Source organism: Daphnia magna, linkage group LG6, assembly GCF_020631705.1.
Source record: "Daphnia magna isolate NIES linkage group LG6, ASM2063170v1.1, whole genome shotgun sequence".
In the NCBI taxonomy this organism is placed as follows: Eukaryota; Metazoa; Arthropoda; class Branchiopoda; order Diplostraca; family Daphniidae; genus Daphnia; species Daphnia magna.
The window spans coordinates 6,933,204-7,067,551 of record NC_059187.1 but is presented as its reverse complement, the minus strand read 5'-3'; the positions used below and the strand labels follow the sequence as shown (position 1 = coordinate 7,067,551).

At 40.8% G+C, this 134,348-nt stretch overlaps 14 protein-coding genes, 6 long non-coding RNA genes and 2 pseudogenes across 33 annotated transcripts; 12 read left to right on the top strand and 10 right to left on the bottom strand.

Moving 5' to 3' along the window:
- Positions 1-2,017: 2,017 nt before the first annotated feature.
- On the top strand, positions 2,018-3,237 carry LOC123473623. The gene is made up of 6 exons (XR_006647479.1): positions 2,018-2,129; positions 2,184-2,264; positions 2,324-2,455; positions 2,515-2,681; positions 2,735-2,869; positions 2,949-3,237. It is a non-coding gene; the product is annotated as an uncharacterized LOC123473623 (long non-coding RNA).
- A 19,366-nt stretch (positions 3,238-22,603) lies between these two features.
- On the bottom strand, positions 22,604-26,898 carry LOC116924544 (uncharacterized protein K02A2.6-like). Its single transcript, XM_045174963.1, is given in 2 exon segments — positions 22,604-24,298; positions 24,301-26,898. Coding segments are annotated over 2 exon segments (1,389 nt in total). The 5' UTR covers positions 24,716-26,898; the 3' UTR covers positions 22,604-23,324.
- A 6,814-nt stretch (positions 26,899-33,712) lies between these two features.
- Positions 33,713-39,999, bottom strand: LOC116925791 (GATOR complex protein WDR59). Of its 3 annotated transcripts, none has more exons than XM_032932552.2 (24): positions 39,724-39,999; positions 39,589-39,652; positions 39,478-39,527; positions 39,247-39,382; positions 38,986-39,190; positions 38,636-38,919; positions 38,390-38,540; positions 38,254-38,333; positions 38,081-38,153; positions 37,684-38,025; positions 37,346-37,548; positions 37,113-37,291; positions 36,705-36,832; positions 36,423-36,459; positions 36,154-36,355; positions 35,853-36,028; positions 35,583-35,780; positions 35,389-35,512; positions 34,974-34,997; positions 34,609-34,780; positions 34,457-34,547; positions 34,297-34,393; positions 34,070-34,223; positions 33,713-34,012 (listed from the first exon to the last, which is right to left on the bottom strand). In XM_032932552.2, coding segments are annotated over exons 1-24 (3,312 nt in total). In that variant the 5' UTR covers positions 39,726-39,999; the 3' UTR covers positions 33,713-33,872. The 3 variants fall into 3 exon arrangements, with proteins under 3 accessions (XP_032788443.1, XP_045030602.1, XP_032788444.1); XM_045174667.1 differs by having other exon boundaries at positions 37,705-38,025; positions 39,724-39,998; XM_032932553.2 differs by lacking the exon at positions 34,974-34,997 and having other exon boundaries at positions 39,724-39,998.
- Positions 40,000-57,098: 17,099 nt separating this feature from the next.
- On the top strand, positions 57,099-60,014 carry LOC116924542 (annotated as a pseudogene).
- Positions 60,015-63,495: 3,481 nt separating this feature from the next.
- Positions 63,496-64,373, top strand: LOC116924471. The gene is made up of 2 exons (XM_045174935.1): positions 63,496-63,815; positions 63,876-64,373. Exons 1-2 carry the CDS (start codon positions 63,504-63,506, stop codon positions 64,224-64,226), a joined length of 663 nt encoding a protein of 220 aa, XP_045030870.1. The 5' UTR covers positions 63,496-63,503; the 3' UTR covers positions 64,227-64,373.
- A 1,035-nt stretch (positions 64,374-65,408) lies between these two features.
- Positions 65,409-66,794, top strand: LOC116924392 (putative nuclease HARBI1). Its single transcript, XM_032930923.2, has 2 exons — positions 65,409-65,507; positions 65,578-66,794. The coding sequence occupies exon 2, from the start codon at positions 65,583-65,585 to the stop codon at positions 66,759-66,761; it is 1,179 nt and encodes a 392-aa protein (XP_032786814.1). The 5' UTR covers positions 65,409-65,507; positions 65,578-65,582; the 3' UTR covers positions 66,762-66,794.
- Positions 66,782-68,423, bottom strand: LOC116924393. Its single transcript, XM_032930925.2, has 3 exons — positions 68,047-68,423; positions 67,914-67,985; positions 66,782-67,843 (listed from the first exon to the last, which is right to left on the bottom strand). Exons 1-3 carry the CDS (start codon positions 68,219-68,221, stop codon positions 67,596-67,598), a joined length of 495 nt encoding a protein of 164 aa, XP_032786816.1. The 5' UTR covers positions 68,222-68,423; the 3' UTR covers positions 66,782-67,595.
- Positions 68,424-74,113: 5,690 nt separating this feature from the next.
- LOC116924540 lies at positions 74,114-76,775 on the bottom strand (annotated as a pseudogene).
- Positions 76,776-80,344: 3,569 nt separating this feature from the next.
- Positions 80,345-83,342, top strand: LOC116925126. Of its 2 annotated transcripts, XR_004395342.2 has the most exons (7): positions 80,345-80,761; positions 80,826-80,914; positions 80,993-81,052; positions 81,118-81,166; positions 81,226-81,385; positions 81,442-81,836; positions 81,901-83,342. It is a non-coding gene; the product is annotated as an uncharacterized LOC116925126 (long non-coding RNA). The 2 variants fall into 2 exon arrangements; XR_004395338.2 differs by having other exon boundaries at positions 81,118-81,385.
- A 6,097-nt stretch (positions 83,343-89,439) lies between these two features.
- Positions 89,440-91,176, top strand: LOC116924537. Its single transcript, XM_032931064.2, has one exon. It carries the CDS (start codon positions 89,440-89,442, stop codon positions 91,174-91,176), a length of 1,737 nt encoding a protein of 578 aa, XP_032786955.2.
- Positions 91,177-92,623: 1,447 nt separating this feature from the next.
- LOC116924536 lies at positions 92,624-93,700 on the top strand. The gene has a single exon (XM_032931063.1). The coding sequence runs from the start codon at positions 92,624-92,626 to the stop codon at positions 93,698-93,700; it is 1,077 nt and encodes a 358-aa protein (XP_032786954.1).
- Positions 93,701-95,022: 1,322 nt separating this feature from the next.
- On the top strand, positions 95,023-96,583 carry LOC123473910. 2 transcript variants are annotated; one of them, XR_006648366.1, is made up of 3 exons: positions 95,023-95,906; positions 96,009-96,439; positions 96,527-96,583. It is a non-coding gene; the product is annotated as an uncharacterized LOC123473910 (long non-coding RNA). The 2 variants fall into 2 exon arrangements; XR_006648365.1 differs by having other exon boundaries at positions 95,029-95,906; positions 96,009-96,408.
- On the bottom strand, positions 96,445-103,907 carry LOC116925122 (protein NDRG3). 6 transcript variants are annotated; one of them, XR_006648362.1, is made up of 12 exons: positions 103,654-103,853; positions 103,213-103,397; positions 102,020-102,122; positions 101,755-101,854; positions 101,551-101,671; positions 100,856-100,997; positions 100,534-100,680; positions 100,199-100,468; positions 100,001-100,085; positions 99,691-99,732; positions 96,634-96,763; positions 96,445-96,571 (listed from the first exon to the last, which is right to left on the bottom strand). XR_006648362.1 is itself a non-coding variant. In XM_045175541.1 (11 exons), the coding sequence occupies exons 2-11, from the start codon at positions 103,386-103,388 to the stop codon at positions 96,744-96,746; spliced, it is 1,206 nt and encodes a 401-aa protein (XP_045031476.1). In that variant the 5' UTR covers positions 103,389-103,397; positions 103,654-103,853; the 3' UTR covers positions 96,445-96,743. The 6 variants fall into 6 exon arrangements, 5 of the variants coding, with proteins under 5 accessions (XP_045031476.1, XP_045031477.1, XP_032787633.1 ...); XM_045175541.1 differs by having other exon boundaries at positions 96,445-96,763; XM_045175542.1 differs by lacking the exons at positions 96,445-96,571; positions 96,634-96,763 and adding an exon at positions 97,322-97,637.
- A 245-nt stretch (positions 103,908-104,152) lies between these two features.
- On the bottom strand, positions 104,153-105,423 carry LOC116925125 (S-phase kinase-associated protein 1). Its single transcript, XM_032931750.1, has 4 exons — positions 105,262-105,423; positions 104,989-105,108; positions 104,538-104,746; positions 104,153-104,422 (listed from the first exon to the last, which is right to left on the bottom strand). Exons 2-4 carry the CDS (start codon positions 105,089-105,091, stop codon positions 104,246-104,248), a joined length of 489 nt encoding a protein of 162 aa, XP_032787641.1. The 5' UTR covers positions 105,092-105,108; positions 105,262-105,423; the 3' UTR covers positions 104,153-104,245.
- A 64-nt stretch (positions 105,424-105,487) lies between these two features.
- LOC116925124 (COMM domain-containing protein 10) lies at positions 105,488-106,805 on the top strand. The gene is made up of 4 exons (XM_032931749.2): positions 105,488-105,647; positions 105,712-105,925; positions 106,071-106,226; positions 106,318-106,805. The coding sequence occupies exons 1-4, from the start codon at positions 105,616-105,618 to the stop codon at positions 106,567-106,569; spliced, it is 654 nt and encodes a 217-aa protein (XP_032787640.1). The 5' UTR covers positions 105,488-105,615; the 3' UTR covers positions 106,570-106,805.
- Positions 106,806-106,917: 112 nt separating this feature from the next.
- LOC116925123 (peptidylglycine alpha-hydroxylating monooxygenase) lies at positions 106,918-111,552 on the top strand. Of its 2 annotated transcripts, XM_032931747.2 has the most exons (13): positions 106,918-107,124; positions 108,103-108,160; positions 108,232-108,319; positions 108,454-108,523; positions 108,597-108,635; positions 108,712-108,735; positions 108,828-108,897; positions 109,204-109,252; positions 109,351-109,496; positions 109,555-109,694; positions 109,776-109,825; positions 110,957-110,979; positions 111,054-111,552. In XM_032931747.2, the coding sequence occupies exons 1-13, from the start codon at positions 106,963-106,965 to the stop codon at positions 111,194-111,196; spliced, it is 1,062 nt and encodes a 353-aa protein (XP_032787638.2). In that variant the 5' UTR covers positions 106,918-106,962; the 3' UTR covers positions 111,197-111,552. The 2 variants fall into 2 exon arrangements, with proteins under 2 accessions (XP_032787638.2, XP_032787639.2); XM_032931748.2 differs by lacking the exons at positions 110,957-110,979; positions 111,054-111,552 and adding an exon at positions 110,026-110,614 and having other exon boundaries at positions 106,919-107,124.
- An 899-nt stretch (positions 111,553-112,451) lies between these two features.
- Positions 112,452-114,903, bottom strand: LOC116925119 (COP9 signalosome complex subunit 2). Its single transcript, XM_045175543.1, has 10 exons — positions 114,754-114,903; positions 114,631-114,695; positions 114,371-114,408; positions 114,101-114,301; positions 113,912-114,037; positions 113,680-113,847; positions 113,272-113,585; positions 113,016-113,206; positions 112,789-112,930; positions 112,452-112,707 (listed from the first exon to the last, which is right to left on the bottom strand). The coding sequence occupies exons 2-10, from the start codon at positions 114,644-114,646 to the stop codon at positions 112,563-112,565; spliced, it is 1,341 nt and encodes a 446-aa protein (XP_045031478.1). The 5' UTR covers positions 114,647-114,695; positions 114,754-114,903; the 3' UTR covers positions 112,452-112,562.
- Positions 114,904-114,976: 73 nt separating this feature from the next.
- Positions 114,977-115,488, top strand: LOC116925120. Its single transcript, XR_004395336.2, has 2 exons — positions 114,977-115,115; positions 115,180-115,488. It is a non-coding gene; the product is annotated as an uncharacterized LOC116925120 (long non-coding RNA).
- Positions 115,302-119,085, bottom strand: LOC116925118 (glycogen [starch] synthase). 2 transcript variants are annotated; one of them, XM_032931739.2, is made up of 13 exons: positions 118,926-119,085; positions 118,689-118,826; positions 118,260-118,444; positions 117,910-118,101; positions 117,632-117,844; positions 117,310-117,572; positions 117,054-117,174; positions 116,818-116,984; positions 116,559-116,751; positions 116,313-116,487; positions 116,041-116,252; positions 115,771-115,974; positions 115,302-115,698 (listed from the first exon to the last, which is right to left on the bottom strand). In XM_032931739.2, the coding sequence occupies exons 2-13, from the start codon at positions 118,819-118,821 to the stop codon at positions 115,660-115,662; spliced, it is 2,097 nt and encodes a 698-aa protein (XP_032787630.2). In that variant the 5' UTR covers positions 118,822-118,826; positions 118,926-119,085; the 3' UTR covers positions 115,302-115,659. The 2 variants fall into 2 exon arrangements, with proteins under 2 accessions (XP_032787630.2, XP_045031474.1); XM_045175539.1 differs by having other exon boundaries at positions 118,599-118,826; positions 118,926-119,076.
- Positions 119,086-120,562: 1,477 nt separating this feature from the next.
- Positions 120,563-122,685, bottom strand: LOC116924191 (transmembrane protein 185B). Of its 2 annotated transcripts, none has more exons than XM_032930689.2 (8): positions 122,297-122,685; positions 122,076-122,123; positions 121,907-122,012; positions 121,678-121,835; positions 121,559-121,615; positions 121,298-121,501; positions 121,106-121,229; positions 120,563-121,001 (listed from the first exon to the last, which is right to left on the bottom strand). In XM_032930689.2, the coding sequence occupies exons 2-8, from the start codon at positions 122,085-122,087 to the stop codon at positions 120,751-120,753; spliced, it is 912 nt and encodes a 303-aa protein (XP_032786580.1). In that variant the 5' UTR covers positions 122,088-122,123; positions 122,297-122,685; the 3' UTR covers positions 120,563-120,750. The 2 variants fall into 2 exon arrangements, with proteins under 2 accessions (XP_032786580.1, XP_032786579.1); XM_032930688.2 differs by having other exon boundaries at positions 122,076-122,196; positions 122,297-122,684.
- A 410-nt stretch (positions 122,686-123,095) lies between these two features.
- On the top strand, positions 123,096-123,713 carry LOC123473912. The gene is made up of 2 exons (XR_006648367.1): positions 123,096-123,182; positions 123,405-123,713. It is a non-coding gene; the product is annotated as an uncharacterized LOC123473912 (long non-coding RNA).
- Positions 123,663-124,623, bottom strand: LOC116925117. 2 transcript variants are annotated; one of them, XR_006648364.1, is made up of 4 exons: positions 124,398-124,623; positions 124,243-124,332; positions 123,887-124,084; positions 123,663-123,825 (listed from the first exon to the last, which is right to left on the bottom strand). It is a non-coding gene; the product is annotated as an uncharacterized LOC116925117 (long non-coding RNA). The 2 variants fall into 2 exon arrangements; XR_006648363.1 differs by having other exon boundaries at positions 124,243-124,615.
- Between the last annotated feature and the right edge of the window lie 9,725 nt (positions 124,624-134,348).

The following is a 134,348-nucleotide window of genomic DNA, read 5'->3' as shown; positions in this document are numbered from 1 at the left end:
TTGAATCCGGAATGTTTGAAGGGCCAGCTTCAGGTAGGGTATAGCTGTCTAGGTCGGTAGATGAGCGCGGCACAGCCGGGACTTCTGAAGGGTCAGGGACTAAAACAACAATCCTGGAGGGAACGTCCGAACCAGCAGCAGTTGCTGCAGCGTCCTCTCGTTTCTTCCGCTCCTTCTCGTAATTATATCGATTCCACCGTTTCCTTTGCCCTTCGCTCCTTTTCATCGCCTTCTTCTTTTCTAAAATGTTAGTGGAGGGACTAATACAAAAAAAAAAAAAATGTTTGCAGGATGACACTAATGTGTCCCAATCAACTGGTCCACTATAAACTTCCAACACTAGGAAGCGTTCACTAATCAACGTAGATGATTAATAAACACACCTCTTACTTAAATAAATTCACGATAGTACGTATCAGTCAATTTGCACGAACTTTTTAAACTGAACAATTGGCAATATGAATATATCAGCCAATATACAAGAACACTTAACTAAATAATTGGCGATATGAATATATCAGCCAACTTACACAAACACTTAACTAAATATCGGCAATATAAATATATCAGCCAATATACACAAACACTTAACTAAATAATTGGCAATATAAATATATCAGCGAACATACACGAACAATTGACTAAATAATTGGCGATATGAATATATCAACCAATATACAAGAACACTTAACTAAATAATTGGCGATATGAATATATCAGCCAACTTACACAAACTCTTAACTAAATACTGGCAATAGAGCAGTAAAACATCCTGCGTTGCGTGTTTTTCACAAATGCGAAAATCTCATTTGTGTCCAAGTTGGTCTGCTGCGGCTGCAGCGTCTTATGGAGAAACCATCTTCTTCACGTTAAAAATTAAGTTTTCATAACCATAATTTAGATTTCCCCCTTTTCTTCCCAGAAGTGGGTACCCTATTCTTCTTTTCATTTCCCAATTTTTTTTTCTAGCTCCAGTTCTATCTACTTTATTTTTATTTTTTATTTGTTTGTAAGTTGCTCGTCTCTTTTAGCCGAAGAATTTCGTTTGCTTCCGGAAATTCGTCTGCTACGAGGGGATGAACAACAAACCATTCACAAACAATAGCTAAATAAAAATAAACCAGATAGAACTAGGGCTAGAAAAAAAAATTGGGAAATGAAAAAATGAATAGGGTACCCACTGCTAGGAAGAAAAGGGGGAAAATCTTAATTATATTTATGAAAACTTATTTTTTAACATGAAGAAGTTGGTTTCTCCATAAGACGCTGCAGCCGCAGCAGACCAACTTGGACACAAATGAGATTTTTGCATTTGTGGAGAACGTGCAACGTAGGATGTTTTACTGCTCTATATAAATATATCAGCAATTATGCAATATACACGAACACTTAACTAAATAATTGGCGATATGAGTATATCAGCCAATATACATGAACACTTAACAAAATAATTGGCGATATAAATATATCAGCCAATTCACACAAACTCTCAACTAAATTATTATTATTAATTAAGAAAGTTAATACTTATTCTCCATGTTGATAGACTTCTTTCCAGGCCGCACAGGCAGGACTTCAGATCCCACTTCTGACAAAAAATGTAACGAAGTAAAAACTCACAACTAGAACTGAACATAAGTTCATCAAATTTTGCTCGATCTTTGGATAGCTTCCCACATAGCACCCGACGTCGTATAGACGTCCCTGCTAGGGCCCAATGTCCCGAACCGGAATGGGATGTTGTAGCGACGTCGTAAAGAGGTCGCGGTAGGCCATTCTGTTTTAGTTTTTTTTCTAAGTCCCCCAAAAGCTATTTTGGCCCCTATTATGTACGCCACTAGATGGCATGCACTATATTAAACTGCTTTTAATAAATCTTGATCGATGTGTTTTCTTAAGTTGTTTTATTTAAAATAAATTTTTTAAACAAATTTATAACAGTTTATTTCAGTTTACTGCATTATTAAAATAAAAAACAAAATTAATTTGTTGAAACAGCAATGTCTCAATAAATGTTATCTGGCAATGCTTTTTCGTCTTTGTTCTGTTTTTCATCGACGCCAATCTGTCTTTGCTTCGCCGCCATTCTTTTTCAATTGTGTCAGCAGTTATTCAAAGAAATTCATGAGGTAAGAAGATTTATAAAGGAAATGCTATTGAATAATTGAAATGTGTTTTGGTAGCTGATGCAGCGAAATTTTTGTAAGTGAAAACTGAAATTAACTTACTCTTTCATCTTGGATCTCATCCCGATCACTTATCAGGTATGCCCTATTCACAAGTTATAAAAAATTCTTGCTAATTATTTCTGAATTTTCTACAGGTTAGCCATTCTTGCTAATTGTTTTCTCTTTTGTGGACTTACCTTCATCATCTTGGTTTGGTCTCATCCCATCACAGTTCATAGGTCACAGTTCATCGGTCACAGTCATCAGTCAATCCGATCACTTATCAGGTATGCCCTATTCACAAGTTATAAAAAATTCTTGCTAATTATTTCTGAATTTTCTACAGGTTAGCCATTCTTGCTAATTGTTTTCTCTTTTGTGGACTTACCTTCATCATCTTGGTTTGGTCTCATCCCATCACAGTTCATAGGTCACAGTCATCAGTTCATCTCTTCACAGCAGCGACTCCTGTTCTTCTTATAATTGGAAATGGATTCAACGGACAGTGATAAGGTAGATTTTTTGCATATGGACTGTAATAGTTATCAGAGAATCCGTCCGTACAGCTCCCGACATAGCAGGCGTTTGTTAACAAATTTGGATTTTCTGCTTGAATAAAAAGTTTGCTCGAAACTTCAGTTGGGAAGGAAACAGAGGAAATATGTGTCTTAAAGACACAATGCTTGGCAAAGTCATGCTAGGTATCATTTAAAATAGTTTTATAGTACAAGCAGTCACGATAGACAGAACTTCTAATTCTAATCTTTATTAAATTAATAGGTGTAATCCTTAAATATGAAAAACCTAGAATAAAAAGTCATGAGGCGATATTGGCTATTCAAAATTGGCTGAAACATGCAAAGGATGGTATGAAAGCAGAGTTGGCGGCGGCAGCGGCAGCAAAAAAAAAAAAAGGATGAGAATAAATACAATGAAAAAGAGGATGATTCCGAAGAAGACAGAAGGCCACTACCATCTTCGTCCTCTGATGATGAAGATTAAAATTTTTTCGTTATTCGATTAAAATGTACCATGATTGTTGAAAATAAAATTCATGGAGTAACAAAAACCAATTGTAACATTTCTTTTTTTTTCTTTTTTTTTGTTAATTATGAAAACCAATTAAAGCCCAATTTTAGTGGGGAAAAGGTTCAATCTTGTCCTTATTCGAAATCCGAAAGACGTCTAAAGGATGTCAAATTTGGACTTCCATGGGATGTATCCTGGGTAGGACATTTGACCTGAATCGGACGTGACCTGGCCTGAAATTTAAAGTCCTATGGATGTCCCAATAGCCCATGAGAAACCTCCATAGGATGTCCCTCGGACGTCTCTGTGCTATGTGGGTTGTCCTCTACCGCATCAAATTTAGAATTTCATCGGGTTTTCACTTGGGGTATTGAGCTGACAACCTTAACAAATTTACAAATAAATGTGTTATTAAATTCCATTCACAAACATTTCAAGCATAGTTCTTAACGAAAATGGAATGAACTGTATCTGATGCTAGGATACTTCGATTGTATCTATTCCACAATTTTGTCAGCTTGCCCATAGAACGGTTGTAATTTTCTTTAAAGATGCGATTAGTAAGCAAAATCTTTGTAAAATCTGCGAACGCCAGTAGGGCCAAGAGATGAGAGGCGAAACGTATGTGTTCCGGGAAATTAGCGATATTGTAAACGGTAATTTTATCGTTTTCGTCCTTGTCTTGGACAACCAGAGCATCTAACGTATCACCAATGGATATGATCCCGTCATTCTCCAAATCTACTCAAATCTCTCTTCTTTTCTTCTTGCCAACTCTTAACCGCCTTGCATATATTTGATTCATTGTCAGTAACGATGGATTTTACTTTATTACCAAGCTTGAAGTGTTTCATCACCTCTTTAATCATTTTGGCAATAGCATTAGAAGTATGTCGCCTTGAAAGCAGCAATATAAAAGATTAATTGATTTATTCATTTTAAATACTAATTGATAAAGAAAAAGATTGACATAATTTCGAACCCACCTTGGAATCTTTTACAAGCCAGAGCAGGGCCAGCTCATCTTTCGAGGGATGCTTCATCGATCCGATGACTAGTGATTCCCATAAAACTACGTTTAAGGGAACTCCACGTGTCAACTGCTAAACAAACGTATTTCACTGACTCGAATTTTTGAAGCAGTTCCGTATGGTAGGATTTTCTCTTTGTCTCGATGAGTTTCTCTAGCTATTTGACACACATAATGTTTGCACGGGGGTTCAAACCATTTACCATTGCTTGGAATGGGATTTATTCTACAGTTTGGAGTGGTCTTGCCTCGTCAATAATGTAGTTCACGGTAAACCTATGAATAACTTTCTTCTCCCTATCTGTCATACGTTGGACTGCGGAGAAATTAAGTTTTGCTTGTTGAACCTTAAGTCGTTTTGCCTTGATAGCTTCATTGCTGGATGTGGACCTAGATTTAGACTTCCTAACTTCTCTAGCCTCTTTCAACTTCTTGGTGTACTCCTAGTATACAGTAGAATGTGTCTGTATAGAGAATATAGAAAACGGTTTATGACAAAGTTGTAAACGCATATTGCCAGTCTAGCAGTAAAGTGCAACTAACCTTAAGATGCCTTTGCCAGTTGCTGGTTGAAAAAGGACGACCAGAATACTTTTTCCTACACATTAAACATTTCCCACTGATGTTTTCATTTTCTTAGATTTCATCCCTTTTCTTTTTCTTGAGACTTTTAGGAATTAAAGTATTGCAAAACTAGTTGCTCATACCACAGTTTCTGCTCGTTTGATTTGCTGGTGGACAAGTTGCTTTGAGAAGAATTGGTCCTATGTCTTTCTCCTTCTTCAAGTAGCAAATCATGATCATTGGGCTCGTCTTCTGAATCTGCATGAAAATCAGAATCTTCGCTAATTCCCCTCACAATTTCATAACTTTCATCTTCTAATTTAACATTTTCAGCAATATCCGTGTCCATTTTTATTCTTCATCAGTGTGCGAGAAAGAATATGAATGCTTATTTGCTTACTCCTTACTACGAGAAAGATGATAGTATTTCAGATCTTCCGTGGGTCATTAGTTATCTAAGTATTATTTCAAATATGTAACACATCTTACCATCCAACTTTTATATTTATACTTGATATAAACTGAAATTCACTTGAAGCATGCAGGTAGTCTGACACTTGAGACTTGACGTACAGTGAGTTTGCTAATGTAATGCTTGCTAATAGGGGAGACCGGGACTATTTGGGACAGGGGATAAATGGGACATCGCAGTTTTGAGCATATTCTCATAATAGTTTTTATTTCATTTTTTTTAGCATACATGGGTATTAATGTATCGGACATTGAGAAAAATTTTCAATAAAATCTTACAAGTACTTTGTGAGTTATAAGTGAAAATCTGTTTTTTTTCCCAGAAATCAGCAAAATGTTTAAACTAAAATAAGTGCATTTTTCAGGAACGTAATTAAAAAACGAGATAGTCCATTCGATTTGAAATTTATTCAACTTTTTTTTTGTTTATAGTAAATTTATGTAGCTGTAATAGTTTGGTTGTAATAATAAAAAATATGCGGATAGTCATGCGGGGAAAAACGGGACATTTCAATTGGGGCTATTTGGGACATGTTGAGGCCAGCCCAAAAGAGCGGAGTCTAAAATAGCCTACGGCAATTGTACTTCTGCTGGGCTTAAAAATCGATTTTCAAGTAGACGACGCAGAGTTTGGCGTGTCCTTAAAGTTACCCTCACGTTTGTTCAAATTCGTGGCAATTTCACTACAATTTGTTGTTTTTTACAATGTATAGACCTAAAATAACAACAGAAATGAGAGATCATCGAGTATGTGGAGCAAAAAACTGTTTGAGGAATATGGATAAATACGTGAACTCTGTGGTGTATTCAGATACGCAAAACTTCACGTAAGAACTTGTTTATTGAGTATTAGAATTGATAAATTGTCCTGCAACTATATTTTTCGTAAAACATTTCCAGATATGACGAAAAAGGAAACATTTCGTTGTACTTTGGTTTAGAAAGAGAATCTAGTAACACAGTTGTAACAGATTCACTGGGTTTAAGGGATATATTTAGTCATAGACAGCTTACAAGACACACACACACAGCATTACACAGTAACAGCACTGACAGCACTAACAACTAGTCTGAATCACTACATTGGACTGCCCCTCTGGCCGGTCATAGACGGGCTTTTGAGTCCTCTGACATCCGGCCAGAGTGGCAAAGTCCATTGACATCGCACATTTGCATCTCTTAGCATCCGGTGCTAAGCGACAAAGTACATTGGTGCTACATCCCCCCTCCTACCTACTGACATGGGTTCCCTAAACTGGATAACAAACCCCACAACGCATAACAAACAGAGTCTCCTATGTTTTCTACTTTAACATTTTGTAAAACTAATCTGGGTTAAATGACAACATTCACGCGACTGCATTCGGCCCGGGCTGGCCTTGATCCTCTTCTCCTGGCTCCCGCACCTCCACAAGACGAGCCAACAGTAGGGTGTCCACGTGACTACTCAGCCTCCGATACTCGATCCACAGGTACACCACCATTGGCAACGGGAACAAGCATCCGATCAACCATTTAAACGGATAGCGCTTGGCATTCTCCTCTTCTTCCCATTGCTGTTGTTGGCGTTCGACCGCTTTCAGGTGTGAACTCGTCCTCGCTAGGTCTATACGCGTAGGCCTTCTTAGGGCGGCTGGTACTTCCTCCATAATGGGGCTCTTTGCCACTGGTTGCGATTGCTCAACCACCAGTGCCAATAGACCACTCAGCATCCCTGCAGGTTCCTCGTCGATGACGCTTGTTACATTCACTGGCATCATCTGTCGGAAGCTCGCTTGCAGAACCCATTCGTCCGAGGTTGCCGAACACAACCGTGGGATTTTTATGACCTCCGCTGCTGGCAGCACTTGCGGTAGACCAATTCCGCCGATCCTTTTCCCAGGGCACTGGAGCACTATGGTTACGTTGTCTTTACCAGCGTAACCCCACTTCCTTCCTCCAATGTAGAACAGGTCAATGCCGGTCCACTTCTTACTGTCTAGGTGACAGCTCCTCTGGATTCCTTCCTGCTCCTGCAGAAAGACAGCCGCCGCGCAGCTCTTCATCCTTTCTTTTCGGTCAATCGGCTTCAAGAATTGGCACACACTGCCCATGTATGGAGCGCATTTCTAGACTTCGTCCACGTTGAACTCAACGAATAGCTGCCGATCTGGCGATACCCCCAGGTATGGAGCCAATTTCGCGTACGAGTCGGATACCGAATCCTCTTTGCTGGTGGCAACCGGCATAGGAAACACACTGTAAATCTGCAAGGCATAATTTAACTCAAATACCGGCAGATGAATGAACAAACGAACGTTGCCGTTCGCCAGCGCCACCTCCACCCTGGCCTCCTGGTATGCTCTCCAGCCATTTCCTCCTTGCAATGCTGGTGTCAGTCCCCAGCCTTGGGGCAAGGCCTGTCGAATCGAATTCAGCGCTTTAGCCAGTACATTTGGAGGACAAAGGAGTGGTGACAGTCTCCCTATAGCTGCAACTGCTAAGCCGGTTTGCCAGCCGTGCAAGACATCAGCCGTCCAATCCAGTGCCCTATTTGCCTTTTCCACAGACCTCGTTACCTTCTGTAGGAAAAGTAATTCTCTGGCAAGGTGGGTCCAGCTGTCATTGAAGACTTTTCTCAGCTGCGCCTGCTCTCTCCGCAACTGGCCCGCCGCCGCCATGAGAGCACTGATTTCAGACTCATGCTCCGCCAGATGCCCCATGGTCACATTTAACAGGGTCGCCTGCTCCTGGAGAAGGTGTACCACCTCCAGACCTTTCTTGTCAAATGACTCGAGCCTCGAGTGCACTGATTCAAGGTCCTTTGTCGTAGCGGTCCCAAAAAGCCAGTTAAGCAGCTGGCCACCTCCTTCGAACAGCCCGCGCTTCCGCTTGGTTCCATCGCCTTTCAGAGCTCGTTCCAACTCCCGAAATTCCTGCCTCCGGCGCTCCTCTCTTGTCTTGGTTTCCGCCAAGTCACGGGCTGGACCTTCCAAAAACGGAGTGACTTCCACAGGGAAATTCCCTTTTATTGCTTTGTCAAACGCCCGCGCCATATCGTCTACCCAAGCGATGAAAAGTTTAATTACTTGTTCTTCTGCTGCAAGCTGAGCTTGTAGGAAAAAATACCTCAAATCTTATAAACCACCTCAAAAAAGCAATTCATTTGAAAGATTTATATCCTAAGTATCTTAAAGAGGTGTCTGATAATCAAGAAACTACTGCAAGTAAGAAGACTAAGTTGTCGAAGGAAAAAAAGAAACCTGATTCAAAGCAACAGACTCTTCTTCAGGTATATACTATTTAGCACGATAAATTAATATTATGTTTTATATCAGTTCATAACGTGTTTGTTTTCTTTGCTTTATAGATTGCATCAAAGAACATGTTTTATCCAAAGAAATAAAAAAAAAAATTCTTCTCCGTAAAAAATTGGCCTTTTTTGTAGCCACCACATCATTCTCAACTTCTTTAAGTGAAAATGAGGATTTTAATGAATACATCAATTTGTTAGACCCACGTCACGTACTGCAAGGTCGCAAAAGACTTACACTCGACATTATTGAACTGGCCAAAACAGGCAAATTGTTGATAAAGAAAAGAATTAAGTCAGCTCTCTCGAAGCCCATGGCAACGGCAGACATATGGTCTAAAAAAGGCCTTTTATCTTCTTACTTGGGTAAGTCAATCAAGACGATCAATAATGAAGACGTTTTTAATCTTACCTTATTTATTACATTTATTATTTAGGTATCACTCTTCATTATATATCTGAAGATAATAAGATTGAGAAGGTTGTCCTTGATCTCGTTTACTTCCCGCCTCCCCATACTGGATGTGAAATTGGCTTATTAGTCACGAAAATTTTTCAAGAGTGGGAAATCGAAGTCCCCATTATAGTAACGGACAACGGGAGTAATATGGTTAAAGCATTCAAACATTCCCGTTCTAACCACGTCCAAGAGGTGATCGACAGCGTTGTAGCCAACAACACCGAACAAAATGTGGTGACGGAGGCAGTACATCAAGAAAATCTGTTTTCTGACAGCTCAGACGTTGAGGCTGATGTTGAAAATGTAAACGACCTGTCTTTCAACGAAGAAATTAGCAGAGAAAATCCAACTCCGGAAAACATGACCCCTATTACCGCAGAAAATTCCAATGCTCTAGATGTAGGTGACTCAACACGTTTTGATATTTCTGATACAACATCTGAAATCCAAATGGAAAATGAAGAGGTAGAGTTCCTTCAGTTTGAACGTCAGGCATCAGAGTCTCTGAGAACCATGTTCCCCAGAAATGAAGGCGAAACTGAAGAACAATATCTGAAGAGACTATCATGTTTTTCCCACAGACTACAATTAGTCATGGCAATTTTCGACAAGTTCAGAATCAACAACGCCAGACTACCCCAAATTGGATCGACGCACAGACTGCCAGTTTTTGCCACTGTCATTTCTAAGGCAAGAAAATTAGTTTCTAGATTTAACACATCTTCTGTAGCCACACCACGTCTCATCAGCCTTTCCGGTAGAAAGCTACTAACTGAGGTGTCGACCAGGTGGTCTTCAAATTATTTCGTCATGGACTGTCTATATCAACTACGCAAGCCGGTTTCTCAGGTGTGCCAAGAACTTGGTTGGGATGAGCTATCTAATTCAGAGTGGATCCTGCTTAAGTCGATAATAGATTTACTGCAACCGTTTGCTGCATACACTCAATTGGTGAGCGGCGACAAATACGTTACCTTTTCATCTGCTGTCCCGTGTATTGAAGAATTAAAGTTACATCTACAGAAAAGTGCCGAATCCCCTGGCTTACACGGAGTAGCGTGCGCCATGCTAGCAGACTTATCTAAAAGATTTGATTTTATGACAGAAAAAGATGACCCCGATTTTGATTGCACGTACTTGTTCGCTACTTGTCTTGATTGCAATTTCAGAATTTTTTAAATCGAAGATCCTGATGTTCAGAAGCTACTTCTCAATAACGAAGTAAAAGTTGCAAAGTAACTGGGTTTGAAGTATTGCAGCAAAGTACCAAGCAACGACACTGATGCCAATCGCCTCCTCCCATCGTCATTGGAAGAAAATCAAGAAACTGAAGAAGGAAATCAAACAAATGGTGACGGCGGAGGATACGAAAATTTGAATGTGGCTTCATTTCGGTTGCTGTTGGAAAAAAAAGTCCCGTAGGGTGTCCAATAGCAACAATTATTCACGCTCATCGTCATCTATGTCTGGAAGATCTACTACCGATTTGAATTCTGATAATGACAAGTTGACCAGCATTGAATCAGAACTATTGGACTACTTCAACTTTGCAAGTCGTAACTTGGATCTGCCGACAACAACAACCATGCAAGACACCATTAATTATTGGAAAGACAATGCGGAACGGTTTCCCTTTTTGAAAAATTTGGCATACAACATTTTGAGCATTCCAGTCTCTTCGGCAGCTGCTGAACGTGAGTTTTCTGTGTCTGGATGGCATTCACTGGGGAGAAAGAATCGTACAACAGGAGTCACTTTGGCAGCAAAGGTGTTCCTTACTTGTAACAAAGACCTATTAAGGCCCCTTTTTTTAAGTCTTGTTTACTTTCCTCCTTGTTTTTCGCAGTTTCTTTTTTCTCATTAGAACAGCGAAATATCCAAATGAGAAAATGCCTAATTATTTAATGAATCTACCGGATAACCGTAATAAAACTAATCAAGACCGTGACTTATATTCTAACTTGTATTTTTTTATAAAATAACGTTTAAAATAACGTTTAACTTACGTTAACGGACGCTTTAAATTAACGTGTTAATTAACGCGTTAATTAAACGTAAAAAAGTAAAGCTCCGTTAACTTAACGGATAACTTTAACGTTTAAAAAATCCAATAACGTCACATCACTACCGTCTTGTAGGCCTTCGTCCATTTCGGCTTTCGGCTCCAATGGCCGGTGCCTCATTCCCCCCTTTTCTCTCCTGGCTGGCGGCTCCACAGCTGTCGCAGCAGTGCTGGCGTCGGTTGTCACCCCAGTGCCGACTTCAGGCGTCTCACCCATGTCGGTTTCGGCACACGCCATACCCTCGTCAGTTTCGGCGCGTGCTTCTTCCGAGCCAGTGTTGGCACGCACGACACCCGAGTTGGTGTCGTCAAGCTCAACATTCAAGTCGGTGTCGGCATGCTCTAGCTTCTTATCTTCTTCCTCACTATCGGACTCCTCGTCCAATTCCACAACAAACTTCTTCATTTGCGACACATGCACCACAAGATTTTTTTTCCACTTGGTTTCCGAAGTTTGTAGTTCAACTCCGTGACCTGCCTGATCACTTTGTAGGGCCCCACGTATTGATGCAGTAAGTAGTTTCCGCGAGCCCCTTCTTCCGCTGCGGGCGAAAGATTAACACTAGGTCTCCGGGTTCGTACACCGGTGCTGCACAGACTTTGGCATCGTACTGCGTCTTCTGACGTTGCTGTACCATGGCCAGCCGGTCCTTTACGTCTTCTCTAAGCTCCATCATCGCTTTCATTAGGTCTTCTGCACCGACGAGCTTCGTCTGGCTTGGCCCCGTCGCCGCCAGCAGATCCACTGGAATCACCGCTTCCCTTCCATACACCATCATGAAAGGTGTGTGGTTGGTACTCTCCTGTCGCGCGGTGTTGTAGGCAAAAGTCACAAATCCCAGGAATTCATCCCAGTCTTCGTGGCTCTCATCCACGTGCATCGCTAACATTGTTGCTAGCGTTTTGTTCTGTCATTCAACCAGGCCTTTCGCTTGTTGATGGTAAGGCACTGTCATGCGATGTGACAGTCGCAACAGGGCCAACACTTCACGGGTGACTTCAGCCGTAAAACACTTCCCTTGGTCCGAGGTCAATTCCCGTGGAAATCCATGTCGTACCACTACGTCCTCGACGAAGAATTTTGCGATTTGTCGGGCCGTGGCATCCGGCAAGGTCCTGGCTTCTACCCATTTCGTAAGGTAGTCCACCGCAACAACGATGTTTGTGTTCCCGTTTTGCAATCGCGGGAAAGGGCCAAGGACATCAATGCCGATACGATCGAAGGGTCCCCCCACCTGCGTTATCTCCATCAGCCCCTTCTTCTTCCCTTGAACCGGCTTCCAGGTCTGGCAACTCTTGCAGCTTTGGACATAACGGGTAACCGCCCTGTCCATTTTAGGCCAATAAAATCTATGCCTAGCTCTCTCCAGAGTCTTTGTTTGCCCCAGGTGCCCAGCCGTGGGTTCATCATGAACCCACGACAATGCCTCCTTACGACGTTCCGGTGGCACACAAAGCCGATCAAACTCCTGCCCGAACCTGGTTGTTCTCAGGTACAGCAAGTCCTCCTTGATTATGAAGTTTCCGTACTGGGTGGAGCCATTCTTGATCATTACTTGCTTGATCCATCGCCACTGCTTCACCCGGTCTTGACCATCCGCCCAAGACCGCGTATCCAAACCTATGGCAGCGACTGGGATGGCCGCGATGCCTCAAATACAAACGGCTCTTTAAAAAATAAAGGTTGCTTTAAGCTTTTTTTTCTGCAATGAAATGAAAGCGCCTGCTCCTCCTCACCCCTTTCTTGTATAGGGTAACGCGATAGTGCATCTGCGTCCTCGTGCAAGCTTCCTTTCTTGTATTGGATGGAAATGTCGTACTCTTGCAAAGACAGACTCCATCTCTCAAGCCGGCCGCTTAGCTCCTGCTTAATCATAAGCCAACTTAAGGCATGATGATCGGTTTTTACCACAATTTTCTTACCCCAAATGTATGGCCGAAACTTCTTTACAGCCCATACAATGGCAAGGCACTCTTTTTCCGTTATCGTGTAATTTCTCTCTGATTTGTTCAACACTCTGCTGACGAAACAAATTGGCATGGGGTGCCCGTTTCTTTCTTGCATCAGCGCCGCCCCTATGCCGTAATCACAGGCATCAGGATGCACTTCGAAATTCTTTGAATAATCCGGATGAGCAAGCTGTGCTGCTTTCACCAGCTCAGCCTTCAGCTCGGCAAAACCGTTCCGTTCCGGCTCTCCCCAACGAAAAACCCCTTTACCTTCCATTACTGTAAGCGGGTACGCCACCTGGGCGAAGTTCGGAACAAACTTGCGGTAAAATGAGCAAAGCCCTACAAAGCTCTTCACCCACTTCCTCTTTGCCTTTTCATTTGCATTAAGGTTCGGCCCCGGGAACATTTCTATAGCCTTACAGTGCTCCGTATCAGGTTCGATTCCGGCCTTGCTTACCACGTGACCCAGCATCCACACACGCTAGTTCCCGAAGGCACATTTTTCTATCTTCAGCTTTAAGTTGGCCTTTCGGAAGCATGATAAGACTTTTTCTAGTCTCTCCAAATGCTCTTTGGCATCCTTTCCAAAGATGACCACGTCATCCATGTAGACTAGGCAATCAGTCCACTTCAATCCTGTCAACACCATATTCATTAGCCGTTGGAATGTGCTTGGAGCTGAGGCATTCCCACTCCTCGCTTCCATGTGGATGGCACCGAGTTCCACTATTGGCGGGTCGCTAAAACAAAGTTTTAGCTCTCGAAACAGCTTCAGTAGATTTCTTCCCATGATAAATTCTGGTCCAAACGTCTTTAGGACCAAGGCTTCACCCTCCATGGATGCGTTTTTATTCGTGACCGTTAAGGAAACCTTTCCCCTCGGGTTCATCGGTTGTCCATCAGTCGTCACGACCATCGGTCCTTCCCACGGGACGATTTTCAGCTTCAATTTACTCGCCAATGATGGCGAAATAACTGAAATTATTGCTCCCATGTCCACCAAGGCATCGACTGGTCGTCCACCAATCCAAATTTCTTCGGTCGGCTGACGATCACCATTGGTCATTCCCATAGTCTGGTCTCCGCCAATCACCGCGCAGGTCGCCTTAGGATCCTCCCACTCGGGTTTCTTGGGTTTCATCGCCCTCTCCTTCTTTTCTTTCTGGCAGCTTCTCGCAATGTGTCCTTCTTCATTGCAATTAAAACAGCGAAACGGATTTTTCTTTTTCTGCTTCTTGTTCCATTCGCTTTTTCCCCCTTTTTTCTCTTTCCTCTTCGAAGGATATTCTGCCCGGGCTAGCTCGTCCCTCAGTTCTTGAATCTGGCGCAGTAGGTCTTGCACCTTCTCAAGGCCTACTGCCCCGACTGCAGGCTTCTCGCGCTCTCTACGCGCATTCTCGTACCCCCTCTCATAGGCTGTTTTTACGGCATCCGCGTGAAGTCTCGCCTCCTCCAAGAATTCCTCACACGATTTAAGGCCTAACACATGAAGCCTCTCATAGAGAGCCGGGCTCAGTCCCCTGAAAAGGTGATCTATGCGCACCTCTTCAGCCATGTCTGGCTGAACCATGCGACACACATCCATAACATCATGGTAGTATTCCGTGATGTCTTCCTCCTTCCCTTGAACCCGCATGCGCAGCTTCCTTTCCGTCTGCCGCTTCAGGTTAACTGCCATGTCTTCCTCCTCTTCCAAAAACGGGTCCCACTCGAGTTCAGGATCCTCCAGAGACTGTCGGCTTGGCGATCCTCCTACGCTGAATCCGCCGCGTCCCTGTCTCACCGTTTCCGCTTCCTGTGGATTACTAAACGCTCTAGGCCGTAGTATTTCGCGCAGGCTTCTTCTTTCCAAGCCCAGCCCTCGCTCCTCGTCGCCCCTCGCTTCCGACGGCTGTCCGCTGTCGGTACCCGACGATCGGTTGATGACCCCAGTGGTATCGTCTTCCACGCTAACTATGCGTTTTCTGTCGGCAGCGCCGTCCGTACACGCTGACCTCTGCCACACCTCTCGGTTTCCGGTCACCGACCCCTGCGTTCCGAGCGAATTTGGGTCGTACGACTTCCTCCGCTGCTCGTCGATCCTATCCTGGACACTGGAGACTGACACCTGCGGGATAAGCGACTCGTGGTCGTCGAACTCTGCCTGGCGCATGCGCGATCCCTGATCACGATCGACGACCCGCACTTCCTGCCGCTTCTCATTACCCGCCCTGGTACGTGCGTTAACCCCTCCTTCGTTCCCTACCTCACGAGCCCCTTCGTACTGCTTGTTTCAAATGGCATGTTTCCATTAGAATCCTTTTAGAGCACAAGTTATTATTATTTTTCTTGCTTTAAAAAAAACCAACATTTAAGGGACGTAAGGGACTAGATTTATTCTCGATTAAAAGGTGATTTGAAATTGAAGAAAGTAACAAAGTTAAACACGAATCTTCACAGTTCCATCTTTACAGTTTCCATTACGGACCAGTGCTATACCTAAATGGTTTCTTCACTTCGCGACGTTTCCGCTGTAGTTAAACACTAGAGTAATCAAGAGTGTGAGGAGGAATATAAGCCACATCATGAGAATTGCTGTCAACGTCGTTTTCTTGCACCTTTAGTTAAAAAGTAGTTGTTTAAGAAGTCATTTTTATGGCAAAGTGATACTGAAAAATCATCTTACATTTCACTTCCTTTGTACGCTTGATGCAATTGGTGTTACAGGACATGGATCATTTTCTTTGTTTGTTTCACATACCTAAATGGAAACGGATGTGTTATACTTATTTATAACCTTTTACACAAAAAAAAATGAAATATCTTATTATATGTGGAATTATATGATTTCGTTACCGATTTATTCGACTTCCTTTTAACTTCGGTGCACTTTCCTTCTGTTATCTGTTGCAGCTTGCTGTTTTCCTTCAACAAACGTTTATTTTCTTTTAGTGCGTTCGTTTTGTTAGAATTTTTCAAGATCTGTTTGTTTTTTTTGGCGACTTTAGCATCGTGAGTTTCCTTGATAATTTGAAGTTCATTGTCATCGGTCAACACTCTTGATGACCCTCTGTTCATTGCTCTAGGGTTCCTTGGTCCAGTCTGATCGATTCGTGGATGAGGTAGAACTTCCTCTGGGGTCACATGTCTCCGAGGTGCTGCAATACGACGCAGCGGAACAGGAGTAGATTGAGACTGGCTAACGACTTGTTCCACAACTGATTGTAAAGAGATTTCGCTTGAAGAAAGCGGAACGCTTGTAGAAGTGTGAGAAATATCCGATGCTTCATTGATTGTTGCTGTAGCTGGTGGGGTTTCAGTAGTGCATGGTACGAGAAATGGAACTAGAGTTGCAGTGCCAGTAGAATCATAGGTCAACAAATATCGAGATACTACAGTTCCTTGAGAAGATCAAATTGATGGTTGCAATTGAATGCTCATATCAATATTGCCTAAACCGTTCAGTACCATAAAAAGACACACATTTCTATTATTACCATTAAATATATATATTTCTTAAATATTAACCTGTTGGATTCAAAAGACGGAGAACTGTTTCTTGAATTAATTCGTCTTGTTGAATACTTGTGGTCTGTGGAACAGTTTGTTGCGCGTCTGCTGGTGCTGCTGCAACCGGTTGAGGAACTAAGAATGTATAAATGGAAATCAATTAACAAAGAAAACAGTTTAACTAAATGTAATTATACTTTACCAGCATTCAAATCGGTGACTTCTGCAGGGGCGAAAAAATATTCTGGAATTGCGAATCTATTGAAAGGGTGAATTCTGCATACAGCGAATGCAGCCTTGATGTTGTCAACGGTAAAACGACGCTCGTAAGGACCTTTAGTCAATCCAGGTATGTCGTAAATACTAATTCTCTTTCCCGGATGGAGCCTCATCCAGTCACTGTGGGCTCGTTTTAGGTCTCCTTTCATAGGGCCAAATAAACCTCTGTCGAGTGGCTGTGTCACGTGAGAGGTGTGTGGTGGCAACAGGAAAAGGATGATTCCAACCTCTTTGCAGTACTCGACAAATGGCCAACTAATATAACTTAAGTGATTATCAAGGATTAAAAGAATTGGCTTCTCGGGTGAGCAAGTGATTTGACTAACAAAGTGTTTGAGAGAAAAAAAAAACTATTCTGCTGTCATCCAGCCAACCGGCGTTGCTAATGATATGAACCCGTCGGGAAGATTAACCGTTTTCTTCAAGTTGACGTTCTTAACAGGATAAATGAATGTACCTGGGATGGCACGACCAGCGGCGTTAACAAATGCAAGCATAGTCACATTAGTGCCTTGTTCTTGAGATGAAGTGCTTGACACCTGAAATAACATTGGACCATTCTAAAATAAGTAACTGCAAGCAAGAAAAAGTTTTCTGTTCAAATTTTTCAGCCAATACACACCTGTCTACTTCCTGTTGCAGCAACAACTTTAGGTGTGTCCAATACTGTTGGGTTGTTTCTTTCGTCAGTATTATATAGTTCAGAAGGTAAAAAGTTGTACTTGGTCAACAAATCTTGATAATTGCCATAGAAATTGTCGATCACAGGATGGTTTACTGCTGCCGCTCTTGCCTGGCTCGTTCTTTCTGGTTTACGAATCGAGAGGTTTGCGTTCCGCTTCAGGAAAGCAGCGAACCCATCTTTTCCAGCTGACTCGTTTTTATGCCACTGAAGAGGCATTTCTATTGCGTTTGCTTTACCATAAATAAATGCCAATTTCCTCGTTTGCCATGGTGTAAGGCAATGATTTAACTTTTGGACGACGATGAGATATAGTGCAAGTTCCTTTTCTTTTCCTGGTGTGAACGTTTGACGATGATGAAAATTCCTTTTCACTGTATATGAGCTTTGGTCACTTTGATTAATCTTGTGAGATAATCGATGAAGAGTTGACTTGGACAGCCCTGTCAAATCTGCTTTAAGAAAACTAATTCCACTCGTTGTAATTCTATGTAATACCACTTTAGTTTCATCTTCTGTAAGTGTTGCCAGCACGTTTTTAAATATAGTTGCGAACCATCTGTAATAGAAATGAACAAAGTTGTTTATAATGTAAAACCAAAAATGTACGTAGCCTATATGTTAAACTGGTTTACCATCAGAAGACTTTCCATGCACGACAAATGTAGTACTAGTGCACAGTCAACATAACACATGTTGATGTGTACAGACTTGAATTAAAACACCTGTTGTATGAACAAGAATGTATTATGAGAAGAATATAGAATATGTAATTCACTGAAACGCTGTGACAAAATAAATAAACATTTCAACAGCAGTTAGGCTTAAATACCATAGTGGGTTTATAATAATTAATTAATACATACCTTGGATGGGTTATTGCTTATCCAATACAATTACACAACGCTACCAACAAATTAAACCTTATCATATTGTAACGATCCGCCGACCAAATCAGAATTCAAACGGTAAAATTTAACGCGTTCTTTTATTGCCCTGTTTTGACCCCAAATTTGTTGCCCCGAATGACCGACTTTCTACTTTTATTACTCTAACGGTAAAGCCAGCCTTCTTCCGCCGACCTTATATTTTTAAACACGCCTGACTTCGTTTGACTTTAAATTCCACTCTTTATTTTGCTGTATAAAAGACGGGCAAACTTCCCCAGCAGGCAGTCGAGTAACAAGTCGACCAGCGAGGCAGTCAGTGAGTCAGTCTTCTTCCGGTTCCTCCCTCCGTCTGTTACCTTTTCCCTTTTGTTTTTGTCGCTGTGTTTTTGTAAAGTAATTGGTGTCAAATTTAAATAAACATCGTCATCACGCTAATTATTTCAGTATAATTAGCACGTCTTCACGAGAAACATGTGACAAACCAAAACAACAAATGACAAAACATGTATCGATTCTGGAACTACCAATATCTATTTCTTGACAATCAATTTATTACTAGCCCCTCCTTCATGTGAAAATTAGTTCCTCTTCCACAAAAAATGGTCTTTTTGAAGAACATTTCGGTTTCACGCAGATTTATACATTGTACTTGTAGTTTTACACGAATTGTGTACAACCAATGAATAGTAAATAAAATTTTCAACACAATGGCTATCTCAGTTTTTTTACATGTTACTGAAAAATAGCTAAAAAATAAAAAAAATTAAGTGTTTCAAGTAACCCCGGCACTCTTTCCCGTACGACAAAAAAGATGTATTCATTACATCAATTGTAGTTAATTACAGGGTTTGAATTAATTAATTCTGAAAAAAGATATGAAGAGGGGAGAAAATTCCCTATAACATTTGTACAAAACAGGGAAAATCCATCTAATTTTGTACTACATAAAGCAATTTGAAAATTTCTTTAAGAGTTTGTCCCACATAGCCCAGGTCTCCCCTAAAGGCCGAAGTTGTGACGTGTAAAATAAATAAGGATAAAATTCATGCATTTTCTAAAAGATTAGATTCTTTTTTAAAGAATCATTGATTAGAATCATTTTTTTTGAAAAATGACAAAATCAGAATAAAAAATCAAACCAAAATTAGGTTAGAATAAAAAATCGGGAAATCAAAAAAAATTTATTCGAATAACTGATTCGAATCAAATTTTGATTGGAATCAGTAACGACTGTGACGAATTGGTTAACGAAAAAAATACTGATTGAGCTCAATTTAGGTTCAGGTTGAGCTCACACCCTCGCATCATAGGTTCGAAGACTGCTTGCAGATTGATATAAACAAGCAAAAGCTAACGTGCTGAATGCTCTTTCAAATAAGAACCACTCCCTCAAGCGATTGGCAGTTGAAAATTTTATGGCAATCAGATAATGGGGCTGTCCATGTATTACGTAACGCGATGAGAGGGGGGAGGGGGGGAGTTGCGAAAAGTGTTACGGAATGCTACAGAGGTAGGGGGGAGGTTTCAAAACGTTACGTAGCAAATAAGAAATTTTTTTTTAATTAAAAAAAATTTTTTTATTGTGGTAACAAAATCAATTTCCAATGCTAAAATGTAACTCAAATGATTCTACAGTTTAGTCTTTTGATTCCTACGATTAAACACAGGAAATGCAATAACTCTGATTGCTGATCTCGTTAAGAATGCTTGAGCAAAAAAGTCAGGGGGATGTCGAAATAGAATTTCAATGATTGTCGTCATTGCATTTCAGACTTTGCGTGATGACAGTCATCATTTAGCGAGCTCTTTTTCAATACAAAATGGATAAAAACAAATTATATACTTCTCCTTTCCAATCGTACTGTACAGGAATATTGTTTCGTTAAATGCCATAAAATAAGTAACTATTTGTTCATCATTGATTGATCTAGCAACCGGAGAAACTTCACAACATATTAACATATTCAGCAAATCAAACCTGAGAAAAAATCTAGTATTAACCGCTAATTTCAGAAACGGTAACGTATGTTGCTTTCCAATCTTAACACTATCGTGCAAACAAAACAACCCCATAAATCTTACCTTTATTAATTGTTTCCTCTCATTTGTCTTCCTGGCTATATTTTTTATATTATGTAACGTTGAGGCTTATCCTAGCAAAACTAAGCAAGTTTGCCAAAAGCATATTACCGAAGTGTGGAACGGAATCAAGAAGGATGCCGACTTGCCCCCAAAAATTGAATCATTACAAATCATATTCAATCATTACAAATCTTTGGCAGCCAAGAAGAAAGGAGCCTTGTGCAATTTCTGGGGAACTTTACCGAAAAAATCCGAAGCATCGGATTTTGAAAAAACAGTATCGCAAATTACCATTGAATTTTCCCCAGACTCTCATCAATTTTATGAACCCATTAGCAGTGGTGACGAAAAAGATACTCTAGTTGCTAACGATTAAAGCAGCTCGGTAGCTACAAGCGCGAAAAATGTTATAAAAGCTAAAGTTCAAGACGAAATAAAGAAAGAAATCGGATTGATCAATGGAGATCTGGTAGGCTTGTATAAAAGACGATCGGGTGGCCAACTTACTGGAGATCAGAAAGTCGAATTGAAAAAAAAAAAGAAAAGAAAAAGATAATCTAGAAGATTTGCGAAAGAAAAAAGTTGATGCCCAAAAACGCCAACAAAAGTTTAGAAATGAGCGGAAGAAAACACTGGCTAAACTGTGTGAAACTAATCAAGAGATATCGAAGGCGTGGAAAGTAAGAGACAAAATCGGACGTCCTCGATTAGAAATTGAACAACCAGATTTACTGAAAGCCATTGTTGACATTGCGTTACATGGTTCAGCCGCGCACGAAAAACGACGCAGTGATGTTTACCGAAGCATAAAGACTTTGCAAGAGCTAACTGACTTATTGGTATCTGATAAATTCAAACTAAGTCGCAGTGGAGTATATCTTCGCTTACTACCAAAAGAAGCTCCAACTTGGACTTGGAAGGAAAGAGGCACGTTGAAACCGTCCCCGTTTGTTGGATTCGTGCACAAAACGACGCTCATTCAAAACATATTGATATGCATTTTTGCACTGCGACTATTAAACATCTCGAAGAACTCAAGTCCATACTGGGCCCTAACGATTTTTTTAAAAGCCAAGATGACAAATCACGATTTCCCATTGGTCTAACGGCTGTAAATAAACCGGCTCCGTTATTTATGCACGTAGAATACAGAGTAAGCTTGCCCGACCATGATTGGGTTGTGGCCTCAAAACACAAGCTTATTCCGTCAGTGTATGCAGCAATTGAAATTAAACAAAATAGAATCGGAAATCCTGAAAGCGTGACATATTCTGGCCCCACATATGTGGCTATTCGCTCTGGCAAGCACGCATCGTTGTCCGCTTTGGCTCATGGTATTGATTTTGATAAACTTCAGCTTCCGGAATTTGATTTCTTTTCCAAGTCTGGAATCGATAAATCGACCAAACCTGTTAATATTTTCACCGTCGACGGCGGCCCCGACGAAAATCCTCGATATCAGAGGGTTATCCAATTTGCCATTCATCACTTTGAAAAACATAAATTGGATGCTATTTTCATTGCAACGAATGCCCCGGGCCGCAGTGCTTTTAATCGGGTTGAGAGGCGTATGGCGCTATTAAGTAAAGAATTGTCAGGTGTCTTCCTTCCTCAAAAGCACTACGGCAGTCATCTTGATAGTCAAGGCCGACAAGAAGAAAGAACTGGAAAACTTTGGGTTTGTTGGGCAAACTTTGGCAGAAATTTTGTCTTCAAAGAATATCGACAACTTTCCAACTATTGCCAACTATATTGATCCCAAAAGTTCTGAGCTAAAAGTGGAAAATTTGGTGAAGAGAGATTCGAAATGGTTTTCTCAGCACGTGCGAACTAGTCAATACTTTACACAGATTGTAAAATGCCTGGATGTGACTTGCTATGCGAAGCCAAGAAATTCTTATTTCACCGTCGTTCCTGGGCGTTTTATTCCTCCCCCAATCCGTATTGGTCAATCTGCTGATGGCCTTGTGGTTCCTGAAAGAACGGACGTTTAAATACACAAGTTTCCCTTGTTGTTCGCTACCCAAGTGATTCGGTTTGACGAGATTCTTCCAAGATCATGTTGGTCATTTAAAACGATGCCATACGATTTATTTTGCCCATCGGTTCAGACTGTTTTAATGGTCGTTGCTGCAAAATTTGTTATGAAAAGTTGCTATGCAAGAGAAAGAAGAACACGCAGATTGGGTTGACGAGGACGACCTCGATGTCACTGGTACAATTCTGCCCCAAGAAGACGACGGAGATGACCACTCGATGCCAGTTATGACTATGGAAGAACATTTTACTGGTGCCTGGGAGGAAGAAAATTAAACTTTTCCCTTCAGTTCAGGTTGATAGCCTACTCTGCTCTTGCATTCGTCTTATTTTGAGCCTATCTAAGGGTGTGTGCCATGTTCCATAAAATAAATGGGCTTTAATAAAAAAAATTTTGTATTTTTCATTCTTAAATTAACTAGGGGGGTTCAGTATTTTACATGGGGGCTGTCTCTTTTTTTGTAACGATCTGTAACAAGGGGGAAACGGGGTATCCAAAATGGGGAAAATCGCCAAAAAGAGAATTTTTACATGCCGCTGCAATGATATTCAGTGTCAAGAATAATTGCAGCGGTATTAAAATATTTCCCACCGTTTGGGTACGTCGGATATTTATGGAGACGGGTGTACTAGGCCAGTAGGACAGTAGGTCTGCTGACTGCTGTTTACTGAAAGCTGAAGCCCTGCCCCTGAATTCAATGCTGTCATGCTGAAAGCTGAATTTGCTGATACGCATATGCTTTATATCGTAATACCGACTGCAGTTAACGTTGCCAAATTTATTTTTAAAAATATTTTATTCGCTAAAACTAAAATAAGCCCATTTTGAAGCCAAATCATGGGAAAATTTTGGAAAAAGCCAGAAATAGCCAAAAAGCCAGAAAAAAACTAGAAAAGCCAATCGTCCAATTTTTAACCAAAAAAAAGCCAAAATGGCTCCAGAAAGCCACTTGTGGCAACACTGTTAGGCGGTCTGACAGGTCCATAAGCTCGCGCCACTTGCTGGCAAAGGCGGTGTGATGGGCCGGCAGGATGGATCGGATGGGGTGGCCAAAGACGATTTCAGCAGGCGACAGGCCGGCTTCGCGGGGAGTGTTGCGCCACTCCAGTAGGCCCTGCTGGAAGGCGTCGGTGTCCAGGTGGCCGTTCAGGGCTGCTTTTTGCACCAGATTCTTCATGGCTTTGCCGGCCGCCTCTGCATGGCCATTCGATTGAGGGTAATGGGGGGTCGAATTGACAGATGTTACGCCCCATTTCTCGAAGAAGGTCAAGGTTTCAGCAGACGTCTGATTAGTGCCGCCATCGGAACGAACGCGGGCGGGTACACCAAAATCAGCAAAACAACGCATGCACGACCGAATCACATCGTGGGAACAGAGATCGCGCTTTACAGATTCAAACACTGCGGGCAAACCAGACAAACGATTGGCATAGATAAGGTAATGGTTGCCGGCGTGACAAAAAATGTCAATGGAAATGTCCTCAAACACACATGATGGACTGGGATCGAAAATGAGAGGCTCGCGTTGAAGGCTGGGCAATGCCTTCTGGCATATTTCACACGCCCTGACCGTGTTGGTCATGTCGCTGGATAGGCCCAGCCAATAAACGAGTTGACGGGCACGACGTTTTGTGCGCTCGACGCCCTGATGAGCACTATGCAATTTTTGAAAAGTTTCAACACGCTTGGCGGAGGGGATCACGATACGGCTGTTGAACAACATCAGGCAGTCATCCCTCCACAAATCATTGCGAACTTTCCAAAAGCCGCGGATTGCGATCGGCAGCTCCTCTTGACGAGACGGGATCCATCCTGGATTGTGGCTATTAAGGCGTAATAATCTGCGTCTGACGATGCTGCAGAACGCAGATCGGCCAGTAATGGGTCCGGCAGGTGCAATGGTCCATCGTCCTCGTCCGATTCGATGGCTGCGACGATGTTGAAGACGGCAATGCGTGCCTGGGCGACGAGGCCGCTATCCAACAGATTTTCGGGCTTCGGATCAGCAACGGGCGCGCGAGAAAGCGCGTCAGGGATGGCGTGATCTTTGCCACGGCGCCAAATGGTTGGAAAGACACAACGCCGTAACTTTTCTTTTAGTCGTTGCAGAAGGGGGTTTTCGACGCAATCTAGTGTGTAACGATCTAAGATTGTTACTAGCGGTTGATGATCAACGGCGAGAGTGAATTTGGGTAGTCCGACAAGATAAAGATGGCACTTTTTCATGGCCTAAACCACCGCCAACAGCTCGAGCTTCCCCATGCCATAGCGGCTCTCGGTGTCCGACACGAATCGTGATCCGCATTGGATGAGCTTCCAATGGCTGCCCTGGCGTTGAAGCAAGATGTATCCAAGGCCGTTTTTTTCTCGATGCATCCGTCTGCAAAACGGTATCGGCCAATGGGTCAAAGTTGGCCAAGACAGGAGGGAATGTCAAGTGCGTTTGACGGTCTCAAAAGCTTCTTCTTGGTCAGCTGACCACATGAACTCATTGCCTTGGCGTAGGAGCGGTCTCAACGGACCAGCGGCATCGGCGATTTCGTCGGAAAAGTCGACCAGCTGACCAGCCAAACCAAGAAATGATCGCAGCTGAGTGATGTTGACCGGCCGTGGAAAATCAGCAATCGCTGATAGCTTTTCCGGGTCTGTGGCGACGCCGTCACTGCCAACTACATAGCCGGTGAAAGGTACCGAACTAGCTGCAAACTTGAATTTGGCTGCGCCGAGGGTGATTTGATTCTTACGGCACAGGATCAGAATCTCACGGACGGCACTGTAATGAGACGGCAGATCTTCGTGGGCGGACAACATGTCGTCGACGACGCAATGAAGATTGGGCAAATAACCCAGTGCTGCTGCCATCCTGCGGCAGAATTCATCACCTGTTGATGAGAGGCCCATCGGTCCACGCAAGAATTTGTATCGCCCAACGGGGTGATAATGGTGGTTAGGAGTTGGCTCTCTTCATCCAGCGGAATTTGCCAATATCCGTGTAGGGCATCGAATGTGCTTAACATTTTGGCACCACTCGTGATGCTCGCTACAGCATCTTTTGGAGAGACTAACGGGTAGTAAGGCCGTTTCACGTACCGGTTGAGTTTGGTCATGTCGACACAGATCCTCAACTTTCCGTTCGGCTCCCCGACGACTACCAGAGGATGAGTCCATGACGTCGGCTGGGTAACGGGAGCAATGATGTTGTTGGTCTGCATTTCATCCAGCAGGCCCTTCACCTTGTCACGCTGAGCGTATGGAATTGTTCTAGCGCCGCTTACTGCAAAAGGGACGGCGTCCGGCAGTAATTAAATCTACATTGGTGGGTCAGACATCGTTTTCAAAGGACCCTCCTTGTCGAAGAAGTCTGCGAATTCGACCAAGAGCTCTTGTTTCAAGGCAGCTACGTCTGACATGTCGATTGGTCGAATTGGAGGTGGCAATTCGGCGGCGACGGTGTTGATCATGAAGGGTTCCGGGTAGCAGGGCGGAAAAAGAACTAGCTCGACGTAAACGAACCACGATAGCACCATTCCGTCATGCTCAGGACTGAATCAAACGGATGTGGTGTCCGATCTGCCTCTGTAGTGTAGCTGCAGTACAAGGCGGCCGGCACATTTCAGCGATGAGTTGTTTGCCGCTGTGAGGTTGTCGACGCCACGCTGCAACAGATTGTTGACATCCTCACCGAGTAATTGGAGAATCGCCATGCTGGCTACCGTTGCTTCAGCGCCAGTATCAGGAATGGCGGTGGCAGTGTAGAGGTGCTCACCCGACCGACTGTGAATGCCGACCTCGATGGTTGGAGCATGACGGGCAGCTGCGATATGTGCGAGGCAAATGCTAGCGAGTTTCTTGCAACTTGCAACTTGTTTCTCGCTCTTATCCTTATGCTTTTCAAAAACCGTCGAAAAATGGCCTGATTTGCCGCAACTATGGCAATCTCTACCCTTGGCTGGGCAATCCTTGCCGGCATCATGAGGGGGATGACCACAATTTCCACACTTGGGTCTATCTTTGTATTCTCCACGGCGGAGTGAATGAGTGCGGGATCGATTTCCCTTTTCATCTGGCTTTTTCAACACGTTGACTGAAGTGGCACCAGAACGGCTCAACAATGACTCGTTTTTGCAAGTGCTTCTTCACTGCGGCATAAGTCAACTGCTGTCTGTAACGATGGGAGCGGTGCAATAGCAAGCAGTTTTTTGCGCACCTCCTGGTAACAGATGCCACTCATGACACGCGTTGTCCTACGTTGATCAAAGCAATGTCGGCACAATTCGGGGCACTTGGCTATGCGCTACAAACCAATATAGAACTCATCGAAAGTTGCGCTGCGTTCCTGACGATATTCTTTAAACTCAAAGCGATCTAAAGCTAAACGGCGGTTCTTTCTAACGTGACGCTCGATCTTTGCAAGGATTTATTCTGTCGATAGGAGGTCATAAGGGGAGATATCGAGTACCATCTCGACCGTCTGCAGCATTTCTAAGGAGAGAGTCATGCAAGCTTGTTCGCGTTTCGGATATTCAGCAATCCGTTGAAGATTACAAAAATCGTCCCATTTGTTGCGCCAAGTAAAAAAGTCACGGTAGGAAATATCACCCGCCATCTTGTCTAAACACGACACGTTGATTGGGCAGCGACACTCGCGATCACGATAACGCTCGAGTTCTTCTGGCACTTCACTATGGCGTCTCGGACGAACATCGAATCGACGATGACGATCTTCCTCCATGTGAGCCTCATGCTCTGAGTCATGGGCCGATTTTTCGCGTTTAATGGCCGTTCGGAATAGCTGACTTTGCCTTTGCACCAAAGCGATGAGATGAGCGTGAGAGAGGAGCTGGATTTTGTCTTCGGGAATGTCGATGACCATGTAGTCCTGTGACACATCCCCAGCACTGCCGATGGCAGACATTTTGGCAGATGTAGATGGATAAAACCACGTGGGGAATACGAGTTCGAAAACTGTCCAAGATGGCGGCCAACACGTGAGCCACACGAGGAAAACGCACTAAAAAAACGCTCACTTTGACAAGGTAGAATTAAAGCACTTGAGTCAAAATAAGTGGTAAAGTTACCAACTGCGCCATGTGATGATCGCACGGAGATCAAGAAATAGATCGAGGTCCGAGTAAACCAGCTGTATAGAACATCGAGAGGGGATCAGACACCGAACAGGCGAGATGTAGCGACAAGACTGACTGCTCGAAGGCCGGAGAGAAGTAGGCCGACATCAACCGCAAGGGGGCTCAAGTGTCTGTCTACAGGCATTGACGAGGGGGGGGGGTACGCTAGGGCCTAGGCGGAGACTATAACATATTACCAAAAGTTGAAGCAGCATCTGCAGACCTCTAGGGAAACCAGGGAACTCCTCTAAAGGAGCCCAGCTCCGGGAGCTCACCCGATGGAGACTCATCTAACGCAGATTCGGGGTAGCGTTTTATACCATCGCGCGAATTACTCCCCTTCCGGACTGCGCATCTGCGTATCTTTCTTAGAGCGGGCTTCTCCTGACAATTTCTTCACCACAGTCGCAGCGTTGTCCAAGGAGCGGAAGAACTCATCTTTTCGAAGAGATAACCAATGTCCCTTTTCACCAGCGACAATGTATGGACGGCCCCTAAACTGGGGTAAAAAGATAGATAGATTAAGAAACGCCCATATAACTACTACAACCTATATAAACAACAAATATACACATACACACACACACACACAAAATATACGTACAAAATATATTGTAGCGCCAATTTACTTTGTCGTTTAGTGCCGGATGCTAAGAGATGCAAATGTACGATGTCAATGGTCTTTGCCACTCTGGCCGGATGTCAGAGGACTCAAAAGCCCATCTATGACCGGCCAGAGGGTCATTCCAATGTAGTGATTCAGCAGGAATTGATTAAGGATGAGGTCGACAAGATGCTTAAGCAGGGGGTTATAGAGCCTGCTCAAAGTCTGTGGTCATCGCCATCGTCCTGGTGAAGAAAAAGGACGGAAAGTGGCGATTCTGCATTGACTACAGGCGGCTGAATGAAGTGACAACGTAAGATGTTTACCCACTCCTGCGCATAAACGATGCACTGTCCAAATTGGAGACGCGGCTCTGTTTAGTGTTGTAGACCCTCAGAGCGGGTACTGGCAGGTGCCAGTCGCGGAAGCTGATAAGCCGAAGACAGCTTTCGTTACACCAGATGGCCTGTACCAGTTCCGAGTAATGCCGTTTGGGGTATGCTCAGCTCCGAGCACATTCCAACAGCTAATAGATAGGGTGTTGGCAGGGTTGAAGTTGACTGATTGCCTGGTCTACATTGATGATGTGGCCATCTTTGGAAAAGATGCCAAAGAGCATTTGAAGAGACTAGGAAAATCTTATCGTGCTTCCGAAAGGCCAATTTAAAGCTGAAGATGGAAAAATGTGGCATCGGGAACCAGCGTGTGCGGATGCTGGGTCACGTGGTAAGCAAGGCCGGAATCAAACCTGATCCGGAGCACTGTAAAGCTATAGAAATGTTCCCGGGGCCGAACCTTAATGCAAATGAAAAGGCAAAGAGGAAGTTGGTGAAGAGCTTTGTAGGCCTATGCTCATTTTACCGCAAGTTTTTTCCGAACTTCGCCCAGGTGGTGAACCCGCTTACGGTAATGGAAGGTAAAGGGGTTTTTCGTTGGGGAGAGCCGGAACGGAACGGTTTTGCCGAGCTGAAGGCTGCGCTGGTGAAAGCAGCACAGCTTGCTCTTCCGGATTATTCAAAGAATTTCGAAGTGCATCCTGATCCCTGTGATTACGGCATAGGGGCGGCGCTGATGCAAGAAAGAAACGGGCACCCCATGCCGATTTGTTTCGTCAGCAGAGTGTTAAACAAGTCGGAGAGAAATTACACGATAACGGAAGAAGAGTGCCTCGCCATTGTATGGGCTGTAAAGAAGTTTCGGCCATACATTTTAGGTACGAAAATTGTGGTAAAAACCGATCATCATGCCTTATGTTGGCTGATGACCAAGAAGGAGCTAAGCGGCCGGCTTGAGAGATGGAGTTTGTCGTTGCAAGAGTACGACATTTCCATCCAATACAAGAAAGGAAGCTTGCACGAGGACGCAGATGCCCTATCGCATTACCCTATACAAGAAAGGGGTGAGTAAGAGCAGGCGGTGGCCATCCCAGTCGCTGTCACAGGCTTGGATACGCGGTCTTGGTCGGATGGTCAAGACCGGGTGAGGCAGTGGCGATGGATCAAGCAAGTAATGATCAAGAATGGCTCCACCCAGTACGGAAACTTCATGCTGAAGGAGGACTTGCTGTACCTGAGAACAATCAGGTTCGGGCAGGGGTTTGATCGGCTTTGTGTGCCACCGAAAAGTCGTAAGGAGGCATTGTCGTGGGTTCATGATGAACCCACGGCTAAGCACCTGTGGCAAACAAACACTCTGGAGAGAGCTAGGAATAGATTTTTTTGGCCAAAAATGGACAGGGCGGTTACCCCTTATGTCCAAAGCTGCAAGAGTTGCCATACCCGGAAGCCGGATCAAGGGAAGAAGAAGGGGCTTATGGAGATAACGCAGGAGGGAAAACTCTTTGAGCGTATCGGCATTGATGTCCTTGGCCCGTTCCCGCGATCACGAAACGGGAACACAAACATCGTTGTGGCGGTGGACTACCTTACGAAATGGGTAGAAGCCATGGCCTTGCCGGATGCCACGACCCGACAAATTGCAAAATTCTTCGTCGAGGACCTAGTGGTACGACACGGATTTCCACGGGAATTTACCTCGGACCAAGGGAAGTGTTTTACGGCTTAATTCCCCCGTGAAGTGTTGGCCCTGTTGCGACTGTCACATCGCATGACATTGCCTTACCACGTTCCAACCACACACCTTTCATGATGGTGTATGGAAGGGAAGCGGTGATTCCAGCGGATCTGCTGGCGGCGACGGGGCCAAGCAAGCCGAAGCTCGTCGGTGCAGAAGACCTAATGAAGGCGATGATGGAGCTTAGAGAAGACGTAAAGGACCGGCTGGCCATGGTACAGCAACGTCAGAAGACGCAGTGCGATGCCAGAGTCAGTGCAGCACCAGTGTACGAGCCCGGAGACCTAGTGTTAATTTTTCGCCCGCAGCGGAAGAAGGGGCTCGCAGAAAAGTTACTGCATCAATACGTGGGGCCCTACAAAGTGATCAGGCAGGTCACTGAGTTGAACTACGAACTTCGGAAACTAGTGGAAAAAACTTTTGTGGTGCATGTGTCGCAAATGAAGAAGTTTGTTGTGGAATCGGACCAGGAGTCCGATAGCGACGAAGAAGTTAAGAAGCTAGAGCATGCCGACCCCAACTTGGATGATGAGCCTGCCGACACTGGCTCGGAAGAAGCACGCGCGGAAAATGAAGAGGGTATGGCGTGTGCCGAAACCGACATGGGTGAGACGCCTGAAGCTGACACTGGGGTGACAACCGACGCCAGCACTGCTGCGGTAGCTGTGGAGCCGCCAGCCAGGAGAGAAAAGGGGAGAATGAGACGCCGGCCATTAGAGCCAATAGCCGAAATGGACAAAGGCCTACAAGATGGAAAGGATTCCGCGGTCCCAGCAGCAACGGAATCACCAGCGGGTCGTCCGAACAGGAAGAAACGGACACCCAGTTGGATGAAGAACATGCTGTTCTTCACCTTGGTCTGGGTCGTAGGCCAAATGGTTCAAGCAGAGGAAATTAGAGGGAAGTACGTTGCGACCGAAGGAGCAGTGTTTCATCCCGAAGGTACTTTGGCCCTGGGTGGCTCGGAATAGGTAGTTATCTATGGTGTGCCCACTAAGTGAGCTGAACAAGTAATTAAATTTGTCATCGCTTGGGTAGAAAATATGGCGCGTGCGTTTGACAAAGCAATCACGGGGAATTTCCCTATGGAAGTCACCCCGTTTTTGGAAGGTAACTTCGGAGCGCTGGAGGCAGGAATTTCGAAAGCTCGAACGAGCTCTGAAAGGCGATGGAACCAGGCGGAAGCACGGGCTGTTTGACGGAGATTGCCAACTGCTTAACTGGCTCTTCGTGACCGCTATGCCAAAAGACATGGAATCATTGCAGTCGAGGCTCGAGTCATTTGACAAGAAAGGTCTGGAGGTGGTACACCTTCTCCAGGAGCAGGCGACCCTGTTAAATGTGACCATGGGGCACCTGGCGGAGCATGAGTCCGAAATCAGTGCTCTCATGGCGGCGGCGGGTCAGATGCGGAGAGAGCAGGCGCAGCTGAGAAAAGTCTTCAATGACAGCTGGACCCACCTTGCCAGAGAATGACTTTTCCTACAGAAGATAACGAGGTCTGTGGAAAAGGCAAATAGGGCGCTGGATTGGACGGCTCAAGTCTTGCACGGCTGGCAAACCGGCATAGCAGATGCAGCTATAGGGAGATGGTCACCACTCCTTTGTCCTCCAAATGTACTGGCTAAAGCGCTGAATTCGGTTCGACAGGCCTTGCCCCAAGGCTGGGGACTGACACCAGCATTGCAAGGAGGAAATGGTTGGAGAGCGTACCAGGAGGCCAGGGTGGAGGCGGCACTGGCGAACGGCAACGTTCATTTGTTCATTCATCTGTCGGTATTTTAATTTTTTAAGTTTAATTTTGCCTTGCAGATTTAATGTGTGTTTCTTATGCCGGTAGCCACCAGCAAAGAGGAGTCGGTATCCCACTCGTACGCGGAATTGGCTCCATACCTAGGGGTATCACCAGATCGGCAGCTGTTCGTCGAGTTCAACGTGGACGAAGTCCGGAAATGCGCTCCATACACGGGCAGTGTGTGCCCATTCTTGAAGCCGATTGACCGAAAAGGAAGGATGAAGAGCTACACGGCGGCTGTCTTTCTGCAGGAGCAGGAAGGAATCCAGAGGAACTGTCACCTAGACAGTAAGAAGTGGACCGGCATTGACCTGTTCTACATTGGAGGAAGGAAGTGGGGTTACGTTGGTAAAGGCAACGTAACCATAATGCTCCAGTGCACTGGAAAAAGGATCGGCGGAATTGACCTACCGCAAGTGCTGCCAGCAGCGGGGGTCATAAAAATCCCACGGTTGTGTTCGGCAACCTCGGATGAATGGGTTCTGCAAGCGAGCTTCCGACAGATGATGCCAGTGGATGTAACGAGCGTCATCGACGAGGAAGCTGCAGGGATGCTGAGTGGTCTATTGGCACCGGTGGTCGAGCAATCACAACCAGGGGCAAAGAGTCCCATCATGGAGGAAGCACCAGCCGCCTTAAGAAGACCTACGCGTATATACCTAGCGGGGACGAGTTCACACCTGAAAGCGGTCGGACGCCTACAACGGCAATGGGAAGAAGAGGAGAATGCCAAGCGTTATCCGTTTGAATAGTTGATCGGATGCTTGTTCCCGTTGCCAATGTTGGTGTACCTGTGGATCGTGTATCGGAGGCTGCGTAGTCACGTGGACGCCCTACTGTTGGCTCGTCTTAAGGAAGTGCGAGAGCCAGGAGAAGAGGATCAAGGCCAGCCTAGCCTGAATGCAGTCGCGTGAATATTGGTATTTAACCCGGATTATTTTTATCAAATGTTAAAGTAGAAAACATGGAGGACTCGGTAGGAGGGGGGATGTAGCGCCAATGTACTTTGTCGCTTAGCGCCGGATGCTAGGAGATGCAAATGTGCGATGTCAATGGACTTTGCCACTCTGGCCGGATGTCAGAGGACTCAAAAGCCCGTCTATGACCGGCCAGAGGGTCAGTCCAATGTAGTGATTCAGACTAGTTGTTAGTACTGTCAGTGCTGTTACTGTGTAATGCTGTGTGTGTGTGTCGTGTAAGCTGTCTATGACTAAATACATCCCTTAAACCCAGTGAATCTGTTACATGGTGGAGATGCTCCATCATGTGAACGATACTTTAGCGTTAGCGCCCCGGGTGTAACTCCTACAATTTTTTCATGTTAAGATAACTTTTAGAGAAATTTCTCTTCTGATAGAGGAAAAAAGAAAAAAAAATAGTCCTTACCAGTAAAAAGATATTTAAGTTTTCCTGAGACCCGTAGCGCCATAAGAATGCACTAAAAAACGGGGGTGTACCTAATCGTTTGGTGGGTACTGTATGTGACTGGGGTAATTTTTCTAATTCTGATCACCATTTGACTATGACAATACTCGACGCTATAGAAAAGGACGGCATGCTCCGAATTTGGGCTGCTTGCACAAATTCTGGGTGGTAATCGGAACGATATCTATAAGTAACTGAACTGTCAGAAACAACTTTATTGAATTCGTCATTCTCCGCACATTTATGGTTCAATTTAGTTTTCGTCAATCGAAAGATAAGTTTCTGAGCTCAAATGAAACTGATATTGTACCATTGCAATGGTTTGAATAGGAAATGGGTGTGTTCAAGATTTCTTTTGAACTAGATGGAAAATACAGTGTTATTTTCTAGTAAACAGTTACAGGCACATCCACTAGGACATTCGTTCTCTTCAGCGAACCAGTGCGCCATGCACCTACCGTGGCCTCCGTGTCCACATACGAGGCAAAAACTTGCAGAGCCTAAGAATTATTTAAGAAATGATATAATTTAAATTGGTTTGACAATCGCATTGAAACCTTTTACGACGACGCGGCATATAACGCAATTCAGCAACAGGCGCTTGCAAAGGGTACACTGAGGCCCTCTAACGGTTGTTCTACAGGGATTGCACTCAGTTACGAAATCCACGCCTCTATGAGGATCATTGGGGCTAGAGAGGTACTTCAACACCTAATGAAAAAAGTAATAAACTATGTATGTAAAAATAAAAGCGGGGAAGAGATTAAGATTTTCAGTTAGATACCAAAACCCGCGCCTCAAGAAGTCCCCATCGGTAAAGAATGTCAGCATAACACCGACGATAGTTATCAAATAATCCATTAAATTTTGGGTCGAGTAATCTTAAGATTAACACAAAACGTTAGTAAAAAAAATATTAGTGGTCAAAAAGTGCAAATAATGACCTTAAGTCTTTGTCTCTACACTCCTCGCTTCCCTCAATCCCATTTGTTGATGAAGTGCTAGTTGTGGGGTGTGGTAAGAATATTGAAGTAACTGAAGCAATTTTAACGATTAGTTGATTTTATTAATTGAACATTTACTGATGCCCTCTTACTTGGTAAAGGACGACCGTTTGATACAGGATTCATTCCAGGAGTTCCGAGACGGAAATCATCAAGAGAGTCAGACCACGAATTAGAACGGATTTGTTTTAAGCCTGTGACGAGGTTCCACCCATCCAAGGTTGTGTCTCCGGGGTGTATTGTGTGATATGGTGAGTCTCCTGGCTATTTAAATTAGAAAAAAATAAAATAAAAAATATATATATTAAAATTGAATACCGAAGTCCTTACGATCTGTTGGCTAGAAAAGAAGAAGGAAAAGAAGCTGAAAATCTAATTTTCTACTTATTGCTAGAAATTATCAGAAAAAAAAAAAGGAATTTTCAGGTTAAAAACCGTAAAGACAAGATATGCCTACCTTCAGCCCCCACCGTAAGTTGCGCTGTAGAAAAAAAGAATATTTATATCCAGCAGCCAGCATTCACAAGGTGCCAGCAGCACCAAAAAAATAAGCCAGTGTTAAAAAGAGGGATGTCTAGACAATTCACTGGCCACATTAAATAGCGATATTATTTAGTTAAAAGAGCATGACAAGCCAAATAGATTTCGAAAGGCTAACCGTATGTTTTCTTTCTTGAAGAAAAGACAATTCAGCTTGCGAGCAAAAAGCGAAAAGAAAAAGTAAGGAAAAGATTCAGAGCATAACACCAATGGAAGTCATCCCAACCGATTAACGACCAACAAAAATGCAAGACACACTTTAATTTGTAGAATTTAAATTGTTTGCCCCAAGCTTTGTTACACTAAACTATATGAAACAACTTGACGCTTACGCTTCCTGACTCGGACCGTGTTGTTTTCCGCCGGAAAACATCCTGACTTTCACACTTGTAGCCAAAGGCACAGCACAGCATGGCGACAGTTTGTATATCTCGTAATTTAACGTAATGGTCGATACTATAACACACGATGTCAAGCTGCTTTGTTAGGTTCACTTCAACAAAACTTGAAGAGGTAATATAGTTACATTGCATGAAGAAGCTTCCGACCAAATGGATTTTGAGCCCAAGGAGTTTCGGGGTCTTGTGTACGATTATCATTAACCAAGGTAGGGGTAGCCAGGAGAGCACCCAATGACCAAATGTGTGCCAAATCTTTTCTTCCAAATTGTGCTGCGATAGCTGCATTTTGGTTACACATCCATACCGTATCGGTATCACTAAAGCTGGTTGGAGGATAAAGGTTAAACATGATACAAGATGTGTAACGTGGTAAAAAGCATATAAAGATTACTAACACGTATCGTTCCGCTAACTCCAGCTGCAGGGGCATAAGTCCAGATGCGTCATAGATAGTTACCACTCCTACCACCTTATGGTGACGTGCCTCATGCGTGCCCCTTTTATTCTCGTCCGACGATGAACTATAAGAAGGAAGTCTGTTTTTCGTTTTCGATGTTCGAGATTTCTGCCTCTAAACGAGTAATAAAAATTAGATTAGTTTTCAATCGCCAATGATGTATTTGCTTGTAAACCAATTAAAATTGAAACACTTTTACTGAAAAATTTATGAAACTGATTATACATCACACAACTTACCCTATCTTGATTATAGAAAGATGAGATGCTGACAGATGGATCACCTGTGGGACTTTGAGCAACAGGTGGATACAATATTCCATACGGGGCCGTATTAGAAGAAGTGGTCATGTTATGTGGTGTCAAGCTCGAAGAATAAGCCTGGTTGACAGACAGGGAACGGGGCGTGGTCGAAGTATCCGAAGTTTTGTTATTTACACGCCTTGAATCATAATTAGTTTATTAGGTGGTAAACAATAGGCTTAATTAACTAGGAACACTCCAGGAACCTTAAATAGGACGGTCGACCGAAACAAATCAGCAGGCCTGCAAAATAAAAGGTATTATAAGAGTAATACATGTTCTGCCTAGAAAGGGCATTTCTCCTCTCCTCTGGCGATTTCTCCTTTTACTTTTTGGTCACATTTGGGAAGATAGACTTATCGAACCTTACTATTCACGTTACTCCCAAAAGTGCACTTGTGGATTGGCAAACATCAAAAATAATATTTTTGCCGCATTACGGCTTACGCAATATGTTTCGTTTTAATTTTTCTTGGGAAGGCTGTTACCTGTACTACAAAATCGTGCGCCAGAAGATCGAGGATAAGGGATGTTATGATCTTGATGATGAGTTAAAGTGCCAAACAAGCTAGCACTTTGCAGGAAACCTGAATGGCCAAGACCAGTTTGTGGTAGCCTGTTAAAAACATTCCGAGGTATCATTGGTTGTTAAAATGTTACCCTTCTGATTCTTGAATGAACTGCTTTAATAATCATTCTCTGCAATATAAACTCTATGCTTCTAAAATATAAGAACACCCGAAAAACATTACTACTAGTTTGGGCAAACACGAATTCTACTCGAAAGATTAGAACTTAGAAGAAAAAGTGTTGTGATTGACGATCTAAGGGACAATATTTAATAGCCTTTTTGTTATCATATTACTTCGACAATCAATAGTTGAAAAATGTGTTACCTAAAAGGATTATTTCCAGCCGTTGATGAATTAACAGGTAACGCCATAATTTTTGAGGATTCAGGTTCTGACTTGTCAACAGGCGCTAATTGATCGAGAGTACTAAGAAGCTGCTGTAGGACGAGTTCTAGAGACGGATGACCTTTTCGGCACGATAAAGTGGCAGTTTGTTTCAATACCTGAAATGCCTTAATGTCAAATACCATGTTATAATTAATATACGACGGGAGTACTTTAGTTATTCTGCATCTTCCATTAGCATCGAGGGTGGTTCCTTTTCCAATCAAAAAATTTGGAATCACCCCATCCGGATAAGGAGAAGGAATGGAAATGTGTAGCACAACTTGGTGTTTAGCTGTACGAATCACCGCTGTTAAACATCGTTGCACCTCGTCCACGTCGCAAACGCTGATTGAATTATCACTGCTAATGGAGCCTAAAAAAAAAAAAAAAAAAAGATAGGCGTAAGCCACATGCACGTTCCACACAAACGTGATTAGTATTGACAATTTGTTAACGGCGAAGTGACTGTTTTCGCCCGAGTGCTGCACGGTCTCTGACTGTAATTTACCTGTCACTGAGCCAATTTTACCTAAGGACTTAATCTGATCAACTTCCTTGCTGAATGAATAGTGTTCAGGCTGGGAAAGTGCTTCAATCCCAACATTGTTGCTGATGCCAGATTTCTTCTTTCGATGAGACGTAGGTGATAACGTGTTTGTTAGTACTGCTTGAGCGGCAGCGATTGAAGCGGCTACACTTTTGTGTCCAGCTAAGCGTAAGGAATCTGGTACGATTAACGTTGGCGCTAAACTACGATGAAGGTCCATATACGTTTCTTCTACAACTTCAAGTCCCATTTCAATTTCCTTGTCACTTTTAGAGGAAACGGCGTCGATGGCTAAAGTGGTAGCTATAGATAGGTTTTAGCATTGATCACAAGCTATGCTGTTGAACTAAAAGCTTACTTAAGACGTCAAAATTGGATTCGTTTTCTTCATACACAATTTGTGGCTGATTATCAGGTTCATAGCCACATAACTAGAGTTGGGGATCCAAATAAAAAAAATTTTACGCATTTATTGTATACATTCTTTTTAAAACGAAAAAAAAAAAAAAAGAAATTCGAAAGTTGCATTACTTTTTGAAGGTTAACATCCACTCTCCAGATTCTTAAGCTCTGGTCTTTCGACCATGTGATAAGTTGGTAATCATCGTCATCTAAGCCGAAACACAAAAATAATATATAATTGCTTATTTGAGACTTTTTTCTTTACCAGAACGTGGGGATTTCCAATCAAATTCAAGAACTAGATCGTTATTCCCAAGGAATGAATGAACGGGATTTGACAAGTCTGACAGACTCCACAGCAATAGACTATTTTCCCCTCGTCGTAATTGTGTTGTCATCATGCCTTCTCCGAATGGCTGTATAAAGAAAGGTAGGAAAAAAAGAAACGATAGTTCTTAACAAAAATAGGGATGGCTCCTAATGGTAATAGAAAAATAGTTCCATTTCTTACAGTAAACCGTGCACGCCAAACCGGAGAAACGGTTCTCAAGGCATTTTCAGCTATCCGAGGATTATTCACGTCAAAAAATTTGACGGTACAATCCTGACTAGAAGTAGCAAGTTGGTACTCCTGATTAGCACTCCAGTCGAGCCCGTGAATTTTGTGCAAATGTGCTGCTATGTATTGCACTGGGGAGCTAGCTTTGCGCCAGTCCCAAAGTCGAACATCTCCCTCATGCGCTGTTGCCAGCAGATGACCAGTAACTCGGTTCCAACGCACTTGGGTGGCTCCAACTAAAGAAAAATATTTCCAGGTCAAGAGATTGCTTCAAATTTTTACTGAGGATCACATTTAGTTACCTACTGCCGAAAGGGATACACTTGGTTTTCGAGGATCTCTAACATCCCAAATATTTATGTAAGTATCAACTGAACAAGATGCCAGGAGAGCTGGTTCAAAATGATGCCAATTTAAATCGCTGACTGCACGGGTGTGGAAACGAAGGCAATACATAGGAGTCAAATCAGTGGAATTCCAAGACAAAATTTCGGTTCGCTGATTGCTCTAAATTGGTAATTGTCATTATGTTCCCTCAAATCAGAATACCAGAAAGAAAATACCGATATGGCACATAAATGTGAATTGTATGAATGAGGATTCCATTCAGCTGATCCAACCTCCCATTTGCTTTGACGTGGGAATTTCTTAATTACAAATGTTGGATTTTCAACATCTATAATTGCTAAGCATCTTCGACTGGAAAATAAAACCGAATGAATCAAACCCAATTACAATTCATCATAGAGGTAAATAACTGTTCAGTACATGAATTAGAAGATAAACTATCTTACCCAGCCAATAGAACATATTGTCCAGAACTATTAACTGCCATAGTGCTTGCCTAAATAAAAAAAAAATAAATTTTTTTTTGTTTTTTTACTATAAAATAGGAAACTAAATGCCTGTAGATCTTTATGCTCCGCAACTACATATTCACTGCTCCACTTGGCTGTCATTCTGTTTTGCCTAGCATAATAAATATGGAATAGTTAACATTTAACTTTATTCAAACATCCTCAATGGCAAAGACCACTGACATTTAATTTGGTGAAGGAGATGATAATATCTAGAAAGGTAGCTCTATGGACTGCTGAGCTAAGTTTTACCAATCCACAATGGCAACTTTGTGTGATTTCATTTCTCGATTACTGTCCTCTTGAGACAGACTTTGTTTTTCCAAAGAAAAAATAAAATAAATCGGGAGCGAAAACAGTCTACTAAAGTGTCAAAATACGACTACTCGCACGCATTGATAGGAAGTGAGAACACAGCAAAGCAGACGATGTTGTTTGGATTGTAACACGGGTTGAGGCATGGACTACTCTATTGTTAAGGACGGGACTCTTTCCCTATCTTGCCTTGTTAAAGCAGAGTAATAGAATACTGGTGTAGCCACGCTTATGGCGGGCCCTCCCATTGCCTTTTTGGCCTGAAAGTCTTTCTGTCCCATAACGAAAGCGCCACAGCGGCTGTGTTGTGAACTTGTGATGTATTACGTTTTCGCTATGTTTTCGCTCATTTTCGTCGTCTGTACTTCAGAAAGTAAACAAAAAGCGGCTTAATTAATTAGTGTGAAAAAAAGTATGTATAAACATATGGGTTGTTATAACAATAACAACCCTTAAAACTCAATTAATAGGTGGCGTTACGGTTATGGGACACTTAAATCGATATCTTGCCTCATTTTCTCACAATCGATACGCGAAATTGGCAACAACTTTTGGGAAAAAATCCGAGAGGGGGAGTTAACATGGCCGTGGCTACACCAGTATTCTATTACTCTGGTTAAAGGGTGTCACTGTGGGCTATTTTCATGGAAAAATAAAAAATACGCCATTAAATGCAACTTTAAAAGGCGATTGTAATCATCTAATTTTTTCTTTATAAAACGTATCATTTAAGAAGATATTGCGATTTTAATTTTGGTAGGAGGGGGAATTGGGCGGGCCGCCGGTGCCATCTATCAACCAAAAATCGCAAGTTCTTGCTGATTGACAACTGAACTCGAAATTGTCGGGTGCCATCTATCAACTAAAATCGCATGATCTTGCTGATTGACAACTGAACTTGAAATTGTAGAAAGAAAACAAGCAATGAGTTAGGATTTTTGGCTCCCAGATGGCACCGGCGGCCCGCCCAATTTCCCGATTTTCTGATACAAAATAATTAATAACTCGTTAAGGGTTAATTTTCAATATAGGGACATTTGGTAAGTCAATAATTATTTTTTTAAACTGAATTTAATAGAAAAAAAAATTACATGGGTGGCATAGGAAATGTCGAAGAGTCCCGTCCTTAACAATAGAGTAGTCCATGGTTGAGGCATGGACTACTATTACTATAACTTAAGGACGGGACGCTTCGACAATTCCTATGTCGGCCATGTAATTTTTGTTTTATATTTGATTAAACTTAACATAAAACAATAATTATTGACTTACCAAATAACCCTAAACTGAAAATTAACCCTTAATGAAATATTTATTCTTTTCTATAAAAAAACAGGGGGAAAAGGCGGCCCGCAGGTGCCATATGAGAGCCAAAAATCCTAACTCATTGCTTGTTTTCTTTCTACAATTTCGAGTTGAGTTGTCAATCGGTAAGAAGATGCGATTTTGGTTCATAGGTGGCATCCGACATTTTCGAGTTCAGTTGTCAATCACCAAGAACTTGCGATTTTTGGTTGATAGATGGCACCGATGGCCTGCTCTTTTCCCTAAAGTTACACCTTCGACCTGAACCACTACTTTTTCATACACAAAATAAAAAAATAAGTTGTTTCGAGTACATTTGTTCACGAGAGACTTTAATTCCTCTTTTGTTTTGGTCCAATATAGTTTTGCTGTTTTGAAAGGACATTGTTTTAAATCTAAACCACATAGTTTTTTACAATAAGATAATTTTTCAATAGTAGGTAGTGCCATACTATACTCGGATAAGTCAAACTTTGACACATCCATTGTTACACACACGACCTATAACAAGAATTCCTGTAAACATCACACTTATCATTTAATTACGTTTAATCCTACACTTGAAATGCATTAAATCTTACACTAAAAGAAAGCCTATTCACTTACCTTTAAAATAAAATTGTTCACAAATCCACAGTATGCGTTTACGATTTATTATGAATTAATTACTAAGATCCCTTTTATAACCCATTTACAATGTACAGAGCCATCAAAAAACTTTCGGTTAAGATGGAGTCCACCCGCAAGGCGCGTTCGTAAAACTAGGGGGGTACGCGTTCTCCACTTTCTCTATAGCACAGTTCCGCGCCGAAAAAAGAAATCCCCGCACCGAACTTCCCCGATTCATTTTTATCGGGGAAGCTTAGCGGTGTCCCCGATTAGAATGTGATCGGAGTGACCTTGACCAGGTAACAACGGAAGATACTGGCACAAAAGAGAAAAAACGCAGAAAAATAGAATTTTTTTTTTGTCGTGCCAGTATATTCCGTTGTTAGCTGGTCAAGGTCACCCTGAATTTGGATCGAGGCCGAGTCCTAGTTATAGGGCTGTTCGACATCTTTTTTCCAATTTGATTATTTGATTTGATCGCGCAACGCAGCATTCGACGGCCGATTCTGTCTACTATGCAAGGTCAAGGTCACCCTGAATTTGGATCGAGGCCGAGTCCTAGTTATAGGGCTGTTCGACATCTTTTTTCCAATTTGATTATTTGATTTGATCGCGCAACGCAGCATTCGACGGCCGATTCTGTCTACTATGCCTGTATTTTTTTATTGTGCGAAATATGAATAAATTTAAAAGTTTCGCTGAAAAAGTTAATGTTTCGTTTCACTTTATTCCTCATTTTGTTTTTTGTGTTAGTGTAAAACTATGTCGTGTTCCGACTACGCAAATGGACTCGTAAGTGATGCGAAAACTCGTTAGTTAGATAAGTTAAAATTGTTAAATAGTGAGTGTCCCTATTCAATTCCCAAATCCATGTGGAAACACGGATTAGATTGTTGCCCAATTGTTCCCAAAATTTCTCCCCCAGACATATTCATCTATTTGGTCGAAACCAAAAGTTATCAAAACCACTTGGAGGCCCTTAGTGCATACAAGGGCATTTCTTCTGAATCGCAGCAGGCTGTTAGAGATGGCTGGGTTAGAGAGTTCATGGCAATTGCTCTCGCAACCCATTTTGTATTGATGAAGGCCAAGGTATCTTAAAGTAAAACTACATTTCCAATTACATAAATAATAATAATCCATTGGTTTGTGTGAGCTCTCACTAAAAGCTTGGGAAGTTGAGACCTAAAAAAAAATGGATTACTATTATTTATGTTTTATGACTGCCATCTGTCGACAAATGAGTTTCTGTGTGGAGTGAAACCACACACCCGCAAGAGGCACTCCCACCGGGCGGAAAATCACTCCTTCGCCCCGAACACCCCGACCCAAAACCCCCGTTTTTTTGTATAGTAATCCCCGCAAGAGGGTACCCCCTTTTCTGAAGAGGAAAAACAGCCATAGTGGAGGAACCAGGGGTCTATGACTCTGGGATCACATTGTCTCAGCAAATTCTTGAAGCCTCTTCTCACTTTTTAAAAGTCTAAGTCTATGAAGACTAGAGCTTAATAGGGATCGGCCCCGATGCAAATATGGGTTGACCTTGACGAGTTTAATAATGGAAGGTGCTGGCACGATAGGGGAAAAACTGAAAAATATAAATACTACCGAAAGGTATTTGGGCGACAATAGAGAAAAAATTTATGTAACACATTTTACGTTTTCCGCGCCAGTACCTCCTGTTAGTAAGTCGGGTCTCGTGAAAACCAAAACCGAGCTTCAGTAAGGGTTTTGTTACTTGGAAATAATTATTCGATTAGAAATTAGGGAAAGATAAAGCGGCATGGCGAATTTGGAAAAAGATAAAACCATCATTATATTAACTATTCTAAATAGTCATAAATAAATTTAAAAAAACATTTATTTTTAGAATTAATGTAGCATTTATTACATACCTTATTAATTTATAATCATAGTTATTTACTCCACAGGCATCTATGACAACCTCTCTTTTTATAAAAAAAAAATAGTAATGCAGAATTTTTCACTATTTGTCTGCTGTTCTGCATAGTTGCGTCTGCTACTGTCTTTCCGAATTCTCCTCTTGGATCAGTAGAAATTACTTATCCAAGCTGAGAATCGTGAAATCTATTTCCATGCCGGTTCGACAGGGCAGTAGCCTTTCTGAATATGAATACAAACCAACTCATAAATTTTGTAATATTTTGTAATACTAATTACACAATTTTGTATTAATAATGATGTTTTATCATTTCACTTGAGTTTGAGAAGAATACTAATAATGCTATGTAGACTTAACGACCTTGTAGGTTGTAAACTTGTAATAATGTTGCATATTGTAAAGTTATCTCATAATATTTTTCATTGAATATTTTTCTAAAATCTAAATGTGTTTTTATGATGCTGTAGCATTTCTCTGTAGTTTAGTTAAATGCAATAACGCCCCAATTTTATTGCGAGTGCTTCCATTAATTTCCGCATGATATTGTATTTGATTCTGTTGGGATTTAAAAATTTTAACATTCTAAAATTTTTTTTGGTCCGATTTGAATCTCGGTACTATGGAATGGCAGCTTGGGCTGCTGACCATTAGACCACCGTTGACATGCTGACCGTGGTGCCAAGGGAAATCCGAACGGAAAACATAGCCTTAAATGTTAAATATGATGTGGGCATGTGGCTCAAGTATACCCCCCATCACTGCTCCTCTCCCGTGGGTATGCGCAATCCCCCCCACTCGACCCTCCTTCTGGCCGGCTTAGACAGCTCAAACTCATCGACGATGAGTTTGAGTTCGATCAAACTCATCGACGATGAGTTTGAGTTCGATCAAACTCATCGACGATGAGTTTGAGTTCGATCAAACTTATCGTCACGATTAATTTCTTGCGTCATCTATCGGTCAATAAAATAAACACAAAGTAAAATTTGTACAGATATTTGTTCTTTGAGCTTTAATTTAAGACTTAAACCGTTTTCTTTTCTTAATTTCCTTATTCTTACTTATATCAAACAAGCCAAAAGAATTAATTCGACACACAAATAGTTGATTAACTCTTTCAACCATTTATTGATTTTACCAATTATTTAGCATTTGGTTGTTAACTTTTAAAAAAATTAACATTTCAAAATGTTTGTCGGTAAGTTGGTATCTCTTCAATCAATCAGCTGTAACCTCCTTTCATTGTATATAGTCTCCCTTCTGTTTGTAAAAAACGTTCGTCAGTATGAAACTAGATTCGGGGCCAGACAATTAACTAGTTGTTTGAAACCAGGTTTCTCGACGGTATAAATTGGTAAGACGTCAACAATGAGGAAATTCTAAAAAGAAATATCAACATTTATGAAAGAAATACATTAAATAGTCTAAATGAAATGAAATAATTACCAACACCCAACTATCAAGATCTTCTTGTGTAATTATGGCACGTCTATTTACTGAAATAGGTGTGTTGTTAAGACTTGTTGAATTATCCAGATGTATTACAGCATCTTCCCAAAGTTAAAGATGTCCAAGCTCCTGATTGGGATCATGATTCTGGAAGGATATTATGAAAAGTTATCGTGTGAGTCTGACATGCAAGAATACATATAAAAAATATATGTAAGAAAACTAGTAACTTTGGGCCCGTCCAGGGCCAGGAGATAGGTGGCGCTAGCGTATTTTTAACGCTTTTTTCGCCATTTAATTCTGCCAAACTGTTAACGTTAAATTTTTGACCGTCTACTCTTAAATTAAAGCTTTCTGCGTTCCCATTTTTTGTCCGCCGACCCGTTCACTGTCTCTACCCGCCAAGATGTCCGCCTAGTTGCCCGTCCTCTCCCTCATAGTCTGCACGTCAACCTATTTTGCCTGTCAAAACGACCGCTGTAGGTGCCCGTCGTCCCAATCGGTGGCCCTGCCCGTTTAAACCCTCACAGTCTCAGCCCTTCAAATCGCTACCTGTATCTGTCCGTCTAATCCCTCACAGTCTCTGCCCATCGGCCCAATCTCTGTCCACTAAAACGCCCGCTGTAGTGGACCGTCTGCCCTGTCCTTGCCCCTGCCCGCCCTCTCCATCACAGTTTCTGCTCGTCAACCCACTCGCTGCCCACAAAATACCCGCTGTAGTTGCCCGTCAGCTCCCTAACAGTCTCTGGCCGTCAAGCTCCTCTCTGCCCGTCAACCAACAATGGATCCGCAAAAACGCCCAGTATAGTGACCCGTCAATCCTTTTGTTGCCTCCGTTCATTTCTCCCTTCTGAGTATCTGCCCGTCGACCCACTTACTGCCCGCCAAATTGCCCGCTGCAGTTGTCCGTCAATCCACTCTTTGCTTCTGCCCGTCGATCTACTTGCTGCCTTTGCCCGTCACATCACTCACAGCCTCTGTCCATCAACACCCTCTCTGCCCGTCGACGCACTCTTTGTCCGCCAAAACGCCCGCTGTAGTTACCCGTCGACCCTATCGTTGCCTTGCCCGTCCGCCCCCTCATAGTCTGTGCCCGTCAACCCAATCTCTGTACCTGCCCGTCGACTCACTCACAGTCTCTGCCCGTCGACCCAATCACTGCCGGCCAAAATTTCCGCTGTATTTGCCCGTCGAATCACTCACAGTCTCTGCCCGTCCTCCCACTCGTTGCCCACAAAAATGCCCAATGAAGTTGCCCGTCAACTTATATATTTCCTCTGGCTATCTAATCCCTAACATTCTTTGCCCGTCGACCCCCCTCTCTGCCCGTCAACCCCCTCTTTGCCCATCGATCAACAATCGATCAGCAAAAATAACCACTGTAGGGGGCCCGTCGACATATCGTTGCCTCTTTTTACCATTCTTCTCACAGTCTCTGCCCGTCAACCCACTTACTGCCCACCAAAATGTCCGTTTTAGTTGGCCGTCAACCTATTTATTGCCCCTGTCCGTCGGCTCACATGCTGTCTCGTCCACCCGTCCTCTCGTCCGATTTCGTCCACCTTTTACGCATCTAGTCGTCCAAAAGCCTCATTCCGCCATTTACCTTAGCCAGTAGCCGGCGGCAACTTACAGCCAATCACAGGATGCGCACATTGCAAAAGACCCAAAACTCCTCCCACATTGTATCGTGAAGAATGAGGCACCACAAGTGGTTTTTCAGAACCATACCTTTTCTTTTTTGGGGACGCAGTCAGGATATAGACACCGATATAGACTGGCATTTTTGCCAAGCACTTCCCCTACACATGTGAAGAATTCTGCAGGTAGAACCAGTTTCTTTAAAGGAATTACAGTGCTGCTACATAAATACAAACAAAAAGTTAATCACATACAATACATTTGATAGTTAGATAAGAAATTGTTACCTAACATTGGGTTGCGATACATGATTCGTATTTGGAGATGCATTCTCATCACCAAAATCTTCATTATCGGACAGCCCTCACATAGTTATTGTTACACAGCTTCACTTTACAATACTCTAATTGGAAAATATAAATACAATAATGAAATTTATGAAACTAATCTGGCAGTACTTTTCAAAAAACGTTGACAGTTTCACTAGTGCACGACTTAAATAGTAACATTCTTGGCACTTAATTATATTTACTATCACTAAATGGCGTGCAGTAAGAAATATTGATTGCAAAATTGAGTTTGAGTTCGATTAAAAATTTTGAGTTTGATCGCGATGAAACTCATTCTCAAATGAGTTGAGCGATCGATCAATTTTTGAGTTTGAGTTTGATCTCGATCAAAAATTGAGTTCGATCACAGCAACTCTGATTGTCCGGCTGTTGAAGAAGAAGAATAGATGCACGAAGAAACTTTTTCATGAGCTTAATTTAACTTTTTTTCACCCCTAACCAGGAAAAATACTTAAAGTAGTATACCAATAATGCGATATTTTACCGAAGCATTAGATGTATTGAAAGGGGAAAATAATATTGATTTGGGTTATCTCCTGCCCACAATTTCTCTTTAAAAAATTTTTTAATCAGCTGCAAGACGATGCATCAATCACACACCGCCAGCCACTAATAACTGCAATTCTTGATGCGATCCATTATAGGTAACTTAATTTTAGTCTCTCATTGTTACTCCAGTTAGAGTAACACATAGTTGAATCGATAACTAATAATGATTTTGTAAATATGTACAGATTTGAACATATGTTAGCTGACAACGAGTTGCGTTTGGCAACACTAACCAATTCTTTCTTTAAATTGTCCTTGCTGGATAATGAAGATGAAATTAGACGCGCCAAAAACTTACTAAAGGGATAATACGTCCGCTTTTAAGGAATATACAATGAGACCGAATCGTATGCTATTTTATAAGTTGCATATTTAGAATTTTGAAGCACATTACATTTCATAATATTTATTTTTAAAGTTCAGATGAGTTCAGTGAAGGAACATGTTCGTCAATTTCAGATCCTAGTCCGGAAAAGAAACAAAAACGTGCCAAGGATTTCTTTGCATCAATTACGAAAAAAAATGCTAAGACCAAAGTTATTGATGAAGTGGATACTTTTTTAAAGTTATGTGGGAATTTTGACGATCTAAGGAGTATTATAGTTAGTATAAGTATGTGACCACACGATACTAAGTGTAACAACATTTGTAATATCATTATTTTTTTAGACGATATAACGTGACTTTGCCATTTTCGGTAGCAGTCGAGAGGCTGTTTAGTCAAGGGGGATAAATATTTACTCAAAACAACTACAGTTGACAGAAAAACATTTTGAAATGTTGCTTTTCTTAAAAATGAACAACAAAATGTTAAAGGATTGGTAAATAAAAAATAAAAGGCAATTCAAGAACAAAAGTATGATGTCTCATTATCTTTTCATTTATCAATGATTTTAAGGTCTAGAAAGTTCGGCATGTTTATTTTATTACCCACTAGATTACTTATTTTTTTTAATGTTAAATATCGATCGCAAAAATGAGTTTGAGCGAACTCAAACTCATTGTAAATTGAATTGGTTGTGCGATCAACTCATTCCATGATGAGTTTGAGTTCGCTCTAACTAAAAAAATTGATGGAACGGCAAGTCTGGGTGGAGCTAAACCCTTTTCCATTTTCCGCTATACCCTAGTAGAACCAGATATATTAGAGCTATCTAATAGATATCAAGTTGTCTCACTGCTGTATCGGGTTACCTAAGATATCTGTAAGCTTATAGTCAGATATCTCATACAATTTTAAAAATACTGCTGTCCCATAGATAGATATATTATAAAAAACGTCTATTGACTTGCGCGCAAGCACATATATGGTACTTATTTCGGACCGCAGACGCTATCTATCAAATATACAAATCAGAGTAACTGAAATCATTTAAAAATTGTTTATTAAAATGCTCAATGAAAGCTTAATACAATTACAATTAGTGAAATATAAAGACTGCTGTGTTATGTTTCTGATTCATGATTAAAGTCCCCAGTTTCCCCTTGGATATTACCTGTAATATAAATGAGAATAATTTATTTGAAATTTGAACAAAAAGTAGGATATGAATTACCTGGAAAGACCTCGAAATAATAATTTTTCAAATTGCAACCCAGTCGAACCCAAAATCACTAGGCCACTGTAGTGTTCAGGAATATGTTTGGTACATTGCACCTACCTTCTACATTCGTCTGCCAAATAAATAAAATTGTGAACATTGTAGCGACAAACTTATCTCCGTATATTGTAGGAGACTACTGAACAAAACGAATCAAAAGCTTATTTGCGTATTCGGTGTTATTATTAACCTTTCTCATTACATGACAAAATTCTAATGGCTATGTGGAGAGGCATGAAATGGTTATATACTTCCTCTGGCAGTCTGTGTTTTAAGAAGACAGGTAAAATATAAAGCAGCTTTAACCAACATTCTGTTGCCTTCAAACGAGAAACTTCGTCCAATGACCTTGTTTTTCGGCTAAATTCAACTGGAATTAATTTCGTAATTGCTTTTAAAACCCCTGAAATTTCTGTAATTATCTGTTTTGAAATTCTAACTTTCAGGTTTCTCCTTCGATTGCACCAAGTATGAAGTAATTTGCGCATTACACCCAAATATACCAGAAGCATATACCAGAAGCAATGGGAAAATCATTCGTCATATTTATCGGCAAATTTTCAAGAACAGATAGACCGATGTGATGCGTTTGTTGCTTCCGATTACGGCCGGAAAGATTCGCCCGTCCTTGAATGAATTGCGTCGATTTCTGGCAAAATAACCCTCCTTCCCCTCCCACTTTCGTTATGTACATACTCCCCTTCTGTTTCGCATTTCATGCAGCCAAAATAGGACCCACAAGATTTGACGGATTTAATGAAACTCAGCGTTGGCGCATCACAACAAATGGCTTCAATTTCAATTTTTATGAGACTGTCATTGTGCTGAAAACCTTCCTCCGTTAATTCGGAAATCTCAGTAAAAAAATGATGCAAGTACTCATTAGCATTTTCAGGTTTTGAAGGGCCATGATAAAACCCAATATCAAATTCACATGCACCTTTCAGTTTCAACCGACCAACAAAAGGCCAAAACTAGCTGTTCGTGCTTTTACTGGAGGGCAACCCATCGCAACCAACAATCTTGAGTACCACTTCTTGAGATTAAAATTTTACATCCATACTGCCAAGAAAAGATTTAATGGCTTTCAATAAATTAAATCCATAGTAACGACCATGGTTTACTTGAATGGTATTAACTTTACGTGGGGTTCTTAATAAATTTTAGTAAAATCTTGGAAGAAATGAAAAATATTGTTCAGTTCTTAAAACTGACCACAATTTGTCGACACTACTCCTTAAAACATTAGTTACTACGGTCCAGTGGGAAAACCGACCTTTAAATAGTTCTTGACGCTCCTTTTCTCTTAAATGATCATTCCCTTCGTAATAATCCCAATCAAAATCCTTGTCTTGGCCGTCGTCGTCCACTGAATCACCGTCAAAATCACTTGCATCGTTTTGAAAACCCTCATAACCAAAATCAAATTCATCTTCAAAATGGCTTAGATCAGAAACAATATTGTCGTCGTCAGTGGAAGAACTACCATCAAGTTCACATGACAAACTTTCATCCGATACCTCACGATCGGCATAATGTTCAGCATCTTCATCCTCATTATCTACTATCTGGGCATCTAAATTTTCTAATGAATCAACACCAGAGGGGTTCAATGGCTGAACATCGTACCGTTCGATTTCCTGATCGTTGGTTACTTCGTTACCATTTTCATTTAATTGTTCACTTATTTCTAATCTAATTCTTCGTGCTCTTTGTCTTGGACCCACAAAGTCTTTCACCTTTCGCTTATTAATGGGGGTATGATTAAGGCGTTTAAAGTGTAGAAATGGTTAAGATTAGAAAAGGATTTAAAATCTTTGACCTACTCGTACGAGACATATTAACTTTGTATTTAGGATGTTTGTCCGTCTTAGGAATAGTATCCCAGTATTGGGATCTTTGTCCTTCTTATATTTACCTGGATTATTGAGAGGTAGAAAAGGTTCACACGTCCACACTCCTTAGTTGATGACAAGAAGAAGGAAGAAAATCCGGTAGAGAAGACACACAAAGAAATAAAACAAACGACAATAAAACGTATGGAAAGAGAATGTTCAACGTTTCGTAGAAGGGGTGGTTAAAAACGCCGTGCTATGGAGAAAACAGTGCTGCCATTTTATATCATATTGATCGAAAATTTAACACTCCCCCTCGATCAAGAGAGATTTAAAAAAAAAGTGACAAATTATAGAGGGAATGACTCGATTAGAAAATGAAATATGGAGTAGGACCAAAAAGAATAATAAGGATTGGGAGGCGAGTCGTGATGTTCTCCTTAATGGAATTTTGATGGTTTCTGCACTACCCCGATCCTGGTGCGGTTGAGTTCGAAGGTTGATGTCGGTAATGGCTTCGTTAGCATATCAGCGAGCTGGTCAGAGGTGGAAACTAAGACTACGTTGACTTCTCCTGCCCGAATTTGTTGGCGTATGTAGTGATTTTTCACTCCTATGTGCTTGGTTCGGTCATGGAAGACCGGATTGTGCATCATCAGGATGGCACTTTTGCTATCGCACAGGAGTGGTGAAACCGTGGGCTGTTGAATTCCTAACTGATTGAGATTTTCACGTAGCCAGACGATCTCTCGACATGCATATCCAGCTGCGTAGTACTCTGCTTCTGCCGTTGATTGCGCCACGGACTTCTGGACGTGACTTTTCCACGCTATCGGGCCGCCGTTAAAGAGAAAGATGAGATCCGTGGTGGATCGACGCGTGTCTGGGCAGCCTGCGTAGTCCGCATCCGAGTAGCCCACGAGATGATTGGCCGACTCGTTTGCAGAGAAGCACAGGCCATGGTTGGGAGTTCCAGCTAGATAGGCCAGAATCATCTTGGCGGCCTTCCAGTGAGGCTTGCCGGGACTCTGACAGTGACGAGAGGCTGCTATGACCGCGAAGGCGATATCGGGGCGAGTCATGCCCATCGCGTAAAGAAGGCCCCCGATCAGTGCGCGGTATTGCGTCGACTCTGGATTATCCTCAAGGTAATCAGTTGATGGTACTCGAACAAGACGCGAATTGGGATCTGCGGGAATCTTGGATGGATGCCAATCAGTCATTCTAAACCTTTCCAATAGAGCTTGAATGTAGCGGGATTGAGTTACGTATATCTTCTTTTTGGGACGATCTCTCGAAATTTCTAGTCCGATAAAGCTTTTGGCTATTCCAGACGTCATCTCGAAGTAAGTCTCAAGAAATTGAATGATGCCTCGGGCTTTTGTCGTCGACTTACTTGCAATTAGGCCGTCGTCGACCCAAATGCCTAGCATTATGAAGTCATCAGGATCCTCGCCTCGACTGAAGTAGATGAATTGGTCAGCAGTTGAGCGAGTTAGTCCAAACTGAATGAGGAACCAATCAAATTTTTCGTTCCATTTCCGCGATGACTGTTTCAGGCCGTACAGTGGTTTGTGTAATCGGCATACCAAATGTTCCTCCCCTGGCTGGATAAAGCCTTCAGGCTGCTGCACATAAAGCTCTTCGTCCAGGTCACCATATAAAAAAGCTGTCTTGACGTCCAGCTGATGAAGTTCTAGGTCAAGCGACGCGGCGATTGATAGAAGAACCCTGAGTGAATCATGTTTCACGACCGGAGAATAGATTTCGCCCTCGCTGTAATCTTGTCCAGGTACTTGCGAAAAATCTTTCGCTACAAAACGAGCCTTGTAGATGCCCTCCCGTTCACCGTAACCTGGTTTGAACTTGTAGGCCCATCTGCTTCTGATTAGGGAGTGACGCGGAGGTAACTCTACTTTCCTCCATGTCCTGTTTTTCATAAGAGATTGGAACTCCCTGTCCATTGCTGCTTTCCATTCAGGTGCGTCGTCGCTGGCCACAGCGTCACGGTACTGGGCTGGCTCGCTATGAACGTAGGCCGAGGCAGCTGTGTTGTTACGGAGCCTACTCTCGATTCGAGCTTTGACTCTGGCGGACCGACGTTGGCCATTAACGACTGGTGGCGTCGAGTCCGTAGGTGTGCTGTGAATAAAAGAAGTCTCCGGGATCAATGATACTTGTTGTGGACAGGTTGAAAAAACTTCAAGTTCGTTCTGCCTATCCTCTTGAGGAAGCCCACGTTCGTAGTGATGTCGGCTCGGTGTGACATCGCGACTAGTAAATACCTTGCCAGTGGGTGGATCCCAAAAACGATCGCCTTTTTTAGTGTCCGATTTTCCGACAAAATAACCTAGTAGGCCCTTGGGATCGATCTTGCGTCTCATCTCGTTCGGTACTAAAGTATAGAACTCGGAGCCAAAAGGACGAGTATTTGAGAGGTCAGGCTTCTTACCGTACCAAGCCTCGTACGGCGTCTTGATTGGACAGGTACTGGAGAGCGCACGATTGAGAATGTACACCACATAGTTCACGGCTTCTGCCCACAGTGTCAGTGGGAGGCATTTGTTTGATTGAAGTAGAGTTCGCGCGCCTTCCATGATAGTGCGGTTGTCCCTCTCCGACACGCCGTTCTGCTGAGGAGTGTGACGAACGGAGGTCTCGTGGCGAATTCCCCACTTCCTCAGCCAGATCTGGAGCTCGTTGTTCTCGTATTCGCCGCCGTTGTCTGAGCGTAGCACAGCGACCAATTGACCAGTCTGAGCATACAGGAATCGGACGAAGTCTTTGAAGCAGTCGGCCACCTCGGATCTGTGTTTGATGAAGCGCACGACACGGAATCCGCTTGAGTTGTCATGGAATAAAACGTAATATGATGCCCCACCGATGCTTTGTATCTGCATGGGACCGTAGACGTCACTGTGGATAAGGGTGCCAATTCTGTCGGATGTGGGAGTGGAACTGGTTGAAAAGACAAGACGTTTTATCTTGCCGATCGCGCATTCGTGGCATCGTTCGAGTGGAGGTTGAGCTCCTTGTTGTAAGCTGAGGCCGTCGACTGCTCCACTTTCTGCCATGTTGATGATAGTCCGGTAACCGATGTGGGCCAGGCGTTGATGCCATTCTTGAAGAGAGCTCTCTGCAAATTGAGCGACTGAGGCTACGTCTGCTGTCTTGATGGAGATGTTTAAGAGATACAGCGACTTTCCGACGCGTTCGGCGGTCATTTCAACGATGTCTTTGCGAACGATAAGGGCCTGTGAGCCGACAAAATGAATTTCTGCCCCCTTGTTGGTGATGGGGCCGACGGATATCAGGTTGATACCGATGCTGGGAGCATATAGGACATCGTGGATTGTGTAGCTCTTAATGATCCCGTTGACCGAAGTCAGTATGTCGATTTCGCCCACTCCAAATACGTCGACTTTCAACTGTCCAATTCCGCCAATCCATCTTGATCCCGGCTGAAAGTTCCTGAAATTTGTGAAAATGCATTTTTGTGATGTGATGTGTTGCGTTGCTCCCGAATCGAGGAAGAAGTCCATTTTTGACCGGGAATCGGATAACGTAAGCCCCGCGATGTAGCTAGTGTCTTGATCGGCGTTCGGTGACTGATCGGCGACGTTTGCCTTTTCTTGAGCCTGAGCCCTGAATCTACTGTAGCATTCGTTCTCGAAGTGTCCGATGATATTGCAGGATTTGCAGCGAATTAAACCACTTTTCTTGTTGCGGCAGTCCTTCTCGTTATTAGCGATGATGTTGCAGTGACTGCAGCGCGTGGAAGTGCGCAAAGTGCCGTTGGATGTAGCAAATCTTACGTGACGACTGCTGCCTCCAAACCTTATGCCTCTGTCCCGTGCTCTGCCCCTAATTGGGTAGGGAGACTGCCTGTTTGCTGCTCTTTGAGATATATCGGGCTGGTATGATTGTCCGGCCCCAGTCAATGTTGAGTCCATCTGAATGCCAAAGTAGGCTTGATCATCGGCGCTTAGCTCACCGCCATTGCAGTTAGACTTTCTACGCTCTTCTCGATCAAGTCTGGTGACAAGATTGGCCAGCGTTCTTTCCAAAATAGGAGAACTTTCCCAGGCGGTGAGAAAATTATTGTAACTGGGCGGTAGAGAAGTGATGATTTTATTGCATGTGCCATCATCGTCAGCGAGACCTCCAGCGTCTTTGAATTGTTGAACTAGTAACTTGATTGCCTCTATGTGGGACCTTACAGTGTGTTCCTGTTTGAAACGGTAATGGGAAAAATCCTGCTGTAAGGATTGTCTCCTTTCAACTGTGTTCTGTTGATATCTGCTGGTGAGAGAGTTCCAGATAGAGTGGGCCGTGTCGCAGGTGAGTAGTGAGTTCTGCTGCTCCTCGTTGCAGGTATTAAATAGGTAGCTCTGCGCCAACTTGTCGTCTTTTGCCCATTGGTCAATCGCAATTTGGTTGGTAACAACGCCATCGGCCATTGCCTCAATTGGCCGTGGCCGAGATCCATCAACTACCGGCACCAAGTTGTGGCTTCTGAGAGCGATGTTAACGCTAAATTTCCAGCTTTCAAAATTCTTGCCATTGAATTAAACTGTTTTGGCTCGAAAGTCATCTCGTGAGGGTGAGTTGTCCATCTTTTCTTTCTTAAGCGGGTCGGGTTACTCTGGGCCCATAACCTGTTAAGATTGGAAAAGGATTTAAACTCTTTGACCTTCTCGTACGAGACATATTAACTTTGTATTTAGGATGTTGGTCCGTCTTAGGAATAGTATCCCAGTATTGGGATCTTTGTCCTTCTTATATTTACCTGGATATTTGAGAGGTAGAAAAGGTTCACACGTCCACACTCGTTAGTTGATGACAAGAAGAAGGAAGAAAATCCGGTAGAGAAGACACACAAAGGAATAAAACAAACGACAATAGTATGGAAAGAGAATGTTCAACGTTTCGTAGGAGGGGGTGGTTAAAAACGCCGTGCTATGGAGAAAACAGTGCTGCCGCTTTATATCATATTGATCGAAAATTTAACAGAAATAACCTAACGTTTCTTCATGAATTCGAGCCCACCAAAACAAGTAAAATGACTAAGTGTGAGACAGTACCGTACGAGATATCATGAAAAGTGTTATCTTGGAATCAGCTAGAAGAATGATGGAGGGGGGCTAGACTTTGTGCTCCCGGCCATCGTGATCCTTGTGCTCTGCTGGGGTTTTCCCTGCTTTCTTTTGATTGCTGATAAATTCGTTGGTTCCTGTCCGTATTCCATTTGTTAAAACAACAACCTAAGAATAAAAATACCAATTAGGTACCAGTAATAAAAAATACATAAACGAGTTAAGAATGGAATACTCACAATAGACTTATTATAAGCACTCCACAAAAATTGGTAGCCCGTACTGATTACCTAACCTGATTGATAACAGATAGTCACTTGGCATCCGTTCTCTTTAAGAAGACCAGCAACAGCATTTAATTAAAACAAGTATGAAGTGAATCTGGTATTTGGTGTCAGAACGGAATACTCACAATAGACTTATTATAAGCTCTTGACAAAAGTTGATAGCCCGATGCTGATCACCAATACCTAATTGATAATAATAAGCTCCTTTTTAAGCAATCCAATAGGTTTGAAATATCGCTTTTATTTAGAAATCTAATTAACGAAAATGTCGCTTCACTTATTCTTCGATAGCGTGGTTTGAGCAGATTAGTGGACTAAAGCTGCAAAAGTATCTCAATCGTTCCATAATTAACAACGTTGCAATTATACTACATTTGTTAATAAACATTTTTTAAACGTGCTGGTCATTGCGAGTTAAAACGTATCAATATTTATACGATTGAAGATTAAAAATATAATAGTACGATATTTTAGCTACCAATTTCTAAACAATAGCTGAAAAATATTTAGTAAATGGCAACTCTAAATCATGTGGTCAGAAAGAAGAAGAAGTTTGCCATTTTGAAAAATAAATTTGAAGCTCATCGTTGTTCTGTTCGTGGCTGAGTACTTGCAATCATGTCAAATTTCATTTTAGAAATTCAAAAAACTTTACCTGATAAAGGTATATGACTGTTCGTTATTGCAGAAAATTGGATACAGAATGAAATACTCTATTTACCAGACGAGTCTTATTCTACGGCTTATTAAATAAATCTCATTAAAGGTGGTACGCATCCCGATGTTGAGAAATGGAACAGCAACCCTAGTTTCAAAATGGTAGGAAAATTTGGTATATAGGATTTTTACTTTAAATTTTTTGCTTTTTATTGTGAATATTTTATTAAGATGGTTATTTTGGTTCAATTGCTGCATACAGGCACATATGAGCAGGCTAGAATGATTCCTCCCCGGGTAGAAACTGCCCACATAACAATTTAATGCAGTAACTCATCCAAAATCTGACTTACTAGGACGTGTAGTACTGGAACACCAAAGGACGTTATAAGGACGCGGTTCAGCTACGGTTCTTTTTGAAAATAAATCACGTTTCTCAGAAGACTTATTACTGTCTTATTTTGATCCATTTTTTTTAAAGCCACGTTTCCACAATTAACAGTGTAACGTTGGGTTTCAACTTTGTAAAAGTTACGTACACCACTTCAAACAATAATCTAGAATTGCTTCTTTCAATATGTAGTGATTGGTTAAGAAGAAGTCTATGGTGCGGGAGTCCAATGATCGAAACTTATAACAATTATGTTTCTCTTCTGCTATTTTGTTCAAAGAGCGCTTACTGTCAATGTATTACATGCTAAATATTATTCAAAAACGTTTTTCTTAATAATGGAAGCCAAAATTTTTTCACTGTATTATTTCTCAGTCTAAAGATACTTGTAACAAAAATGAATGTTGCGTATATGGTAGACTACACAACTGTCAAGCGTGAGACCCGTGTTCAAATCCCATGGCAGAATAATATTTTAGCGTTTTTTATAGAGAAAAAAGTCGTCTCAGTGAACGCCAAAATGAGAGCTTTGGTGACCATAAAAATCCGTGTAATAGAGCAGTTTTTGCCGGTCATCAACACCTGCTAAAATCATCTTTAAGTCGTCATTGTAGGATTTCAGGGCCGAATAAGGACATTCTAGTAGTACCGTTAGGATGAATAAATATCCTTTAGAAGACGTCAGTGTGCTGTATGGGTGGTTTGTCCATTTTGGATGTTAACAATAAAGGAAGAGGACAACAAGAAAAGAAGAGAAAGAAGCTTGCCATGCCAGGAGAATCCACAACAGACAATGATAGTGATAATGAAATTGTCTCTCAACCCGCTACACAATCAGCAGTCAAGGCCAATAAGCATTCCAAGGAACAGTCTCCTAAAAAGACGTCAAGAAAACCACAAGCAACTTCTACATCTATTTAAAAACCACCAGCAGGTCTGCAGATTAACAAAAATACAACCAACGGTAAAAAAAAGAAACACTTACCTGGTCACTAATACTTTATTCGCATTTCACTTTCAGTTATTGATATAACAGCAAAGCCAACTGTGGACACCTGTAATCATAATTTTCCCTTGTTACTGAATTAATTTAAATATAATCCAATTATTTACACATTTGTAATATGCTTAGGAAACATCATCTGCCGCAGAACTACTTCAGACGACGATGATTCGTATGGAACCCACGAGCCCGGGAAAATTCGGGAAAAATATATATATATATATATATTGGTATTAAACAATGCTTTACGCCGTACTTAAATGTCCAATATTTTCAGAAACAATGCTTTCAGAAACCATGCGCCCAATTATAAGGGTTATTCAATTGGGGAATACCACCATAATGGGAGCATAATTCTAATCATCCGAATTCTCATAAACAAATTTATACACCACCCCCTGCTTTGCACGATTTTGCCAGCCAGCATATTGGTAACCTCTCAAACAATGGCCATTCATCTCAACTTGGTAATAAAATGTTTTATTTAACAATACTCTAATACTAAATCTATATTTTCTTTCAGCTGCTAATCATTATGGAATGTCATCAACCTCTTTTCAGGGAATGCGTTATCCAACGCCCACACCATCCCCGTCTCCTGTACCACATGAATTTCCAAACGTCAGTGCACCTATAATCCCAATATCAGCGCCCAAAAGGTATCAACATCCAACTAGCAGTACCCAGGCAATTGAGTGTGATGATCCTACACTTGGGGTTGTTTCACTAAATGGTAACAATTAGACATGAAATTAATTTTTAATATTTCTACTAATGTATAGCCATGTTTATAGGGAAAGTTGCTCCCAAGAAAGAACAGTTCATGTCAGTTTGGGCCAAAATCAAGAAAAGTCATGAAAAAGTCAATCAAACCACTTAGCGATGAAGAGTGCAATGTCATTGAGGATTACTTGAATCTTCTTCCTCTGAAGAATTTTGAAGAACTTGATTGTTTTGAAAAAATTATTAGGAAGGATGCAAACATATTCAAGAAGCTTGTGAGTTGTACCAAAGTGATTTACGAAAACCACACCAATTATTGTAGTTATTTTAATTTATGTATCTCGTATTGGTCTGTTGGGGAAGAGATATCTAAAAAACAGTGCTGCTGACTACGTTCGCAGAGTCTGGTCAACCATTTTTGCTGATTCTCTGTCAAAAGAAGTGAATTGGCTAGGGAGACGAGACAAAAGGGTAAACAATGGATTAGGCAAAAGAGAATTAGTTCTTGTGTCATCACGAAGTCAGGGTTTGGTAAATAAGTTATGTTTTTACTCTATATAATTAAAATTCAGTGTGGTTTTAAAAAATAATTTTAATATATAAAATTTTAGATGGAATACGTCCTAACAAATCTTTCGTTGAAATGGAACATGAATTGTTCGTTCAGGAAACAAAACAGCATCTGCGTAACGCAATAAAGTCTCGTTTTCATTCTGCAAAATTGGATACTCAATTGGATGTAGAGTCGGATGCCAATTAAGAAGTAATTATTATTTTTTATTCCTACTAGTATTAAAAACATTTTATTTTACAGGTAGTTTTCAGTCCAATTTGTTCTCCTGAAACTCACGTTTCGTTTTCTCAGAATATTTATTTTATTTGACTAAGAAAAGTTTTCAATAAATAAAAATAAATGCAAAAATGAAGAAATCTTTAACGTCAATGTAATGAATAATAATTTTGTACCTGTATCGTCATTTTAATACTTGTGGTTATAAAAAAAATAAACTGTTTTGTTTTTCAACTGCTGTTTATTTATCTATTTCGCCATTTGTAATTGTAGCTAGACGACGATACCCTTTCCTGGTGACTATTACATGTCGGTGAACGATACCTTTCAAATATCTTCGTAAGATATGTCATAGCCATGACATTTCATCACTGCAAAGATTCATCAAAGATTTCTGAAAATATCTTTTTAGTAGATATTTAGATATCGAAAAATTATGTATAAAATATCGTGTTCTACTAGGGTACCCATTATGCTCCTAGGTATTGTAAGGAACGGTCAGCCGCGTTCCTTACATCCCTTTCTCCCTTCCCACGCTTACAACCCTTTTCCCCTCTTCCACCGATAGGTCATCTACCGATGGCTCCGGCCTTCAATATCCCTTCTACCTGGCCTTCAAACGTGTGAATTCTCCACATAGGTGTTACATTTACACACAAAATATTAATTCCCTTTGCGACACCTAACCCTAAGTGACCTTGCTCCTTCGTATAAATGTTGCCCTTTTCCCCGATTGTCAGGCAGTCTTGTGTCAGTCTTGTATCAGTCTTGTGTCAGTCTTGTGTCAGTCTCTTTTGCAGTCTTCTGCAGTCTTCATCAGTAAGTCTCTTTAAATCGGACTCGTCTTGTTAACTGTTATCTCGGTTTTTGCCAAAAACTTTGTGCAACAATAAACTCATCATCATCACACACAACTATTCCCCATATTCAATATTAAAAATAAGGAAAACTATTTTCATTCCCCGTCCTTACAGTATAATGGAAAATGGGAAAGAGTTTAGTTCCACCCCTCAAGGTTAAGTCAAAAAGCCTACAAGAATTTTAATGAACTAATTAATGCTTGAAACAAAAAACACACCTAAAGTTTTAGATATATTGTAAATAGTTCTTTCCTTTATATAACTCTGCAAAGAAAAACTTAAAAATAATACAGCCTAAACAGTTATAGATTTTTTAAAAAGGGAGAGGCTATTGAAACTTAAATAAAATATTTTTCAAACTAAAAAATATAATTTGAGAAAAATATATACCAAACGATAGAGGGCAAAAAACCACACAAGGAAGGTGTATTTTAAATTAGAAGAATTATGAAAATATTCAATTTTCATTTTGCCGTATCTATTAAACTAATGGACCAAATTAAACGAAATTTTAGCAAACAGTGTTTCATCGTTCTGTGAATTCACTGTAAAAATTTAATTTAATTTAGAGAGATGGTCGCACCAACGATTCGTTGAGTTGGGCTGGATTGACCCCACTGCAACAAAGAAAAGGGGAGAAATCTAAATTATAGTTACTAAAACTTATTTTTTAACGTGAAGGAGTTGGTTCTCCATAAGACGCTGCAGCCACAGCAGACGAACTTGGACACAAATGAGATTTTCGCCTTTGTGGAGAACACGCATCCTTAGATGTTTTACTGCTCCATTGGAAAGCCCGAACAATATAAAGGAATTTTTTATTTTTTGAATTATTCTATATAAAAATAATCGAATTAAATAATTTATTTTTGAACTTTAATTGACCAGATTATTTTTTATTCATTACATATCACAAAAATATCATGCATCCACATTTGCAAAATTATATTACCATTTCACTCAGTTTGCGCAGTTTCTGACTATCTGTTGCTTCTCTTCAGTTTTTGCATAACATTGTTTTTATAGCGCTTAGATTCAATATGATAACGAATTTCAATATATTCATAAATTTAAAAAGAAAATTGGGGATGCCAAGTCCATTCATCCCCAACCTCCTTGATGACTTTCTCAAACGAATTCCGCAGATATGCCTTGTCAGCCTTGAAGTGATTTCGAAGAATTTTCTCAATCTGGACGAGAAAGTGTAGTACATTTCTAGGGAGACAAATCTTAGGAAACCTTGACAAAGTTGGTGATTTAGGCAGCATAGAATTCACTTGGTAGTTCATTTTGTTCTGTAGTTAAGGAATCAAAGCAGCGTTTGCAATCTACCTGGTCTTGTCGAGTGTGAAGTAGGTATTTCAATAGATAATTTGTAGTATTTGATTGAACGAGGTCTAGGTTGTCTACACTATTAGACATTTCATTGTTCGTTGAAAAAATGAGCCCTTTGAGTAGCGCATCTTTGAGTGAGATTCTTGCGCATTCTTGCGGCTTGATCAACATTTCCCTTGAAACTTTTTGCATGCATTTCTTATAACTGGTTAAAAGATGCATCTTCTCTTGGTCATCCATATTCCCATCCACTCGAAGGGCATTTCTAACTGGGAAGTAGATGGAAAGCATGCGGTAAATTCGCAGTAACGTGGTTACCATTGGTGCATCTTGACCTCCTCCACAATTTCATGCTATGCCAAAATGCGCTAAAAATAAGCAAAATTCAATAATGTTACACTTATCGCCGATTGTAACAATTGTTCAAAAGTGGAAGCTTACTTCTAAGCAATCTTGATTAAACTTTCCACTGAGGACAAACTGAAAATAACATTCTTTAAAAAAAAGTCGATTAGTTCCATGGCGCTGGTCAACGTAAGGCGCATAGCATTTAAGCTAGTCTCCGAGAGAAATAAACGTGCGTTTTTGTTTAAGGCTTTTGAATAGGCCTCGGTTTCATTTATGGCCTCCAAAACATCCACCATACATTTGTAGTGTTTCTTCCAATTGCCAGTATGAATCCTCTCCTTATAATGCCTCCCATTAAGGACGTCGAATGCATTATTTCGGATAAGGCACATTTCCTCTGTCGCATTCGAATGCTTGAATACCTTCATTGTGGTGGGATTTTTCAGTCGATATAACTGAAATATAGCAATATAGCAAGAACAGCAAAAGTAGAAAACGAGAGGGTTTTGCTGTTCTTGCAATAGCACAAATTATAGTTTGGATTAATTTTAAGGCGCAAGACTATGTTTACAGGCGTAAGTTGATCTGGAGAACAAACTTTTGCTGTACTTTTGCCAATTTATCACTTACTGATCGAGTTTGCGTGGGTTGCGTTTTCAGTTTCGAGCAAAAGTTTGCAAGTATACATGTTTTGATGTTTCGCAAAACCCACAACAAGTTAATAAAAAACAAACTTTTTTTTCGGTATTACGTTATTAAAAATTAAAGTTTATTAAAAAAAATACTTACGCCTACATTTCTTTAGTTTTAGAGATGTTGAATTTAAAAAAATATTTTTTCATTTTTTTTATCACATCTGGCAACAACTTAGCAGACGACGTACTATCATCAGTTCGTTTCCTGTTAACTTTCAGTAATGACATCGAGTGAAATATTTTGGAATCTTGGCCATAATATTACTGGCCATAATTTGACTGGGAGCCGTAGTATGGGATATCGTTTATTTAGAGCTTTTTTCGGGACAACCCCGCAAGTTTGTGAAATCGTTTGGCATATGTTGTCAACCAGACGGCCACCAAATTCGACCCCCCATCATCTTTTATGGGGACTTTTGTTGTTAAAGCAATACAATATAGAGAATGTAAACGCCGTGCTTGTTGGAGTGACGGAAAAAACTTTTCGTAACTGGTCGCTAATGTATATTCAACTTATTGCCAATCTTCCCGTGGTAACGATTTTTTTTTTACACATTCCGAGACAAATATATATTTTTTCTTAAATTTATTAGCTTAATTTCGAAAGGCGTCTTGAAAACGCGCCTGAAGGCACCACTACGTTCGTCTCTCTTGACGGCACTGACTTTCCAATATTGGAGCCCACTGAATTCGACCCAAAATGGTTTTCGCATAAATTCAGAGGAGCTGGACTTCGCTATGAAATTGCACTTTGCATCAGAACGGGTAATATTGTTTGGGCCCACGGTGGATACCCTTGCGGCGAATGGTCCGACTTGAGATTAGCTCGTGATGCTTTCATCTATCATCTTGGAATTGGCGAAAAGGCCTTGGCTGACAAGGGCTACCGAGACAATAATTATTTTTTAAATCCCAATGGAAATCAGATGAAAAAAAAATTCTAGCAAGACACGAAACAGTAAACAAAAGAGTTAAACAATTTTACTCCATGAAAAATGTATTTCGTCATGTGTTAACTTTGCATCCATCTTTTTTCCGTGCCGTTGTCAACTTGACACAAATAATGATTGATAATGGCGAACCTTTGTATGAAGTTGAGCAAGTAGTAGAATAAATGAGGCTTTAATCGTAAAATTTTGTTTGAAAATTCCGATTTTACTAGGATTATCTTATCTTCCTTCAGGTTTTTTATTTCTTAAATGCGTCCTATAGTACGTTTTACCGCAGCTCCCATTCTTCAAGCATGGCTTCTTCACTTTATCTCCCCCATATCCCTCGTCACACAGCCTCCACTTGAACCCACCATAAGACTGGAAGCAGCACCAGACCGGCCATATTTCCCATCGACTTCCCAAAAGACACCTGCACCGCCCGAAGACATATTCTTACATCAGCCGACTAACACGGAAGCACCCTCGTCCAACCGGAAATTTCCAGAACATCTTTTTACCTGTTCCCAAGACTAGAATATTCTTGCATCTGCACCGCAAGCGCAAGAATATTCAACCCCTTTTTGGATGAAGATCACAATGCACAAATAGCCGTAGATTTAGAAATATTTTTACTAATTATTCACTTAAACCCTAGTTAAGTGACCTGTCTGAACTGTTCCCACAGTGGCTTTAACACAGGACTATTAAATAATAATTTATACCTCAAACTCACGCTTTCTCCCGTAAATCTCATGACTTTTAACTATAATTCTTCCCACCCCTCCGTGAATCGTCCTCCTAGCGGATATGTACCCTTTAACCTCCCTAAAATCCGACTTAAGTGAGTTGATAGTACTGTCAACTCGAGTCGGGGGTGGTTTTTGCACGGAGCCTTCTTTCCTTATTGTTTTCCTTATTCTGGTCACAGCCGCATCTTTTCCATATAAAAGGCCATGATTTTCCTCTCATAGTTAGGGTGCGTTTCCGCGTAAATCTTTTGTTGAACTTTTCTGTTCAACCTCAACTGATTAGTTCACGACAAAATAGATGTTGATCTTTAGTTCAACTAAAATAGTTAAAGTTGAACTTCAACCAATATTCACGCCAAAATGGAAATTCTAGATGGCGTTGTTTTCTGTTCCCGCCCATTGTCCCTCCTTGTTTTGCAGACGCTTTTTTTATTAATTTTGTTGTTTTTCATAAAGTAAACAAAGTAGACATAAATTACAAAAGTCTTTTCGAACTGTGAAAAAGCTATAATAAATCAGTGAAATCTGTCTTCATATAACTGTTGTAAGTTAATTTTTCAAAATTGTTTATAATTTTGTAAAGAGTGTTGGACACATTATTTCGTTATTTATAGGTGAAATGGCTACCGATAAAAGTATCCTATACTTATTAACTACCCAATACGCCATTGAACATTTATTTGATTCAAGAACTGATGACGAATATTCAGATGAAGATGAAGAATGCATTGGTGTTCTTAATTCCATTGTATTAGAAAGACATCCAAGACAAGTTGGTTATCTAAATGTCATATCGTTATACTCTGATAATGACTTTTTTAGGCATTTCAGAGTAACTCGGTGTACTTTCCTTTATGTATTGTCTTATCTACAAGATCAAGATTTTCGAAGTGAAATTACTTTTCATGGGGGGTGTGAACCAATGACTTTTCATGAGATACTTTATATAAATTTACAATACTTGGGTAATCAAGGGGCAATTAGATTGCTTGCAGACAAGTTCAATCGGACCGAATCCTCAATTTGGAAAGCCGTAGGTGAATTTTGTAACTTCATGTTTAAAAAACAAGGGGATTTCATTAAATGGCCAACTAGGCAGGAAATCCCAGCCGTTTCCAGACAATTTCGCAATAAGGCAAGATTTCCTGGGGTGGTTTCTGCTCTAGATGGTTGTCATATTCCGTTCCACCCAAAATCCCCAAATAAGACACCTTACCGCAACTACAAAAAGTTCCATAGTTTTAATCTGATGGCTGCAGCTCTTCCTAATCGCTCCTTTTCCTACGTTTTTTGTGGTTTCCCTGGTAGCGTGCATGTCTCTACAGTTTTTCAAAACTCATCACTTTTTCAAAAACTAGAGACTGCATGTAATGATTTATTCGACCCAAGAACATATCACATCATTGCAGATTCCGCCTTCGGATTAAAGGAATGGCTTATAACACCATTCAAAAAGATAAACGGACAACATCTCTCTCAAGCAAAGAAATTATTCAATAGGAAATTATCAAGTACTCGTATGGTAATTGAACTCATTTTTGGGGATTTGAAAAACAGATTTAAGCGATGCACGGACATAAACACCAGTATTGAGCTTGGGGTGGACATTGTTGTTACTTGTTGCGTTTTGCACAACATCTGCATCCAACAAGGGGACTTGTACTATGGTGGAAATTTAGATCCTAATGACCTGCATTGCAATGTGAATCTAAATGTTAACCATGCTGATTTCAGAAATAATCGTGTTGCAGAAAGAAAACGGCAAGTAATTTGTTACAAACAAGAATGCCTGTTATAGCGTTTCGCAGACGTCGTGTATGAAATTATCTGTGTACAGTGATACAAACATGGTTTCAGTAAACATTAGTAAACACAAACAATCTTGATTACGTTTACTTATTACTGCCCTGTAATTTTTTCCTCAATGTAAAACTATTAGGTCTGGCCTATTCTCGATTTAAAATAACGACGACAATGATAATAACACATATTAAATGTCGAATTTTCACTTATAACACTTTGCATAAATCAAAAATCAAAGGCCTGTCATTCCTCTTTAAGCTCAAATTTTTTGAACGATGTTATTAATAACTACAAGGTTATTCATGAACAATTCTCCGAGGAGAATGTTTGGGGGAACGAGATCGAGAACGTGAATGATTTCTATTATAATAATATTTAGGTGAACGCGATCGAGATCTCGTGACTTCGTTGAGTGTAACATTTAGGCGAACGAGATCGCGAGCTTGAAGGTGAATGACTTATTTTAGAAGAATACGTACGCGAATGTGATCGAGATCTCGAAGGTGAATGACTTCTTCGAGTTGAACATTTAGGTGAACGAGATCGCGAACTTAAAGGTGAATGACTTCTTTTAGAAGAATACGTAGGCGAACGAGATGGATTACTAGAAGGCAAATGACTTATTTTGAATGAAATTTAGGAGAAGTCAGACGTTTCTTTGAACGAGAACGCGAAGAGGAACGCGAACGCGAACTTGTTCTCTTTGACGAGTCCATCGAACCCATAGATTTCAGTACATCAATCAACTGTTGGGTTTTCTCCATTTTCTCATTATGTCTCTGTTCCTTTTTATGGTTTTCTTCCACATATCTTTCTTTTCTTTCTTCTCTCATTTTGTTGAAAGCCAAAAGCACTTTGTCTGATTTCGATGCTCTACTTGGTCTCCTTTTTTTAAGTGGTAGATATGATGCATCTTCTCCGTCCAATTCATCAAAAAATATGTCATCATCTGGGATTTCATCTTCGTCGTTGTTGGAACATCTTTTTCGAGATATTTCATTGACTTTTCCACCACAATCTTTAGTTCAACTATTGATGTTCTCGATTCATCTACATCAGTTGATTCGTTGTTTGTTCCTGAATAATGTACAAAAAAAACGATTTCTGAAATGTTTAAAAGCAACATTGTTATTGACATCTTAATTACCTTTTTTATTCTGACTGGCAGTTTCCTTCTGTGTGTTGTTAACTGATGATTCCTTGGGTGTTCCTAAATAATCTATAAACAAAAATGATTTCTGAAATGATTAAAAAAACATTTTGAATGACATTTTAATTACCTATTTTCTTCTGACTGGAAACTTCTTTCATGATGTCGTTGAATTTTGTTGGATTTTGTTGGTTTTGGTTGAAATTGTCACTAATGTAGGGTGGCCTATATGAATGGTTGTTTCCCCCTGTAAAATAATACTTATAATGACATGAACACGTAAAAAGGACATACCATACATGCATACCAAGAATTTCTTAAATTTGTTCGAAATATTTGGGTTTCTTTTTCGTATCATTTGCACTACTACCAGACTGATTGAATTTTGAAATATAAGTTCAATAATCTTTCCTGAGATTTTCCCATTTGGTTCTGCATGTTGCATCTTTATCTTCACCACGTTAACAACAAAACAAATCAAAAGCAAATTTGGAATGATATTGCTACTGGTCTTTCTGAACAAGGATTTCTTGTACAGTATCCTGCACAAAAATTCGAACACCGATTTAATTTTTTAAAGCCACCTATTGGCGGGGTAGTGGATTTTTTGTTTGTTTTTCTTTAAGGGGGAGGGTAGACGGGGGGATGGACACGACAGGGCAGGGTTGGGTAAGTCTAGACATTTTAAAAAAGTGCCTTAAGGTATTACGCTTTAAGGTAAGTTACAGGTCGGGACATTTTTGCAAACCCCTGGGTGGTGTATTTTTTAAAACGACAGTTGGAAATTTAGGGCTTAGGTTTGATAATGTTGCTTACCGAAACAATTTAGCTTATGTTCCAGCTGTCTGTAAATGTTTACGTCGTTGTCAATGACGTAGGTGTAGCCTTTCTGAATGTGATGCTGGAGATCGGTGTTCGATTCCAGATGAGGTGATGAATTATTGTGGTTACTTTTCGAGAAATTCTCGTTCATATATAAAACAAGTTTTCATCGAGCAATATGTGTTTTTTTTTTATTAAATAACTTAAAAAATAATAATTCACTTCGTTCTAAAAAAATTAATATTCCCATCATATTCGAATGAAAAATATTATAAAGATACGAAATGTTTAGCAATTCCTTATCGGGAATCAGACACTGATCTACGGCGTCGCAATCAGAGGCTCTACACATATGCCATCGGTATCGACATAATTGTGCACAGGCAGCTCTCTAATTTATTTTGGGTAAGGAATATTACACAGCCTAAATCCAACATTTCCAACTGTCGTTTTAAAAAAACACATCACCCTGGGGGTTGCAAAAATGTACCGACCTGTTACTTGCCTTAAAGCGTAATACCTTAAGGCATAAAAAAAAATTTCTAGACTTACCCAACCCTGCCCTATGTGTCCATCACCCCGTCTACCCTCCTTCTTAAAGTAAAACAAACAAAAACCCTTTACCCCGCCAATAGGTGGCTTTAAAAAATTAAATCGGTGTTCGGATTTTTGTGCAGGATACTGTACAAGAAATCCTTGTTCAGAAAGACCAGTAGCAATATCATTCCAAATTTGCTTTTGATTTGTTTTGTTGTCAATAAGGAGACTCCATTTCTCTTTTAAGAGATCTAAAATATTAAAAGTAAATGAAATACTATAAATAATAGATATGTAAAACAATGTAGATTACTCAATAATAGTTCTGTTGCTTCCATATCAATGTTCAATTGTGATGCCCTTTTCCCACTATTCCAACACTCCTTTAAAGCACTATTATCAAGCAAAATACTACTTTCAATTTCCATTTTCATTAAGATTTATCTCTGGTAAATTAAACGCATTCAAATCAGAATGTAATGCCTGAACGAAAAATAAAAAGAAATGTATAATAATGGAACACCGTTGCCTCATTTATTTATATAATGACTATCGTGTGCACAAAAAGGGGTTGGGAGATGTATGACATGAAGTTGAACTAAAGATCAACCGTGGTCCAGACCACGGTTGAGCAAATTCAACTTTTCTAGTTCAACTTTGAATTTTGCTTGACGCGAAAACAGAGGTTGAACTGTCTCTTGGTAGAACCCCCTAGCGGCAGTTGACAACAAAACAGCAGTCGACCTCAACAGTTCAACAAAAGGTGGACGCGGAAACGCACCCTTAGTTCCGTTTAGTTCGTTAGTTCATTTAGTTCCTCTTGAGCACCTTGCAGGTGTTGCAAGTACTACCCTCTATTGTCGCATTTTATAACTAAACATGTTTCCTCTTCTGTATAATTTGTATTTCCACCCCTAGATGACTGCTCGATCTGGAGTCGACCATAAGTCTCTCTGAAACTTAGAGAGGGGAGTCGGGATTCGGCCCGACGTCCGACAGGACGTTAAGAGGTGGCTTTGCTTGAAGCTGGCTAGCCTCGCGTAGGTCCTTAAGAAGGAGCCTTGTGTAAACTGGCTACCCTTCGTGTATTCTGTTTGTAAATAGTAATTAAGCGTTATTTGGTATGAATGTTTGTTATAAGCATTGTGCTCGAGCTTGTGCCAATAAAGAAACTGTAACACAGCTCCTGCCGAGCTCTGTTACTCAGTTTAAGGTACCAGTCAGTTCAGTTAAGTTAATTCTGTGAATTGGACCCTTCCCTCACGCGTTGCTCAACTGTTCCAATTGGTATGTCACACCTCTATTTATTTATGTCTGTAGACTAGACTTAGAAGCCAATACACTTGCATTATGGATCAACCGTCTCCTTTTTATTTATTTAAACCACTTTTAATTTAATTATTCCGTAAAGGGAAGGATGAGTAAATCCATGATCCCTTGACAGTAACATTCTGGGTACGTCTTACGTGCGATCACACGACAATTTGTTTCTTCTGCTGTAGATCGCATGCTGAAGTCACCAGAATTATCTTCAGCATTCGAAAAAAGTTTTGTGCAATTGGTTGATTACCAGTCTTCTTTTTCAAATGCAGCTCCAGCGCAATATTTTATGCCACCAAATTTTTCTTCTAGGACACCTTTGCAAATCGTTGCATTGTCAAAATCCCTCAGAATTCTAGAAAATCGATTCTCTAGCATTTCTTTGGGATCTATTAGATTAAGTTGAGTCTGACAACCAACTTGCCCATCAATGCAGAGAAAAACTGATCCATCGTGGATGTGCACCGACTACGACTGAATGTTTACCCCCACAGTGAGGTGGAACTGCACATATAAAGAGAAACCTGTGGTGTCAATAAGGTTTTTTTTTAAACCAAACAACAAATTAGATATAGCATCTTTATTTTAAAAGTACCTTTTCGTCATTGTTAGATTCAATCCAGTACCAAGAAGGAGGGATGGAAGATCTTTTCGGTTCAAAATTTGTCCATGAGCTGATATCAATTGGTAAATTTTGGACAGGAACAGCTTCCCAGTCATCAGGGAGATTGTCAGCATGCTCTCTCACTACGTATTTACTCTCAATAGATTGTCCTTTCCTCTTTAAGCAGAAACCGTCATGCTGACAGCTGCTAACTTGGGCATTCTAGATAAATGTAGGCGAAGCAAAGTAATTAAGTAATTAATAAGTAGGCTGACAAGTTGAACAATAATCCTTTGAAATACCTGGAAATATTCTAGGAATAGCACCGTCCTTCAGAATCCAATTATTCCACGAGTAGAATATTTGTTTCCTATCTTTTCCCTCTAATCAACGTCCTTTCAATATGTCACATTCTTCAAAATGACAAAGAGGACACTCTTGATGACATTTCTATATCAGTGTCTTCACGAGGAATAGACTGCTTCCATTTGGTGAGCAGATCACAATCTTTCGGCGGTTTAAAGAATGCAATGTTTGTGTCTGACTTGAAGCCAGGAAATACAGCATTACAGTTTGGTGCAAAACAACGGTCTGGCATATCTAAAATACTGTACTAGAATAGTAACTGAACATTTACCCCAAATTAAGGGATTTCTAACTTAACTTATATTAACTAAAGTTAAATAAAAAAAATATGAACCTTTAAAAAATGCATTTCCATAAAATGTCAACCAACATACCACACCATTTGTCACTTTCTTACTGAAACTTTATTGTTTTGGAGGGAAATCTATGCCGGAATTTGAGTAGTCAGCGCCCCTAACGATTGCCCCAAAATTTTTTCGTGGAAATAGCAGACGAAACTACGAAATTAGTCCTAGCACACGACAGTTCTCGGACCTTAAAGGCACATTTTGGCGCAAATATGTAGTATTCACTTCAGCTGAGTGGAGGTCTGGACCTCCATTCAGCTTGCAATTCACCTCAGCTGCTGGAAGCCACTCACACATTTTAAATTAGTAAATGTGGTAATGATGCTATCCAGGCAGACACCAGCTATTCATTGAAATTTTTCAAATTGAAAAACACATTGCGAAGTGTACATTTATGTGGTTTTTAACGTAACAATGGCAGAAATTGTTGAAGGTTTTGAAGTTGTAGACGTGGGCAATTTAATCGATGAGACAATCCAATCAAATTCTGCACCAATTTTCTACAAAGAAGTTTAGAATGGAAAAACAAACAAAACTCAAATGGAATTGGATCGCCACGCAAATTTGTTGTTTCTAGGTATACTGTTTATTAGTTGTTATTGCCTATTTATTCATATGTATAGTCTTATTTTTTGAAGAAATTTGTATTCCAAATTTCAGCTCTAGTAAAACGTTATTATCACAAATTGTATGATAAAAAAACTAAAACTGTAACCGTGTGGTAAGACATTGCAGAGAAATTAAAAGCTGAAAATTATATGTTTGGGACACTAGATTTTGCATTGGCTGAAAACCCCCACGTTAAACAACATTACTACGGAAGTTATTTTCACTTAAGATATCAAGCAACATGCTAAATGTTGCTCGACTAACTCTGAAATGTTTCCAAAACTCTAAATTAGAGTATTGCGATATCAAATTTAAATACCCAACATATCTTGGATTTCATTCAGGACTAATGTATGTAAAAGCTGTCAGAAAAATATCACGGCTTTGTTCCTCTTCACTACTAAAATCTGATGATGAGAAATTATTGGATTCTAGAAGGTAATTTGAGGAAACAAGGGCAAGAAACAGGGATTTTTTCTGTTTATCCATTGTTGATAACCGCTAATAACATATAAAAAATAAATAATAAATAATAAACTATTTTAAAAAGTATATGACCGAATCAAAACGCTTCAAACACAATAATAAAAAATAGAAATCCAATTTGGCAGCAAACCAACCAATACGGCGCAGAGTGTTTTTGACAGGTACGAAAAAGTAGAAAACTGCCTGCTTGCAAATGGGTGGAGTGAAGGGAGGGGCAAAAATATTATTTTAGGAGAAAAAGTATTTTGGCGTACACTCTGCTCCACTTCAGCTGAAATGAAATTAACATGAATTAACTTCAGCCAAAACGGTTTTGTCGTGAATTGTCTTCACTTCAGCGTTATGAGTTTCCATCATTGGACCGCATCATACACTGAGCTTCCTCTTCTTAACCAATCACTACGTGTTGAAAAAAGCAATTCTAGATTATTATTTGATGTTGTGAACGTAATTCTTACAAAGTTGAACCCCAACGCTATCCTGTTATTTGTAAAAACGTGGCTTTTAAAGAAATGGATCAAAATAAGACGTCTTCCGAGAGACGTAATTTATATTTAAAAAGGACCGTGGCTGAGCGCGTCCTTTTAATTTCCTTTAGCGGTCCAGTACTGCACGTCCTAGTAAGACAGATTTAGGATGAGTTACTGCATTAAACTGTTATGTGGAAATATACCTTGATACAAGTTGAATGTCAGATATAGTTGTAGTTAAATCTAATCATCACCCGATCAAACATTTGCCTGTGTTGAGTTTTGAAGCGGAACAACTAGTTGGAAATTCTTATGCAGGTAAAAAATGAATCTGAATTAATTATCCCATTTAAAATTAAAGGGTTCTTGTCTCCATCCATTAAATTTGTATTTTTATTTGTTGTCTGCATTTGCTGTTATATCGATATATCATCGCCTATGGCTATAACTCGAAGGAAGAAATCCTGATCCCGATAAGCAGCTTACCGTTGAAGAACAAGTAACATCTTGTTTCGTTTACAACAACAAAAGTTTTACTTTGTTTATTGTTGAATAATTGTTAAGATAATTATTACAAAACAATAAGCATTGTAAATATTTAAAAAAAAAGTAAATTACATTTAATAAAGAAGACTATCATTTAAAAAACATATTATATTCGTTGTTATCCTTGCGGTTAAGTGGGTGATCAGGTAAAACAGTGGGGAAGGAATTTCGTAGCTCCTGGACAATTTCTTGGCTCATGGTTGATTAACTGGAAAATAAAAATTGCCAATTTTTGTTGAATCCTGTACTGTGAATAGTTTTAATTATCTCATTCGCTTGGTAACGACCCAAGATTGTAAACAGAATCCAGTTCTTCGTGTGGGTCTCATTCTTCCGATGCGCTTTGATCTTGTTGTGAGACAGAAGTTTCTGGGTAATTTTCATATCGTCGCAGAGTTGCTGGAGTACCACCGTCATCTTGCAGACAGTGTTCTGTCCAATAAAACTTTCGAATAAAATTTCAAAAAGAATAACGGAAAAAATCAAATATTTATTTGTTATTCGTCGAATAGAAATTTGACTTATTCGTATTCGTTATTCTTATTCGTTGTAACTCAAACTGTATAATTTCGAATACAATTTCGAACAAATAATTTTATTTTTGTTCAGCAAAACTCATTTTGATTTCTGTTTAATACACATATTTTCAATTTTCAATGGCCTAAATTCCATTTTTATTCGATATTTCATAGTATAGACTCCTGGTTGCTCCACTATGGCTATTTTCCCTCTCAGAAAAGGGGTCCCCTTTTGCGGGGAACACTAAAATTTATTCGTTATTCGTTATTCGAATATTATTCGTTATTCGAATATTATTCGTATTCGCGCATAAAACGTCCTTTTTATTCGTCATTCATATTCGTTTGTACTGCTTATTCGTATTCGTTTATAAAACGAATCAAGTTTTTCCGTATTCGATAGAACACTGCTTGTAGAAGGGGAGGTTAGGCCCGACGGCTAACTGAGGAAAAAAGAACGGTAAGTATGTCTTATTAATTCGTGTTTTGTAATTTTTTTAGTACCTTGTTTCACTCGTTAAGTAACCCTTCATAATCATTGTTGGTTCGCAGGAGCAGATTAGAGCACGACCAGTTCTCCTTAGTCCAAAACCGACCCCGAATCCAGTTCTTCTACATGTATTCCATAAGCTTTGCCAATTCCGGTGGTGCCGCAGATTAAAGCACGATCAGCTCTCCGTAGTCCAAAACCGACCCCGAATCCAGTTTTTCTACATGTATTCCATAAGCCTTGCCAATTCCGGTGAGTTCCGCAAACCATCAAATACAGAAAGGGATCTTCTCAGCTAAAAAGTAAGATAACGATACAATTGTTTAATAGAAAATAATGTTCACCTGGAAGATAGGCAAGGCAGAGCAAACGAAATACGAGATCTCGATTGAAATTGGGCTCCTTTTTCTTATACGCTGCCGAAAGCTTCATATCGTGAAGCTTCTTAACGGTGGCTTGGCACAAATGGAAATTGCATCCTTGGTGGATGCAATGGCTTCCGGACCGCGACAAAAACGGCCCTTTCGAAGAAAAACAAGGTAAAATAAATAATTGTACGAACGCGAAATAGAAAGCTCTTAATATACCTGTTTAATAGTATCCTGGATGAATTAAGAGCTAGCGTCTATAAACACGTCTTGCAATCCTCTAACTGCCGTTTCATGACAGGGGTAAAAAACAGGAGGTAGCGTGTTCGCTGGTTTCCAGTACCAGCATAAACAGCTCTTTGATAGAAATCAGAAGGAAAAAAAGCCTCTTCTATATAAAAAAAGGGATTCATCTTTTCTAGGGTTAGGCGTCAAACATTTTGAACGTTGGTATCTGGGTGAATGAAAAAAGTATTACGGTAAATGATTTCGTTAAAAAGAAATTGAATACCTTAAGCGTCGAGTAGCATTGTCGATGTCCGGCACATCCCTCCCTGCAATTCCCGCTTTTTTGTATCTCTTCAATTATGATTCGTCCAGGCGCTTGGAATTTTTCAGTTACACAGGTTTTTCTTTGCATTTTTGAAAATGGAAACCTAATACAATTGATTTTTAATTAGAAAATTGAGTAGGAAATTTTATTTTAAAATTTATGCTTACCCTTCTATGGTTTCCATATTTTGGTGGATGATTGTGGTTTACTCCGGTGGGGTTGTGTGGCTTTTTCTGGAAGTCTTGCTGGTTATAGTGATGAAAGAAATCAATGGCACTGCAAATTTTTTAGGTTATTTTTGCTTTGCAAGGGTCTTTAGCAGAGCGTGAACTGCAGCGCCAAGTGAAAAGTTTACCGCTAACTTTTTTCTTTCTAAAGCAATAACCTTTGAATGAAAAAAGGTTAAGTTTTTTAAAATGAACCAGTATTTAAAATATATCACCTAATCCATTTGTCAGTTTAACCTTTTCCTTGTTTGAACCTTCCTTATAAATCTTGAAGTCTGGCTACGTTGGTGCTTGATCGGTAGCCGCAGCATTGGCACCTTAACTAGCACGTTACACATCAATAGCACCAGTCATCTCACTGGCAACTTCAAGAACACCTTCAACACCAGTGCACTGAACACAATGGTAGCAGGTAGCTGCTTGAGAAATCTCCAGGTAGGTGTAACACCTCTAGGAAAGACCATTCCGCAGCAGGCCCGATTAATTGGGCTTTACAAAGACCAATTACCCAATTACCTACCCAAGACCCAGGCAGAATTGCTTCCTAGCGGAAACAACGCCATCGCAGCGAGAACAATGTCATTAGTTGGAGTCATGGTATTCGAGCAAGACTAAAGAAAAGAGTATTACCTTTTAAAAAACAACGTCTCTATTTTATACTGATCAAATTGTTTGAAGGAGGAGCCGATGCATCACACACACCCATCCACCCGCTGAATCGCCCCCTTTGTTGCTCATCGCATAATCTCTTATTCTCGGGGGAAATCTTTAAGCTCGGATATCTCAAAAGTCAACCCTAAGTTAGAGCAATCCTGTGAGATTTCTACCTTAAACTCGCCCGACAAGCGATTCCTTGTTTATCGCCGCCTCGTCATACGCCTCCAGATTAACCAAGGTTAATGCGTATTAACGATTCATGACTCATTCGTAACCTAGCATTACTGAATCATAACCCATTTATGACTTATTCATAAACCATTCAATGCTGATGTCTATTATCCTTTTTCCCGACAACGAAGGTAATTATTAGTAGCACAACTATAAAAATAAAGACGAACTAGTTTGCATACCGGTTAAAACTTCAATTGCAATAGTATAATGAGTATACTCAAGAAAACGGAAGAAAACATATGTGTCTTGACGCCACATAAACACTGATAACTCAACCCTTCATCAGTAGGTGGCTGAATAACATCTACCGCTCATTGCAACGGAGCAGAGCCGAAGTTGCAACCATGATGGTTATTTAATTGCAACATTTTTAAAATATATTTCTCCAATGCAGACACAGCCTCCGTTAACATTAGCAAGCAAACCATTCTACGGAGAATGAAGGAGATAAATCTTCATCCGAGACGCGCTACCAGAAAGTTTTAATTAGCTGAAAGACATGCAGAGAACCAGTTTCAATTTGCTCTTCAATACCGCAATTACCCTGCAGAATGGTAGGGCAATGTTATTTTCAGTGACATTTGTTTTAACTATTCTTATCCCGTTTTCTTTATAAAACACCCATTTTTCAAAGCGCGTCGATGAAAAAATTACCCGAAAAAGGATTGGAAAACGTCTTGCTGACATTTAAGCGGGTGGGTAAATGGGGTGATCAGGCAAACCCCGCAACCCCGCTTACCCCCCGCCCAAATGGCAGCTGGAAGTTTTCCAATCCTAATAATTTATAATAGTTTTGATAATAATGTTGTTGTTATTAGGTCTGACGAGTGTCCGTGTTTTTGCCTATAGGCCAAATGAAACGAGGTTCAATCGCGAACACGTTCAAGTGTATGACACCAGCGGCAGAAAACCCGTTCCCGTTTGGGCTTGTTTTTCGTCCGTCGCTGGAGCCGGGCCATTTGTAAAAATTAAGGCCGATTTGTTAAAGAAAAGTATATAGAAATTTTGGAAGAGGAACTTCTTCCATGGGTTCGCCATCATTATGGCGAACAACAAGTTCATTTTGTGCAGGATAAGTCTCCCATACACACAGCCCGAATCATCACTCAATGGTTTCGTGAGCACCCGCAAATTGAACTACTGCTGTGGCCTTCCAAGGGTGCGGACATGAATCCCATCGAAAATGTGTGGGGCGACATTGTTAAAGATTTTGACTGCCGCCATGCCAGGGCCGCAGACGACGTCTTCAATCACGCCCGTGATAACTGGATCCGTTATAACGAGCGACCAAACTATTGGCAGATTCTGTCAAATTCGATGCCAAAGCGGTTAAATTTAGTCGCAGAGGCCAATGGTTTTTAGAAAGAATATAAAAAATGAAATTCACAAAATGTTGTCTTTGTAAATATTTTTTATGAAATAAAAAAAATCAAATAGTTGAATTAATTATTTTTTTTTTTGTTCTGAATATCCCCTTACAACAAATGTCTGGTTACCATAGCGACGAGACTTCCCATCCCTAAGTCTGTGTCTCGTAGCGTAGTTAAAAGAAAATTTGCAGTAATTTGCAAAATTTGTTGGCTATGTCTAACGTTAAGTTGCCCTACCCTCCCGCTCTTAGATATTTTCATGGCAATTTTTACTGTTGTCCTCCCGCATTTTATCCGACCCCAATATTCGGCCAAAAACTCCATGTAATTTGACCACACGCTAATAGGTGGCATTTTTTTTTAAGGGGGGTAGTCGGATTTTTTTGGAACATACTGTACATCAAGTGTAAGAACTAGCTATTGCACCGGACGACGGGGTTGTCACATTATTTTTTTGAAAACTATTTTATCTAGCATGGGGTTTACCGGTTAAGTTTGGTTAATTTAGGTTAAGTTAAGATAGAGGATAGATTGAGTAAGGGTTAGATAAACTGAATTAGGATAGTTCAGATTTAATCAAGTTAGGTTAATTAGGTCAAATTAGTCAAGTTCAAATTAGATTAAGTAGATGGGTTAAATTAAATTTTTACCGAAAACAATAAAAAAAGGAAAGACAGTTAAGAGAAAATATTAAAACTAGATGAACTTTTTATACAGATGTTTTATTTGCTATTAGAACGTTTCGATTTACAGTGTTAGTCAAGTAGTTAAACTGCTTGAAGCTAATGGAAATATCAAAGAGCAAGAGAAATTGACAGAGAATCTTGATTCACTGTGTGAGCACCATGGAAAGGGATATTTTATGTCACAGGAAATATTGTATATGGAGGAAACAGAAAACCTGTCATAATTGGAATCAGCTTAATGTGAAACTCCAAAACGGAAAAACAAGAGTGAAAAATGTTGTGATTTTCAATGGAAAGTTATACAAGGAAATGTTTGAAAACGGAAAAAACTACAGAAAATTGTGTGTACTACAGTGAAAGAATTCAACACGCATACTATGATGAAGTCGTTTCTGGTCACCTTGGCATTAACCATACCATTACATAAGATTCGTTAGCGTTTCTTTTGGCCGAAGAGGGCACTCGACATTACCATCATGTACAGAGCTGTATAGGGGAAACCGGGCTATTCTGGTTAGGAGTTATTCCGGTCAACAAAGTTTAAATATACTGATTACATTTTTACAATATATTGCAAATATATTTTATGAGTACAATGTTGAGCTGCATTTGTGCACAAAAAATTGCCTGTTCAACAAATTTTTGCTGAAATACATCTCGTTGTCCATATTGCAACAAGTTCCTATAGCGTCGCAAGAACTTCTGCGTTAAGCAGCGCGCATATGAAACACGATAGAAACTTATTTTTTTCCGAGAAAAATAGCTCTCTTTTTCTGAAATATTGTTAGTTATCTTGAATTATCTTTTATTTGGCGGCTATTATTATATCTGGAATCGCGTTGGAGTCCCTCATCGGGGCTAGTCCGGACGACTTGGAGGGGTCAAACCGGTCAGTTTTCTATTCAGTTTTGTCAGCTTGTTAACAGCTTGTTAACCGGTGACCTTCGAACCCGGAAAGCCTATGTCCGGAAAGCCAAACATAGGTTGGCCACACATCCCGGTGAAAGAGTTCGGATAGATGACGTTGCTCAATTGACTCGCGGGGCATTTCTGGATAAATTTAATCCCTTAAACATCACTGCTGGATTCAGATCGAGTGGAATTTGGCCCTTTAATCGGCACGTATTTTCTGATGATTTTTTGCTCTCACAAGTCACTGATAGGCCAATTGGTAAAAAAAAACTTTCATACAACGAAATTCATTATTAAATCCCCTTTTAAAATTTAGTTCTGATTGCGGCTCCGGTGGTAGCAACCACCTAAAAAGACTAGCCCCTCGAACCCGCCATATCAACGGCAAATTCGACAGAAGCTTCGTCGTCAACAGCACCAGTGGCAGAGGAGACAAGTAAAAACCAGAGATAAGGAGATGGCTCACTCCACGTAAAGCCCAGCAGTCGACATTTTCCCTCCTCCCCCTCTCTAGCAGACGAATTCGACTGCGCTGCTCCTTTCGGCCAGCTCCGGAAGCATTTGACGGCTGAGGACCACTGGAGGACTGGTTTTACGTTTTGAAACGCAAATATATTCGTATTTCTTATTTATTTAGTTCCGTTCAGTGCACTTTAGTGATTGAATTGATGAATTGAAAAGAAACAAAGATGAAAATTATGTTTCTACTGATTCATAAACAAGGTATATTTGTTCAAGAAATTTCTTTTAGAGGTTTCATTTGATAAGTTTTGATTAAACACTTTAGTAAAAGAAAGGAATCTGAATTTAAGATATCTGAGTACAATTAGTTGGATTAATTCATGAACACTTTCAACAGAAAACTTTTTAACAATGGTAGGGAACACTTCAGAGTAGTTAACAACTTTGAGGATCTTGTGCGCTAATGTTTCTAACACATTATGTTGATTGGAGAGTTTAGATAACTTTTCTACAACAACGGAATGAAAAAATGTTTCAGCTGTGTAAATCAAGGTATATACAGATTTTGAAGGAACAGTTATTACGTTTGTAACTCTAAATTTACAAATATTTAACAGGTCTGGACTTAGAGGATCATCACACGAGTTAAACAAGGAATTTCTTCTGGTTGGACATTTAACAAGTTTCTCAATTTTCAGTACAATGTAGCCAGCAATGTATGCTAGGCATTGGTTGTTGAAGTGGTCTTTCAACTGACTAGCATGGAATTCCTCATCAGAACATATTACTTCAATATCCATCATGATATCCTGATCAACTGTGAGTTCGTTAACATCAGATACATTATCTACTGGCATAAGGGAACAATTGGATGACAGTGAAGGGGTAACACCTCCAGCTTTTATAACTAATAATTTTCTCAGAATAGATTTGAATTGCAGAGTATTTGGATTATTATTCAATCCACAACGAAGTCGAATGATCCCAAAAAAGTGTTCCAATGGGTCCTGCTGCATGTGCCTGGTGGCTACATAACTCAATGGGTTGTTCTGCCGATGAAGAAGCTGGTGGGCTAGAGTTATAGTTGATCGTATCGTTGCGATAAGTCCAATAATACAGGTTTTCCTTCTACTTGTGTAGAATAATCTGCCACTTGGAAGTTTTAGTTTAGTTAAAAAGAGCGCTAACTCATTAAGCTCTTTAGTCTTCTCCTCTAGGTTTTCTTTGGTAAGAACCGCTTTGTCACCATTTGCTTGAACATTCCATGAGTTCAGGATATCTAAAAGCTTATTGAATTGCCAACAAAACTGTTCGGTGGCCTCACTTCCTTGAAACTGTAATTTGTGAGTCAGATTTTGTTGTTAAAATTAGCTATTAATTTTTATTTTTTTTATATTGAGATGTTACCTGAGGAACTTTTAGTACTTCTCGTAAATGTCGGAGCGGTTCTGCCACGGATCTACTCAAAACTTAAGCAGCGAGAGCCACCTTCATCTTATGTCGCTCGAAGTATGCGTGTTGTCTTGTAAGTCGATTACCGAGACGAAATCCAGCCTCATTTTGGAATTGAAAGAGAGCCTTGATGTACTTCCACTGTGCTGGATCTTGATATCCAGGTAACTTCACCGGTGAAAAAGACAGAAGATTCCTTGCCAACTTCAGCATGTGGCACGCATCAAGTAAAACATTAACTGGTTCTCCGGTAGAAGGATGCACGAAGTTTGGTTTAAACGGGCAAGTCAATTTTTTTTTTCAAAGTCGCAGCTCATCTTCCTGTCCTTGCTGTTTTCGTTGGCATTGATGACGACGAGTATTTCAGATTATTGCGCCTAACTCAGTTGTCATTTTAACGTTCGCCGCTAACTCATCGAATACCACGGATCTGACAATAATCCCAAATTCGTGTGTCGCCTTGAGTACGTCCTTAAGCAGTCCACCCAAGCGTGTTCCGTCGATATGGTTCGTAAAATATCAATCTATCAATCAATATCAAGCTATAGTTGTTTCTGTCCAGCGAGCCCCTAGTAATTTCTCATAATTCTGAATTTGATCCATAAAAAAAATCTCAGCTTTCCCGCCAATAAAAAACAAAGAAAACAAACAAAATTAGGTAAAAATCATAAATTTAAAAACAAAAAGTAAAAGCAGGCAGTGACAGTAGCCATTGAAATGCATGCTGCACTTGGAACAGATGGCTTCATCAACGTAGGAAGTACAGTTACATTTATGAAAGACAACATCGCTGGATTAGCTTGCACGATGTTAGTAGTGTTAAAGAGCATCAACTGTATCGCTTACCCAACAAAATTCCCTATTATTCTCCGCTTGACGAGCGACTACATTTCTTGGAATCCGACTTCAGTTACATGAATGGCAACAAGAAATCGAAAATCTTATTAAATCAATGCCTGACAACAACCAGGCGGAAAAAGATGCTATAAAGAAAACGAAAAAGAAGTTTCTGGTGCATGAAACATAAGAAGTCCTAACTTATACTACTATATCAGCAGTTGCTTGCATCCGCTATTTGTTAGAAGAATTGGGATTCAAGTATATGTACTTACCAGAAGATTCTCCAGTGACCCCAATGAACAGTTGTTTGGGGCTATTCGTCAGTTGATTAGGGGCAACTTTAAAGGAGATGCGACGGCTGTTTCTCATGCGTTTGAAAAGATATTTGGGACGGGAATAGCCTATAACTCAATTTACTACAATACCACATTGTCTCGCGAATCTAAAAAGGGTACAAATTAATACGCTACTCAGAGAAATCAAAAATTGAAATAGTAAAAGCTTTGCGTTTGTTACCACCGTCGAGTCTCCTTATACTGAATGATCTTAAAACACCTCCAGGTACAGTTTATAAATAGGCAAATGAATTGTTTCATACCAGTTTGTAAAAATTTATTTTTTAATGCTTAGTGAAGCCGAAGCCGACGTCCCAAGCTTGCACTGCAACCTTAATTTCTGGGTACATCATACGTGTCCTACTGGAGTAAGAGTTTTGTGGGGATTGTACAGCTAGACTACAGGATGTAAAATCCACTGACCCTTTGATGCAATTGATCTTTCGACTAAGTTGTAACCTATTATTAATTACAAATATAATTTTAAAACTTAAAATCTCATGAATAACATTACTTCAATTGTTTTATACAGACTGTGGTTGTCTTCTTTATCCCACAGTTGAGTTTGTGTCAAGGCTGTGTACGGTGTTTCTATTTGTAAAGAATACCCTTCGACAGATGTCAAGCTCGACTTTCATGTTGAAGGACCTTGTGACATTGCACTCGAAGCGGACTCGCTTCAACTCCAACTGGTGTTGACCATTTTATTCAGCTTTTCAAAGTAAAAACGCGGTCTGGCACCCCTGCCACGCCTCATGTGGGGGCCTTGGGTGCCGTACCGCCTCAGACCTTCTTCAGTTCTTCGCTCGACCGGTCGCCATCATGACGCGCTCCAATAGAAAACCACGCGACCGAGACCGTATCAATCGACATCGAGGCAATTCACGCTCCAGAGCCGAATTTTTTTATTCCAGAGTTGAGGACAATCTTCCCCGAGCTGGTCGTAGCTCGGCAACAATTTTTCTTAGACAAAGTTCTCGAGATCGGTCACGATCACGTGGTCGGTCGTCTAGCAATCTAGTGATTCTTTCCGCCTCGTCTTTCAGTGTGAGTGAGTCCAGTGTCTCTCGTAGCCTTTCACCGCGAACGTTTCCACAACCGCTTCTCACGTGAAACACGTAGCTCGACCCGCTCTAGTAGCCGCTCTCGATCGTCGATGAACCGCCCCCTTGCTTCTCGCAGCCGTACAAGGGGATCATCCAGCCGCCGCTCTTGAGATCTCCAGCATATACCTTTTCCAAAGGTTAATCCGGAGGTTGTAGTTACCATCACATCAGCCCCCGTTCCGGCAGATAAGACACGAGCCATTCTGAGGTGGATGAATGAAGGCTATTCAGCCTCCGAAGCGAGAGCCTTACGCGAGATCTTCACCCCCTCCTTCGAAGGAACCTTTTCACTGGGATGTCCACTTCTCGACGATTCAGTTGCCCGTTTGCTCCGCCGTGCTAAAAATACAACAGTAATATTCGTGACTTCCAAGAAAAAATTTGACCGTCTACGCAGTATAAGGTGCTGGACATTGCCCGTCCCCTGATCTGTCTCTGGAGCAACATGGCTCCCACTGACCTGGCGGCCAAAGCCGTCGAATCCGCCCTGCGTCTCTGGACCATGGCCTTCTACGAGATCTCCAAATATCGACGCCGTAACATACTACGCCAAACAGCTCCCGATTTCATCCGTCTGTTGGCCGATTTCAAGTCTGTTTTCGAATCGTGATACAACCCGGCTCTTCGGCACCCGTTTTGTGAAGGCGCTTGCGAAGGAGGCCGACTAAGAAAGAAAACTAGACAAAGCACGTCCTATTGGACTCTCCAACTTCCATAGATCGGGTAAAGAACGAAGACCACATAGCTCGTCACACCAGCAGTACAACCCCAGGAACTCACATCAGACGCATCCTTCCATACACAAAAAAAATCAACGAAACTCCAGCTGGGGGTAGACTCTCTCTTTTTTCGACGAAATGGACCTCGATCGTTGATGACGTTTTTGCCACCAGCGTTGTAACCAAGGGGGCGTACATAGAATTTATCGACACCCCCGTTCAACACCTTTTTCCGAAGGGTATGTCAATGACCACATTAATGCGCCAGGCTTGCGACCAGGAAGTAGTATCTCTCCTAACCAAGAACGCCATTCACCCAATTATCGACATTGGATCCCCCGGGTTTGTCAGCCCCCTGTTTGTAAAACCCAAAATGTCAGGAGGATATCGTCCTCTACGAGCACTTTAAGATAGAGTCTCTAGTTACAGTACAGAAATTGCTGCGCCAAGGAGACTTTATGGCTAAGATGGACCTCCAGGATGCTTACTTGTCAGTCCCCATAGCTCCAGAGTTCTATCGCTTTCTTCGTTTTTCTTGAAACGACAAGCAGTATGAGTTAAAAATTTTACCCTTTGGCCTCTCATCAGCCCCTCGTTTATTCACGAAGCTAATGCGCCCCGTAATTGGTATTTTGAGGGGAATGGGACTTAGACTCGTCGTCTACTTAGACAACATCCTCTTTATGAACGTGTCCGAAGAGGGGTTACGAAACGACGTTCATGCTGCTCTTTCTCTATTCCTCATACCTTGGGCTTTATTATAAATTTTGAAAAATCAGTCTTTCAGCCGCAGAAAGTTTTAAAATACCTTGGTATGCTCGTGAACACCGAATCGTTATCCTTGGCCCTTACGGCAGATAAAAATGGAAAACTAACAGCCCTCTGCCTAAGTCTTTTAAGACGAGAGTCTCCGCCCTTACGAGATGTAGCTACTTTACTCGGCCACTTTTCTTGGGCCATTGCGGCAGTTCAGTATTCTCAAGTCAGTTGTAGAGGTTTGCAACATTTTTTGAATTTGCACTCGTCCCTCGGCAGTCTTGAGTCCAAATTTAATCAAACACCTGAGGCGATTGCGGACTTCAAATGGTTCAAATGGAGTTCAAAGCACTTCCGGATTCTAAAGGACGTATCTTCGCTTCCGATCCGGATCTTATGATCTATTCAGATGCATCCCGTTTGGGTTGGGGCTTCCATTGCGATGGCACGTCAGGCAGGGGCCTCTGGACGTCGGCTGACCTTACTCGTTACATTAATGAATTAGAGCTTCTGGCGGCGCTCTACGTGATTCAATCTATGACAAGAAACTCTCGGGGATTATCCATTCTCCTTTACTTGGATAACACGACCACCGTCGCTTACATTAATCGTGGCGGTGGTACACATTCTAAGCAGCTATGTGATTTAGCAAGACTCCTATTTGATTGGTGCAAGGATAGAAACCTTTCCATTCAGGCCATTCATTTGCCGGGCGTACAGAACACCCTAGCGGACGAACAGTCCCGAATTTTATTGGACTCTAGTGATTGGCGTCTCATTCGCACTCTCTTCAATAGTATAATGAGTATTTGGCCAGCAGAAGTCGACTTGTTTTCGTCGGCATGGAATGCTCAGTTGCATTACTTTGTTTTGAAACGGCCACAGCCCGGAGCAATGGCCTGTAACACATTCGCCATTTACTGGGCGGATTTTATCGGTTACGCTTTCCCACCGTTTTGTTTAGTGTTCTGCTGCATCTCCAAGATGCAGAAAAAGAAAGCAAACTTGGTGCTAGTATGCCCCTTTTGGAAGAGCCAACCGTCGTTCCCCCTGTTACTGAACCTGGCAACGGACTTCGAGGACAATTCCACCACATCCCGGCCTATTAACCTCCCCGACGGGAGAGTCCCACCCGCTGCTGTTGAGCAGGCGCCCTATTACGCTGTCCGCTTTGAGGCTATCAAGCAGCGTCTCCACAAGGGAGGTTTTTCTGAAGTAGTTATTGAACTCCTCGGTGCAGCCAACCGGCTCATCACCACGGCCGCATATCAATCCGCATGGGCAACATGGAGTAGCTGGTGTCTCCAACGGGCTGTGATCCCCTACATGCACCTCTAACAGATGTGTTAGACTATTTTATTTAGCCGACCTGAAATCAGCAGGCAAGGCAAACAGCAAGATCAACGTGCACCGGTCAATGTTAGGTTGCACCCTACCTAGCGTGGACAGCTCACCACTGGGACAGCATCCACTTGTTAAGCAACTATTGAAGGGTTGCTTCAACTCAAACTCTCCGCTACCCCGCTATAGTAGCACCTGGAACCCCGATGACGTGTTGCATTACATTATGGCAGTAGGTCCAAACGAGTCTTGATCTCTGTCTGCACTGTCTTATAAACTTGCCACCTTGGTTGCGTGAGCCACCTTACTGAGATCAGCAGAGCTAGCCTATATTTACTTTTTATCCATTCGCTTCACTAATCTTTCAGCTCAATTTAACCTCTCACAGCCTCGCAAATCGCAGCGTACAGGAGCATTGCGCTCCATGTCCTTGCGCCGCTTCACGAACCCGCTTACCTTCCCAGTATCTTGTATGGAAAACTGCATAGACTGCACTGCTTGCTTACCGGTGTCGGAAGATCGCTCCACACTCTGGCTTAGCCTGCGCAAACCGTATAAACCGGTGGGAGCTTCAACCCTGGTTCTTTGGATCAAACTGTACTTAAAAGAGGCGAACGTCGATCCTAATTTCACTGCCCATTCCGTTAGGGTCACGGCCGCGTCGCATGCTGCTACAGCAGGAGTCCCCATCGAAACCATTCGACGCACGGCAGACTGGTCAAGGGAGTCGACTTTCAACCGTTTTTATAGACGAGATATAATCGCTCCATCGGTAACAGAAGCCTTATTCATAACATAGCTTTGAAGTCACCAGTTGGAGTCGATGCGAGTCCGCTTCGAGTGCAATTATAGATTGCTCGAGGCGAAGCCGAAGAGCAATCAGAATTGCGCAAGAAAGAAGGAGAGAGACTCCAACAGTCTCCTTATCCCTCCCACCCTGCCCCTTTTCTTTGGTGGCTATTCTACCTCCGACGAACGTACTCAATTGTTCTTTCTCATTCATTCTAGACGCCGTGCATATCACCGAGAGGGCCAAACCAATCCTGCAAATTAATGGAGTCCACTCTTTCGCGACCTCCCCTGTCATCTTGGGCGTTGTTGCAGTCTAATTAAGCGGCCTATTCAGAAATTCCCAACCCGTTGTTTCTGTTTATCATCCAGTTCAGAGATAAATACAAATCTTATGTTATCGTAAATTACTGAATCTGCCCTTGTTTTTTGTTGTCCGTCTTGTCGGGCTCATGTTTCGCTTTATCAGTCTGAGGCGGTACGGCAACCAAGGCGACTAGAGGCACGACCAGGGTGCCAGACCACTTTTTGACTTTGAAAAGCTGAATAAAATGGTCAACACCGAGGAGAAACTCTCCTCCTTCCTTGCGCAATTCTAATTGCTCTTCGGCTTCGCCTCGAGCAATCTGTAATTTCTTCTGCCCCATCTGGAGATATGCAACACTTTTGTCTGTGAAATCGCTCGTTCTAGTGAAAATAACAAAGACTTAATTGGAGTTATTCTGATAAAATTTTGAAACCAATTTTGTCTAACAAGAGAAAGTTGCATTTAAGTTTGAAGAAGACCAATACTTTTGATCCAGCCAATAAGGAATGCATGGCCAGAACACTGAGACAATAAAATAAAACTCAAATGTCAACAGCATTTTCCATTTCTTAAATTTTAAATAACAAAATGCTTACCATTGTTGGCTGTTCCGAATCCTACAACTCCGAAATAGCTAGAAGAGGCTTTGTCACGATCGGTATTGTGACATAGGCGAGAACGGAGGCAGGGGAACGTAGACGACGCAACGACAAGGGAAGAACACGTTTGGTGGCGTTAATTACACACAAGAATTCGCCAGTTACAGTCGCGTCAATCGTTTTCAATATAACAGTTTTGTAACACTTAAATGTCAGTTTGATTTAACGTGCGTAAAACAATACAGAGTATCGAAAATTACCTACAGTGTTAAGTCAGTGCGTATCGATAACATTTTGGTGCATCGACCGGGAATCGTGAATCCCAACGAACTGATCCGTAAGTTGTAGTCGTCTTATCGCTCTGTATCGTCCACATCGTTTACGCCACAGCACGAATATTCATGCCGACATTGTCTCTCAGTGAGAGGATCTACAATCAAGCGTTACTTTTAGAACAGAACTTAATTAGACGATTTACGTTCACACGTGCTCGCCCTATAGCACCCTGAGTCGTCTACGCTCGATGTACTGTACTAATAACTGGATTGTCGAAAACCTAAGCTTGTACCCGTTTCGTCGACAAGCTCGTGTCTTAAATAACGTGTAACGTGTTACATTCGCAAATCAGTCCCACGTGGCAGATCACGTATCCATTCCGCAAATTGCTCCCTTACGTCATCCGTTGTCATTCAAGCATGGCCAACGACGCCTTTCCCCTTGAAGTTATTCAAGAAGAAGAACCGGAGGAGGAATTGGAAGAATGGCAAACGACCAACGATCCTGCTGAGCTAAAGCATTACCGTACTCAGGCAAAGAGAATTCACACGAAGTCACTCAATCAAGCTCTCCTTGCCGTCCGGATGCTAGAATATGTTGATACAGTCAACGTATATCGAGTTGGCTTGGTCCGTGCATACGACATAGTTGAAAGAATTCACCGTCGCTACGTGGAAGTCTGTAAGTTCGACGGCGAAGAGCTGGACAGAGAAACCAGCTGGGGAATTGATATTTCCATCAAACATTCGAAGGCGTTAGCCGACGTGGCCAACTACTTAGATTCCTGTCAGGCCCGCGCAAGATCAGTTGCAGGTTCCAGCCGCAGTAGCACTTCTAACCGTTCATCAGCCTCATCGACACGCCGTAAACTTCAAGAGGCAGAGCGGCTAGAAAAGGAAATGCAACTAAAGATTCAACAGGAAAGAGCTGAAGCCTTACAACAAGCCGAAGAGGATGAACGTATGCAGCAGTTCGAAATTGCCAGGAAGGCAGAGGAAGAACGTATGCAGCAGTTGGAAACCGCCAGAAAGGCAGAAGAAAGACGGGTTGAAGCAGCGAGTAGGGAACGACAATTGCAAATGGAGCTGGAGAAACAACGCTACACTGGCTCCTTGTTACGCAAACAGCTCGCAGACGAATTAGCAGTGGCCGAAGAGACCGATGAAAAGGAAACCCCCGGTTTTGACAAAACAGATGTCTGGAAACGTTCTGTCGTCCCATCTCATCCACCTGCTACGCTTATCCCAAATTTCCGTATACCGTGTGGGACATCAACGTCAACGCAACCATGCTCTCAATACGAGCCGGCTGCGTCTGAACAGCCGTCTACGTCCGACCAGCCGTCCTCGTCGATTTCCAAGCTAAATGCCAACGCCTCCAGCTACATACCACCAAACGTATTCAACCAGCCAAATCCAAGTATAGCTCGGCAATTCACCTCAAGCGCTCGTCCGTCACTGATTCCAACAACCACGACGTCGGCGCTACCCGTCCACAACCGAGTTACGCAACAAACGTTTCCGACTCAAAGACCAGTTCACGCTCCACAACCAACGGTGTATTCTCCTGATGCCTGGATATTCGCCGTGAATCGTCATGACGCACCTCCGACATTTCGTTCATCATCGAGACCGCCGAAAGCTGAACCACCGAAGTTTGACGGCAACCCGATAAATTGGCTTATGTTTATCCAGTCATTCAAGGTTCAAATTCACGACACATGCTTCAGCGATGCTGAACGTCAACACCATCTACGTGCAAGCTTGACGACCGAAATTCAGAACAATCTTGGCGAAGTTCTGCTCAACCCTGGATTATACTCCTTTGCATTGAAAGAGCTGCATTGGAAGTTCGGAAATCCAAGAATCGTTTCAACCGCATGCTCTTCATCTCTCTTAAAGCTACCTTCGTTTAAAGATAGCGACTACGAATCGTTAAAGCAGTTTTCGTCCACACTCCGTTCAGTCGTCGCAACTTTGCAACTGGGTGGATATGGGCTGGAACTACACAGCAGCACAACCTTGGCTCAATTGGTTGGAAAATTGCCGCCCACCTTACGCAGTAAATGGGCCGAAGTGAGCTATCGAATTCAAGATAGACTGCCCACGATACTCGACCTGGACACGTGGGTCGATGACGTTACGATGGCGGAATAATTCGTCCGTGTTGGCGTCAACCCCACACCCCAGCAAGACAGTCATCCGAAAACTCGAGAAAACGTCCACAGGTCATCGAACGAAAAACAGAAGAAATCGACCACGACTCCCATGGTCTTTTTCACGATCGTAAAAATTGCGTCCTGCCCACATTGTGACAGTGCTCATCACCTTTACCTCTGTGAGAAGTTTAAAGCCTTAAATCCCACGGAACGATCAGAAATCGTCAAAGAAAAAATATGCTGTTACCGGTGTCTCGACGACCGCCATATAAGTTCCGAGTGTACGAAGGAAAAGCAATGTGGAACGGACGAGTGTAAACGTCTTCACCACCCTCTTCTCCATGGAGCACCGAGGATGTACCCGAAAACGCCACGATCGAGCCCGATGTCATCCTCATCTCAAAAGAGCCCGTTTAACGGCTCAGTCTCCTACGGCTACGAAAGTGAAACGACCTTGCTGCCTATCGTCCCTATGTTAATTTAAGCTGATGGTCAAACCTGGACCGGGTATGGATTGCTGGATCCTGGAAGCCAAATCTCAATGATAATCAACGTGCTTGCAAACAAATTGGGACTTCAAGGCGAGAAGGGAATTTCAAGAATCGGAACGTATCACGGCCGCGACCCAACCGCAAACACAACAAAGGTGTCTTTCAGAATCTCTTCTTTGGACAAAAGCAGTTCCTTCGAAATCCCGAACTGTTACTCCGTTCCCGTCTTAAGAATCAGAAACGAAAACGTTGACATAAAGAAGTTGGTTAAGGATTGGCCTCATCTAGCCAGATTGAAAGTTCCCACCCAAAATTCCGTGGACGTTAATGTGTTGATCGGCTCGTGTGATATGGCGCCGCAAGAGGTCCTGGAAATCATAAGAGATCCTTTGTACGAGCGGGCCCCGTGAGGACTACGAACAGCCTTTGGATGGTGTATAGCTCGACCGATCTCTCCAGCCGCCGTTGCACAACTGCAGTGCAACTCGCTCTCATTAGCGCCCCCACCCGACCAAGATCTTGTCAATGCAATTGATCGCTTTCTACTTACTGAGACTTACGAAGCCCGAGCAGGTGTCAAAGTGCCGATTAGCGATGAAGAAGTACGCGCGAACAAGATCCTAAACGAAACGACGAAATTCGTAGGCGACCGATACGAGTCGGGACTTCTCTGGAAAAACGAAGAGCCGAACCTGCCCGACAACAGCCAGTCTACACTAGCGCGCTTCCTCAAGCTAGAACGAAGACTCATCGCCGACGAAAACCTTGGTAAAAGGTACTCCGCAGCAATCAACAAGTATATCAGCCTTGGTCACGCCCGAAAACTCTCAGCTGAGGAGGTCAACCAGTCGTCCAGCTGACCGAACCTGGTTTCTGCCTCACCATCCAGTGATAAATCCGAAGAAACCTGAAAAATGCCACCCAGCCTTTGATGCCTCCGCGTACTACAAGGGAATGTCGCTGAACTCTGCCCTGCTGAAAGGACCCGACCTGCTAACCAACCTCATTGGTGTGCTGATACGTTTCCGACAACATCCGATAGCGTTGAGCGAGGATATTGTTAAAATGTTCCATCAAGTAAGGGTGCGACCAAAAGACGGGCCGGCACTTCGCTTTTTCTATCGCGACCCGGGTATACAGGAACCACCCTCCGTTTACCAAATGAACGTGCAACCCTTCGGCGCAGTTTGCTCTCCGACAATTTGTGCTCACGTTCTACGTCAAGCAGCCGAAGACGGCGGGATTGATGCGGCCGACGTTACCAACCAAATAATCGACCATTTTTACGTGGATAATTGGTTGACATCATTCCCAACTGCCAAAGAAGCTATTCAGCACGAAAAAAGGGTGGCAGACGTTCTACTTCGAGGAGGATTCGAGCTCGCCCAATGGGGTTCATCATGTCCAAAAGTTCTGTTGTCGTTGCCTGGCAATCCAGTCTCATCCATCGATTTAGCCCTACACGGAATGCCCATAGAGCGGACGCTGGGGCTTTCACTCGACTACGGCAGCGATTCGTTTGTGGTGAGCGCAAGCATAAATCTGGATGGAGCGACGAAACGAGAAATAATTCGAGAAACGTCAAGCGTCTACGACCCATTTGGGTTTCTTTCACCGGTGTTCCTACACGCAAAACTTATCCTGCAAGCTGTATGTAGAAAATCGGTTGGCTGGGACGATCTACTAGACCAGACAACCGTCGATGAGTGGCAACATTGGGCCGTCTCCCTCTCGAAGCTAAACCCGCTCTCCGTCTCACGATGTTTCAACCCAGAGCTAGCAAAAGCGCAAGGTGTGGGACTTCATCTGTTTGCTGACGCATCGGAATCGGCATTTGGTGCCATCGCCTATCTCCGATTTGACAATCCCGACGGCGTAAAGGTGTTATTTGTCATGGCCAAGGCAAGAGTGGCACCCATCAAATACGTTTCGATTCCCAGACTTGAGCTGTGTGCAGCATTACTCGCCGTCCGTCTAGCATCAGTGATCAAGTCAAAACTCCGACTAAAAATCGACCAAGCCACATTCTGATCGGACTCCACAACGGTTTTAAGATGGATCAACTCTCCACACTATCGATTTCATGTTTACGTTGGAAACCGAATAGGCGAAATATTGGAGTTGTCCGAAAGTAGTCAATGGCGTTATGTCCATACAACTCAAAACCCAGCAGACGACGTCAGCCGTGGCGTCACATCCACAGAATTTTCCATCGAGCATCGTTTCTTTACCGGACCATCTTTCCTCTAAAAATCACCGCAAAACTGGCCAGCCTTCCCCGATGTAAAACAGGGAATTGACGAAACAGAGGATCCCGAAGTTCGCTGTACGAGATGAGTTGGTGCGACACTACACGTAACCGATTCCATTGACCGGTTTACCACGTACACCTCCCGCTATCCGTTTTTAGTCGGCGTCGTCGGCTACGTCAAACGTTTCATTAATAACGCTCGGAAAGAAAAAAACCATCGTGATTTCGGCAAACTATCGGAAACCGAGGTCAAGAATGCGGAAGCGGAATTATTTAGGCGCGCCCAGATGTCTGCCTTTCCTGAAGATTACAGTAATATAAAGGAGGGAAAGCAGCTCGATCCCGGTTCAAGCCTAATCACGTTAACGCCATTCGTCGACCATCAAGGAGTTTTACGGGTCGGAGGACGTATTGAAAATGCTCCAGCCCCACCGGAAGCTCGTCATACGATCATACTCCCAGCCGACGAAAAGGTTACCGAATTGCTGATTTACGGCCTCCACCTCGAGTTCGTACACTCCACTACAGAGAGAACCTTTCACGAATTACGTAAACTCTACTGGGTTCAACGCGGACGAAAAACGGCGAGAAGAATTATAAACAAGTGTTTCAAATGCAAGCAACTCTACGCAAAGGCACTTTGTCCAATGATGGCCGCTATTCCCGGTTACCGTCTGAAGCCTTTCTATCCCGCCTTTACACACACCGGAGTAGATTTCTTTGGCCCGTATAACGTAACGATATTCAGACGGAAGGTGAAACGCTGGGCCTGTTTGTTTAATTGCATGTCATCAAGAGCCGTGCACCCGGAAATGTCATACTCTCTTGACACTTCCTCCTTCATCAACTGCATCAGTCGCTTCGAAGATCGCCGTACAACCCCGAAACATTATCACAGCGATAATGGCACGAACTTTGTTGAAGCTGTGCGTGAATTTTCCGAGTGTCTCCGTCGGATGGAACAGCTAGCCATTCAAGATGGGCGAAAACGAAGAACGGTAACTTGGAGTTTCAACCCACCTTCCGCGCCACATTTTGGTGGAACCTGGGAACGTCTAGTTCAATCGCCAAACGTGCCTTAAGATTCGTACTAAACGAGCAAACTCTGACTGACGATACTTTAATCACCACGCTAATTCAAGTCGAGAAACTTCTCAACGGCCGCCCGTTAACGTATGTAAGCGTAAACCCGGCGGATCCTGAACCCATTACGCCAAATCATCTTCTCCTTGGACACGAAAATCCGTACATACCTTTTGATCTGTTCGACGAAAACGATATGACGACCAAAAGGAAGTACCGCATTGCTCAGTACCTAACTGATTGTTTCCGGAGACGTTGGATGAAAGAGTATCTTCCCAGCCTAACGGAACGACGAAAATGGCTACATGGACAAAGAATCTGAACGTTGGCGACATCGTGATCGTTATCGAGCCAGATACACCCCGTGGAGAATGGCCAATCGCTCGTGTCGTCAAGGTGTTTTCCGGCCCAGATGGCGTAGTCCGTTCCGCAATCGTTCACCTTCGTTCGGCTACCAAAACCTCCGAACTTCACCGCCCGGCTGTGAAACTCTGCTTGTTGGAGTCTTGGGATACGGATGGTGCGTCCGCTTACGAACGCAGAGCCGGCTATGTTCCGAATCCTACAACTCCGAAATAGCTAGAAGAGGCTTTGTCGCGATCGGTATTGTGCCATAGGCGAGAACGGAGGCAGGGGAACGTAGACGACGCAACGACAAGGGAAGAACACGTTTGGCGGCGTTAATTACACACAAGAATTTGCCAGTTACAGACGCGTCAATCGTTTTCAATATAACAGTTTTGTAACACTTAAATGTCAGTCTGATTTAACGTGCCCGTAAAACAATACAGAGTATCGAAAATTACCTACAGTGTAAAGTCAGTGCGTATCGATAACATTGGCTGTAGACGTCAAACGTTTTTCTCAACCAGCATTTTCCTTCTCTCTTGAAATCCTAAAGAGGTGACATTTTTGAACGCCTGCTAAAAAAACTTTCACTAATGAGTGTGTCTTTTGTTTGCTTTGCAACCATTACAATACTCATTTTCAACTTTTTGGAAAAAGTCGAAATTTTGAACCCCTGCCAGCCGAACGGCTAATAATTGAGCAAAATCTTTGGGTGTACCTTGTTTTCTACACGAAAGAACCTACCCAACAAAAATGATCTAAATCGCAGAGATGGTCGCAACGACCGCTGAATGTTTTGGTGAGGAATGATGTACTGCCCTTAACTTTCCTGATGCTTACGCTCAAAGGGTCAGATGCTTGGACAGAATCATAGCTTTTTTATACTAGCGCCGTATTTTTTTGTTATTACGACAGGTTCCGATGAAATTCGCAGCTGAAACTAACTTTACTCAAGCTTTTCCACCCTTTAGGTAATACTCGCCGTCTGCGGAAGACAAATGTTCCCTTAGGTGAATAGGCTAAATAAGCGACAAGTTGCTTCAAACGTCGTTAGTAGGTACACGTAGCACAGAATAAAGGATTGAACTGTAGGTTTATTTTTGAAACAGTCCTGCGTTTTGTATTCATGCTTAATTATGCTGTGGTAACGCAACACATTTAAATAATTTTGACAGGCAGCCAACGGAAGTGAACCATCATCTGGGATTGCCGTTTTCTTGCTGGATATTAAGGAAAAGAAATTAAACGAAAAAGACAACTATGGTTATTCAAATTTTACTACATCGGACACGTTGGAAAAGGTGTGGAATCAGTTTTCAAACAATTGTAAATGTCGCCAAATAATCTTGTAGATGGTACTAGGGACATCGTCTAGGCTGTAGCCAGGGGATCTTAACCGCCAACACTGAAATCTGTGAACAAGTATGTCATAAAAAAAAAAATTAAAGAATCAAAAATACAAAATCGTAAAAAATTTCCGAAAAAGAAGGTTGGAGTAACCGGAACCAACACTTTTCTTAACAGACGACGGGACATATTACGGATAGCAAGTTTACAGTGTTTTTTAGTTAGGTAACGCAACCGCAACTGGAAGTTGGTCTAGCTAAATTCTTTTAGCTAGTAACTAGTAGTACAGTAATTACTTCCTGTAGCACGATCAGCTTTTTTCTACCTCCGGCTGTCACAGGACGCAAAGTGGGTCAATTGCCAATGTCACATATACGGTGAAATACAAAGCTGTTTAAAAACCTTAATCTGTGGGTCAGAACACTGAAAACTGAAATACAAGGAACATGGCAGGATGGCGTGAAGCATTATATAGCAGCAATCTTCACCTTTCAAATTACAGTACCCTACAGGAGTAGTATATCTTCGTCATTTACGTATTGATTTACTGAACAGCTGATGGGCCAATTAATTACCAATTTGTTACTTTGTATGCACCTAATTCAATGTGAAGTTGAAATAGCCAGGTTTGACAGTTTGATTCTTAACATTTCTTTTTTTTTTTTATTGCGTAGTATAAAAAGCCAACACAATTCTTCGAACCCCAAAGCACCACCGTATTACCTGGTACTCAGATCGATCTTTTCTTAAATACATATCCCCTGGACTACGGCATGTGCAACATCACTCTCACACATACATAGTCCACTTGATTTTGGAAAAAAGCAGTAAAGTTAAGCTGACGGCGTGAATTCTCGGTTTTTGTCGGAAAGCGAAGGGCCCAAAAAGGAGAGAAAAAAATAACGCTCCCGCCAGAAAGTCAATATTGCAGCTTCATTTCTACAATTCGGAAGGTAAACAATTACAACATTAGTTTGAGGATGACTCTAATTCCAATTTGTGCAGTAGAATTGTAGACTATACGATAGATACTATATCTAGGTTCTGTGCCATTCGTATTTCTCTTTAATAGATACAATCCTAGTAATTTTCGTATTTAAGAAACGAAACGAAAAAAAAATTACGTAATAACCCCTTATTGTTTGATTTTAAGAGTGAAAAGCTGATTTTCAAATTAGCGAATATTTATTTTTTTTTTTATTGTTATTTTTTTTTTTTTCTTTTTGGAGGTTTGGTTTTTAGCTAGAGCTCGGCCTTGTTTTACCCGTGACCGGTTAACTACCAGAAGGTGCTGGCACAACACACGAAAAAATATGTTTTTTTAAGCTTTTCTTTTTCAATATCGCACCAGGAACTTCCTGTAGTTAGTCGGGCATTTTGATATCAATATTTTCATGCTATCATTACCATTCATAGTGCGTATGAAAGAAAAACCATCCTGCAATCTTCCTAATTGCAGGATGATTTTCAGATATCTTTCGTATAAAAAATTTGCCAAAAAAGGAAATGTATCTCTTTCCGAGTTCTGATAAACACGTAAAATCATCTTAGAACAAACGCGCTAATAATTTTGAGGAAAATCGAACTTTGTTTCAGCAATGGTTTTTCTAAAATAAAACATCCAAAGGTTACTGCCTTACCAAATTTGTTTACTTGAATTTGGGAAAAACAGGAAAAAATTAGAACGAATAACGAAACTAATCTAAAGAAACCATAACTGAATAACACTATTTGATCCATCACACTTAATACGGCAATGGTTAGGAATTGAAAAAATTGTTCGGAGCTTTTTCGCCGATCAATGTTTCCTGAAAAATCTGGCTATGTCCCCGACACCCAACAAATTAAAAAAAAATAAAATTCATTTGAAATCTATGGGGAAAAGAATCTGAATATTGGTTAGAACTACGTAAATTTTGAATGTTTGGAGCAAAGGGCACGATGCCTTCGTTGGATTGAAGGGTTTTCTGTCAATTAGACAGTCTTAACGTTTTTTTGCGTTTTCTAATGCACCCCAATGAATATATAGTACTTAAATTAACACAAAGGATTTGATTTTTTTTTCTGTTTGAAATTGTTCCACAATACATGCCCTCTATAGAAAACTGTGCGTGCGAGGTAACCATTGGGTCACACTATTCAAAATTTTACTGAAATGTTACTTATCTCGATTATGGTACAAAAAAAAATCTTTGTTCAGGTTGGTGAGGAAAAACCGGTGACATTACCCATCGTGTTAAATGGGACCAAAAAAAGGGGAGAATGTTTGTAAATGATTTAGTGGGTTAGTAGGTTACTTTTAAAATCAGTACGAACAAATAAAATTTGATACCAAAAAAGCTAGGGGCGAGAGTGTCGGTCGAAGACCACAAAATAGGAGGGTGTTCAAATAAAAGTCGTTGGTATGGTAAAACAACAGCTATCATTCAGCATTATGGTGATCACCAACATTAACGCGACATTAACCTCTGGGTATGTTGAAAGAAACATTCGAAATAGAAAATGAAGCAGGCATTAAGTTTGGTTTTAGTTAAAATCACGACCATGTATCTTCTAAACAAGCGGCGTATGGAAACGTTTCGTTTTCACCTGCATGCACCTCAAGAAACTATGAAAAGATTGAGGACGATATAATTCTCTAATTACCATAAGGAAAGACTAGACCAAATGTTTGGACTTCATGATTAGGAAGCGAAAATCAAGCGTTAATGGGATTAGTAACGTTGACATTCAGTATAGGGTTTTCGGTGATACGGATATCAGCAACGACATCAGATGAAGAACAATTGTTAATATCCAGTTGAATACCATCTCCAAACAAAAGTTTGTTCGCTGACGAAGAAGGAGAAGGAACTAGAGAGACCATCGACAACATAAAGATCGAAAACAATGACTAAGCATTAACGAAAAGGGCGTTACATTCAGTATATAGATACATAAACGTGATAGCGATTAATGCTATCTTTCAAACCGTTTTAAAGAATAAAAGTACCTTCAGAAGGGGAGGCTGACGGCTTCCGTGATAGCTTCAGGGCTAAACGTTTGTTTTAAAAAATAATGATAATAAAAGATGGAATAAGTTTTTTATGTTGACAAGCTTTTAACAAGACAAATCAACTAGATTACGGTAAAGTTATTGCACCACCATTAACTCTCCGAAATGGTGGTATAGCCACGGTGGAGAGCCAATCTTAGTGGTAGAGGTAGGTAAAAAAGAAAAATCCTTCTTTATCTTAAATATTCTATGAATACAATGATCTGAATTCCGCTTAATTCCAAACGAAATTAATCGGTTCACTTACCGTAACCGTTGCCTTGAAGAAAAAGTCGAAGAGCCTCAACGACTTTAGCTGGTTGTTCTTCCAGAACCATTCCACAATCTTGGAGCTATAGAAACCAAGCTAAGGTTAGCAAATTTTGTTGTCTATGTTTGGTCACTTTCTTTAAGCGAAAGTTTTTTTGCGGATATTGTTTTCGCGATGTATATAAAACATCCGTACTTTTATCCAGGTTGAAGTGGATGGATCCAATCTCGAGTTAAATGTGACTGTGTCATCAACATGAGGACCAAGTGCTCCAGTCATGTTCAAAACAGGTACTTCCACTGTCCTGACTGATGCTCGCCGATTTGGGTCTAGCTCGCGTGAGATATTTAGATCTGTCCGTTGAATGTATGAATCTATAAACAATGCCAAATTCATTGGATTGACGTGGTGTTCGAAGTATTCACGATAAACATGAACCAAGTCGTGATTACGCTCCTCCGTTAACTAATCTCAAAAAAAAAATTTTAATTACTTCACACGTTAAGAGTTATTAATGATGCAGAACTCACTCGTCCAAAATGGTGCCACATCAGATAATCTAGGGCACCTTGTGTCATGCCCTTCGAACGCAAGTGCCTAGCATTCAACTTTTGGTAACCCCATTCAATCCATCCGGCTGTCGTTGAGACGCAGTTCAACAGGCACAGCGCGTCAACCTAAGGCATACGTGACAAAGAAAAAATTATTCAGTGGGACAAACATCAAGTAGCGAGGGTCAAAATAGCAATTTATTTGAATGAAATTAAATCGTAGAAAAGATTTCATTATAAACACATTTTAAAAACCACAAGAATTATGCTTGCGGCAGAATAGATCCTGCAAGCACATTACCTTTTCAGGATGAAACAGAGCAAAGCGGACCAAAACGTTGGCCCCGACACCAACTCCGAGACCAATGAATGATTTAAGATTAAAGTGTAGCATCACATCACTTATCTGCTCACTTAATTCCTCCATAGTGGGATAAATATACCTAAAAAGGTCAGAAAATTACTCGTTATTGGCCAACAACAACCTATTAGAAAATGTCGATCACTACGAGGAATACTGACGCATAGGAAAACGAAAGAACACGAGAAAAAATTCTTTACCAAGACACCCCCTTTTGAAAACATTGAACAAACCTTCAATTTAAAAATTAAATAAAAATTAAAATTAACTTGGTGCTGTTTAGCTTTCAGTAAACCACACTAGAGTGGCTAGTATAGTTTCTCACTAAGCCACAGTGAAATTACTGAAGCTAGCATCCTCTACCACGTTTTATACTGAACATTTCAACATTAGTACGTCCGTTCTCGAGAAAAAATGAACGTAGGAGACAGAAGGGCAATTATTTCAGATTTTCTACTTGATTATCTTCTTGACAGGATTGCAACCTTTTAATGAAACCGGAAGCAAAGTAGGCGACCAATTTTTGGTGCCTGAACATTGGCGCCCCATTACAGTCTCTTTTACATTATCAATTGCAAATATACTAAACTAAGTTAAGTTATTGTTGCCAAACTTAGAAATTTTCAAACTCTCACCCTTCTGGTACTGTAGCCGCACCTTCCTCTTGGCCTGGGGCATTGATGTGATACAAGCAAAAATTTTGGGCAAGAGTACGCATCTCTGAAAAGTTAAAAAATGCCTGGAAGTTGGCCACATCTATTCACATAAAAAGAAATAAAGAAAATTATATTAAGTATTCCATTTGTAGGTAAACAAGGAAAATGTCCTTTACTACTTACGATTCAGTCCTAAATCGTGGTACGTGATCATGGCAGGCTGAGTACGATCGCCTTGTATAGCAACGAGCAGGTTGCCTCTTCCTGTTTCGATCCGTTCTTCCTAAACATAGATTTAGTTAATTTAATTATGATTTTAAAGAGTGAAGTCAATAGTTTCATAGATGCATGTCCCGATTTAGCAGTGACAAAGTAAGATCTCACAAACATGCACACAAGCTGCGACAAACTAATCTAACACTCATATGATATGAAGTTATTTGATCACCTGGTAAAGAGAGTTGTTCTTATCCAACGTACGAGCAGATGGGAACTGCAACTGAACTGCCTTCAATTCGATATCATCACCGACTTCGGCGGCCGGACCTCTTCTACAATAAACGTGTGAGAAAACAAATTAGGCGTTACGAATGTTATTATTTGCTGGCACATGAAATTTAAATGGAAATCTAACAGAAATCTAATTAGAAATATCTTGCAGAACAATACACAATTCATTATACAGTGGCTGCTTAAATTATTTTGTATTGTCAAAATTGCATATGCAAGCACACAGGACCATCATCGCCTTAAAAGTTTTTGCGCCGTGGGGTTCCACCAAAAAAAGGAAGCAACCTGAATTGACGTAATCCTCAAAGTAACTGTTTTCATCGAATATTTCTTTGTTAGAAACAAGCATATTCGAGCAAATAGATCATTTGCCCTGTGCCTGCAATGCAAATTTTGAGCTACCATTGGACGATGCGGATAATTCTATCACACACATATTACATATACATATACAAGGCAGATCCTGGTCAAGGCATAACATTCTCCGTATTTCAACAAGCATAACTTTTTTCGATTTGGGCAAAATTTGCAACGGCTCTAAGTTATTTTGAGAACAGACTTTGACCGCAGAAAAAAAATTACGAAATTAACACTAAACTGACATCCCACCTCCGGAATTAACAGGTTAGAAAGAACCTACAACGACGGCTGAAGAAATAAAGGGAAATTTTTAGCAATGCGATGCGCGTTCACACTATAAAAACGCACATTGTACCATTAAATTAAAAATTTAAGTACATGGAAAAAACAATGAGAAATGAATTTTTTCTTTAGCCCCAAAATATGAAATAAATTAGAAAGTTATTTCCCACAATACAGCTATGCACCACAAAATGATCAAGCTGTATGTTTATGTACATTTGCTTACGCAATGGAAGTAGAAGGCATTTGTAATTCTGGCTTTCAGGGCCTTCATTCTAAGTCTAAACATGCTACATACATCTTAACACATAGGGAAACTATCAAAAAGGTAATTTTAAGGTGGGGTGGAAATATTGTGAAAATTCTAACATAAAACATTCTCATGAGGTAAAATGTGTGTGTTCACGCATACTGAAGAGTCTGGCTCAAACCGAATATAACTGGCAATCCAGTATTAACTAGTTTATGTCTATAAAATTTCACAGCAACCTGGTTAATGGTTTAATATCCAAAAAAGCCTCTTTTTCATCGGGGTCGTTTGTTCCAGCACCAACAAATGTTTTTAACGAACCAAGCATATTTCGCGATACATTTGGAATTGCAGTTGTTGTGGCACGATAAATGTCGTCCATGACGAAAGTGCTGTCTGCAGACGGATTTGACATGTCTATGAGCTTTTTGAAATAAAAATGAAAAAGATTGTTATTAATAATCAGAATTGCACAACTTTGTAGTAAGAATAGTCTATACTATAAACAGGATTTTACAGTGATTCTCCTTCGTTTTACTAGTTGAGAGTTACAGAGAATCGAGGTTAAGTAAGGGAATCTAAGGTTAACGGTAAATTCATCGTTTGCAGTTTGAGCAACCAAAAATCAATATCGAGAGCTTTATTGCTTAGAAACCAATTTAATGACCCAACAAGCTTACTCTGTTAAGTATAATTTAGTTCCCGATAACAAAGGCAATCCTCGAGGCTGAATCAGTACACAAGAGGAAAAAATTCACGATTTGTTGAGTTGTACCTTGGCGGCGACCAGAACTGCAGAGTAAATAGCAATTCAATAGCGTCTGCACTCAGGCACTTCTAGATGTGACGACGGAGAAAGAGACAAACGTGAACTGTGACTGGGATGGCCATCGACATCCTATATCGTATACATGGCCTGGGCACACCCGTAATCGGAATTCTCAGAGGACATCTAGCGATAATTTTTGAACTATGTGGAGACAAAAAACAACACTTCGCCCGTCCCAACCTAAAATGTTTTTTTCTCAGATCTGTCCGTCTATCTCCCGTGTTCCGCAATTTATAAACGTCATCGAGGAAGAGCGTTTAATGTTATTGGCTGAAAAGAAACAATAAGCTTTGTTCATGTGAACAGTATGAAGCAATGCCAAAAGGGAATACTAAACATCATACTTCAAATGCTTCTTAATTAGTTGTATTATTGGCTTGAAAACGTGAAGCTGGATACAAAAGAACACATTTTATGAGAAAACAAAACTCAATTCAAATACTTTACTTCTCTTCACACCACTCATTCTCTTTGCGAACTTGCTCTTCCTCACTTGGGGTGAAATCATTCTTGATGTTGAAGGTTTTGCGAATCTCTTCTGGGGTTTTACCTTTGATCATGTTTGCAACAGTCTTGCAGGTAACATCCAATAAACCTTTAATATCAAGATAGTTGGCAGCCTAAGAGACAATCAAACCAATTACTATAATGAAAATACAATTCTCAACTCAGATAATCACAGAAATGTAGTTTACAGTTTGTATAGACAGACTATGTTAGAGAAAAAAATAGTACCAGAATCAATTCAAAAAGAGTTCCTTGATCAACTTTGAGAAAATCAGCATCCCAAGATGAGATATCATCTGTTCGTTTCTCCTTATTATCATCATCTTCAGGTGGTGGTGGGTCATCTTTGTGATATGTGGCCCACTGAATCACTTTGCGCAAAATAGCAGAATTGACATTGGGTAGGGGAACAACTTCTTCATCATCCTCATCCATTCCTTTAATAGAAAATTAATTTCTATAAATGAAATCAGTTGTTTTTGGGAGAGTATAGATAAAATAAGCATGAAATGTAAAACAATGTGAAGTTCATTGATTGAAAAATCATAGAGATTTAAAGATCAGAATGATGTCATATGAGTAGCGCATTCTTTAATTTGTGAGAAAACCAAAAATAATAAGTCTTCTTTAACTAAAAAAAAATAATAATAGTTATGGTACTAGAAAAAAACTATGATACCTAGATCCTCAAGCATTGTCTTGATGGTCACAGAACATTTAGCAATTTCGACATCAACCTCAAAAGTCTCCCCATCTGAACTCTGCAATTTAATGTTTGGCATTTTGAGACCGGGATTCCCTGCAAGCGGTATAATATGGTTTAGAACACGATATTTCAACAAAGTAAATTGTGTCCAAAGTTCCAGCACAATTGTGGGCAAACATTTCACTTACGATTGAGAAAGAGACATGCAATCTTAGGTAAATTTGGCCGTACAAAAAGAATAAGTACCTATATCGTGAAGAATGTGCCAATACAAGCAATTCGTGTTTCCTAAGGATCAGCCAAATAAAGTTGCGTGGATTATTGCTTAATACCCAAAGACCCTCGCTCAATCAAAGTTCTTTTTGCAACCTCGACGTTCTTGTGAAGCAAATGGCGCTGGTGTTAGAAGGGACAATGGTGAATTGTTAGTTCGACTGCAGAATTAGACAACATCTAGGTTTTGGAATGGCAGCCGATAGATGTCGTATTGTTGAGGGTCCTTGAGAGTTGCGGAAACCCGAAATTCGAAACGTTTTCGACTGAAACTCGGAACATCATGCGGAATCAAAATTCTTGTTCACCTTTCAAATACTGAGCGTGATGTCTGCATCGAACACTGCATCAATGTTAAGGTATTTTTAAAAGGATTCCCTACCCATGACTCATGGTCTAACTGGTTTACTTGTAACCTAAAAGGGTTATGCCACAATCAATTGAAGTAATCAATGGTATCAACTCTGCATTCTTATCCAACATACTACTTCTAATTGTCAAGAGGTTAAGTGAAGAACAAAAAGTTACCCAAATCTTCAGTCAAGAAGAAAAACTAAAATTGAAGGAATTACTCTCATTGCATGAGGATTCAACTCTTGAAATTGTGCTGACTACACTTGAATACATTATCCGACATGTAAGTAGACTGTCTTTGTTGTGATATAAATGAAAAATATAGATTTGTATTTGTTTACAAACTGATTTAGCAGCAATGCTGGATCACATGTTAACAGCTTCTAGCCTTATCAGTAAGAATTATTAAATAGTTTTTTCCCCTTCAGGCTGCATTTCATGTTATGAGACCAAGCAACTTATCAAAACATGTAAGTGAATTAGGATTTCACGAACAAGTTGGAAGTTTAATTTCAGAGTTATGGGCTGTACATGCCAAATCTGTCATTGACACATTAAAAAAAGAAACATGTTCACATCTGAAGGTGAGTAATAACTAACCCATGATAGAAAAATGATTTTTCTTACAAGATAATAAAATTGTTGTTGTGTGTACAAACATATGAACTTATCCAGGTAGAACACATTGAATCTTCAATACACTATTCCTTGTCATCACTTAAAGGAGGGCACACTGAGATTCCACTGGCACTTGTTCACTTCAATTTGAATGGAGGTAACATTACCAAGAAAACGGCGAACGACCGACCACGTTCCCCAAATGACAGTTGCAAACCTACATTATCGTTGGAGTTTAATCGCGAAGAATTAGCAGAGTTTTATCAAATGTTAGAAACTGTTCAGAGTCATTTAGATGAACTACTGTAAGAATTCATACCAGAAGCAGTGTTATTAAAACTCAATATGTTATTGAGTATTTTCCATTAATGATTAAGGACGTTTTTGTTTTATAGACCGCTATTGAGAAAATGAACACAGTTCACTTGCCTGTTTCCTAAACTTATCTAGAATGTTGTATTTTACTATGGCAAATATGTTAAGCTTTGCATCCAAACGTATTTCCCCTCTGTACTATTAATAAAAGGAAACATTACGGGTAAAAAGTGCGTTCAGTCGTGATGGAATTCTTGCGAAAGCATAGAATATTGAAAAGGCAGTGAAATAAATGGTAAGGGGAAGCTCCCACGCAGTTAGCGCAAGTTGGCCGCTTGGATAGATATAGTCATTGATCGCCGAAACGTTGGTGCTAGCGGTTGCACCATGGCAGTACTCTCTTTCGTTCAACGAAACTTGTTGCGTTCGAAGTTCTTTTGGCATTTTGTGTGTTTTGCTTTTTTCATCCATGGTCAGCAAGGCTTTGCCCAAGAACAAGAAGAGATCGAAACATTTGACCTTCTCATGCCAAATGTTCTACCCAAAAAGGTAAGTGCCACCAAAATGTGTAGGCAGTCGCTGAACAAGTTTGACTCAACAGGAAAGACAGCCGATCAATACATCCACCATCGGTTAAAATCAGAATATTCGTGATGTTGCAGTACGCGGCGTAGTAAATGACATTTCTTAGCTTTGATTGGTTGTGTAAACTTTGTTAAATTGGTAGTAGTATGCTAAAGTTTGTAAGTATATAAACCCTCATTTACGCCGCCTACATCTGCTCTTTTCTTTTATGAAAGAGTACCCAGTATCTGTGACGTCATTGGAACGCAATCGATAAAATGTAGCATGAGGCTCAAACTGGGCCTGGTTGTAACATCTCAAACGCCATTATTCCGGCGGTAAAATTGCTTAATTAAACATGGATTACTGACAAAAACTTATAGCAAGTTTGGAACTTGATAAACCACTACGAACAGGCTGCAGGTGTGTAAAGGGAGTCAAGGAGTTTCAGGGTCATTCGTGCCATTGCACCTAACGGTATTCTCTTGGAGATGCACAATGTAAATGAGAGGGAGGACAGATTTGTTGGGACAGACTTGGCCTTCGGCTTCGGCCTTTCCGCAAAAGCACGTGTGCTGGTCAGTTGGTCCCACATAGAGAATGGATTGGATGACCCCCAAAACTTCAAAATTAAATCCATTTAAAAGGAACTCCAAAGAAGGTTACACTTTACAGTGATGTCATCGCGAAAAGAACCCAATAAACTTGGAAATTCCCCGGTTATAATTTTATTTTTCATGATTTTATTACTTTGAAGAAAAGTATAATTTATTAGTTGTTTAAGAAGATGATGTTGCCTGTTCATTTTCAAAATTGAAAATACAGATGTAATAAGAATTTAAGGGAATTTTTTTTTTAATTTTTTTTTTATATTAGGAAAACAAATAATCTACATTTTATACTATACTTGGTTACCATTTTTCTTAATAAACGATCTTTTTAAATTTCTGTATTTTCTAATAGGCAGAAACCTACTTTTGCACGCCAATCCGGATTGATTCGGATACAGACTACTATCTAGGTAGGAAGGAATACAATCAGCGCCTGGTACTGGTAGTGACTCGATTTGCTATAATTGCTTTTATCCCGTAGTTGGATTCGTCCCAAATGCAACAATGGAAACTGCACACCACATGCTTCTATATGGATGCGAAGAACCTGGAAGTGACGAAGAAGTTTGGTAACATTTTAAAACTTGTTTTTCTTCTCATTTTTGCCAGTGGAAGAGATAAATAATAGGTCAGGCCTTGTCAATACGCGCTAAATGAGTTGAAAGTAACACAGTCAATAAAAACATTTTTTTTTTTTTTGCAGGAACTGTGGCGAAATGGCGGTAAAAGATCCCAGCTTGAAATCGGCAGAACCATGCAAAAAAGGCGCTCAGGTAAATGGCGTCCAAAACTAAATGATATCGGGTCAAGTAACCAATGGACTTTTCACTTAAATGTTTTATCAAGGTTATTTACGCCTGGGCACATGACGCGCCAGCGTTGCAGGTAATAGTGTTACTTATGTTAAGAAATGTAACTACTCTAATATAATAGTTCTTGTTTTGTTCTTATTATATTTTAGTTACCCCCTGGAGTAGGTTTTCATGTAAGTGCACATAAATTTCACCTAAATTTCTAGACATTCAGAAAACACCTACAACAACTAAGTCTATTGTCAATCTTTTTCTTTCGCAATAGGTCGGTGGACGTTCTAAAATCCAGTATATCACGTTGCAAGTTCATTATGCCAGCGTTGATCGGTTTGCTGGTAAGTACTAAATCCAAAAGCATATGCCATCAAAGCTGCAGTTTATCAGACGTCGAGCGAGACGAAGATGTTCTACGTTTCAACATGATAAGTGTTTGACGCACACACACAAACACACACGCATACGCAAGCACAGACACACACACACACACACTTTCGCACGCACGCACGAACACACACATACCAAAAATCGGTGAAAAGGAGAGGGTGAAAATTAGAAGACAAGACAACTGCAACCTTACTCTAATTGCTACCACAAAAAATCTATTTCTTATCAGCAATCTTTTTTTTTTTCTCTCGTCATAGGTGGTTTAAGAGACGATTCGGGAGTCTTCTTGAAGTACACCACCATTCGGTAAAATCCCTTTTTTCTTCTTATTTTTTTCGAAAACGTTTCTATTCACCGATCGTATGTAATTAACCCGTTTTTTCTTTTGATTTCATCATCGCCAGTCAACCGAAATCTGCTGGTGTACTTCTGATGGGAACAGGAGGACGGGTCTCGGCCAACAGTGTCGAGTATATGGAGACGGCCTGCAAAATAAACGAAGACAAAGTTATCCATCCGTTCGCATTTAGAACTCATACACACGCTTTAGGTTACTACTTCGGTTTTCACAAACATAACAGATCAATACTAATTTTTAAAATACATAGGGCGAGTCGTGTCCGGATATAAAGTGAGCAGGGTCAACCGCAGAGACGAATGGAAACTGATAGGCAAACAAGATCCACAACTTCCCCAAATGTTTTATCCTGTTGCTAACAATCTAACCCTTAGTAAAGGAGACACTGTGGTAAGATCTTGAAACACGTGAATCTTACCGGAATGTTGAAAGGAACAGTTTTCTGTAAAGACCACTAATTTGCTTATCTAGGCTGCCCGGTGCACTATGGTGAGCAATCGAAATTGGGTGACGCGAATTGGGTGAGAAAATTTTGTTTATTTTTGATTCTGCCTTATTATTTGAACTGCAACCTTAGTTTTATTGTACTTCGTGTTTCACATTCAAGCACGTTTTTGTTCGTCTAGCTTGAGGTTGCACTTTCAACTATACTGGCTGGATAATGGACTCTAGTCTTTTTAATGCAGTAGCGATTTATTTGCTTTGGTTTCCGTTGTTTTAGTTTGACCAGTGATGATGAGATGTGTAACTTCTATATCTTGTACTGGACGGAGGGCGGTGAGGTACTTAATACGAAACATTGCTTCTCCATGGGTCCACCGATCTACAATTGGTCGCGTAACCGACTTAATAATATTCCTGAAGATGCATCGACATTGTAATGGAGTATTAAATTTGAGAAACAAGGGCAGAGGAAAACTTCAATCGTTGTTTTGATCAAGACATTTTGACTACCACGATTACGTATTATAACATAATCGTTGCCGTAGAATGTTGCAAAAGCATCACAACAATTGCGGTGCCCTCCCTAGACTATCACTTTACTATGCCCTTTGGCATTCTCTATATATTGTTTGTGTCTTTGTTTTTCTCCCGTTTTCTTTTGATTTATTTTTGCTTTATTTATTTTTTTATTTTTAAATTTATTTTTTTTTTGTTTGTTTCTGTTCCCTTTTCTTTTTTTTTTCATGCTTCTGTTTCCTACGATTTTGGTTTGCCAGTTCTTTGTTCCGTTTTCAGCACAAGTGTCACACGTTACAATATGCACTGTCAAGTTCTTATTTATTTGTGCATAAACGAGGCATGCCTTATTTGTCACTTTTTCATTGTTTAAATGCTAGTTTGGTATATAAGAAAAAGACATTGCTAGTACCACAGTGGTATAAAAGCGGATTTATTTTTCTCTGACTGTGTTTTTTCGTGAACCGTGAAAATCTGATAAAAATATAAGATATTGGATTTAAAAAAGGAAAAAAAAAAATGATTATACCACAAGATGAAAACGTGCAGTATAGACGTTGGCGGGCAAGCCGGTTTTAGAATTTGACACGAAATATTTTTTTTCCTCGTGGACAATTTTTTCCCCCGTAGAAAACTTTTTTCGCAAAGAAAATATGCTAATTAAAAAAATGTCTTATTTTCAATTTTCACAGAATGACAGGAGCAGACGAAATGTGTAAGGGAAAATAATACAATACAGTAAAAATCAACTGGATAACTAATTTATGAAAAAACCTTGAATTTCCATAGGTAATTTCTACATTATGTACTGGGCTGATTCGCGCAAAGGAGTACTAGATCAGAAGCATTGCTTTAGCAGTGGTCCACCAAATTATTACTGGGACACCGAGGATTATTTAATGAACCCGCCCATAGATGCATCGCAGCTCTAGACATGTACTACATGAATCATTGTCAAAAACAAAGAAGCCGACGAACGATGAGAAATCAACCTTTTCTAACTGTATTGGTTAGAAATATAAAAAAAAAAACAAAAAAAACAAAAAAACAAAATAACAAAACAAAAAAAAAAAGACAAAAAATAAAAAAAAATAAAATAAAAAAAACAAAACAAAGAAACGCAAAAAGACTGACCTGGTTTTGCAACGCTAATGGCGAAATACTTATCAAACTTGACCATCTTCGACTACGTGCAATTTCTTAAAGATAATTAACGTGACAAAACCAGGTTCAGTTGTATTTGTTGTTATAATATTAAATATAGTTAAATAAATGGAATATGCAAACAGTGGTCTTTGGCGCTTGTAAATCATGGCTTAACTTAAGAATTCAAGACGTTTACTATTCAATATTGCGAATGGAATTCGCACGGTATAACGGTGTCGCGCGTATAAATTGACATCTTACTTGGCTGTTTTCGTCGAAGGTTACTTTGTTATAACCTTGGGCATCACGGATCAATCGGAATCGGCCTTCAAGCCATTCAGAAAATCACTGCGTGTTCATTGGCGGTGATTGTAGTACCAACTGTTTGAGACATGGCACTGATTTTAGCTGAATAGACAGCCTTGGCTTTAAAATGTAGTCTGAACTGACCTTAAACTTTTTCTACGTTTCTGTTGGCGTTGAGCCTGCTCAGCGTCAACTGATAGTTTCCCTTCAGACGTGCAGACCAAATTGTCAACTGTGCTTCAGCGCGCATTGCTTTTCCTCAAGCCACGGTGTCTTGCGTCAATTCACTGACCACATTTTATTTCTAACTGGAATTAAAAACCAAACCAAACACTAACTAATGCTATTTTGGGATGTTTCTACATTTTTGCTCTTCATCGCGAGTTCCTCAACAAGAACAATGTTACCTTCATCGGCAAGCCCACAAGCCCGGTCTAACCTTTTGTCGAGATGCTGATGCCTCTTTACTTATAAAGATGGCTAGTCTCGCAGTCGAGTTCAAGACATTCACGGATTTAGCCATTCCTACTATTTCCTTTTCGGCTCCACCTTGAAAATAAAAATGTTTTACACTTCCATTTCGCTAAAATGGAAAATTTAAAACTATAGCAGATAACGCAAAGCTCAAAAAGTGATACCAGAGAATGCTAAACCAAAAATTGGTCTCCATAGCAAATAATGCCAACTTGAGTTACTAGCGGAGTATTATCAAAAATTTTAATTTTTCCTACTGAATTGAATGGGCCAAGAAAAATGATTTATTATCGCCATATTCTGTATTTCTATTACAAAAAGAAACTTTTCATCAGCAAAGCAGGGAATACCATAAACTCATCACAAGTAACATTAGGCCATCTTGTTTGCGATGGCCAAATGAAGAGAAGACAACTGATAAGTCCAATTATCAAGAGCGTTGTAACGGGCTGTTCCTTGTCGTTGCTGATTCAACTCAAGAACTTGGTTAACTTGATCAATACGCCCTTTGATCGTGCTAAGAAGAGTGACAAGAATAAAAAATTCACTTGAATATAAGTAACATCTTGAATCTGAAATGAGCAAATACGAAACTTACTTGTCGAGAATGCAAGCGACTAACAAGCTCTCTACTTCATTAACATCGACATTTAGCTCTTTTGAGATAGAGGGGATATGAATCCGTGTATAGGGACGAATGAGTTTGATGAGAACTTGTGTGCGAATATTACGCAGCAAATCTTTAAAATAAATCCCAAAAAATTGTGAAATAGAAAGTAAAGTACTATTTCGATTATGTTAAATCTTCAAAAAAGGGTAGCTCACCTTCAATATGTTCGCGAATGAAAGGATCATCCATTATATTCCGATGATTTTGACGAAGGATTTTCTCAAACTCTGAAATATCATTGTTTTGATAGGCTGAAACTAAATTGGTCATGGCTAAAATTTCGGGGTCGTTCTTGTAAGGCTTAGCTTCTTGCGAGTCGAAAGGATTAATGCCCGATTTCATTAACCTACGTTAATAGCAACAAACTCTAATTTAGTTTTCCGTAAACATTCATAGGGGAATAAAACTTACATGTTGGCTAGAACTAAATATTTTAAACAAGTAGTTCTTCTTGGGCTTCCTGATTCGTCGTAGTTTTTGAAAGCTTCAAAAAAGTCTGTATGAGCTTTCTCAAATTCACCTTCACGAAGATGCATTTTGCCACCGCACTCCCGAATAACTCCCATAATCAATGGATGTGGTATAGCTGACTTGATATGGAGAGATTGCTCATACAATGCTTTTAGTTTCTTGTTGTTTTTCTGCGCTGTATACATTTGAATCTCTAAAGCATATATCTCAAGAAGCTGAGTTCCCTTCTTCAAATCATCTTCACCTTCGTCTGTCTGCAAAATTAATTCATGTAGTACGTAAGGTAACTTAACGTTTGAAATATTGACGATTTAGGCACGAAGGAATCTGAATTTTCAAAAATTTTACCTGACAAGACTGATGCAATTGTTTGAGAATTTTCGCCAATTTGTTGTAATCTCCTCTATCGAAGTAAAGTTTTCCGAGTTTTGAATTTGTCTTGAACCAAAGTCGATCGTTTTTTGCGTCTTTTAGAGCATCTAATGTTGTCTCATAGAAATCCTGAAGAAGCTCCATCTTTCAAAAATCAGTAAAATTTAATGTTTTAAAAATAAGAATATGAAAAATGCCCATCTTTTACTTGTTTTGATGTAGATATGTAGTCCAAGATAGAGTTGATTGATTTCTCACTGTGGTTCCTCGTTACTGCACTCTTTATGTATGTCAAAAGTTGTTTGTACCGTGTCATCATTTCTGGATAGTTATTCTACAGCAACAAAATGTTGAACAAGTTCAATTGCATTTTAGATTATATGTGGTAACAACTTACCAAGGTAAAAAGAATTTTGATCATTTGTTTAAGGGCTTTGAAACCCCACTCTCCTTTTTCTCCACCCTGCATTTCCAAGTCCAAAACTTTTTGGAATGATGCAAGTGCAGCTTTTGGTTCATCTTCTTTCAATGCCTTGGAATTGTAGTACTGGTTTTCTAGATCAACATCTGGCTCAGAATTGCTATCTTCAGAGTATTCCTAAAATAATGCATAAGAAAATGCTCCGAGAAATACATAAAATATTGAAATATGTTACTTGAAACATACCAGGTCATAGTCCTCATCTTCAGCACACATAAAGTCATCTGTAAACTCAACAAAGATGTTTCTAAGTTATTTCAAGTATTAATAACATTAATACAGGTATATGAAAATGGCAACAACTTAGAACTGAAGAACATAAAATGTGACAAGAGCAAAGTTCTTTCCGATGTTCATAAGTGTATCTGGCTTAAACACTAGGGTACATAACAAATGTCATGTTCTCTTTGATGTATACAATGTTTATATTGAATTATAAGACTCACCTTCGACATCAGACATTACAGTAAAGGTCGTTTGTCTGTCTTCAGCACACAAGTCTTTATTCTTACTGTTAAAATGTTAATTTTAGTATTCGTGTAATTTGACGAAGAGTTATACAGAATTACAGATGCCGATGTTTGGTTCGGACTTCAGACTTCTCAGGCCAAATTCACCTTTTTTTTCGTCTGCTAGATTTTTACCGGCAACGCGGTTTTGATTTCTCGTATTTTGATTGGTTGTTTTCTGCAAATATGGCAGCTGACACCCAAAAACCTGCCCGTAAATTTGTATTTTTAGATGAGATAAAACAGTGATTTTGTCTCTTCAGATTTTCGGGGCCTTTGTTCTCATATCACAACTTTTTTCCCTCAACGAAGTTCACTTTTCAGAAATTGTGAACTGTAGTTCATCAAAACATGGCCTCTGTATCTCAATCTTTACTATGGCCTCTGTATCTCAATCTTTACTATACTATGTACTACTGAAGGTAAGGGATACTTCATTTATGCTTCTCTGGGTTTAACAGTGAAGCTTCTAATCACACGATACAGAATACAGAATGCGAGCCGAGCAGACGAAATAAACTGCGGTACTTGGAAGTTGGAACCTGGTTGGAAAGACGAACCAACAACCAAATACATGTAAAAGTTTTGGCTTGCATAGAATCCGACAGTTCAACAGGAAATTATGTATTTGTAACAGAACTGGAACTACATCTAGATATACGCCTAATTAATCGAGACTATTTAGATTAATGGTGCGCAGGCTGGCTCACCACAAGGCAAGATTGAGACTGAAAGCTTTTGAAACTGAAACACAACGCGTGTAAAACTAACAAATCACTTAAGAATAACAAGAAATATTAATAATCATGTATGCGCTGCTTTTATACTAGACCCTAAACCATGGCACATTAAGATTAATAATTTCACAGGTGTGACTGTACTTTTGAGTAACTTGACTACGCTCCGCTAAATCTAGCAGTCATTCCTTTTTTTCTTCACAACTACTGATTGTTCAGATCTTCAAGCTCATCGCTTCTCGTCTTCACCAACGCTTAATTCTCTAAGCTGTTAGATTGAAATGTAATTAGTCACAGAATGGGAAAACAATTTTTTTTTCCTTTACTGTCAACAATTTACCTCGCGCTCATCATCGACTTCGTCGTCTTCATCGGACTGATCTGATGGGATTGGAGTAGTTGCGCGGGAAGATGTCGGAGAGGGAGGCTCCGAAATGGGTCGTGGATACGACAGTCTGCCGACCCCACTGCGATTGTCTTCTTCGTCTACATCGAATTCGGGGAAAACGGCATGTAAAGCCATTTGACGAGCTTTGCGATAATACTGAAGGAAAGCGAGTCACCGTTATCTCGATAATTCCTGTCCACAAAATAGAAAAAACGAACTTACGACAGACAGGTTTCGCCAGTCAAGGAGATCAGACAACCGTTCGGTACGGTTGCGCTGAATGATACGTTGTCGCCGATTAAGCCGCGTAAAATCGAACATATACTGGGCAAGTTGGTTAAGAGAATCATCAAGAGAAATAAAGCGACGATCTACGACGTAAATTCCGTAACTCATCGGATCGGCAATATGGTCACCCATAAAACATCCAAAACCTAAAGCCAAATATCTAATCGTAACATAAACAAAAGAGCGGCGATAGTTTGCTGCGGTACCTGATAAGTTAGTTGAAATTGACGGAATTCCCATCACAGTACATTCTGCAGGAGTGTATCCCCAGGGTTCATAGTAACTAGGGAAAACCCCCAAATGACATCCCCTGACAAAATCCTCATAGTCGAGACCGAATAAAGGATTGGTTGATGATAAGAACTCTGGATGAAATATCACCTAAGATTTTGGTGCTTTGTTATTGGACTGTACTGAAACACCGTATCAGTCACCGGGCCTTCAATACATACTTTCACGCGATCACTTTTCTCGTTGAAAAGCCTGCAGCGACGGAAACTATTTAGAACTGGATCGGTGGCATCATCGACAACATTGTGGGTTGTGATTGGAGGTAGTGTGTCCCTTTGAGTCGCATAGATGCAACGCTTCAACCTCACAGTGTCTTCTTTCTGGAGCATTTCGTCGGCGTCTGGAAGTCGACCGCTAAGATGAAAAAACAATGACAATGAAGTAGTTTTGATTTTCTCTATCTGCAAGGGTTCCACTCACCTCAAGCAAATATCATAAATTCGCTTGCCAATTTTCAGCTGGATATCATGGATAGTGTCTCTAAGACTTTTCACAACTGCCTGACCACGCAGCGTTTCAACGTTGAAATTGTGCGTTCGGGCAGGGAAAATTAGGAACGCTACCACTGTTTTATCCGAACCGCTGACCTTGTTTTGATAAGACAAAGCAGGTGAGAAGGAGCTAAGAAACAAAAACTATCGACGATGATGCCGTACTTTGAGCATGTGGTTTAAGCGGGCCAAGGCTTCAATGAAAACATCTGCTCCTTTGTTTCCGAATTCATAACGTCCGGCGATAAAAAAATACAGTGTGCGATCAACATCAAAATCTAGATGGCTTTAGATATACCACACGGTAATATCCACGGTGACGTCAATTACCACGCGCATAGGAACAAAAAGAAAGGTCGTGAATGATCAGAAGTTACCCAAAATAGACGCGGTGAACGTAAATCCATTGTGAAGTACTGACCCATAGAAATGACCGCGGACAAATTCGTTAATTTTTTCCTTGTAAATTGCATGGAGATTCTGAAATTCATGAAGAGCGGAAAATTTCTTGACGTTCAATCCGTTAGGAGTAATCACGTCAGGTTTTCTCTTTAATAGATGTTCTGCTTCTAATCCAGTGATCTCTGAAACAGTGGTAAAAGTGTGCGCTAAATGCGTTGCGGCGCGTTCCATACAATAGCGATGGTAAATCTGTCGTCTACCGGCTTCCTCATCAATATCGAACTATTTTAGATGTAGATTGTCAACTCAAACGTTCTTTTCCTTCGAAATAGTAATACAACCTTGTCAAGGTTGTTGTAAAAATCAATATTGCCGGCACACAGATAACGACCCAGTAATGTCGCGTGGGTGGTGAAAACAGTGGCAACTTGAATTCCCCATAGTCTCAACATAACAAGGCCGATACCAGCGAGCCATTCGTGGAAGTGCGCAACGATGCGCGGCGCCGGACCGGAATCAGACGTTTGATGTTCTTGCAAGGCTGCGTGGTTGAACTACAATTTTAGATAAAACAAACTTTGGTATCAGGCATATTTTTCACGGGAATGAAAAGCGTTACCTCTGCGATAAACTGGGCTGCCATGAATCCGAATATAACGGCGTCGTTCGACTCAGTATCATGATGTGGAATTCCAACACCACTTTTTTCAAACAACTCTTTCTTGTAGTTATCAAGATTCCAGGCAGCTGAACCAATATCAAACAACACTAACAATGGGTTTCCATCAACTAGCCAATTTCCAGTAACCACCTAAAAGTACATCATATTTCAAAAGACAAAAAAAATTAATTAGTGAACATAAACAATGTGTCCAAGATTTTAAGACAGCTTTTACGTCATACAATTGATCTACATTTTAAAACAGTGCAGAGTTACACAAATCAAAGTTAGTCTGAAATACAAATTACTTTAAATCCACGGTCTCGAAGGTTTTTGACAGCTATGGCCAAAGGCGTACCTTGAGGCAACTCAAAGGTTTCTACTTCTTGCTTGGCACAATGTTCTTTATAGGGGCCAAGAAGTATATAATGATCACCTAATTCTTCCACTGATGCACTTGCTTTGGATCGAATCACCGTGTATATTCCCCCAACTGTAAATAACAAAATAACTCATTTTCCCAATTAAGAATAAAACTTTATACACAAGAAATGCAGAGAGCTCCACTTTAAAAAGCTTCTGAAAAGCTTTACAATCATGGGGAGTACTGATCATACTTGAATATAGTAATTACAGAACATACTTACATTCTGGCTGTGCATACATGATAGAATTTATTAAGACATTACTATAAATTTGAGGGCATGACTGTTTTAGGATAGACAGACTAACCATACCTTTATTTGCAACTTCCCATGCTATTTCAAATGTCCATCTATTCTCAGCTGATGCAGACTCTCCAGAATGTAGGAACTGAAGGTCATGGGCACTGTCGACACGATAAAATCGACGAGCTGCCTTTACTGACATTATGCCTGTAAGCAAAGAATGACACGTAAAACCCGGAAACAAGCAAACCAAATGGGTGAATTCTTTGTCTTGCCCTCCTTTGCAAAATATTATTATTTCTATACCTCTTTTATCACTTCTTCGGTCTATAGATGATGGCTGCTGCAAAGGCGAAGCAAGAATAGCAGGTATTATCAGATGCCTCAAGGAAAGGGTAAAAATTGGCGTCAACCTATCTGGACCTTGACGGCAACCACTAACGACCTTCAAAATATTTCAAAGTGCCCCAACTCCTCTATGTCTCGTAAGCATTGAAACGCGAAAGTGCGGATGCGGAACGGGCAAACAACGGAGGTGCCATATTTAAAACACCTTATGCTAAAAATGTTAAATTGTTGTCAAACAACAAAACAAAACATCTTCGTAATTCAGTATAAAATAGCTTCAGTTATCTTGCAATTATCATGTAGGACAGTCTTCGGAATTCCATCTTAATCCATATCGTACTGCTACGTGAAATAGAATATAAGCTATTCAAAAATCTTTTATTATTAGTTCTAAACAGTTTGCCCGGTTTGGGTTAGCATGTACTGATGGGGATCTGAAATAGTTTGGAATGGTTAAGGCGTAGGAGGAAATATTGTCGAACTCCTTTAAGACATATTTTGTGAGAAAGAAATTAAGCATTTGACAACCGCTCTGAACGGCGCTTGCCAAAAAGCATCAGCCAACAGACTGCGCTCGTTTTATCCAGCCTTTTATTACAAAATAGTTCTCTAGCTCTATACATTATATCTATATTATTAATTTGGTGTCACAATATGCACTGTGCATGTACATGATACAGTTTATCTTATAGAAATTGTTGCGCAATAACAACCGTTTAACTTGAACCACCAGTTCAAGCATACATAAATCATTGTACAAAGATCAAATAATATTCCTTGTATGTACGGCCTGTGCTCATAAGCATATACCCGAAGATCCTTGAAGACATTCTGTGCAATCAGACAACAAGCCAACCATGCGTTTAACACGTCGAAAATAAAGGTATAAAAATGGCACAAATATAATATAACATAAGACATACCACTAAACTGGGACCAACGAAATATAAAACTCCGACTGCTGTATATAATCGCCTCTTTACAAGCCAGTTTTACCATGAGAAGGAGCCGTGAATTTTAATTTGCAGAACAACAAAGTAATACGAGAGTCACCATGTTGGCTTTCATTTGGGGGGGGGGGGGATTCTAGGGTATATCCTGCTGCTTTTTACTTACTAGTGATTCAGAAGTAAGCATATCACGTGTCTATTTGTTAAGCTTCATGCAGTTTCGGCATCCATGTGTGCCAACGCTTTTGTAGATGCAACAACTACTTTTAAAACTGGGGCTTCTGTGTTCAAATGCGATATGATAATAACAATACTTCCGAAGTATAGGTAATAACAACATTTGCCATTAATAAACACTACGTTACAGTTCGGATTTTCAGTAAAGGAGAAAAGTGCTAAATTTGACGGTATTCTCTTAATTTTCCTAGCACAACGACGAGTTTCTCTGCAAAAATAGCATTGAAAGAATGAATCATGCTCTCTCCATGTGAACGAAATTACTTTAAATTACGCAGCCTCTTATTTTGCTCTATTTTGTAATTTCATCTTGGTCAATATTTAGTGATGGGTAGCTGATTGTTCACCATCCATTCGCAGATGCAGGAACACAGAAGTAAATTTAATCGAACTAGATTAACTAGTAAATAATGGAAAACTTTAACAATTTCATATTTTGACATTCTCAGCAAATCAATCCGTAGTTTTACTTTACGATAAGAAAACGAATAAATATCAATGTAGGTTTTTTCAATACATGAGAATTTAATAACACAACTTACTATAAAAGGTTTAATCTCATGCAAAATGTGTTTGCCACGCAAACGCAAAACAGCTTAATCAGGTAAATCAATTATTAGAACAGGCACAACGGTCCGCGAATCAATATTTATATTTTTAACCTTTGGTCTAAAGAAATTGGGTGAATAGCGGTTAGGTGACATAACGGTGACCTCCGGGGTATCATTGGATTCGAACGATCTCTGCTCGGATGACTGACGATGGTAAGAAACGTTTCCATACTCTCGTAAGAAAGGGAAGAAATCCAATAAGAATACACAAAAATCTTTTTGCATTCCACACCACCCTGAATGATAGTAAAAGATGTCTTTCAAAATGTAATAGAATGCCATACAAAAAGTCATCAATTAATTTGTAGCAAAGACGAAGGGCATAGGAAGCCATACTTACAGAGATTCCCTCCTTTTCCAGTGAAAGAACGCAAAACAAGGGATGTCAAAGCGATTAGAAGTGGTATGTTGACAACAGAATATGACAGCTGAAGGTCTCCATTCAGTTTTTTAGTGAGTAAAATCTGAAAAGGCAATTAAATAGTAAAAGATAATCCTAAAAGCACGGAAGTTTTAACGAAAACCACTTTACCACTGAAATGAGGCTAGGGATTACCAACAACACGTAACCTGATGCGGCATGAGTGGAAGCTCGTCTCTGATCACTGGTGATGTTAACTGATCGCGAAAACAAAGCTGCCAAGAGTATGGAATAGGAGACACCAATAATTGCAGCTCCGTATATAATCCAGATAGGTATAAAAACCAACTCCCATTTCCACGTGATAACTCCATCCTAACAACAATCTCTAACTTCGGTTTTGTAACATTACATTGCACAAACAGGATTTACCAATTTGAGTGGAATGAAAATCAACTGTAGCAAATTCACAGCAAGAAAAAGTTCCACCTCCAACAAAAGTCTCCCTAAGATACTGCTGTTCTATAAATTTTTTATGATAGTTACCATACCTCAAATGGACGCTCATGCTTTAGAGCCCAAATTGAGACTGCAATACAAATTATTGACAGGAATAATACTGGAAGAAAAACCAAAACCCAGATGTGTCTTGAACTCTGAAGTTTGTCACATGCTAGAACTTCAAAGAAGATTAGGAGGAGATGAAGGCCTAAATTATGAAATTAAATTTGTAAACTTGATTTGAAATTGTCTCAAAATTGATAATAGTACTTTATTTACTTGAAGAAACCAGCATGGACTTAAAATGAATGTAAGATTCAGGGTCAATCCGGCTGGCAGGATATTTCCACCAGGCAATGGAACCAACCCCAGCACCAATAAGTACCTACAGCATAAAAAGATACAAATTATAATTTGTAACAATATACAGAGACCATAGTTTTCTCACCATTCCATGCATGATCCACAGGGGTGAAAAGACAGCCCAATAATTTATCTTGGTAACACCATCAAAACGCAGTGAAAGTAAGGCAACAAATATTAGAAGACTAAGATAAACTAAAAATTTTCTGTAAGAAAGGAAGGAGTAATAAGAAATATCAATACATTTGAGCACTACGGATAAAGACGATTATTAGACTTGATCATAATTTTTTCTTTTCATCATACCCCGGATTAAAATCCTGCAGCAGGTGAATGAGGTTGGCCATTATAGTTATTAATCACCATGGCGCTCTTTCCATGAGATATAATATCAAAAGCAATCGAAAAGAGCACTTTCTTGGGGTTTTTAACAAAAATATGAAATAACAAATTAAAGTCTGCTACAAACAATATCCAGTTGCCATGACATTCCAAGGCCTACTTAATGGTTAAGGCCTGTAAACTTGAATGGGATAGGGACTTTTGGGCTAGTTGCCCAAAGGACTCCAGGTTTTCCAACACTTGGACATCTGGCACTCGACACTTGGACGACCGGTTCGCGACAGGAGGACATCTGTCTAGCGACGTTAGGACTACTGGTTCTCGACGTTTGGGCGCGACAATGAAATCAGATACTTAGTCTGATTTCATTGTCGCGCCATGTTAACTCCCCCTCTCGGATTTTTTCCCAAAAGTTGTTGCCAATTTCGCGTATCGATTGTGAGAAAATGAGGCAAGATATCGATTTAAGCTTCCCATAACCGTAACGCCACCTATGAATTGAGTTTTAAGGGTTGTTATTGTTATAACAACCCATATGTTTGTACATACTTTTTTTCACACTAATTAATTAAGCCACTTTTTGTTTACTTTCTGAAGTACAGACGACGAAAATGAGCGAAAACATAGCGAAAACGTAATACATCACAAGTTCACAACACAGCCGCCGTGGCGCTTTCGTTATGGGACAGAAAGACTTTCAGGCCAAAAAGGCAATGGGAGGGCCCGCCATAAGCGTGGCTACACCAGTATTCTATTACTCTGATGAAATGTTGCTGAACCCAGCAAGTCCTTTACGAGATTACGACAAGTGAACTCCCGGGCCAGCGACGTTTGGACTCTTTTTCTTTCGGTAAGTATTTTAAATTCGATTGGTCTTCATATTTCATTGTAATTATTGTCTAGCTTATATTTATCTTATATTTATAGCTTGGATTTATCGGCTAGATTATAGATTCTCTTATTACTGTAATGTAAAAAAATTGAATACAATTACGTGAGTTTAGAGCCACTTGCAATAATTGTGTCATTGTTTTATTTACTTTTTGGACATGTCCTTTAACGAAAACCAAAGTGCTGTTTACGAATTAGTCCAGAATTTTGTGAAATCGCAAGAATGTCTGGCCAGCGAAGGCCTGGAGTTCGTGGACGGCAAGCAGTTGTTTAAGGGGCTTCCTTGCCTGTGTTATTTTTTAAGCCTTGTGTTATTTTTTAAGTTATTATTTTTTTTTATTTTTCCTTATGTCCTGCCGAAGTGTAACCAAGCACTGTTTAAATTTACGTTTGATCGTGATTGCCATATGTGAATCTACCCAGAAAAATTGTCCAACCGTGAACGAAGAATTTTGTATTTATGTTGTTTAATACATTAAAATTTGAACTACAAACTGTTTGTGTACAGTGTGTCTGACTGCCTGTGCTGCTGTGGACCTGCAACTGTGGGTACAAATGGATTTTGGTTGCAGAAAACTTCTTTCATTTTGGCTTTTGTAGGTCTGCATAAATGAATTTTAGGAATATGCTTAATCTTATTCATAAAAGATAACCTCTTCTCACCTGTGACATTCTGCTTTGGCTTTGCGGTGAACTGTAGCATTACGTGCATATCGCCACTCACGTGTATAGTACAATTTGGTGTAGAATACAAGAAGGGAAAGAAGTCTGACTGGAACAAACATGGTTACCCATGTTCGTTCCAAACATGGTTACCCATGTTCGTTCCATTTCAGAATGGAAGAAGGGAAAGAAGTCTGACTGGAACAAACATGGTTACCCATGTTCGTTCCATTTCAGAGTAAAATATTTACATAATTGTAATTAAATTTTTCTTCTATAATAAAAATAAATAAGTTATTCAGCCGATAAATGTAAGCACAAATATCTATACAATAATTATAGTCAATGAAAAATACCTATGTTCTTAACGATCCTTTAGCTGCAACAAATAAGCAAATCCGTGCGTCACTGGATTGGGAGTCCTTTTGTCGCTGGATGAGGAGTTCCTATGTCGTAAAGAACACTCGAAAAAAAAGAAAACAAAAACAAAAAGATTCCAAACGTCTATTACCCGGGAGTTCGAACGTCGATTGCCTGGGAGTCCACTCGTCGTTTAACTGGAAGTCTTTTCGTCGCTGAGTACTGGTCGAGTATTCTGCTAATTGGGTTCAGCAACATTTTGTTGTTGTGTCCAAATGTCGGGAACCACTAGTCCTGAAGTCGATGGGAAGATGTCCTGGCGTCGTGTGCCAGATGTCCAAGTGTCGGAAACCTGCAACCAAAAGTCGTTTACCCTGGAGTCCTTTTGGTAACTCGCCCAAAAGAGTGCAAGCCGAAAGCGCCACAGCGGCTGTGTTGTGAACTTGTGATGTATTACGTTTTCGCTATGTTTTCGCTCATTTTCGTCGTCTGTACTTCAGAAAGTAAACAAAAATTGGCTTAATTAATTAGTGTGAAAAAAGTAAAAGTTTACGATTTTAAATAACAACCCTTAAAACTCAATTCATAGGTGGCAGTTACGGTTATGGGACACTTAAATCGATATCTTGCCTCATTTTCTCACAATCGATACGCGAAATTGGCAACAACTTTTGGGAAAAAATCCGAGAGGGGGAGTTAACATGGCCGTGGCTACACCAGTATTCTATTACTCTGGCGTTACCATGAAGTACGTTCCTGCACAAAAAGGTGAACACCGATTTATTTTGAAAAAGCCATCTGTGGGTCGAAAAAATTAATAGTTCACCTTTTTAAGGAGAGGTAGGGTGGTTTTGGCGTAAAATCATTAGAAGGGGGGTTGGGTAATATCAGTCCTGACACCTTTTTTTTTTGCCCTAGGTATTAAATGTCTGGAAAAAGTGTAGAATGTTTATCTTTAGAGTTCCCTACCCCTCCCCCCCCTCCCCGGCTAAGTAGAACAATTTTTGCAATACAAAATAGAGTCTTTCCATTACTCGTTATTCTCATTATCGGGTCTGGTAATCGGGTAGAATATAGAAACACCAAATTATTTTTATCAGTATGCTAGCTATCTGTTAGTAAATTGTTAGTGGCTTATTGGATACGTTTCCTTCGGCGACGCGGGAGTTTCGATTTTGTTTTCCACTTTCCATGTTCCTATCTTTTCGAAAAATAACTTCACTTTTTTGAAAGCCCCAAATTTTCCACAAGCATCAATTTTGACTCCCATTTTCGGGCATTTTCCGTTATGCCACAATAATTTTAATCACTGATTATTGTTCGTTACTCATCTGGCTATCTATTCATGTGTTTATTTTTATTCCGTATGCATTTTTACTTACCTTTACGGCCATTTTTTCTGAACCACCGCGGCTTCGCCGCGGGTTTACCATTAGAGCCTATGTGTTTCTTTTAATCACCTTTTAAGGTATTTCTAATCGATTCACGCCATTTCTTTTGCTCATTTTGGTTTCAGCACCTTCTTAGCATCACTTTTATTGCCTGTTTTTTTAACAATCCTTCATTTTGTGATTTTTAAGTCTAGAATTAGTGTTGCTACCCGGCCGATGCGCGTTTTTTCACGTTTTCACGTGTTTGACCGTCTTAAAATTATCACACGACGTTTTCAAGGGTCTTGCCTGACTCGCCATTCCATTCCGCACCATAGATTACCTTTGGTTTTGGAATATCTTGACTGGTTCGAAAACTAGCTCTGAAAATGTATGACCCCTTTTGGTTTTTTACAAAAATCGAGTGCCGGCTCTCAGAAAATTGCGGTTTTTTCCTATTCTGATTGATTTGCCTTAACTTAACTCGATTTTTTAACACGTTTTCATGTTACTCGTGCCAAGGGCCACATTCTGATTGGTCTCATCAAAAAACTCATGTTTATTGATCTCGATCTTTTCGATTTCTTCTACTGTTTTTTGCCTAGTGAATTTACCGCCTTTTTTGTGTACCCTTCCTTTAATGTCTTTAATTGCTTTTTTAAGGCTATCTCTTGTCATCTTTGTGTGAACTTGTGCATATTCTTTTGATTGCCAGTATTTTGGCTTCCATTTTTTTGTGCCTTTCTTTTTTGTTTTCTTTCACACTGATTTCGCAAGTGTTGCAGCTGGCCCAAGTTCAATGAACCTTGCGTTCAACCTTGGACCCTCAACGAATTGGAGCTTGGACTTCCCACGGTACGAAGTCTGAAAAACGTGCACTTCGGCAGCCATCTTTTCCAATAAGCGCACGAGATTCGCCACACCCACTGGATGCTGTAGCCCAGCCTACTTTTTTCCGGCTATTTAATGCTCGAAATTTTGTATGTTTGAGTTCTTTCTGTTTCGACTTTTATCCCAACTTGAGGCTTTGTAGCCGTCGCGATTGGGTGTTTTAAATAAAAGTTTTTTTACAAAATTCAGAAAGCATCCAGTGTTTTGTTTTATTTTATTTTACATCCTTTTTTGTTGTGTAGGGCATTTGGAAAAGCCCTGTTCTACTGCGTTACACTTTTTTGGTGTCTCTGTGTCAGTGTTTGAGTGCTTTTCCTCTATTGACTTTTGGCTTTTTCATTGGATGAATTTCCATTTGATGACGACCATTTTGAACCTGGTTACATTACTCTTCAAAATGGTCGCCCAGTCATCTGGAAATAATTCCGCCACTGAACCCATTATGTCTTTTTCTTCCCACCCTCCCGTCCCTATGACCGCCCTGGTCTTTCTCAACAATATTCTGGCTTCGACCGAAGTTTTTTCAAACCCGAAAAATTTGATAGACATTTTACCATCGCCTATCACTTTGAGTACGGCCATTGATCCTAGAGTTAATCAACTTGCCCGCATTATTGCTGACTACTCCGCCATTCTACAAGCGCGGCAGCATCACGCGGTTTTACTAGCTGATGATAGGCCATTTTTGGCCCCTCTTCCACAAATCATTCGGTTTCCAGCTGTCCACCGAACAGTTTCCGAAAATTTTATTTCCAAACTGAATGCTACAATGAGTGCTTGTGCCCGCGCACTAAGTACCCATCTCATTGAGGCTAAAGAACTCGCCCTTGGAAAAATAATTTTTACCCAAATTGAAGACATCTTGGCTGTTTGGACGCCAAGTCAAGATCAAATTCAGGCCATCATCGAGTACAAGAATATTCGCCTTAGGTGTCTAACCGTCCACAAACAAGACGGCTCTCTACTCGATTTTTACCAACCTTTGGGTTCACGGAACTGTTCACCGCCCCGACCTGCTCAACCCGTTACACCAATTTTTGTCAACGGAGCATCTCAAGCGAAAACTATGGACACACCGGTTTTGAACAAACGTCCGACTAGAAAATCGTCGCGGAAAAAAACTGTTCCACCCCAACCCGTTAACAAGCACCCCGTCACCGGAACGCGACCCGGTTCAAGACCTATGAACCAACCTTCAACGGGAACCAGTTTGGATCGACTTTTTCCAAAAAACGAGGCTCGTCGACATCATCACCGACTTTTTCATCACTACCCACACCCCATGAAAACTCATTCACATGGGTTGAAAGAAGAATTTTTCTCCGACGGCGACGGAAAATTTTTTCACAACAGACACTTTTAAACGAAATCTTACTGAATGACGCCCAAGCTGAACTTAGTGTTTCCATTAAGCAAGGCTTTCTTTTGGGCCTCTCGTTTATTCCCTGGTACCCTTTTGACCAAGATAAACTCAATATGGATCTTCTAAATTTTAAGCGTCTGATCAACCTGAGGCTTTTTTGGCAAATTAAAAATACGGTAAAAGCTCCCAGAAGTGCCGTTTCTGATTACCTAAAATCGTCTTGGACACCTGATGGCCCCCTAACAGCTGATACTCCAATCTGGAAGGATTATTTTGAACGGTGCAAATTTGTTTCACGCCGTTTCAATAATGTTTTACCAAATCTTTTACAAGATTGGAAGCTGTTCACTCGTGACCCTCGTTGGTTTGTCCTTAAAGCCGACAAGGGTGGGAAAACCGTCATTTGGAGCCGAAAAAACTATAGTTCCGAAGCCCTCCGCTAACTCGAAGATGTCGCCACTTATCTCCCGCTTTCGCGAACCGCTGCTGAAGACAAGATGGCGGACTTAAAGAAAACCAAACTCCACTTGATCCAATGTCTACTCAAGTCCACTTGTATTACTGCCAGCGAATATTCTCGTCTTCGTAATGAAGAATCAAAAATTCCCTGTATCTATTTCCTACCTAAAATCCATAAAGAAAAAAGGTTGGATACGGGAACTTTTCCTGGTCGTCCTATTATGGCTGCCATTGGCTCGCTCTTTAAGTCTCTCGATATTTATCTGGCAACCCTTACTTCTCCGTTGTTAACCAAGATTCCACATTCGTTAATGGACACAACCTCGCTCATCAATGATGTTAAAAAAATTAAAAAATTACCATCTGAAGGAATTCTTTTTTCGGCTGACGTCGAAAGCTTGTATCCCTCGATACCGTGGAACGAAGGTGTGGCGGCCAGCCGAAAATTTTACGAAAAAAATTTTCTAATTCTATGGCATTGGTGCCTTGAGAAAAAATGGCTTCCTCCCCCTCCTCCTCCCTTATTTGAGTTGATCCTCAAAACGATTTTGGAAAACAATATTTTCCACTTTCAGGAAAATTGTGGTTCCACCAACTTAAGGGTACGGCTATGGGGTGCAGTATGTCGGTATACTTTGCTAATAGCACTATGTATTACCGGACTGCGTGCATGTTACCCCTTCTGTCGCCCCAGGTCTTCTTTACCTGGGGCGCTATATTGATGATTTGATTGGTATATGGGTAGGACCTCCCGAGGCCATCACCGAAATTTTTCGGCTGATAGTTGATGATGATATCCGTCTGACTTTCGTCATCGGCGGTAAATCTATCGAAGCGCTCGACCTTACCCTCTCCATTGATCCGGATGGTTCCATCTCATCAAAACTATACAAAAAACCTATGGAAGGTACCCAATTTGTTCATTGGGACTCTTATCATACGCTAGCATCGAGAAAAGCAATTCCCTATTCCCAACTTATTCGGTTGAAAAGAAATTGTACCTTTTATGAAGATTTCCGACGCGAAGCAATCGTCCTTTTAAAACGTTTCCGCTACCGGGGTTTCCCTTTTTCGGTTTTACAATCAGCCGCAAAAAAGGTCCTTCAGGTTTCAAGACTTCATCTCCTCCAAAAGTCTTTACCGAAAAATAGTGAACACAGAATGATCATAGTTGTTGATTTTGATAAAAATTCTTATCGTCAACTTAAATTAGAGATTGATCGATTTTATAAAAAATTATTATCGTCTCCGATCATTAAGGAAAGGGAAGTTTTGTATGGTTGTCCAATCCCGCCTGCGCCGCCGCTAATTGCTTATCGCGCAGGCCCATCGCTGGGTTCAAAAATTGGACCTACGTACAAATTGGAACAACCCGTTTCCTCTTCCCCTTTTTGAATTTTTGGCATTCCAATTCATATTTCCCCTAACGTTCAGCTCGGGACACGGCTGACCATACCTGGAAGTAGATGATAGACGTCAGGGTAGCGTTGTTTTCAACGTTGAAATAAACCCATTATCTGCGGCCCCCGGCAGGTTGATGATCTGAAACAGCTTATACTGTTGAGCATGATCGAAGATAGGGACCTGAATGAAGATCCTGAAATGATGTTCCAATGCTGCCACCGTGACTGTGGATTCACGATAAGCCACCCAAAGCTCATCGCTGGAAATTGACCATCGTCTAGGTAATTGTCGGTTGACATTTTTAATCACTGCGTTAAATCGTGCTGGGGAAACAATTTGAGGGCTAAATGCCCGTTTGCTAATAGACTGAATCCTATGTTGAGGCTATCGGCAAGTTGGTGTAGCCATTGCAGGATTTGATTCAGCGCCTCAAATGTGTCGTCCAACTGGAAGAAATACTCGAAATGGTCTAAGTCAAGCTCTTCTAGCTTTGTATTCCACTCTAATAATTGTGCGGTCACGCTTTGCAGGGACGCAAACTGTCCTCGGAGCTCTCTAATCAACTGAGAGTTGTCTCTGGATTCCCACAACGATTCGTTCAGAACGGTAGCTTGCTTGTCCATAATGTGTATCATTTCCTTTTGATTCAGTTTAACCTGTTCCACCTGACTGTTTAATTCTTCTAGGTCCTGCTGTGTTGAAACGCCAAAAAGCCATTTGAGAGCTGATCCACCTCCATCGATGAGACTACGTCGGTTTCTTGGGTTGGTGTTTAAGGCTTCTTTCACGGTCGTGAATTGCTCGGTCACGCTCTCCAGTTCCTTCAAGAAACCTCGTAATTTGCTGAAAATTCTTTTGGCTGCTTTTTTTTTGGGGTTGAGACCCTTGCTGTTTCCACTTGTCTGCCACTGCTTGCTGTTGGAGAATTTTCTGTTGCAAGTAAGCTATTGCTGCTCCAGCCGGCCCTAAATCGAGGTCAGTTACGATTGTCCATGCTGATTCACTGAAGTTGACTTTATTTGCTGTTGAATGGCCTACCGCTGGAGATGGAAAATTTTCCACCGCCTCTAGTTTTTCAGGATCCGGACCAACACCTTCCTTGGTAACGACGTGACCCAATACTTTTAATGTATTCTTAACAAATGAGCACTTTGACCATTTTAGTTTCAGGTTGGCTTTTGCAAGGCAATCCAGCACTGATTGGAGTCGTTCCAAATGTTGTTCGAACATTGCCGAGTAGACGATGACGTCATCTAGGTACACCAGGCACGTTGTCCATCGAAGTCCGGCTAAAATAATATCCATTGCCCGCTGAAATGTGCCCGGGGCATTAGTTAATCCAAATGGAAGAGCACGGAACTGATATAATCCATCCGCAGTTACGAAAGCTGTTTTCGGTCTATCCTTTCTGGCAACTGGCACCTGGTGATATCCGGATTGGAGATCCATGCTGGAGAAGATTGTAGCCCCCTCCAGGCGGCTCAATGTATCGGCCACACGAGGCGGCGGGTAGGAATCTTTTACGGTCACTGCATTAAGTTTGCGATAATCAACACAAAAACGCCAAGTTCCATCTTTCTTCATTACTAGGACCACAGGCGAAGACCAAGGGCTGTCCGAGTGTTCAATTATTCCCTGGCGTAACATTCCTTCCGCCTGTTCCTGGATCACAGCTCGTTCCTTCCAGGCGCTCTTATAAGGAAGCTGGTGAATTGGAGAGTTAACTCCAGTGTTAATGTCGTGCTCCACCAACGTACAGTGCCCCAAATCATCTTCACTAAATGCGAAACAGCTGATGGAACTTTTGAGAATTTTCAATACCTCACGATTTTGATCCTCGTGCAGGTTTTCTCCAATTCTGCTTTTCAAATTATCCAATAATTTTTTAGTTTTTTCATCCATTTCTTCAATCGTAGCATTTGTTCCTGAAACTTCACCAGATTCTTCTGCTTTTTCCACTTCTTGGATTTCTTCTAAAGTCCCCAATGTTACACCTTTCTCCAGCCACACTGATTTGGGAGACAGATTTGCTACAGGAATGTTTTCCAGGTCCTTCTGCACAAGGGCGTGACCCGTAGACAGACTTGTCGTGGCCATCAGTGAAACTGATGGTTTCAGGACACAAGCGCCTTCCAGTTTACTAGAAACTTTCGTTGGAACCGGTTTAATTGAATACGATGGAATTTCCTGACGCTCGTTGGATACTAACACAGTATCTTCTGTTTCTTCCTTCGGAGGTAGGGAGATTACTGCAAGCGGTTAATCACCCATAGTGAGAAGAGGTTTATCCGCCTGGTAATTAATCTGTATAGATCCAAATTGTTTGAGAAAATTATTCTCCATCAAAAGTTCAATTCCTGACATTGCCATAACGATTGCTTTTCCTTTCACAGATCTGTTTTTGTGCGTCACCAGGATTTCGGCTGCTCCTTCGGGCATCACTCGTGAACCGTTTGAGAGAATAATTCCGGAACCACTCCATGGCTGCTGAACGAATTGTGTTTTCTTCAATAATTCAGGAGAGATAACTGTCACTGCTGCACCAGTGTCAATCACTGCTGTTGCATTCACCTCACCACAAAACACAGGTTCTTTAATCAAGTTGGTTCCATCGAAGTTCAACAGGTGCTTTTCTTCCTGTACGTTAGGAGCTTGGGTCACCAGATTTACTGCTGTATTCGCCGTTGACGGCGTAGCTGGCGCTGTATCCCGTGTCGGAGCTTTATAATTTGGAGATTCTGGATTTTTTAAACAGTGCTGAGCGACGTGCCCGGGTTTCTTGCAATGGAAACAAAATGGTCTTCCGTCAGTAGAACGTCCTTTTGGCTTGTAGGGCCCTTTTGCTTTCTCTTGCTCGTTCTTCTCCTTTGCCATTAATTTTTCACGCGTGTCTTGGATTAACTCACGCATTGACTTCATAAATTATGCTTGCTGGTCTGGATAGACGACGGAAAGGTTTGGTGCCTGCTCAAGAGGTTTCTATGGTTCCATTGCCGCATCCTTCCATCCTCTTGCTTCTGACATGAGCGACGCTTCCGTATAAGCTTTTGCCAGTGTTAAAAACTCTTCACATGTTTTAGGTTTCAACGGGTAAATTTTTCTAAGAAGAGCTGGTCGAAGGCCACGAAAAAGGTGCTCCAATCGGTGTGCTTCGGACATATTCGAGTCGACCAGTCTGCAAAGGTTGAGGATCTCATAATAGTACCTAACAGTTGGCTCATCCATTCCTTGTGTTCTGCTTCTTAGTCTTGTTTCTTGGAAAAGGCCATAGTTGTCCGGTTGAAACTCTTTTAAAAACATCGAACGAAGGCCGGTAACTGCAAATGTGGCAGGGTTCCCTCCTGCAGCAGGTTGTGTTGTCGTGTCTTCCCAGTCGTTCTGGATTCTTGCACACAGGAACCAGTTTCTTGCAGTATCGTCCAAGTACATATTGAAGTTATTACGTTTTTCGGCGTCACCCCATCCATTATGGGAGGAAATTGTCTCGTAGCGCTACATCCATTGGCACGCATCTTCATCCGAACTACCTCGAAAGATAGGCGGGCTAATAAATTTTCTGACAGCTGCCATAGCTTGACTTTGTGGCTGCACAATATTCCCTGATGGCACTATAAATTGTTGTCCACTGACTGGAACAACTGGACTTGCAGCTCTCAAAACGACCTCGGTTTCTGAATCCGAGTCTGAATCTCTTCCAGTCTCGACTGATTCACCCTGACTGTCAGCTTCTTCGGTCAAATGGTCCTTTGGAATAGGACCTTCAAAATTTAGGGCTTCACCAACAAAGGAAGTTCCACTCTCCAACGATGAGGCTGGGGTAGGTGAAGTTTCTACCGGAACGCTTGGCAGTTCTCGAAGCGTATGTAATCGTCGGCTGGGGTCTCTTGGGAAACTAGGTAGCCGTTGGTTGGTCCTCTTCGGCATCGGCTAACAATGACTGCAGCACGACTTCGTTTACTCTCAGGCAACGAGCTGCGTCTTCAACAATTGCCACACCACAGCCCAAATTCGTTACTTACTGGTAACGAGCTGCGTCTCAAAAATTAAAACTCTGCAGCACAAATTCGTCACTTACGGGTAACGAGCTGCGTCTCCACCAATTGTCACACGAGTTGTATTAGGACAAGAACAAACGAATACAACAAGTGATGACTTAAATTCTAAACAATGGTTTAACTCAAACAAAAGGGATAACCATTACCAAAAGTTGGAGAAGCGTCTGAAGACCTCTTGGGAAACCAGGGAACTCGTCTTTTTCCGAATTTTACACTTCCATTTATACTGCTATGCTAATTACGCCCCTTCCGGAGCACATGCCTCCGTATCTACTTCTAGCGCTGATTATCTGCAATGATTCATTCCCACGGTCGCAGCGTAGTTCAATGAGCGGGTGAAACATCTCTGTGAAGAGATAAACATTTACCCTTTTTTACCCGCGACAATATTTTTATAATTAAACTAGCTGTTATGGTTAATCCGTAAATTAAAAAAAAACTAGGGTGACATAGCGCCCTGAGACGCCATGTAAAAAAGAGGGGTGTACAGCTGTACATTCGTTTGGGTGGTTACTGTAGCTCAATTACACAAATTTTACTAAGATGCTCCCAGTACGGTA

Excerpts from the sequence above, each read along its gene's own strand:
- LOC116924471 (XM_045174935.1), top strand. The coding sequence starts at position 63,504 with ATGACATCGAGTGAAATATTTTGGAATCTTGGCCATAATATTACTGGC. Across the intron at positions 63,816-63,875 it reads TTATTGCCAATCTTCCCGTG|CTTAATTTCGAAAGGCGTCT; the intron begins GTAACGATTTTT and ends TAAATTTATTAG.
- LOC116925118 (XM_045175539.1), bottom strand. The coding sequence starts at position 118,821 with ATGTCAGTAAAGGCAGCTCGTCGATTTTATCGTGTCGACAGTGCCCAT. Across the intron at positions 117,573-117,631 it reads TTTACAACAACCTTGACAAG|TTCGATATTGATGAGGAAGC; the intron begins GTTGTATTACTA and ends CATCTAAAATAG. Across the intron at positions 117,175-117,309 it reads GTCCGCGGTCATTTCTATGG|CCATCTAGATTTTGATGTTG; the intron begins GTCAGTACTTCA and ends GTATATCTAAAG.
- LOC116924537 (XM_032931064.2), top strand. The coding sequence starts at position 89,440 with ATGGCCAACGACGCCTTTCCCCTTGAAGTTATTCAAGAAGAAGAACCG.
- LOC116924536 (XM_032931063.1), top strand. The coding sequence starts at position 92,624 with ATGTCGCTGAACTCTGCCCTGCTGAAAGGACCCGACCTGCTAACCAAC.
- LOC116925123 (XM_032931747.2), top strand. The coding sequence starts at position 106,963 with ATGGCAGTACTCTCTTTCGTTCAACGAAACTTGTTGCGTTCGAAGTTC. Across the intron at positions 108,320-108,453 it reads GGAAGTGACGAAGAAGTTTG|GAACTGTGGCGAAATGGCGG; the intron begins GTAACATTTTAA and ends TTTTTTTTGCAG. Across the intron at positions 108,524-108,596 it reads CATGCAAAAAAGGCGCTCAG|GTTATTTACGCCTGGGCACA; the intron begins GTAAATGGCGTC and ends TGTTTTATCAAG.
- LOC116924392 (XM_032930923.2), top strand. The coding sequence starts at position 65,583 with ATGGCTACCGATAAAAGTATCCTATACTTATTAACTACCCAATACGCC.
- LOC116925791 (XM_032932552.2), bottom strand. Across the intron at positions 34,394-34,456 it reads TGTAGAGACAAAGACTTAAG|ATTACTCGACCCAAAATTTA; the intron begins GTCATTATTTGC and ends GTTAATCTTAAG. Across the intron at positions 34,224-34,296 it reads TTCTTGAGGCGCGGGTTTTG|GTGTTGAAGTACCTCTCTAG; the intron begins GTATCTAACTGA and ends TTTTTTCATTAG.
- LOC116924393 (XM_032930925.2), bottom strand. The coding sequence starts at position 68,221 with ATGCATGTATGGTATGTCCTTTTTACGTGTTCATGTCATTATAAGTAT. Across the intron at positions 67,986-68,046 it reads TTCCAGTCAGAAGAAAATAG|ATTATTTAGGAACACCCAAG; the intron begins GTAATTAAAATG and ends TTTTGTTTATAG. Across the intron at positions 67,844-67,913 it reads TGCCAGTCAGAATAAAAAAG|GAACAAACAACGAATCAACT; the intron begins GTAATTAAGATG and ends TACATTATTCAG.
- LOC116925125 (XM_032931750.1), bottom strand. The coding sequence starts at position 105,091 with ATGCCAAACATTAAATTGCAGAGTTCAGATGGGGAGACTTTTGAGGTT. Across the intron at positions 104,747-104,988 it reads GACAATGCTTGAGGATCTAG|GAATGGATGAGGATGATGAA; the intron begins GTATCATAGTTT and ends TTTCTATTAAAG. Across the intron at positions 104,423-104,537 it reads CTCTTTTTGAATTGATTCTG|GCTGCCAACTATCTTGATAT; the intron begins GTACTATTTTTT and ends ATTGTCTCTTAG.
- LOC116925119 (XM_045175543.1), bottom strand. Across the intron at positions 114,302-114,370 it reads AAGATGAGGACTATGACCTG|GAATACTCTGAAGATAGCAA; the intron begins GTATGTTTCAAG and ends GCATTATTTTAG. Across the intron at positions 114,038-114,100 it reads TCAAAATTCTTTTTACCTTG|AATAACTATCCAGAAATGAT; the intron begins GTAAGTTGTTAC and ends TTGTTGCTGTAG.
- LOC116925124 (XM_032931749.2), top strand. The coding sequence starts at position 105,616 with ATGTCTGCATCGAACACTGCATCAATGTTAAG. Across the intron at positions 105,926-106,070 it reads TTGAATACATTATCCGACAT|GCTGCATTTCATGTTATGAG; the intron begins GTAAGTAGACTG and ends TTTCCCCTTCAG. Across the intron at positions 106,227-106,317 it reads AAACATGTTCACATCTGAAG|GTAGAACACATTGAATCTTC; the intron begins GTGAGTAATAAC and ends GAACTTATCCAG.
- LOC116924191 (XM_032930688.2), bottom strand. The coding sequence starts at position 122,337 with ATGGCCAACCTCATTCACCTGCTGCAGGATTTTAATCCGGG. Across the intron at positions 122,013-122,075 it reads TGTGGATCATGCATGGAATG|GTACTTATTGGTGCTGGGGT; the intron begins GTGAGAAAACTA and ends TTTATGCTGTAG. Across the intron at positions 121,616-121,677 it reads AGCATGAGCGTCCATTTGAG|GTGGAACTTTTTCTTGCTGT; the intron begins GTATGGTAACTA and ends CTTTTGTTGGAG.
- LOC116925122 (XM_032931742.2), bottom strand. The coding sequence starts at position 103,388 with ATGTCAAATCCGTCTGCAGACAGCACTTTCGTCATGGACGACATTTAT. Across the intron at positions 100,998-101,550 it reads GCGGCTACAGTACCAGAAGG|GTATATTTATCCCACTATGG; the intron begins GTGAGAGTTTGA and ends TGACCTTTTTAG. Across the intron at positions 100,086-100,198 it reads CCACTTCAACCTGGATAAAA|CTCCAAGATTGTGGAATGGT; the intron begins GTACGGATGTTT and ends TGGTTTCTATAG.